Raw genomic sequence first — 119,281 nt, forward strand, 5'->3', positions numbered from 1 at the left:
CAAGGTGCACCTGTGTAATGATCATATGTCACACCTGTCAAGTGGATGGATTATCTTGGCAAAGCAGAAATGCTCACTAAGAGGGATGCAATCAAATTTGTGCGTATGGAAAATGTCTTGGATCTTTTATTTCAGCTCGTGAAACCAACACTTTACATGTTGCGTTTACATTTTTGGTCGGTGTAGATTGTGCATTTAAGACTTCAGTTGTGAAACTAGACTGGGTCCCATGATTCAGGGATTAGGTTATCAAACAGAACAGTTTCCAAACAATAGCTGTGACTGCTTTATGCCTCTCTCCCATGTCAATTATGCCTTGCCTATTGCTGTTTGGGTTAGTTCTTATTATACAATTTCACTGTAGAACCCCTAGTCCCTCTCAAACTGCCTCAAATAGTTCCTTTGTTCCACCCCCCATACACGCCGAGACCGGCTCAATCGGTGGCTCCAGTGACGCTATCTCTTTCATTGTTACCCAACGCTTAGGGTTACCTGAACTGTACTCATATCCTTCCATATCCTTTTCTGTACATAATGCCCTGAATCTTTTCTACAACGCCCGGAGAACTGCCCCCTTTATTCTATGTACCCAACGCACTAGAAGACCAGTTCTTAAAGCCTTTAGTCGTATCCTTATTCTAGTCCTCCTCTGTTCCTCTGGTGATGTAGAGGCTAACCCAGGCCCTGCAGCCCCCAGTATCACTCCTACTCCCAAGGAGCTATCATTTGTTGACTTCTGTAACCGTAAAAGTCTTGGTTTTCTGCACGTAAATATCAGAAGCCTCCTTCCTAAGTTTGAGTTATTCACTGCGTTAGCACACTCCGCCAACCCTGATGTTCTAGCAGTGTCTGAATCCTGGCTTAGGAAGGCCACCAAAAATTCTGAAATTTCCATCCCCAACTATAACATTTTCCGTCTAGAGAGAACTGCCAAAGGGGGTGGAGTTGCAATCTACTGTAGAGATAGCCTGCAGAGCTATATCATACTATCCAGGTCTGTGCCCAAACAGTTTGAGCTTCTACTTCTAAAAATCCACCTTTCCAGAAATAAATCTCTCACTGTTGCCGCTTGCTACAGACCCCCCTCAGCCCCCAGCTGTGCCCTGGACACCATATGTGAATTGATTGCCCCCATCTATCCTCAGAGTTCGTACTGCTTGGTGACCTAAATTGGGATATGCTTAACACCCCGGCCATCCTACAATCTAAACTAGATGCCCTCAATCTCACACAAATTATCAACGAACCTACCAGGTACAACCCTAAATCCGTAAACATGGGTACCCTCATAGATATCATCCTGACTAACTTACCCTCTAAATACACCTCCGCTGTCTTCAACCAGGATCTCAGCGATCACTGCCTTATTGCCTGCGTCCGTAACGGGTCCGCGGTCAAACGACCACCCCTCATCACTGTCAAACGCTCCCAAAAACACTTCAGCGAGCAGGCCTTCCTAATTGACCTGGCCCAGGTATCCTGGATGGATATAGATCTCATTCCGTCAGTAGAGGATGCCTGGTTGTTCTTTAAAAGTAATTTCCTCTCAATCTTAAATAAACATGCCCCATTCAAAAAATACAGAACTAAGAACAGATATAGCCCCTGGTTCTCCTCAGACTTGACTGCCCTTGACCAGCACAAAAACATCCTGATTTTTGGTATTAAGAGGGAAGGTTTTAGCGTGACGTCACATATGACAGACAGGAAGTGTCTTGGAGACTGGGGATTGGTCAGAAGAGGTCAGTTTCATTGTTTATAAATAAGGGGGTGAGGCGAGGAAGACGGCAGAACGGCCATAGCAATCTGGGGAGCCGTTCTCCGGACATCGCGAGTCTGTACCTATGCTGTAAACTCGTGATCTTAATAAAAACCTCTCACACGATGCAGCATAACGGACTCTGTGTTGACGGCAATAATTGCCACCATTCATCATATACGACATAATGGCGCCCAACGTGGGGCTGGGTTTGCGTCTCTTCTGTGTTTCAGTCAACCGCCGGGCTAACTCTCTCTGAGGCATGGCCGGAAAAAGGGTGAGTGTTCTTACCGCTTCGGAGTTTGTTGGATTGGATATGACTTGTGTACACTGAAGAGATGTTCCATTTCGACCTGGCCTCGGTGGCGTTGTTGCTGGTCGACTGGAGTCTGCTAAAATGTTATTTCATTGGTAACTATAGACAATGATAATTTAGAGTGATAAGTTTATATTTCATTGGTAACGGATGGCAATGAGGATTTAGAGCATAAATTTATATTTCATTGGTAACTATGGGCAATGACAAATTTAGGAAAACGGTAGGAGACATTTATATTTCATTGGTAACTATGGGCAATGATAAGGTTATATTTCATTGGTAACGGGTGACAATGGTTGGGAAATTCAGATATGTATACAATTTTAGAGCATTGCAGGTTTAGATAAGCCCTCGTGACGAGGCGACCGCATGGTGGGCCAAAATCCTGGAAGGGCGTTAGGACTTTCCAGGTCGGTCTGGGACTGGGGTTTGGTTGAACATTTCTTGGGGATGGCTTACTCAGTTTCTGTTCGACGGGATAGTTGCATTGGGGGGGGATCGCTCGTAGAAGTAGCCTATACCCACGGCAGAATAAATTTAGGGCAAACAAAACAGTAATCAATTAAAGACGCAATGCGGGTTTTGTTACATGTCGTAGGTCGCAGTTAGCAAATGCTAAAGGCTAAATGCTAAATGTGTTGCGTGCTACATGATAACTTCAACCTTGGAGGTCCACTGCGATGGGATTCAAGCCTCTTAAACTCGTTTGTATGTAGGTGGAACTGAAAGTTCTACGCAAATGTTAGTTATGTTATGTGTTATTGTCTGGCTATATGTGTAAAATAGAGAAACTGAGGTAGAACGCGGGCATTTTATTATGTGGTAAGCATGGGCTTGAATGGATGTGCGCATGCGTTTAATTTTGCGACACTACACTACAGAAAGGGGAGTTTATGGCACGAGATTAGGGAACGTTTTGTTTTACGGCACTAAACGACACCACGAGGGGATGCTAAAACTCAAGCATGAGGTTAAAATGATATTTGCGCATGCGTGGGATTCTGCAAAACAACACATTGGTTAAACTGCAGGGGGAGACGGAGGAACACAGACGACGGAACAAATACGCATAAAGAGATTTTAACACGAATCTTATAAGTTTAAACGGCGGTGGGTTAAGATGAAACTTGTTTTGGGACCTATTGAATTTATAAATTAAATATATGATAACGGATTATAATAGATTGAATTAAATAATTAAATGACGGATTAAAATCAAAATGTTTGTGAGTGATCTATAATTAGTCCTGAGTTAAAGTCTTAGAACGAATGTAGAACGGACGAATATTGAATGTGGATAACTTGGTTAATTGCATTAACTACTAAAATGTGATTCTGTGTTTCTATGTTTTTGAAATATGAGAGACACAGGGAGCGAGGTGAGACGACAGGAGGAGAGAGAGAGGAGGGGCTGACGTGTGCGTGGCGTGACGTGACGTCACATGACGTGACAAGGTGTGACGCAGGCAGAGGATCAGATATCAGGCTAGGTTACAACATTTTCCAATTTAAAGAAATGTGATAAAATGACAATTTTGCATAGGCTTGGCAAAAACTATTTTAATAAAGTTTACATTTTGGAGGCTATGTACATCACTGGGCTGGATTACAGTTCGATTGGAAATCAGGTACTGACATTATTTTGCAATGATGATACTTGGGGATTATATCATAGGAAGAAACAAGGGGTTATGGGGATTGTAGTGTTGTAGGGGTACAGGCTTTGTATTAGGATTATAGTCTGAAGTTTAATACTTGCATTTGATGGGTTATGGTGAGAGAGCCATTAATAGCTAAATTGATAAGATAGGGAAATAAAAATTGATTTTAATTATTCATTTTTTTTAAATTAGATTTTTAATTGATTTTTAATTTTTATTGGAAGTGGGTTTTGAATAAAACATTGAATTGAATTTTTGATAGTCATATTTTCGTCCGTTTATTTATTTAAAAAATTTAAAAAAAAAAAAAAAAGTTGTTGTTAGTTGTTTAGGTTATATTAAGAATTACAGGGGGGAAGCCTACATAAGTTATATAGTCTAAAATAGGATAGTTCACAATAAAGGAATAGAAAGGCTTGTTACAATGGGGAAAAAGATATCAGGACTATGAAAGTCATTACACGGGTTGAAATAGTGGTAATCCTTTAATTAAAGTGTTGCTAGGGTATCTGGCAAGTGAAACAAAAGTTGCCCTTCATTCTCAAACAGAAATTGATAAAATATGTCAGCAATAAGATAGGTTTAAAAAGTAGAGCTTAGGGAGGTTTATTCTCAGCTTACAGTCATCATCCAGGAGAGTGATTATGGCATCAGAGATGAAGACGAATACAAGCAGAAACGACGGTAAAGATGAATTCAAAACTCCAGAAGGAAGAAAAACCGAGATGTCTGGAAACGAAGAGAAGAATGAGGTTCAGAAAGATGAAGATAAAGATGAAGAGAAGAAAAACTGATAAAGAAAAGGATCCCAACAATAGGAGAATGTCTGGGAAAAAGAGGGAGGTTAAGGAGGATGGAACGTGAAGGAGATGAGGAGGATGAAGATGAGAGTGATTGATGAGAGGCCATGGGTGGAGGTGACTCTGTGATCAGAAGGAAGTGGCAAGAGAGGAAAGAAGGATACTGGAGACTTGATCTCTGATGAAGGTTGAAGAAAGAAGGGTACAAGAGCAAAGAAGAAATGGAGATATAGGCAGATTGCTTATCATGCCTGGATAAATCGAATAAGAAGTAACACGACTGGATGAAGAATTCAAGAATGGAAGGAGAAGAACACATTGAGGTCAAGAAGAGCCCACTAGTAAGAAGATGATGGAAGATGATATGTCGAGGACGAGAACTTAGAAGAGAACTTTTGAAGAATACTGATATGTCAACGACGAGAAGAACAGGACGAAGAAAACTCAATCAAATACAACTTATAACTGGTGGTGGAGAAGAAGAAAATAAGTGTTGGTTATGAAGAATCAGAGTGAACCAAATCAACAATCACTGTTACAGCTTCAACTGAACAATATCAAATGCAATTGTACCAGCCAAAGGGGGGGTACCAGATGCTCCATATCCACAGCAACAAGTCAGGAGAAAACAACAGAGGAAGATGAAGGAGCAAGTGAAGATCACCTGTTCTTCAGGTGAACCCTAAATATTCTAGAGGGCCTAGAATATCCGGAAGGGGGGTGTTAGCTGATAGCACCGATTAGAGAAGAACAAAAATATCCAACAATTGAAGTAAAAACAGAGGACTGTGATAGTGAAGAGGGGAACATTTATGTGTTCAGCCTAAAGAGGTTAAACATATCACTCTGTAAAATAAACTAATTAGGTTAGGATAGGGATTTGAAGTAGTAAAACAGTTGAAATACTCTTAGGGAATCAATTGAGCTAGGAATTAAAATAGACATACCAATATTAGGACAATATACCAATGGCATTGTGGGAAGAGATGCATGGTGTAAATTGAAGTGTTCAATCAGAGGCACATTAGACGACTGACTGTTTGGTAGAATATTTTAAGAAGTAGGGTTTTTGGGAATCATTTGCTTAAAAGATAATATCATAGGAAGGATGATAATCTATTAGATTGCCTGTTAGACAATCTGTCTGAAAAATAAACTTAATAAGGGTGACTGTTATTCTGGGTTACATTCGTACACAAAGAGATTTGAGGTTAGGCTAAAGGTGTTTAGTCGGTTTTGCCAAGTCTGTGTGTAATGAGTCAGAAGCAGGTGGGGAACTTTCCCAATCACATATTCTAAAAATTTGGTGGTAAGGGATTTTGGGAAAATCAGGGGGAAAAGGTGTAAATGTTATGAGAGAAAAGATTAGATTAAAATAAGTTAGGAGAACTAGGGTTGAAGGAACTCTGAGACAGTAAGCTAAGTTTCAAAGTTAGTAGTAAGACAGAGAGAGAAGTGATGAATGACATTTTAGAGTTTAGTGGGAAGATATGGTAGGAGGTTAGATCTGTTAGGGGCAGATGCATTGAGAAAGTATGTGTTGCTGAATGATAAGAAAAGATTGAGGGTGATTGAGTATCTATAGTTACAGTTCCCAGCAGGGAGATCAAGGTAATTATAGGGGTATTTTGTAGTTTGAAAGTCAGGGATTTAGAGAAAGGACTGAGATTTGGGGAAAAAGTGACACTAGTGGTGATAGAGGGAAGTACAAGTAAAGAGTTCAAAGTCTTAGGGGAAAACTGGGGAAAATTAGGAGTAACTAAGGACATCAACACGTGAGTCTATTATAACAACAGGGAGAAGCAATTTAATTCTTTCAACATTGATAGTTATTAAAGCCATAAATATATCGCATTTGGTTAAAAGGGAACCAATACAGCACCAATGTTAGGGAAAGAATACTTATTAGGGATTAGGATGGGGACGTTCCTCCCATATGGAGAGATAATTATGGAGAATAAGTATGGTTATCAGGACCAGGACTAGAAGTTGTTGCACCTAGTCAAAGGAGGGATAGTTTGTACAACGATATGAAGTGGAAGATGTTAGGAGTGACTGTTCACTTATGTTGCGTAATGTTACAGAGAAGGGTCAGGGAGAATATATGTATACTTATCTAGTGCAAGCATTAGAAGTTGTTACGGTTAAGAATGATTGGTTAAAGGGCTATGTAATTCGTAAAGTGACGCTTATAATGGAAGATTTGAAATCTGTAGAAGGTTCCACAGTCACAGAGGGAGTTAAGGATAAGTTTATTACAGTAGTCACTCAAACAGTAAATAATACACAGAGTATATTGGTAGCTTTTCCACTAGAAGGAATTAAGGGTTTTAATTCATCAACTAAATCAACAACGGTAATGGTAACTTTGGGAAGGGATTAATGATACGAGGGTAATAGCAAATGTAGGAAGGATGATACCGACAACAACTTTTCTGAAATTAGAGGTAGCAAGAGGGACTCAGGAGGTTATGGTACGAATGGGGTTAAAATAGGAGAGCAGATAGAAACAATATAGATTAATCTGAAATGGAGAATATAGATTCATCATGGAAGCTGCAGGATGGGGTCTTTTGATTTTGATGACAGAGGGGGGTATCTGATCAGTACTGCTCGTTCCTCTGTTGTGAAAATTAGAGATAGATTAACTCATTCTGTAAGAATCAGTGAGGAATCTTGAGGGTTGATGTCTGTTGGGGATGCCAGCCCAAGACATGTTAGACGGTCGCGCGCCCTCTGTCAGGTATGGGTCAGTGTTATGCTTTGTCATAACTGTGGTATCGGCAACAGTCATTGACAGATAAAATAATGTCGTTGTCAGAACAGTGGTTTAAGCCTAGGGGTAGGTGGAATTGGGTTAAGTGAATTAATTTGGGTGCATTTGTTAGATGGAAAGGAAATCAGGTAACAACGGAACCCTGAAGTATTCAGGTGAAACATTGAGGGCTAAAAGTTGTTTTATAGAACATAGAATATAAGGGGTATGTTTATGGGAATATCAGATTGTGAGGTTATATGATAACTTTGGATAAGCATGACTTTAAGGGTAGTAATGACAAAGAATATGTTACTTAGGACTTTGATGGTTAAATGATTAGCTTTTGACTGACAATGTGACTATGGGGAATTTTAGAGATATTTGGTGGGTTTGTGATAAAGCATCTATATTCTTACATTAGGGATGGACAGGATTTGGTTACAGGTCAACGTTGAAGCTTCCATATGAGGCTTTTACTATTAAAAGAGGAGTAGCACCGAACACAGATCAATTTGAAACTAGAGTTCAAAATAGGATGAAGGGTGACATGTCATAGGCTTTAAGCCTATCATTGAAGGATAAGTCTAAGGGAGAAGGGGGGACTTCTTCCATGATATGGTGTAACATTTGGGAAGATCATATTGATAAATATTAGTTATACTTTGAGTTCAGATAGTTCAGATAATATCACTGGGGTTATATATATGCATTGGAAAATATCAGGGATGCATTTGGTTGCAAGATCAGTTAGGCCAGTAGGGGGCAGTGATGGGTTACATTTTAATCACAGCTTTGATAGCACTGTGTAATATGTTACTGACTTTTGAGAAAGTTATGAGATTGAGATAGGTTGGAGAAGTGGTGCCTGGAGGCAACACTCAGATGCCATTGTTGACTGTTCCGGATCTGGACGAAGAGGGACAAGTGGCCTACTGATGGATAAATATCATTTTTGATTATTTGATCATTTTATTTTTATTGTTTCAAGGAAAACATTTTTTTTTAGGGTGATTTTAGTATGATTTTAGAATGATTTTATGAATCAAGGGGGGGAATGGATAATGTGATTCATGCATCATTTATATATCATTTTTTTTTAAATTCTTAGGTGAAATTGAGGTTTAATTTGAAAGTGGTTGTTTTGCAAAAGATACTGTTTGGTCGTTTCTTTTCTTTTCATTCCAGAAGCATTTGGGGGAACATGTGACTCAAACAAAGACAATATGAAGGGACAATATGACTGGAGGAGATGAAACAAGGAGGGTGTGGCTGATTCCATCATCAACAAGTCCATTGGAAGAGGGGACTACAGGGAGATGAAGTGTAGTGGACTACATTCCAGTGTCTGCAATGAAATATAGACATGTGTAATACATAATTGTGTAATAGTCTCAGGGATTAATTTTGTAGAATGATGTTTGATGTTATTGAATACATGTGATGATCTTAGATGTTTTTGTTTATTTCGTGAATGGTTAGGGACAGAGAGGCTAGGAAGGGAGAGTTCCACTTTTGGGTCCAATGGGTTGACCAGCCTTAAGAGTGGATATTTATTGGATAGGATTTTGTTTGCAGGGGCTGACATGTGTATTTAATGGCATCATAGTTTCAAATGCATTTACATGGTTAATGAGGTTATCTGGAGTACCGACGGTGGTTGCCTGGGGCAGAGGGACCGTGAGAGAATTTTACTGTCTTGATTGATGGATGGATATCTGAAAAAGATGGCTGCCGGACAGTTTTTCGCTCTTACACTCCATAGAGATTTCTTCATATGTCATAGTAATGTATTCACACTTCATATGTCATAGTAATGTATTCCCACTTCATAAATAGTTATTTCATAGAAAGGTATTTACACTCTAGAGAAGAATGTTTTTGGTTTAATGTTAAAGATACTCAATAAGATAAATTGTTACTTGTTATAATCCTATTCTGTTTGGTTTCGAGACGTTTAGGTTGTCTCGAAAGGGGGGAATGTAGTGTATTGACAATATGATGGTGTTAAATGTTTTTAAATGGAACTGAAAGAATGTTGATTTTTGGTATTAAGAGGGAAGGTTTTAGCGTGACGTCACATATGACAGACAGGAAGTGTCTTGGAGACTGGGGATTGGTCAGAAGAGGTCAGTTTCATTGTTTATAAATAAGGGGGTGAGGCGAGGAAGACGGCAGAACGGCCATAGCAATCTGGGGAGCCGTTCTCCGGACATCGCGAGTCTGTACCTATGCTGTAAACTCGTGATCTTAATAAAAACCTCTCACACGATGCAGCATAACGGACTCTGTGTTGACGGCAATAATTGCCACCATTCATCATATACGACACTGGTTAAATAAAGGTGAAAAAAAAAAAATTTGCAAAGAAAACAAGAGCAAGTACAGAACTGTTTAAATGAGTCTTCTGAAAGTTATACTCAATTGTAATGTCAAATATAACAAAATCACCTTATGCAATGCAGCTTGTAAAGCTGTGCGTTTCTCTCTCAGCTGAAAATGCCACCGCAAGCAGCGTTGCCAGGTCCCTCTCAACATTGCCAGGACTGGTTGTTCCTTTTGCAGGTAGGAATGTGAGGCAATATAATATTTTCAAAACACTGGTAGTGCCTGAGGCATGCAAACAGGATGAAAAATACATGCACGCCATGTATGGATATCTGCCGAGCTGGTGCACGCCTTTACATGGTTCTGGGCATGATTCAGAAGATAGAAATCTGAACACACTACTAGTATCTTGAAAAGTAGATTTAATTATACTTTCCTGTGGATATATTGTTTCACATTCATACTTGCAAAAGGACCAACCACACGGACAACCGGTAAAGTAAGTGAAAATAAAATGTTATTCAACATTCTGGCTTGTAGAGATCGTGCGAGTAAGCTTTTGCATGGTCCAAACGCTCACTTATGTCAGATGAAATTCAACGTCGGGTCTCCAGGCTACCAGTTTCTCAGCTAAATGAAAGCAGGGCAGAGCTGCATTGCACCAATGTAGCAGTCAGACAAGCTAATTGCTAGTTACATAGCTAGAAAATACTGATAACGTTAACTAACGAGGATAAAGATTAGGTTAGTTATGTGACATGAAATCACATAGGAAGCTAGGTGAACATGCTAGCTAATGTCTGCACCGTTGTTTAACTTACCTGCTGTCTCAGAGAAAGCGCTCCGTCTATACCATAATCAACGACACTCAGAAGCAATCCTCTGGCTGCACCTGCAGCGGTAGATTAAAACTGAACTTCAGTCGCCAAACAACCTCACGAATATATAATGAGAAATGTTAATATTGAAACGTAAAAAAGCTGCCAATCAGCTGTAACATTTCCGCTGCCGGTGACATTAACCGAAGTGCAGTGATTGTTCCGTTCGTTACTTCTTCGTCGATGAGGTTTAACGTTGGTTGGCATCCAATCAATATCGCATTACCGCCACCTACTAGACTGGAGTGCACTTATACAATCACTGCACTTATACTTTCCTTGAAAAAATAAAATTATAATAAATAAAACAAATACCCTACCGTCTAACACCCACAAATAAATACCATACTCCACTATTTAAAATCTATTTAGTCCTAATTCAGGCCAACAGCCTGAAAGGATGGGACACCATCACTTAACACACCCTGTAACTCTTCTGACGTCAAATCTCGCACACCCAAATACCTCTCTGCAGCTGCCACCACAACCTCTATTTTCTGCGACTTACATTCCATCCCTGCAGTACAGTTGATAACCATTGCTATAAATGCCAAAAACCCAATCTTACTGGAACATATCACTTGTTGGTTTATCTTCTACTCACACCACTCCTCTCAGAATCCCTCCCCCTTGACCCATATTTCTCTACTTTCTTCACTGCCTCAGCATAAGACAACTTCAGCACTACTCTAACCCTGGAAACATCAACCTGCCTCTCTCGCACAGGACACTTCTGATCCCCAGTCCCATGGGCACCCCTACAATTAACACATACCACTACTTTCCCCAATGCTGCACATTCCTTTCTCTCATGCCCTTCTGCACACTTCTCACACCTAGGAACCTCCCTCCTACACACTGCTGCCACATGCCCATAAGCTTGACACCTGTAACAACGTAATGTATTCGGCACAAAAGCTCATACAGGATAACTTATATATCCTAACATCACTTTGTCAGGCAAAGACTCAACATCAACACTCAAACAGAACAGACAATAACTTCTGTTTCCCCACTCACACCACCCTGTCTGCGTCGCACCAAACAACGAGCATCACAAACACCAGGAATCTTCCCCTTCAGTTGGTCAGCTTTCACATTTACCGCTACCCCAGTAATCACTCCTTTCAATGGCGCCCTTTTCTTGAGAGCAAAGCAATTCACATCTCTTGCCCCCATTTGTTTAACGCGGAGCGTCTGCTCCCTCTGACCAGCAGAAACACAAACAATTATCACAAGACCATTTCTGGTTACCCTCACCGATTCCACAGCACCCAACTCTGTTTTCACCCACCCTGAAACCACAAATGGATCAGCCAAAAGGCAAGGGTCCACTTTTTCCAAAAACGTAACTCCTACTGTTACAGACTCATCTTTACCCTGACCCTCGGTGCAAGCCTCGGGCTCTGAGAACTTCACCACACCTACCACCTCTGATACTTCGCCCTCATTCACTTCCATTTCTCGTCCTGTCTTCAACTTTCTACCATTCTGGTTTAACAAACCATCTCCCTTTCTTACACAATTTTTAACCGACTCAAACTCACCCTCTTCCTCCCACTCTCTCTTAGAACTCCTCTGCCTCTCTTTTTCTCTCCATTCCTCCTCGGTATTCCAAGTATAAGTCTCCTTGTGATAATACTGCACTTCTCATGACATACAGTACCAGTCAAGAGTTTGGACACACTTACTCATTTAAGGGTTTTTCTTTATTTTGACTATTTTCTACATTGTAGAATAATAGTGAAGACATCAAACCTATGATGTTACGGATACAGATATCCTGTATGTGTTTTTCCTCTCCTTCTGCCCTAATCACAGGTGTCCTTTGTGTTCCTGATTGGAGGTCATTGGTGTGTCCTACCTGTCAGTCATCAGTTCCTCTGCTGATTGCTGAGGCGGACCAATCAGTGGCCACTTCTCCTGACTGCACCACCTGTTTCTGGTTTTCATTACCCAATCACATCGCACATCCCCTTGTTTTAAAAGCCAGTCAGTTGTGTTTTCTGACAGAGATGCTTTTTGTTTGTGAGTATGGATACTGTGGTGTCTTGTTTTTTTTTGTGTATGTACTCATTTGCTGTTTACTCCATATGTTAACTATGTTGTTTGTTCCTGGGAAAAGGGGATTTTTAGCAAGTCACCCTTGGGCATACCCTACTTGTAGGAAAACTTTGTCTAAAAACACTAGTTAGACCTGAGCGGACCGCCCACTGTATTTTTGTGTAGTAAGCCTAGCGGTTCTTGAGGCAGGCAAGATCAGTTTAGTTTTTTTTAACATTATTGTTTCATTCCTTGGGTCCTGCTCAGCCCCTTTTCTCCAAACCGTTTACCGTGTGTTTATAATAAACATATTGTGTTTGACGGTAGCATTTGGTTGTCGGCGTATTTTGTTCTCACGGTTCCTTGTCAATATTCTAATTTGCATGAGTTATGTTACGGGTCTCTTTTCCATCCACCCTAGACTATTAAAGCCACGGTTCATAACATATGAAATAACACATGGAATCATGTAACCAAAAAAAGTGTTAAATATATTATCTACATTTGAGATTCTTCAAATAGCCACCCTTTGCCTTGATGACAGCTTTGCACACTCTTGGCATTCTCTCAAGCAGCTTCACCTGGAATGCTTTTCCAACCATCTTGAAGGAGTTCCCACATATGCTGAGCACTTGTTGGCTGCTTTTCCTTCACTCTGCGGTCCAACTCATCCCAAACCATCTCAACTGGGTTGGGTGATTGTGGAGGCCAGGTCATCTGATGCAGCACTCCATCACTCTCCTTCTTGGTCAAATAGCCCTTACACAGCCTGGAGGTGTGTTGGGTCATTGTCCTGTTGAAAAACAAATGATAGTCCCACTAAGCCCAAACCAGATGGGATGGCGTATCGCTGCAGAATGCTGTGGTAGCCATGCTGGTTAAGTGTGCTTTGAATTCTAAATAAATCACAGACCGTGTCACCAGCAAAGCACCCCCACACCATAACACCTCCTCCTCCATGCTTTACGGTGGGAACTACACATGCAGAGATCATCCGTTCACCCACACCACGTCTCACAAAGACACAGCGGTTGGAACCAAAAATCTCAAATTTGGACTCCAGACCAAAGGACACATTTCCACCGGTCTAATGTCTGTTGCTCTTGTTTCTTGGCCCAAGCAGGTTTCTTCTTAATATTGGTGTTCTTTAGTAGTGGTTTCTTGAAGGCCTGATTCACACAGTCCCCTCTGAACAGTTGATGTTGAGATGTATCTGTTACTTGAACTATGTGAATCATTTATTTGGACTGCAATTTCTGAGGCTGGTAACTCTAATGAACTTATCCTCTGCAGTGGAGGTAACTCTGGATCTTCCATTCCTGTGGCAGTCCTCATGAGAGTCAGTTTCATCACAGCGCTTGATGGTTTTTGCGACTGCACTTGAAACTTTCAAAGTTCTTGAAATGTTCTGTATTGACTGACCTTCGTGTCTTAAAGTAATGTTGGACTGTCATTTCTCTTTGCTCATTTGAGCTCTTCTTGCCATAATATGGACTTGGTCTTTTACCAAATAGGGCTATCTTCTGTTTACTCCCCACCCCCCACCTTGTCACAACACAACTGATTGGCTCAAATGCATTAAGGAGGAAAGAAATTCCACAAATTAACTTCTAAGGCACACCTGTTAATTGAAATGCATTCCAGGTGACTACCTCATGAAGCTGGTTGAGAGAATGCCAAGAGTGTGCAAAGCTGTCATCAAGGCAAAGAGTGGCAATTTGAAGAATCTCAAATGTAGATAATATATTTTTTATATACACTTTTTGGTTACTACATGATTCCATATGTGTTAATCATAGTTTTTATGTTTTCACTATTATTCTACAATGTAAAAATAAAGAAAAACCATTGAATGAGTAGGTGTGTCCAAAGTTTTGACTGGTAGTGTACATCTTGTTCTTTCCTTGTCAAGGGACGCCATTTAACAGGCTGTCACAATCAGCACGAACCCCTTGGGATATAGCGCACAACAGTGCATCCCACTTGTAAAGCAGTTGCTTCGTCTTGAAGTTCTTTTTTAAATTTTTTCCATTTCCATGTATTATTTTATTATGTCATCATTACATTTACATTTACATCTTATCTAGAGCGACTTACAAATTGGTGCATTAATCTTATGATAGCCAGTGGGACAACCACTTTACAATTATTATTTTTTATTATTTGATGTATTATTTGTTGTATTTGTCTTTTTTTGTCTTTTTTTTGTGGGGGTGGGGTGGGGGGGGTAGAACAGTTTTGACTGGGCTGAGCGGGAACTGTGCTTCCGCAGAGGTAGGGGGACCAGCAGACCAGAGGTGGAAGAACGCAATGCCCTCGTTTGGGTGTAGGGACTGATCAGAGCCTGAAGGTAAGGATGTGCCGTTCCCCTCACAGCTCCGTAGGCAAGCACCATGGTCTTGTAGCAGATGCCTAGCTTCAACTGGAAGCCAGTGGAGTGTGCGGAGATGCGGGGTGACGTGAGAGAACTTGGGAAGGTTGAACACCAGACGGGCTGCAGCGTTCTGGATGAGTTGTAGGGGTTTAATGGCACAGGCAGGGAGTCCAGCCAACAGCGAGTTGCAGTAATCCAGACGGGAGATGACAAGTGCCTGGATTAGGACCTGTGCCGCTTCCTGTGTAAGGTAGGGTCATACTCTGCGAATGTTGTAGAGCATGAACCTACAGGATCGGGTCACCGCTTTGATGTTAGCTGAGAACGACAGGGTGTTGTCCAGGGTCACGCCAAGGTTCTTTGCACTCTGAGAGGAGGACACAACGGAGTTGTCAACCGTGACGGCGACATCATGGAGCGGGCAGTCCTTCCCCGGGAGGAAGAGCAGCTCCGTCTTGCCGAGGTTCAGCTTGAGGTGGTGATCCGACATCCACACTGATATATATCTGCCAGACATGCAGAGGTACGATTCGCCACCTGGTTATCGGAAGGGGGAAAGGAGAAGATTCATTGTGTGTCGTCTGCGTAGCAATGATAGGAGAGACCATGTGAGGATATGACAGAGCCAAGTGACTTGGTGTATAGAGAGAATAGGAGAGGGCCTAGAACTGAGCCCTGGGGGACACCAGTGGTGAGAGCACGTGGTGCGGAAACAGATTCTCGCCACGCCACCTGGTAGGAGCGACCTGTCAGGTAGGACGCAATCCAAGAGTGAGCCACGCCGGAGATGCCCAACTCGGAGAGGGTGGAAAGGAGGATCTGATGGTTCACAGTATCAAAGGCAGCAGATAGGTCTAGAAGGATGAGAGCAGAGGAGAGAGAGTTAGCTTTAGCAGTGCGGAGAGCCTCCGTGACACAGAAAAGAGCAGTGTCAGTTGAATGACCAGTCTTGAAACCTGACTGGTTTGGATCAAGAAAGTCATTCTGAGAGCGATAGCAGGAGAGTTGGCTATAGACGGCACGCTCAAGAGTTTTGGAGAGAAAAGAAAGAAGGGATACTGGTCTGTAGTTGTTGACATCGGAGGGATCGAGTGTAGGTTTTTTGAGGAGGGGTGCAACTCTCGCTTTCTTGAAGATGGAAGGGACATAGCCAGCGGACAAGGATGAGTTGATGAGCGAGGTGAGGTAAGGGAGAAGGTCTCCGGAAATGGTCTGGAGAAGAGAGGAGGGGATAGGGTCAAGCGGGCAGGTTGTTGGGCGGCCGGCCGTCACAAGTCGCAAGATTTCATCTGGAGAGAGAGGGGAGAAAGAAGTCAAAGCATAGGGTAGAAGGAGGGATCATCAGATCCCTCTTATTTTTTATATATATGTGTATATATATATATATATTAACAGTAACATGTAAAACAGAACAGCCAGAGGGATTGCACCAAAAAATAAGGAATAGAAAAAAAAAGAAAAAATCCACATTATATCAAATCAAATACAGATGTGGGTAGGTTTCTGCGGTCCTATTGCCAGGACTGGCAGGGGGAGTGGTCGGGTTTTATCCCCTGGGCACTCCGCCACTCCTCTACTAACCTTACTCCTTTCCAGTGTGTGTTAGGTTATCAGCCGGTCCTGGCACCTTGGCATCAGAGCCAGATCGAGGCTCCTGCGGTGGATGAGTGGTTTCGGCACTCGGAAGAGACCTGGAACGCTGCTCATGTACACCTGCAGCGGGCCACCGGGTCTGGCTCTCGACCAGAAACCTGCCCCTTCGCCTGCCTCTCGACTTGCTCTCGACCGGAAACCTGCCCCTTCGCCTGCCCTGCCGGAAACTGGGTCGGCGGTTTGTGGGGCCATTTAAAGTCCTGAGGAGATTAAACAAGTTTTGTTATAGGTTACAGCTTCCTCTTAATTACCGTATTAACCCCTCGTTCCATGTGTCTCTCCTCAGGCCGGTAGTAGCTGGTCCACTCCAGGAGTCTGAGGTATGGGAAGTTCCTCCGCCCCCACTGGACATCGAGGGGGCACCGGCGTACTCGGTCCGTTCCATCCTGGATTCGAGGCGTCGGGTGGGGGGCCTGCAGTTTGTCATGGAGTGGAAGGGGTACGGTCCAGAGGAACGGTGCTGGGTCTCTAGGAGGGACATCCTCGATCCCTCCATGTTGAGGGATTTCCACCGTAGTCATCCGACTCGCCCTGCTACGCGTCTTCCTGGCCGTCCCCGAGGCCGGGGTCGGCGCACGGCTGGGGCCGCGCGTCAAGGGGGGGGGGTACTGTCATGGATTCAGCCGAGGCTGCCCCTCCTCCTTGCTCGGGCAGGCTTCGGCGTTCGTCGTCACCGGAGTACTAGCTACTACCGATCCATGTATCTATGTTTGACTTGTTTTGTCTTCATTGGTCACACCTGTTTCCCATCATGTAGTTATGTCTTCCCTATTTAACCCTCTGTCTCACACTGTGTGTTGTGCATGTTTGTTCATGTTTTGGTTGTCGTTAGTGTGCGGGTTTATTCCTTCCCTGCGCGGAGGTTTTGTTCTTACTTTTACCTACGAGTAATGTACGTTTTTTGATTAGCTCTGTGTCCTGCTCCTGACTTCGCCGACCGCATTACACTGACGCCTTGACAAAAATAACGCAAACTGGATGGAATATGGGGTAAAATGCACCAAATTATTTTTTAATCTTCAACATAGGAATGCTACCAAAAATAATTTAATGAAACTGGTTACAATTGACGGAGTAACCCATGATTCACCAAATTATATTTTGAAGGAGGAAACAAGGTACTTTAAGCATATGTTTTTGTTTCAGTCGCCTCCATCTCCTCTAACTGAAGCTAATTGTAGAGATTTTTTTTCTATTGATAATGTAAAATTAACAGCCAAACAGAAAGACTCATGTGAAGGTGAAATTACAGAGGAGGAACTTCTGAATGCAATTAAAGACTTTAAGTCCGGGAAAACTCCAGGGTTGGATGGCATACCAGTCGAAGTATACCAAACCTTTTTTGATATACTAAGAGGACCGTTATTAGCATGTTTGAACCACTCCTATGTAAATGGTAGATTATCAGACACTCAAGAAGAAGGCCTGATCTCATTATTACTGAAACAGGATACAAGTGGAAAATATAAAGATCAAGTCCATTTAAAACATTGGAGGCCCCTTACACTTCAGTGTAAATTCTAGCAAAAAAATAGCGCATAGAATTAAAAAGGTATTGTCGGATATTATTAATTCTAATCAGACAGGTTTTTTACATGGAAGATACATTGGAGATAATATAAGGCAAGTATTGGAAACAATAGAACATTATGGAAAATCTGAGAAACCAGGCCTGCTATTCATAGCAGACTTCGAAAAGGCATTTGATAAAGTGCGACTTGGGTTTATATATAAATGCCTGGAGCATTTCAATTTTGGTGAATCTCTTATAAAATGGGTCAAAATCATGTATAGTAACCCTAGGTGTAAAATAGTAAATAATGGCTATTTCTCAGAAAGTTTTAAACTGTCAAGAGGAGTGAAACAAGGTTGTCCACTATCGGCATATCTATTTATTGTGGCCATCGAGATGTTAGCTATTAAAATCAGATCCAACAATAATATCAGGGGATTAGAAATCCAGGGCTTAAAAACAAAGGTGTCATTGTACGCTGATGATTCATGTTTTCTTTTAAATCCACAACTAGAATCACTCCACAGCCTCATAGAGGATCTAGACACATTTTCTAACCTCTCTGGATTATAACCAAATTATGACAAATATACTATATTATGTATTGGATCAATAGAAAATAATTTTTTTACATTGCCATGTAGTTTACCAATAAAATGGTCAGATGGTGATGTGGATATACTCGGAATACATATCCCAAAGGAAATAAATGATCTCACTTCAATAAATTATAATAGAAAGTTAGCAAAAATAGATAAAATCTTGCTACCATGGAAAGGTGGGTGCCTGTCAATTTGTGGAAAAATCACCCTGATTAACTCTTTAGTATTATCCCAGTTTACCTATTTGCTTATGGTCTTGCCTACACCTAGCAAACAAAAATATTCCATTTTATTTGGAACGGCAAGCCAGACAAAATTAAACGGGCCTATTTATATAATGAATATGAATTCGGAGGACAGAAATTATTAAATATTAAAGCATTAGACCTATCACTAAAAGCTTCAGTCATACAAAAGTTATACTTAAATCTGAACTGGTTCTCTAACAAATTAGTAAGATTGTCTCACCCAATGTTCAAGAAGGGCCTTTTTCCCTTTATTCAGATTACAACCACTCACTTTCAGTTATTTGAAAAGGAAATAATCTCCCAGATATCACTATTTTTAAAACAAGCCATAGAAAGTTTGCAATTTCAATTTAATCCTCCAGAAATGACAGAACAAATAATGCAACAAATATTGTGGTTAAACTCAAATATACTAATTGACAAAAAAACTTTTTTTTTGACAATATGTTTAAAAAAGGTATAATCTTTATAAATGATATCATCGGTAGGACTGGTGGAGTTATGTCGCACATGCAGCTAATAAAAACATATGGAAATGTCTGCTCTACCCAAAATTACAACCAAATAATTGCAGCCTTACCACAAAAATGGAAGAGGAAAGTGGAAGGAGGAGAAAGTAATGAACTTGTCTGTCTGCCTTGCATTAAAGAACATAATTGGTTAAGGAAAACTGTGATAAATAAAAAAGTATATCAGTTTCATTTAAGGACCAAAGGATTGACAGCCGTCCCATATAAATTGCAAAATAGTTGGGAAGAGATTTTTGACGTACCGATCCCATGGCATAGTGTTTATGAACAGATACGCAAAACGACACCGGATTCAAAACTTAGAATCTTTCAATTTAAATTATTATATAAAATTCTTGCTACCAATAGAATGTTATTTATATGGGGGATACAATCTTCCCAGCTCTGCAGATTTTGCTGCGAAGAGACAAAATCATTAGATCATTTGTTTTGGTACTGTCCATTTGTAGCTTGTTTTTGGACACAGGTCCAGGAATGGCTAAAGGATTGCAATATTTACCTGGAGCTAACCCTGCAGATAGCACTACTGGGTGATCTGAAAAGTCATAGTCAATCGATCAATAACATAATAATACTATTAGCAAAAATGTTTATTTTCAATTCACAATCTGTAGAAACAATGAGAATAGAAAGGTTCAGAACTTTTGTAAGACATCACAGTACAGTTGAAATATATATGGCAAATAGAAATCCTATATGGATGGTGTTAAAAGATAGATGGGAGGTGTTGAATGGAATTGAAGGATGGGACTAATAACAACTAACAACAAACAATAACAAGATAACTAATAATGTAGGCACGCTGTGTCCATAATAAGTGTATGGGTTGTAGGTTGGGAGCTTTTGTGAAGGAGCACAGTTAGAAAGATATGGCATATAGAAGCAAACCGGATGGACATCATGAAAATGATCGGAGAGGTTGAGAGTAGATGAAGTTCAGGAGAAAGAACAAACAAAATGTAATTATTGTAAAATTGACTGTGTCCATAAAATGTAGATAGTGGGTATGGGCTGGAAGTAGAGGCCTAGGTGTTGTTGTTCTCTAGTTTACTCCAAGTGGGGAAAGGGTGGCGGGGTTGGAAAGTAATAAAGGGGAATATATATATATTTTTAAAGTATATGTATGTATGTATGTGGGTGTGTATATGTGTGTGTATGTGTGTATATGTATATGTCTATGTATGTGTGTATGTGTAAATATATATATATATATATAAACATGGGGGATTGGAAGTGATGCTATTGTTTCAGAGAGGCAGGTAGTTATCCCTTCTTTATAGCCTCTTGAAAGGTTTCAAGTAAGAATTGTGCTATTTCTTCAGAGAAGGTTTTGTAAAATTCAGAGGTTAATCCATCACAAGCTGGAGATGTATTATTTTTTAATTGAGCAACCCCATATTGGATGTCCATAATGGATAAATCTTCACAACAAGACCGATTGAATTCTTCACTAACAAAGTTAACATTCTCTATAGAATCAAGGAGATCCTTTATCTAAGGAGTAAAGATTCTCATAAAACTGTGGTAAAATCTGATACCAACTCTCTATCCTCAGAGGTTACCCCATTAATCTTACATTTCCGAAGTTTGTTGAGTTCCCCTCTCCTCTTTTCCAAATTAAAAAAGTATCTACTGTTCTTTTCGCCTTTTTCAAGCCATTGTTTTCTGGATCTTATGAAGGCTCCTCTAGCCTTTTCCTCATAAAATGTATCTAGTTGATTCTGTAAATCATTCAATTTAGCTTTTTCATTAAGATCAAGATGCTCAATCTCTGTGATATCAACAATTTTCTTAGAGAGCTCAGCTACCTCACATCTCCTTCTTAAAGCAAGCCGTTTCCCGTAAGTAATACAGGCAGAGCGGATTTTAAATTTCAGCAGTTCCCAATATTTCCCATATTCTGAATTAGAGGTAGCTAAATTCCAGTAAACAGAAATTAGATTCTTAATCACATTTTTTAAATCATCATGCAATAACAATGAGTTATTCAATTTCCAATAACCACCAGAGTATTTCTTATCATCAATACTGCACATTCTCACAGTCAGCCATATGACTTTATGATCCGTCAGGACTGCAGGCAGTATTTTTACCTCTACAGTGTCATGGTTTCGGCCGAGGTGGCTCCTTCTCCTTGTTCGGGCAGGCTTCGGCGGTCGTCGTCTCCGGAGTACTAGCTGCCACCGTTCGATGTTTCATGTTTGATTGGTTTTGTCTGTTTGTTACACCTGTTCATTGTTAAGTGTTCATTAGGCACCCTATTTAGTTATCTTGTGTTTGGTCAGGTGTTGTGTGTAATTGTTCGATGGCACGTGTAGATGTTGGTCCGCTGTTCTGTGCTCTCTGTATTTTCGTTTTGTAAGAGAGAGTCCTGCACGTTGTGCGCATTTACTTTGGACAGTCCAGTGTGCGCTTGTTTCGCCTGTGGCCTGTTGGCTTGTACTGTCGGACTTCACTAAAGACATCTGTTTTTTGAATCTCTGTGTCCTGCGTGTGATTCCACGTTCCCTCTACACTCAACCCTGACATACAGTGTTGGGCTCAAGACTAGATGTTATCACCCACAAGTCAATTCTTGATTGTAGTGAATGATCTCTATTACTCCATGTGTACTGTTTCTCTCCAGGGTTTTTAACTCTCCATGTGTCAATTAAGTCCAGGCTTTGGCAGAAATTCACCAATTTGTTCACAGCAATGTTAAGCCTATGGGGCAATCTATCAGTCTCATTATAATAAACCATGTTAAAATCCCCACCAACTATAATCTGACTGGATGGATATTTTCTCAGAAGACTTTTAAGAATTTCCTCAATTTCCTCTAGAAGGAAGTTATTTGGAGGACTAGAACAGTATCCATATACATTACACAACACAAATAATCTGTCCATGTGGTTGATGACCGCTACTAGCCAATGTCCATTGGTGTCCATTTGAGTAAAAAAAAATGTCCCTTTGAAATTGTGTGCTAAAATTGCAACCGCAACTGAATAATTAGTTCCGTGGGCCAAGAAAATTTCACTACCCCACTGATTTGAATGTGTTTCTTGAACGAATACAAGATCTGCGTTGCAGTCCTTACAAAACAAAACAAAAGTTTTCCTCTTCAACAGGTTTCGTATCCCCCTGGCATTGATTGACATAAACTTCAAATCCATATATACAAAATAGAAAGGAAAATCCTACACAATCTCAACTCTACCATCTCTATAAAAGGTGCTTCATATATGTATTAACTTGTAAACCATAACACCAGAATTCAAAACTAGAACGCTCAGTTTGTTGTGTGGAATGGGCCACATGTAAGCCTACCGGCGTAGCAAATCAACCCAGTCAAATGTATTTTCCGTCTGCGAAAAAGGCTCTGATTCCCCTGTAGTATGCACCCCTTCCTTGATTTTCGGGCCTGTTGGACGAGAGGCCACAACTTTGCCTTTGCTGCCTTGTTTTCTGCAGTCATGTCCTTACCGAATCAAATTTTTCTCTCTTTTAGAAAGGCACTTTCCTTTGCTTTCTTCCAAACTGCATCTCTCGCTGTGCGGAAAGCGAACTGGATGATGATCGAGCGGCTGCCGATGGGATCTTGCTTCTTCCCAATACGATGAGCGACATCCACAGCCATATCCATATATTTTTCGGGGAAGTACGGAGCCACACAGTTACAGATGTCACTTACTATGCGCTTCACATTCTCACCCTGGTCCTCGGGGACACCGTAAAGCCGTAGCCCCCACCTTCTCCGGTATCGCTTTGCTTCCAACAAGCACTCTTGCATGTCGCCGATGGTCTTCTCCTGTGCAGTGCATTTATCAGAGGTTGCAGTGTTTGCACGTTTAAGCTCTTCTATACTCTCGTATACATGATTCAGAGAGGTCTCGAGGTCAACGATTTTTTATGTGTTTTCGCGTTCTTTTTCTCCAGACCATCGGCTCTTTTGTTTATCTTTGCAGTGACAGCTTCGATTATGTTGACCTGGAGTTCGCGCAAAGACAATTATTTCGGTGTCTTTTGGGTGCAGGACTATTGGCTGGAGTTTCTGAATCAACCGAATGTCCAGATTCCTCAATTTCTTCTCCTGAGGAGTCAGGTGGCGGTTTCTCTCCGGTGTATGAGTGGTCAGCTAGCAACTGCCTTCTCCTCCCTTTGCTCTTTCACACATTTTTTTCTTCCATTTTGCCAAGTTTCAGATCAAATTAGCGGTCTACTGAGCGTTGTTCTCTGTTGTGTTTACTATAAACCGGGTTTTGTTTCATTTAAGTACATTTGAGAGGGATAATAGTTAAGATTATTCGGAGCAAGATAAAATCCCATCTGCACTCGCCGCCATCTTCTCGTGTCTTCATCAGATCCCTCTTTCTCCTCCTTTTTCTCTTCCGCAGCAGCAGGAGAAACGCCAGCTGCAGCAGACCCAGTAGCAGAAGGAGCTGCCACAGCACCACCTGCTGGCACTGAGGCCAATTTAGAGGGACCAGAGATTGACTTCATTGACGTCTTTTCCATTCAATACTTTGACAACCTTGTCTAGGCGCTCATCTTCGGCCTCGATTCCTACACTCCCCAAAATGGTCTTGATATTCTTGGAGGAGGGGCTGGTATTGCCACTGAGCACAGCCAGGAGGTAAGCGGACACGTAACGCATTTTTAAGTCTAAACAGACACGAAACGTGGTCACGCTGAATTTTCCGGAAAAGCCTTGATGTTTTTCTTTATCAGTCGCTACCGCCACACTTTTCAATTTCAAACAAGCGCGCTCTCTTTCTCCCCGTTCAACCATCCGTTCTGTTCATTATTGTTGTCCGGCCAAATATCAAATGAAAACATTTGTTCCTCTATACAAAGCAAAGAAAATAGGCAACACAGTTGGGAAAAATATGTAACACATCATTATGTTATGTTACGTGAAATCGCCCTAAGAATTATTTTGGAAATGATGGTTTCTAGTTACATACCATGTTAAGTTCCTATTAGACTAAATCAAAAGCCAAACCAAAGAGACAACATTTTACTTTTTGTTATTAGAAAATGTAAATGCTTTTGTGGGAAAAAACCTGGCTTCTCTTCAGCCATTCACAAAAGCTTGCAGCCTCAGCTAACTTTCACACACTGGAAATTACCCAATCCTCACAATGCTACATAAGCCTACTATATTCACACACACTAACACCAGTGTTTGGATTTCTGTACCAATTTAACTATGTCAATTAGGATTCCCAAGCACCAGTGCCCTCTTGCTTTGACTGCCAAGGCCTGCATTAGGTGTCTTGTGAATGGTGCTCCACTGTCTATGTTAGAGCCAAGTGATAACTTTTTTGTTTTACCCAAGTGTGACAGGCAGCAGAGCTAAATAAAGACTCAAAGATTATGGCCATGAGAGAATAGGAGCAATCCACGATCCAAATAAACCTAAAACAAAATGTTCCGCACCCCAGCACTGCTTTTCTATGCTGTTTTTGCCACTTGTTGGAGTCAGATGAAGATGTTGGAGAGGAGTGCTGTTATAATTGGAAATATGTTATCGGGAGGCTGGCCAGCCAGTTCCTCTTTGCATTTCATACAGAGTGCATCTGCAGCAGAGAATCCCTCAATGCTGAACCGGTCAATCTAACAATCCCACCCTTTCCAAAGGGATTATTTCTTCAGCAAGGCTGCCACCCTTAGTTTACGTTTTGGGAATGCTGATAAGAGGGACTGCTCTCTCTCTCAAAAAACATGTGTTCACGACAAGTCAGCGTCTGATTGATGGCCATCCACTTCCACGATATGCAGTACCAGTCAAAAGGTTGGACACACCTACTCATTCCAGGGTTTTTCTTTATTTGTTCTATTTTCTACATTGTAGAATAATAGTGAAGACAACAAAACTATGAAATAACACATATGGAATTATGTAGTAACCAAAAAATCAAATAATATTTTATATTTGAGATTCTTCAAAGTAGCCACCCTTTCGTTGATGACAGCTTTGCACACTATTGGCATTCCCTCAACCAGCTTCATGAGGTAGTCACTTGGAATGCATTTCAATTGACAGGTGTGCCTTGTTAAAAGTTAATTTGTGGAATTTCTTTCCTTCTTACTGCATTTGAGACAATCAGTTGTGTTGTGACAAGGTAGGGGTGGTATACAGAAGATAGCCATATTTGGTTAAGAGACCAAGTCCATATAATGGCAAGAACAGCTCAAATAAGCAAAGAGAAACGACAGTCCGTCATTACTTTAAGACATGACATTTCAAGAACTTTGAAAGTTTCTTCAAGTGCATTCGCAAAAACCATCAAGCGTTATGATGGAACTGGCTCTCATGAGGACCGCCACAGGAAAGGAAGACCCAGAGTTACCTCTGCTGCAGAGGATAAGTTCATTAGAGTTAACTGCACCTCAGATTGCAGCCCAAATAAATGTAACAGACACATCTCAACATCAGACTGCGTGAATCAGGCCTTCATGGTCGAATTGCTGCAAAGAAAGTACTACTAAAGGACACCAAAAAGAAGAAGAGACTTGCTTGGGCCAAGAAACACGAGCAATGGACATTAGACCAGTATAAATCTGCCCTTTTGTCTGATGAGTCCAAATTTGAGATTTTGGGTTCCAAACGTTGTGTCATTGTCAAATCAAATCAAATCAAATCAAATCAAATCAAATTTTATTGGTCACATGCGCCGAATACAACAGGTGCAGACATTACAGTGAAATGCTTACTTACAGCCCTTAACCAACAGTGCATTTATTTTAAACAAAAAAGTAAGAATAAAACAACAACAAAAAAGTGTTGAGAAAAAAGAGCAGAAGTAAAAATAAAGTGACAGTAGGGAGGCTATATATACAATAGAATAAAGTGACAGTAGGGAGGCTATATATACAGGGGGGTACCGTTGCATAGTCAATGTGCGGGGGGCACCGGCTAGTTGAGGTAATATGTACATGTGGGTAGAGTTAAAGTGACTATGCATAAATACTTAACAGAGTAGCAGCAGCGTAAAAGGGATGGGGTGGGGGGCAGTGCAAATAGTCCGGGTAGCCATGATTAGCTGTTCAGGAGTCTTATGGCTTGGGGGTAGAAGCTGTTGAGAAGTCTTTTGGACCTAGACTTGGCACTCCGGTACCGCTTGCCGTGCGGTAGCAGAGAGAACAGTCTATGACTAGGGTGACTGGAGTCTTTGACAATTTTGAGGGCCTTCCTCTGACACCGCCTGGTATAGAGGTCCTGGATGGCAGGGAGCTTTGCCCCAGTGATGTACTGGGCCGTACGCACTACCCTCTGTAGTGCCTTGCGGTCAGAGACGCAGAGTAGGTGAACGGATGATCTCTGCATGTGTAGTTCCCAAGTGAAGCATGGAGGAGGTGTTATTGTGTGGGGGTGCTTTGCTGGTGAAACTGTCAGTAATTTATTTAGAATTCAAGGCACACTTAACCATCATGGCTACCACAGCATTCTGCAGCGATACGCCGTCCCATCTGGTTTGCGCTTAGTGCGACTATCATTTGTTTTTCAACAGGACAATGACCCATCACACCTCCAGGCTGTGTAAGGGATATTTGACCAAGAAGGAGAGTGATGGAGTGCTGCATCAGATGACCTAGCCTCCACAATCACCCGACTTCAATCCAGTTGAGATGGTTTGGGATGAGTTGGACCGCAGAGTGAAGGAAAAGCATCCAACAAGTGCTCAGCATATGTGAGAACTCCTTCAAGACTGTTGGAAAAGCATTCCAGGTGAAGCTGGTTGAGAGAATGCCAAGAGTGTGCAAAGCTGTCATCAAGGCAAAGGGTGGCTGCTTTGAAGAATCTCAAATATAAAATATATTTTCATTTGTTTAACACTTTATTTCGTTACTACATGATTCCATATGTGTTATGTCATAGTTTTGATGTCTTCACTATTATTCTACAATGTAGAAAATAGTAAAAATAAAGAAAAACCCTGGAATGAGTAGGTGTGTCCAAACTTTTGACTGTACAATCCACAGAGCAGGCCAGGTGTCAGATTTATGTTTGCTTTTATGTGTCAGCATTATTCTGTAGACTCTGAGGCCCCAAAGACAGTAAATATCCCAGATCTGAGGGTGTATCTTTACATTCTTTACTCCTGCGGTCTGGTAATGGTCTGGACCCACTCCGACCGCCTGGTGTGACTGTGGCTCCAGACGTGATGTGGGACTGAGGGATAGGAGTTTATCACTCTTTTGCCCCCAGCTTGGCCCCCTTATTCAGAGGAAGTATGGATGTGAAACCACCTGCCGTTCCCTGCCCTATATCTCACAAACACACAAGCACACACACACACAAACACACACACAGACACACACACTTTCCATGCTTTGAGGGGATGGACATCCGGCACAGCAATCTGCTTATTTTGGTCCAGGAGTGGAACCCACTTTCTACTGAATGTTCTGGTTGGCTTTATTTTACAAAACATTGTGATGGACTCAAGGGGTATGGAGAACACATATTTTCCTAAGGCAGGGTTATTTACCATCTCTTCTGTGATTGTTTTTACAGATGGAGGTAATTACTGTATGTCCCAGCTATGCCCATGCAGTTAGGACAAGCTCCGGTGACATCCGCTCTCTCTACATCTTGTCACACACACAGACACACAGACACACACACACACACACACACACACACACAGACACACACAGACACAGACAAAGACACATACACACAAAATGAAAACCCATGCTGGAAAGTAATCTATAGAAGCTTGTATCCATGAAGAAAAACCTTTAGAGACTGAAAGTGCTATGCTAGGTACTTTTCCCTGTATATACTATTCCCAATGCTTTGAGTCCCAATGTAAGGAATCAATGTCCTCCTGTTTCGGTGAAAAACTACAGTGCTATGAAAAAGTATTTGCCCCCTTTCTAATTTTCTCTACTTTTGCATATTTGTGATACTGAATGTTATCAGATCTTCAACCAAAACCTAATATTAGATAAAGGAAACATAAGTGAACAAATAACACAACAATTACATATTTATTTCATTTATTTCATCAACAAAGATATGCAACACCCAATTCCCCTGTGTGAAAAAGTAATTGCCCCCTTACACTCAATAACTGGTTGTGCCACCTTTAGCGGCAATGACTCCAACCAAATTGTTGATCAGTCTCTCACGTCGCTGTGGAGGAATTTTGGCCCACTCTTCCATGCAGAACTGCTTTAACTCAATGACGTGTGGGTTTTCAAGCATGAACTGCTCGTTTCAAGTCCTGCCACAACATTGTGGTCCTCTGTAGCTCAATTGGTAGAGCTTGGCGCTTTTAACGCCAGGATAGTGGGTTCGATCCCCGGGACCACCCATACGTAAAAATGTATGCACACACGACTGTAAGTCGCTTTGGATAAAAGCGTCTGCTAAACGGCATATTATTATATTATCTCAATTGGGATTAGGTCTGGACTTTGACTAGGCCATTCCAAAACTTCCAATTTGTTGCTTTTTAGCTATTTTCATGTAGACTTGATTGTGTGTTTTGGATCATTGTCTTGCTGCATGACCCAGCTGCGCTTCAGCTTCAGCTCACAGACGGATGGTCTGACATTCTCCTGTAGAATTCTCTGATACAGAGCAGAATTCATGGTTCCTTCTATTAAGGCAAGTCGTCCAGGTCCTGAGGTAGCAAAGCATCCCCAAACCGTCACACCACCACCACCATGCTTGACCTTTGGAATGATGTTCTTACTGTGGAATGCAGAGTTTGGTTTTCGCCTGGCATTACTGGAACCAATTACTTTTTCACACTGGGGAATTGGGTGTTGCATAACTTTGTTTATGAAATAAATGAAATAAATATGTAATTGTTGTGTTATTTGTTCACTTATGTTCCCTTTATCTAATATTAGGTTTTGGTTGAAGATCTGATAACATTCAGTATCACAAATATGCAAAAGTAGAGAAAATTAGAAAGGGGGCAAATACTTTTTCATAGCACTGTAGGTTCTTTGGTCTCTCAAGATTACTGCTCCGAGGGATCCTATACTCTCAGTCTCAGTCATCTGTAGCAAGTCCTCTGGCCTGCAGGCTAGCAGGTAGAAATACCTGACTCCGACCACAACCTCAGTCTCTGGGGAGGTCACCTTCATCTCAGCCAACAGTCTGGAGAGGACAGAGAGAGATGTTAGATGTAATGTTAAATGATACCTTTACATTTTTACTAAATATACATTTTTTAACACGTTAACATTAACAGCACAACCAGCATCAAAAAGGCCTAGGGAGGTTATGGTGTGAGGGACCAACCTGTGGGTGATGTCTGTGGACAGTCTCCTGGGCTCCTCTGGGTCTTTCTTTAGCAGAGCCTGGTAGCTGGAGAAGGACTCTATCATGCCCATGTAGCTGGAAAGAGGCATTGGCCTCTTCACCCCAACCTGGTCTCAGAGTATTTCGTATTATTCTGTACGTAAAACCCAACAGCTTCATTTAGTATGATATGTTACGTTTGTATGGTATGTATTAATTTGTGGACGTCCTTCACCCATTTTGTATGGTATGTTACGAATTACAATTCTTATTATATCTTACGAATTTACAAAACGTACAATATATTACAAATTTGCAAGATGTATGATATGTTATGAATTCTAGCTAGGTGGCTAGGTTGCTAATGTTAGCTAGCTAGCTACCGTTAGCTAGGCTAGGGGTTATGGTTAAGTTTAGGAGTTAGGTTAAAGTGTTAGGTTTAGGGAAGGGTTAGCTAAAAGGGTTAAGGTTAGGGGAAGGGTTAGCTTACTATGTTATGTCTAGTCTATGAGACCTGGCTGTTCATCCACACACACTCCTGCCTAGACACAACCATTCAACACAGAATCAGCAATGAGTTAGTCTCGCAATGCAATCCTTCCAATTGTTGTTTATCACTCTACTGGAGGAAGCCTGGAAATCGAGGATAGCATTGAATTGTGAATCAATTCAACACTTAGTGTACATGGGAATACAGTAACAACAGGGGCAGATGTAACAGTGGATGCAATGGTCCTCAGGCCTCACCACTCTTTCTCTGTTTAGCGGATGGAGTCATAGGACTGTTTGTAGAGAGCCACAAAGTTGGGGCCCAGGCAGAGGTTACTATAGGGCAGGAGGGCAGCATAAAAATGATGAGATAAAAAAAGACAAATGCTGTTGAAAAAACACACAACAAATCTACTGTATGCATCAAAGATGTGCATTGTATTTAGTTTTTTGTTTGCATGTTTCCTACAGTGATTAGAATGGTACCTTTCCACTGTTTATGGATAATATACTTTTATTATATTCTCTAGAGTTGTCCAGACCTCCTTGCAGAATGTGTTGAGTTTGTGGTAGCAGTCTCCATATATAATTGAGCGGATAGAGACAGCCTTTAGGCTGCAGGATCCTATGGGCTTCCAGGAGGAACTGCAGCTGGTCAAACCAGTGGAAGGCAGTCATGGCTGTCTATAGACAGAGTCAAGAGAGACACAATGATCAGCAGCCGGATGCTGTCTATACAGAGACGAGAGAGACAAAAATCAGGGCTGCATAATACAGGCTATACTGAAGTTATTTGCTAGCCTAGTCTCAGATCTGTAAAGATATTTGCTAGCTTGGTACCAGATCTGTTTCTGCTCTATTGCCAACTCCTATAGTCATTGCCACAATAGAACTTGGCAAAACAGCACAAACTGATCGGGAACCAGGCTAGAATTCAACTTTGTGATTTGGTTTGGTTCCTGAGACAGTTCAGATGGCACTGTTCCAGAATAGTATTAGTAGTTGTAGCTTTTATGTTTGCTCACTAGAGGGAAATGTGCATGAGTTTGAGCAGACAAGGGTCCCATTGTTTGACTTGGCCCTTGTCCTAATTTCACTGTGTCCCCATCAACAAAGGACTTTAACCATACAGTCCCCTCTCCCATCACACTGTGGTTCTGTTATTTCAGGCAAGACTGTTCTGAGTGAGACGATCTTGGTAAATCCATGTCTATTCACCCTGAATAAAACTATTTTGTACCTACAAATCTAGTAAATCTACTTATTTACATTTACGTCATTTAGCAGACGCTCTTTTCCAGAGCGACTTACAGGAGCAATTAGGGTTAAGTGCCTTGCTCAAGGGCACATCGACAGATTTTTCACCTAGTCGGCTCGGGGATTAGAACCAGCGACCTTTCGGTTACTGGCACAACGGTCTTACCCACTAAGCTACCTGCTTATAAAACACTAATTCTATGACTGTAATGTAAAGAGAGTTTGAGTCCACATTAGTGTCACTCAAAACAAAACATGACTCTCCAGTCCAGTCCACCCTCCTCCTCCTTTCCTCTGGGGTTGGCTCTGAGGTGTTAGGGGCGGTGGCATGCTCCAGGGCCACCTCCAGCTGGGCAGGGCTCACGTCGGTCCCCACCATCGAGGAGAAGTGAGGGGCCAGGAGCATGGTGCCTTGACCCGACCCACAGCCTACATCTACTGCCAGGTCAAAGGGCTGCACGCCCCTCTGTCAAACAGGACACATCACCATCACACACATGTATGAGACATCGTTAGTACATGTGCACATTTTTTAAGGCAGGAGAATGTCAATAGACCATCTTTATCTGCTGCAAAAACATGAAAAAGCCGGAACGAAGCATGCATTGTTATAATTCTGTAATGTATTGCAATAATATTTGTCATTGTAACTATTTTACGTCCACAGAAGACTGTAACCATATAATCTGAGCATGCATAATCCATTATATTTAATTTAGGAAAAACAACAGTCTGTATAATGTGTAACAGGTGTATGCCACGCCTACCTTTTTCTTCAGGAAGTACATGACCTCTTCAATGAGCTGAGACGAGGGAGAGACTCTGTATTTCCAGTAGGAGGTAGCATGCTCCTTACCTTCAAACGGACGATTGGCCATGCCACTGGGTTATACTACAGGAAAAAACAACAGGAATACAAAGGTATTCTCCAACTCAGAAAGAGACCTGCTTTTCATAAGGTTTTTACAAAAACTCATGCAAGCTCTCTTTCTCACTGGGGTGTGGAGGCTACGTTAAGGAATGTGATCAAACACACCACACTCATCGCAGGGCCAGTTCCAGGGAAACCACAAGGCGCTTGGCCAGGCTAGTATGAGACAGGCCCCAGATAGAGAGAGGAAGGGGCAGTGCAGCGGCTTCGTGGGAATGTGGGTTGTTTGCTAATGAGGCTGTTTAAGAAGGGGGCCAGGGTTACATGGGGTCACAGAGAGCTGTGTGGTGTGTCATAACCAATAAAAAGTCCCATGGAGATACAATGGGGGAGGGATCAGAACCTTGTTTTCCTATGAGGTGCTTTCCTGTTGTGATTGATGTGGGAAAAGACAAAAGCCTGATGAGTTCAGTCTTCTTACTCAGATAAAAACCCTATTCCAACGGATCACTGAGCCATAGATCAACAACAACAATAGGTTTTGTACTGAGCTGCACTACCACTAGCTCACTTAAAGAGTTAATCATAAACAGTCAATATATGAAGGACTGGTCCAAGAACCGACCAAAGGTTTTTTCTCAGTTGGCATAATGTGATGAATTGCATACATGCATACAGCATATTAACAAGAAAGCAACAGAAAATCTGGGGCAGTATGGCTGCGTTTAGACAGGCAGCCCAATTCTTTTTCCCCCCCACTAATTGGTCGTTTTACCAATCACATCAGATCTTTTCATATCAGATATTTTTCAGACCTGATCTGATTGATCAAAAGGCCAATTAGTGAAAAGAATATCAGAATTGGGCTGCCTGTCTAAACGCAGCCAAAGTATCAAGTGTCTCAGACTAGGAGTGCTGATCTTGGATCAGATACCCCCTGTCCATGTTATCTTTTTCATTGTGATCTAAAAGGCAAACTGATCCTAAATCTGCACTCCTAATACTACTCTGAGACGCTAGATACGGCCCTGATGTTGTAAGGTTCTGTATATATTTTCTTAGTCAACCTTGTGTTCTTGAACGTAGCCCTGTTTCTTTCTGTTCTTGAACGTAGCCCTGTCTTTCATTTTTGTTCATTGATTTCACCTGTGTTAGTTACTCACCTGGTCTTATCAGCTCCTTATTTAGTTCAGGTCATTCTGTTTGTGCCTTGTGAGGTATTGTTTGTTTTGACTCTACAAAGCCTTTTCCTAGCTCGTTTGTGAGAACCAGTTAAAGCCTTCAGTCCTAGTTTTTGAGTCTCCTGCCTGTTTGCCTACCTATGTGTGACCACGATTACTGCCTTCTGCGACGGCGAAGTAAACACCTGCCGTGCTCTGCGCGTGAATCTATACCTTTTTCTCCCTGAGTATTCATTACAGAATATCTCACCTAAAAAACGGAATGGATTCAGTGGAGCTACAGCGGCGCCTAACCCAGAAAGAGGAATGTATGGAGGAAATCTGCCATCTTCTCCGCCAGCCTATCCCTACTCCTCCGATGCCAGGTATCGTAACCCATTCATTCATATCTATGCCTGGAAAATATGACTGTTCACCTGGAAAATGTAAGGGATTTCTGATGCAAATACATTGAACACAACCCCACTAACTTCGCCACCGACAAGAGCAGGGTGGATTTTGTGTCTCTACTCACAGGCAAAGCCCTGGATTGGGCCACCGCCATATGGACTGCCAACAGCACAGAACTCGGATCCGAGACCCATTTCCACACCCTCTTCAAAGAGGTATTCGATCACTCTCCTTCCGGTCGTCCTATAGGAGACCTCCTCATAACTTCAACAAGGACGCAATTCAGCTGCCAAGTATGCCCTCGAGTTCCACAGCATGGCTGCAGGGAGTGGATGGAGTGAGGCTGCTTTACTTACCGTCTACCGAAGAGGGCTCAACAGGGAACTTCAGGCGGCGCTGGCCTGTAGAGGTGACCTTTAGGATTTTAATCAATACATTCGTATGTCCATCTCCATCGACATCGACAACCTCATCGCCAACCGTCAAAGAACTCTGCCACCTTCTCTTTCCATGATCCTGTCCGAGTCTTCCAGAGCCCATGCAGTTGGGCCATGCTCCTCTACCATGTATCGAACGTCAAAGGCGGATCCAAGAAGGGCTCTGCCTATACTGTGGAGGGAAAGATGATCTACTCAGCCATTGCCCTGTTCGCCCCCCACGGAGAGATAAGGGTCCCTCCGCTGCCATGCAGGTAGGCGTGTCCTTATTTCTTAATATCTCCCAGAAGCAATTCTCCATCCCAGTATTGATAACCGTAAAGGGGGTTACTAAGTACGTAGAGGGCTTGATAGATTCGAGAGCAGCAGGTAATTTTAGCAATCACCAGCTAGTACAAGAGCTTGACATTGATCTAACACCTGTCAGCCCTCCCTTAAAGATTAACGCCCTGGACGGGCAGCCATTGGACACGGGCTTCATTACGCACCTGACAGAGCGTCACCCTCCAGATTGGAGTCTTCCACACCGAAACCATTCAACTCATGGAACTCTCATCCCCCAAACAGCCACTAATCCACGGACACCCCTGGCTTTGTCGTCACGACCCTGCCATCTCGTGGCAACAAGGTGAACTACTGTCCTGGTCTTCTACCTGCTTCACCAGTTCTCTCAGCCTACCCTGCAGAGCCACCACCATTGAGGACTCTTCCTCTGCAGTGCCACCCATCATACCATCTGAATACGCCTAGTACAGCAATGTCTTCAGCAAAATCAAGGCCTCCACTCTGCCACCACATCGCCCAGGGGACTGTGCTATTGACTCACTCCCTTGAGTGTCCCCACCGAAGGGCTGTGTTTACCCCCTATCTATCCCGGAAAATGAGGCAATGGAGAACTACATTGATTAAGCACACAAACGGTTTCATTCATCCTTCTTCTTCGTTGGGAAAAAAGGACAGTGGTCTCCGTCCATGTATTGTTTACCATTCCCTGAATGACGTCACAGTCAAGAACCGTTTCCCTCTTCCTCTCCTTCCCAGAGACCCTTGAACAAGTGGGCCGCGCCAGCATCTATACAAAACTCGACCTACGAAGTGCATATACCCTTTTCCGTATACGTGAGGGTGACGAATGGAAGACTTCCTTTATCACTGCACGAGGGCACTACGAATACCTGGTCATGCCCTACGGCGTTACTAACACCCTCGCCGGCTTCCAATCCTTTATGAATGAAGTTTTCCAGGATATGATCAACCGCTTTCTCATCGTCTACATTGATGACATCCTGATTTACTCCCAGTCCCTGAAGGAACACCTACAGCATGTACAAAAGGTTCTTCAATGGCTTCTTGACCATAACCTTTATGTGAAGACTGAAAAGAGCACCTTCCGTGTAACCTCAGTAAACTTCCTCGGTTTCGTACTGACACCTGGAAGGGTCAGCATGGATGAGAACAAAGTCACTGGCCCAAACCCACCACTGTTAAGGAACGTTTCATTGGGTTCTCCAACTTCTATCGCCGGTTCATTCGGAACTTCAGTTCTACTGCCGTCTCCTCACTGCCCTTACCAGCCAAAAGACCCGGACCCTTCAATGGACTGATACCGCCCTGACTGCTTTCAACAACTTGAAACGCCTCTTCACCTCAGCTCCTGTTCTTCGCCAACCTGATCCGACTCTTCCTTTCACCCTGGAGGTGGATGCCTCCGAAGTAGGAGTAGGAGCCATACTCTCTCAGTGGGTGGGAACACCTCCAAAATCACATCCCTGTGCCTTCTTCTCCAGGAAGTTATCCGACGCTGAAAGGAATTACAATGTGGGGAACAGAGAACTCCTCACCATCAAGCTGGCCCTCGAGGAGTGGCGACACTGGTTGGAGGGCACACAACATCCCTTTCTCGTCCTAACAGATCATTGTAATCTGGAATATATCAGAGGGGCCAAGAGGTTGAACTCCAGACAAGCCCGCTGGGCTCTCTTCACAATCTTCCATTTTCATGTTACTTACATCCCTGGAAAGAGAAACGTAAAAGCTGATGCTCTCTTCCACCAGTTTGACCTTACGACCAGTAACTCAGACCCTACACCCATTCTTCCTTCCTCTTGCATTATGGGACCGGTACAGTGGGAGGTTCACTCTGTCATACAAGAAGCCCTAACCTCAGACCTGGCTCCTCCTGAGACACCAGCTGGGAAGAGTTACGTACCAGCAGCTGTTAGACCCCAACTGATACAATGGTGTCACAAGTCCTTGGTCAGGACATCCGGGCATTACATGAACCACCGAACTGCTAGCCCGTAAGTTCTGGTGGTCCTCACTGGCATCCGACGTAAAGGATTACGTACTCTCCTGTCCAGTCTGCGCCCAAACCAAATGCCCTTGTTATCTCCCTTCCGGTAAGCTTCAACCTTTGCCAATCCCTCACAGACCCTGGTCCCACATTGATGAAGTCAACAGCTCAGACCTTCCTGAATCCTCTAACACCACCATCCTTGTCATTGTAGACCGTTTTCCAAAAATGTGTCGTCTGGTTCCTCTTCCTCATTTACCTAAGCCATGGAATTGGCTGAGTGAATGTTCCAGCAGGTGTTCTGTCTGAATGGGATTCCGGAGGACATCGTCTCTGACCCGAGGGTCCTAGTTTGTCTCCCGGATGTGGCGAGCTTTCTGTGACCGACTGGGGGTTGCCCTCAGCCTCTCCTCCGGGTATCATCCCCAGACCAACGGGCAGACGGAACACCTGAACCAAGAAATAGGGAAGTACCTCCGCCAATAATGTTCTGCCTCTCCACACGACTGGAGTCTGTATATGGCCTGGGCCGAAAACGCTCAGAACTCACTCATGTATTCATCCCTCCGCCTTACTCCGTTTCCGTGTGTCCTTGGTTACCAACCCCCCATGTTTCCCTGGGAGGCGGAGACTGGTACTGTCCCAGCTGTCGACGACTGGTTTTGGCACAGTGAGCGGGTATGGGAGAACGCTCACCGTCATCTGCAGGAAGCCTCTAATACCCAGAAACGCTTTGTCGACAGACACCGCCGACCTACGCCACTCTTTCACCCTGGACAGCGTGTGTGGCTCTCTACCAGACACATCTGGCTCCACCTCTCCTGCAAAAAGTTCTGTCGTCGCTTCATTGGTCCCTTCAAGATAACCCATCGCATAAACCCTGTCATGTACCGCCTCCAGTTACCCCGTCAGTATAAAATCTCCTCGTCCTTCCATGTGTCTCTGTTAAAACTGGTCACCTACAGTCCTCTCCAACCTGCAGTGCGCCCCCACCGTTGGACGTTGGAGGGGAACCTGCCCACGACATTCAGGCTATCCTTGATTCCAAACGACTGAGAGGTCGCATCCACTATCTAGTGGACTGGAAAGGTTCTGTATTTATTTTCTTAGTCAACCTTGTGTTCTTGAACGTAGCCCTGTCTTTCATTTTTGTTCATTGATTTCACCTGTGTTAGTTACTCACCTGGTCTCATCAGCTCCTTATTTAGTTCAGGTCATTCTGTTTGTGCCTTGTGAGGTATTGTTCATTTTGACTCTACTAAGCCTGAGTGTTCATTACAGATGTTTAATAATATTCAAAAGTTACAATTGTGACTGCGTACATATTTTATTGTAAATCTCAGGCAAGGACGAAACTAAATGTGGCAACCATTTTGGTAATGATGTGACAAAGGCGAATAGTTTGCTCTACATTATAATGTATAAAAGAACAGACAAAACCAAGGGGACATCAATGACATCTTATGTGAACAGAATAATATTTATATTAACAACAGCTTGAACATGATTCACACAAGCTTAAGACATCTGTCTCCACATAAACACATTCACAGTGTAGTAGTCCCCTGTAGCTCAGTTAGTAGAGCATGGCGCTTGCAACGCCAGGGTTGTGGGTTCGTTTCCCACGGGGGGCCAGTATGAAAATATATGCACTCACTAACTGTGAGTCACTCTGGATAAGAGCGTCTGCTAAAATGACCAAAAAATGTAATATAGTGTTCACTCCGGTTTAGATGCCAGGACACAGAAATACTCCAGTGTCACTTCCATGAGTGTGTCTGGTGATGTGACTCCCATCTCCTTCAGAAACCTGCAACAATATGACATCAATATATTTAATAAAATAATCCCATTTGGGATGGACCATAAAAGTGGCATACATCAAAATAAATAATTATTTTGTTTGTTCATTTCTTTATAAATTTGTTTGTTCATTAAATCTAGAGTAAAACAGGAGGGGGGGTTGTTAATCTGATTTATGAAATTGTTTTAAGGTGGTCATACTATGAATCATTTAGCTATTTTATTTAGAATTTTAGGACACCTTTAGATATAATATATATATATATATATATATATATATATATATATATATATATATATATATAAAAAGTATTTGATACAATTTTTATTTTGGACTTGACTACTAAAACCGATAGAAACGCATTGAATAACAAATTCATAAATGGCAAAAAGGACAGTCAAAAAATAAATCATAAGAAACAAGGTTTTGAAGTGTCTATCCTAAATCTAAGAGATATTTAAAAAACTCAGAAATGGGGCCTCCCGAGTGGCACAGTGGTCTAAGGCACTGCATTGCAGTGTTAGAGGCATCACTACAGACCCGGGTTCAATCCCATGCTGTATCACAAACGGCCGTGTTCGGGAGTCCCATAGTGCTTCCTCACACATTGGTGTGGCTAGCTTCCGGAGTGAAATACAAGAAAAACATGTTTTTTTACCGATACCTATTACCTTCAGACGAGTCCCGTGACACTTGTGGGGGTCGTAGAGCAAAATTTAGAAAACCATTGTGTTCGTGAGATTCTCCCTTATCAATAGTTCTTTAGGTCAAACCTTTCGGACGCTACAGATGTTTACGTGAGAAGACCGATTTTCACCATGGTCTGACAAACACCGCTCTAGCTCTGCCACCTTTCACTGCAGATACGGAAGTGCGACACTGGCGGATGTGGTGAATTGAGACGCGTCCAACGCAAAAAAACAAACACAGGATCTCTATCTTAAATGTAAGGATTTTGATGGGGATTATTTTGTTATGTAATTTAAGATTGACACACCGTTGTCAATCGACTCCACAGGGTTAATTTGTTAATTAGCTAATTTGTTCATTCATGCATTGTCATTCGTCCATTCATCCATTGACCAGGGTTGTTACCTGTCGTGTGTTCTCTGCAGCAGTGCGGTGGCAGCATCAGGCTCGGCCCTCTGGAAGGCCTGGTACATGGAGAAGGACTCTATGAAGCCCACTATGTTCCTCACTGAGATCTGCTGCTTCAGTGGGATACACTCAATCCTGAAAGAAGTAGATACCCACACACTGTTGAATTGAGAGGAGAGTCATAGTGGATGCCCTATGCTCCCAAGAGGGCCAAGAGGTTTAAGTCAAGTCATAATATTGAATACTCCCACAGTTTGAGTACAACATTAGATTTTGTCCACCCGAGTCACTAGGTGTGAGTACATTACTTCTGTTTATATTTAATTCTCACAGAGTCACAGGGTCAAAGTCACACCATGAGAAATGTTGTGTCCTGCGATGTTGTGCTTTAATGTGTAACTGGCTGTTCTACTGGGTTTGCACAGAGGCTATATGAGTTACCTCTCTTTGTCAGGGAAGGGGATGGCGGCGTAAAGATCCTGTAGTTTGGTGTTGGCCACTGCTACCTGTGTGCTGGTGTATGGTAACAGCACCTTCTTGAACTGGGGATAGCAAAGTCAAATCTCAATCAGTCAGGAAACGTGGTGCTTATATCAAACACAGAATTGTGAGGGTTTGTTGATTCATACAGGTGATCCCATGGAAATTAATCTATTTTTCACAAGAGATGTCTCAATATGGCAGCAAACAAACATTTTATAAGCATACTGTATATGAAAACAACAACTGTACTTAGTACCCACTGAAAATAAACATATGACACACTGAGCTTATTTAATACTGTTTTTCACCTCATCATAGATGTCAGTGAGTCTGTCCCCACATGAGCCGTAATGGAGTCTGATGTTATCAGCAAAGCCCAGCAGAGCCAAGCAGCCGCAAGGCTTCAGGACCCGGCCTGCCTCCAAGAGGAACCTTTGCTGGTCAAACCAGTGGGCCGCTGAGGCTGCAGTCAGCAGGTCCACAGAACCATCCGGAAACGGCAGCTCCTCTGCAGTCCCTTTCCTGTAAGTATTAAGACACAGCCACAAACACTGAGGATTTGCACATAAACTAACATATTAACTAGGGGCCTATTGCAAGTGGGAAGGTACTGCTGACCTTATTGCTGAGTGTAATTGACCGTCTCTGCAGATTGCCATCACTGTTTCTTTTTAAACATACACACGTTGGTTTTACTATCCAAGTGGGGAGCAAAACATTTATTCCCATTCAAAATCTTATTTTCCCTAAACCTAACCTTTAACCCTAACCCCTAACTAAACCTAACCCTAACTCCTAACCCCTAACCAAACCCTAAAATAGCAGTTTTCCTGATAGGGACCGACGAAATGTCCCCACTTGTCAAATATTTATTATTTTACTATCCTTGTGAGGACTTTTGGACCTCAAAAGGATAGTAAAGTTAGACCACATACACACATACACACGTTCAAACACCTGTAGGTGATGTTGTTGAAACCTGCCACTGCCCTGGCCTCCTCCAGTTGGCACTCGCTGATGTCGATGCCCACCACCTCCTGGAAGTGTGGGGCCAGCAGGCGTGAGTTCTGCCCCGTCCCACAGCCCAGGTCCACAGCTAGGACATGGGGCTGGCCTTTCTGAAGAGAGGGGACCAGTGAGACACTATATGTGATAGATAGTGTAAATGTGATGTTCAATACAGATAATAAATATATATATATATATATATATATATATATATATATATATTTCAACTCTGGTCTTTGCTCTATACAGTATAGGTATGACACATTGCATGCTGAATTTCAAGCTTACGGTATTAACGTAAGATAATGGATGATAGTTTAGTGACCTATTGTCACAAGTCTCAAAAACATTTAGAAACAGGAAATTGTTGCGATATACTGTATAAATATCTGATTTAAGATGTCGTAATCCTGAAATATTATGCAATAGAGGACATATTTTACTTCCATTTCTATCTCGGACACTGTGTGGAAGCATTACACCAAAGACTTATCATCTTAGACAATGTACGATTTTATCTTAGCTGCTACGTGTACAAGTCTAACCTCATGTAAAAGACACAGTCTATAACAGTAATACTACCTTTGCTTGGCTCACCTTCCTTTCCAGGTAATGCAGGATGATGTCTCTGATCTCCTCTGGAGGTACAAAGCGGTACCTCTGGTAGATGGAAGCATGGTGTTTCTCCTCAAACAGACGGTAGGTCATGGTGCTCTGCTCTGCTGTCGTCTGCTCTGCTAGTCTAGAGCTCCCTCCAGCTTGTAGTGACTCAGCAGACACACAGACACGGATACAGAGACTGATCTGCTCCGTCACTAGGACCTGTTAATCATTACAATTGTAATGTCAAATATAACAAAATCACCTTAAACAATGCAATGGACTGTGTGTTTCTCTCTCAGCTGAAAATTCCACGCAAGCAACTTTGCCAGGTCCCTCTCACAGGATTCCGAAAGTGTGCCCAGAATGTCCAAACAGACATATGCATGCTGGGGTCTCAATTTTAACCCTTGACTGTCCAGAATATTGATCTTATTTTAACCCTTGCTGATCCAGAGCATGTATAACATTGGAGATGTTTACATTTAAATTGACAGTAATTATGTGATGATAAGCTTGTTCTAGTCCAATGTTTATAAACAAAGTAAATTTAAACATTTTACATTTTTACATTTACGTCATTTAGCAGACGCTCTTATCCAGAGCGACTTACAAATAGGTGCATTCACCTTATAGCCAGTGGGACAACCACTTTACAATAGTTTTTTTTTTGGTTGGAGTAAAGGGGGGGTAGAAGGATTACTTTATCCTATCCCAGGTATTCCTTAAAGAGGTGGGGTTTCAAATGTCTCCGGAAGGTGGTGAGTGACTCCGCTGTCCTGGCGTCGTGAGGGAGCTTGTTCCACCATTGGGGTGCCAGAGCAGCGAACAGTTTTGACTGGGCTGAGCGGGAACTATGCTTCCGCAGAAGTAGGGGAGCCAGCAGGCCAGAGGTGGATGAACGCAGTGCCCTCGTTTGGGTGTAGGGACTGATCAGAGCCTGAAGGTACGGAGGTGCCGTTCCCCTCACAGCTCTGTAGGCAAGCACCATGGTCTTGTAGCAGATGCGAGCTTCAACTGGAAGCCAGTGGAGTGTGCGGAGGAGCGGGGTGACGTGAGAGAACTTGGGAAGGTTGAACACCAGACGGGCTGCGGCATTCTGGATGAGTTGTAGGGGTTTAATGGCACAGGCAGGGAGCCCAGCCAACAACGAGTTGCAGTAATCCAGACGGGAGATGACAAGTGCCTGGAAAAGGATCTGTGCCGCTTCCTGTGTAAGGCAGGGTCGTACTCTCCGAATGTTGTAGAGCATGAACCTACAGGATCGGGTCACCGCCTTGATGTTAGCGGAGAACGACAGGGTGTTGTCCAGGGTCACGCCAAGGCTCTTCGCACTCTGGGAGGAGGACACAACGGAGTTGTCAACCGTGATGGCGAGATCATGGAACGTGCAGTCCTTCCCCGGGAGGAAGAGCAGCTCCGTCTTGCCGAGGTTCAGCTTGAGGTGGTGATCCGTCATCCATACTGATATGTCTGCCAGACATGCAGAGATGCGATTCGCCACCTGGTTATCAGAAGGGGGAAAGGAGAAGATTAGTTGTGTGTCGTCAGCATAGCAATGATAGGAGAGGCCATGTGAGGATATGACAGAGCCAAGTGACTTGGTGTATAGCGAGAATAGGAGAGGGCCTAGAACTGAGCCCTGGGGGACACCAGTGGTGAGAGCACGTGGTGCGGAGACAGCTTCTCGCCACGCCACTTGGTAGGAGCGACCTGTCAGGTAGGACGCAATCCAAGAGTGAGCCGCGCCGGAGATGCCCAGCTCGGAGAGCGGTGGAGAGGAGGATCTGATGGTTCACAGTATCAAAGGCAGCAGATAGGTCTGGAAGGACAAGAGCAGAGGAGAGAGAGTTAGCTTTAGCAGTGCGGAGAGCCTCTGTGACACAGAGAAGAGCAGTCTCAGTTGAATGACCAGTCTTGAAACCTGACTGGTTTGGATCAAGAAGGTAATTCTGAGAGAGATAGCAAGAGAGTTGGCTAAAGACGGCACGCTCAATAGTTTTGGAGAGAAAAGAAAGAAGGGATACTGGTCTGTAGTTGTTGACATCGGAGTGATCAAGTGTTGGTTTTTTGAGAAGGGGTGCAACTCTCGCTCTCTTGAAGACGGAAGGGACATAGCCAGCGGTCAAGGATGAGTTGATCAGCGAGGTGAGTTAAGGGAGAAGGTCACCGGAGATGGTCTGGAGAAGAGAGGAGGGGATAGGGCCAAGCGGGCAGGTTGTTGGGTGGCCTGCCGTCACAAGTCGCAAGATTTTATCTGGAGAGAGAGGGGAGAAAGAAGTCAAAGCATAGGGTAGGGCAGTGTGAGCAGGACCAGCAGTGTCATTTGACTTAACAAACGAGGATCGGATGTCGTCAACCTTCTTTTCAAAATGGTTGACGAAGTCATCCACAGAGAGGGAGGAGGGGGGATTCAGCAGGGAGGAGAATGTGGCAAAGAGCTTCCTAGGGTTAGAGGCGGATGCTTGGAATTTAGAGTGGTAGAAAGTGGCCTTAGCAGCAGAAACAGATGAAGAAAATGTAGAGAGGAGGGAGTGAAAAGATGCCAGGTCTGCAGGGAGTCTAGTTTTCTTCCATTTCCGCTCAGCTGCCCGGCGCTCTGTTCTGTGAGCTCGCAATGAGTCATCAAGCCACGGAGCTGGAGGGGAGGACCGAGCCGGCCGGGAGGATAGGGGACATAGAGAGTCAAAGGATGCAGAAAGGGAGGAGAGGAGGGTTGAGGAGGCAGAATCAGGAGATTGGAGGGAGAAGGATTGAGCAGAGGGAAGAGATGATAGGATGGAAGAGGAGAGAGTAGCGGGAGAGAGAGAGCGAAGGTTGCGACGGCGCATTACCATCTGTGTAGGGGCAGAGTGAGTAGTGTTGGAGGAGAGGGAGAGAGAAAAGGATACAAAGTAGTGGTCGGAGACTTGGAGGGGAGTTGCAGTGAGATTAGTAGAAGAACAGCATCTAGTAAAGATGAGGTCAAGCGTATTGCCTGCCTTGTGAGTAGGGGGACGGTGAGAGGGTGAGGTCAAAAGAGGAGAGGAGTGGAAAGAAGGAGGCAGAGAGAAATGAGTCAAATGTAGACGTAGGGAGGTTGAAATCCCCCAGAACTGTGAGGGGTGAGCCATCCTCAGGAAAGGAACTTATCAAGGCGTCAAGCTCATTGATGAACTCTCCAAGGGAACCTGGAGGGCGATAGATGACAAGGATATTAAGCTTAAATGGGCTAGTGACTGTGACAGCATGGAATTCAAATGAGGAGATAGACAGATGGGTCAGGGGGAAAATTGAGAATGTCCACTTGGGAGAGATGAGGATTCCTGTGCCACCACCCCGCTGACCAGATGCTCTCGGGGTATACGAGAACACATGGTCAGACGAGGAGAGAGCAGCAGGAGTAGCAGTGTTTTCAGTGGTAATCCATGTTTCCGTCAGCGCCAAGAGAGGCAGCAGCCACGCGGTGTGAGGTGTTTGTGTAGCCTGTGCGGAGAGGAGAGAACAGGGATAGGCAGAGGCATAGTTGACAGGCTGCAGCAGATGGCTACAATAATGCAGAGGAGATCGGAATAAAATGAACTAAACATCTGGGAAAGGAGAGAGCGGGGCCTCCCTCACCACAACTCCCAAATATAACTCTCCCAACTTCTACCTCAGAAACTATAATTGTTGTAAACTACAGCGGTTCAACTACAGCGGTTAAACAAACACTATATAATTGTTGTAAACTAAAGCCGTTCAACTACAGCGGTTAAACAAACACTATTGTCACACCCTGGTTCTGGGACTCTATATGTTGAGCCAGGGTGTGTTCATTCTATGTGTTCTGTTTCTATGTTGGGAGTTCTAGTTTGTTTATTTCTATGTTGGCCTGAGTGACTCCCAATCAGAGGCAACGAGTGTCAGCTGTGGCTGGTTGTCTCTGATTGGGAGCCATATTTAAACTGTCTGTTTTTCCCTTTGTGTTTGTGGGTTCTTGTTCCGTGTTGGTCTATGTTACCTAGGACGTTACGAGTCGTTTGTTGTTTTGTTCATTGTCAGTATTTATCCCTATAGATAAATAAACATGTTCGTTCATCACGCTGCGCCTTGGTCTATTCCGTACGACGATCGTGACAGAAGAACCCACCATACAAGGACCAAGCAGCGTGTCCAGGAGCAGGCAGACTGGACATGGGAGGAAGCGCCGGGAAAGGAGATGGAGAGGTTGGCGATGGCCCAGGTGGGCAAAGTGTGGTCCTGGGAGGACATGCTCGGGGAAAAGGGCCATGGGCTAGGATTAAGGCCCTGGCGAGAGAGGAGCAGCGGCGTCAGCAGTGTCATCGTCGGACGGACGAGAGGCAACCCCAAAAATTTTTTTAGGGGGGCACACGGCATGGGCGGCTGGGCAGCAGGAGGCTGCCACAGGGCGATTTGAGAGGAGGCCACCGGGTTTGGGGGCCAGAAGGCAGGTTGGCGGAGCCTGGATGGAGAGCGGAACCAACTTCCCGTACTCAGGCATGGCAGCATGGGACGGGGCAGGTTCCGCGGTATGCGGAGCGGCGTACTGTGCCACGAGTGGTCCGGCATAGTCCTGTACGTCCTGTGCGAGCACCCCGCACGTGTCGTGCGAAGGTGGGTATGCAGCCAGGACGGAGTGTGCCGGCTCAATGTTCGTGGTCTCCAATGCCTCTCCGCGGTCCCGGATATCCTGCTCCAGTGTCACGTGCTGTTATGCCAGTACGGGTACACAGCCCTGTACGTCCTGTGCGGATGCCTCACACAGAGTGTGTGAAGGTAGGCATTCAGCCAGGACGGGTTGTGGCCGCTCTTCACTCCAGGTCTCCTATCCGTCTCCACAGCCCGGCCCGGCCTATTCCTGCCCCTCGCACCAAGCCTACGGTGCGCGTCGCCAGCCCGGCCCGGCCTGTTCCTGCCCCTCGCACCAAGCCTACGGTGCGCGTCGCCAGCCCGGCCCGGCCTGTTCCTGCCACTCGCACCAAGCCTACGGTGCGCGTCGCCAGCCCGACCCGGCCTGTTCCTGCCCCTCGCACCAAGCCTACGGTGCGCGTCGCCAGCCCGGCCCGGCCTGTTCCTGCCACTCGCACCAAGCCTACGGTGCGCGTCGCCAGCCCGGCCCGGCCTGTTCCTGCCCCTCGCACCAAGCCTACGGTGCGCTTCGCCAGCCCGGTCCGGCCTGTTCCTGCCACTCGCACCAAGCCTACGGTGTGTGTCGCCAGCCCGGCCCGGCCTGTTCATGCCACTCGCACCAAGCCTAAGGTGTGCGTCGCCAGCCCGGCCCGGCCTGTTCATGCCACTCGCACCAAGCCTACGGTGTGCGTCGCCAGCCCGGCCCGGCCTGTTCCTGCCACTCGCACCAAGCCAGGTGTGCGAGTCGTCAGCCTGGTCCAGCCTGTTCCTGCCACTCGCACCAAGCCAGGGGTGCGAGTCGTCAGCCTGGTCCAGCCTGTTCCTGCCACTCGCACTAATCCAGGGGTGCGCATCGTCAGCCCGGTCCGGTCCGTCCCTGTCTCACGCACCAAGCCAGGGGTGCGCGTCGTCAGTCCGGCACAACCCGTGCATGGGTCACCGGTGCCTAATCAGGTACCGGTCAACTGCTCCACAACGGAGCTGAAGCTAACCGCTCCTGCTACGTCCAGTTCAGCTCCAGCCAGCGGGGCCAGACCGGACCAGGGGCGCTATGGGGGGATTATTGGAGGGTGGTGGGCAAGCCCGGAGCCAGAACCGCCGCCGAGGAGGAATGCCCCCCCAGCCCTCCCCTGTTTTGCTCTGGTTGAGGCGCGGTCGCAGTCCGCGCCTTTAGGGAAGTACTGTCACACCCTGGTTCTGGGACTCTATATGTTGAGCCAGGGTGTGTTCATTCTATGTGTTCTGTTTCTATGTTGGGAGTTCTAGTTTGTTTATTTCTATGTTGGCCTGAGTGACTCCCAATCAGAGGCAACGAGTGTCAGCTGTGGCTGGTTGTCTCTGATTGGGAGCCATATTTAAACTGTCTGTTTTTCCCTTTGTGTTTGTGGGTTCTTGTTCCGTGTTGGTCTATGTTACCTAGGACGTTACGAGTCGTTTGTTGTTTTGTTCATTGTCAGTATTTATCCCTATAGATAAATAAACATGTTCGTTCATCACGCTGCGCCTTGGTCTATTCCGTACGACGATCGTGACAACTATATAGCCTCAAAACATGGTTAAAACTATCATTTTGATATTTGAGAGTGGTTACAGTTCTCCAGCCCCATCCCCCAGCTTTTAACCTAATTGTTTCTACTGCTGATTGCCACTTTAAGTGGAAAATAAAGTAGCAGGGTTGAGGAACCTTGTTTCTTATGTTTCACAAAAAGCCTGTCTATCTATGGGTAACAGGGTTGACGTGTTATGCTCGACCTGCTCAGTTTTCCACCACAAAACACCAGAAAATGGTAAAAAAAATAGTAGAACCAGCTCACCTGCATGATTTGACTATTACATGTTCAATGAAAAAAATATTTTAAAAGGAATAGTTTCACCATATTAAAACGAGAGTTCAGTTCACGTAAAAGGGTTGACTTTAAAATGAAGGACAGATGTAAATGAATCACTAATCACATGAAATAAATAATAATCTTCAGAAATAACTTTGTCAAAGCAACAAATAACTAGAGCTTTACAATTATGGTGAAAAAAATTAGACATGTTAGGGTTAAGTATGTTAAATTCTTCCTAGAAGTCATAGTCAAAATGCTGAATTTTGGCACTTTTGCAAGTCTAATTTCATATAAAAAATCTGATTGATAGTATTTTCTATGTGGTCTATTAATGGGCACTTCATTTAATATAACAGGCTTTTAAAATTCGATATTGATGCACAATTTCTACTTAAAATATCAAAGGGACGCAAAAGGCTCTGTTTATGGAACAGCCTATAAGAAGAGTCCCGATGTACCAAAAAGGGGAAGTTTGGGTGTCCAAGTACTTAATGTTTTAGGACTAGACTATAGGCTTATGAACTCTGCCCTCATCCTCTTTCTCATGGCTATTTTCTGGTTGCATTTTTACATTAGAACTTATTTAACCACCCTTTCACTGTTTTTCCGTACAGACAGAGAGTTGACATTGCCATTTGACTGGCCGGTTAAGTGATAGCATATGTCACTGAGGATTACTGTATATGAAGTACCTTAAAGGGGAAGTTAAAGTGTGTAACAAGTGTCAGTGTAATGCGGTGGATCGAAGTCAGGCGCAGGACACAGAACTCGAAGAAACGTACTTTACTGAAAATGAGCAAAGAAAACAACACAGAAATACCTCCACACAGGAAGGAACTAACCACCTCACCAACGACACACAAAACGAAAAACAGCCACGCACAAAACACATTGGGAGCCACTGGGTTAAATAGGGAAGGCGTGATTACAATAATGGGCAACAGGTGTGTGACATTAGACAACAGGTGCAACATAGAACATAGATCGGCAGTAGCTAGTATTCCGGTGACGAAGAACGCCGCAGCCTGCCCGAGCAAGGAGGAGGGGCAGCCTCGGCAGAATCTGTGACAGTACCCCCCCCCGACGCGCGGCTCCAGCCGTGCATCAACACCGGCCTCGGAGACGGCCAGGAGGACGCGGTGCGGGGCGAGTCGGATGACTACGGTGGAAATCCCTCAACATGGAGGGATCGAGGATGTCCCTCCTAGGGACCCAGCACCGCTCCTCCGGACCGTACCCCTCCCACTCCACGAGATACTGCAGGCCTCCCACCCGACGCCTCGAATCTAAGATGGAACGGACCGAGTACGCCGGTGTCCCCTCGATGTCCAGTGGGGGCGGAGGAACCTTCCGTATCTCAGACTCCTGGAGTGGACCAGCTACCACCGGCCTGAGGAGAGACACATGGAATGAGGGGTTAATACGATATTCAGGAGGAAGCTGTAACCTATAATATACCTCGTTCAATCTCCTCAGGACTTTGAATGGCCCCACAAACCGCAGACCCAGCTTCCGGCAGGGCTGGCGAAGGGGCAGGTTTCGGGTCGAGAGCCAGACCCGGTCCCCCGGTGCATACACTGGAGCCTCACTGTGGTGGCGGTCTGCGCTCGCCTTCTGCTGCCCGATGGCCCGCTGCAGGCGCACATGGGCAGCGTTCCAGGTCTCCTGCAAGGGCCAAAACCATTAATCCACTGCAGGTGCCTCGATCTGGCTCTGATGCCAAGGTGCCAGAACTGGCTGATAACCTAATACACACTGGAATGGAGTAAGGTTAGTGGAGGAGTGGCGGAGTGAGTTTTGGGCCATCTCTGCCCAGGGGAGGAAAACCGACCACTCCCCCCGCCAGTCCTGGCAATATGACCTCAGAAACCTACCCACCTCCTGGTTGACTCTATCCACCTGCCCGTTACTTTCGGGGTGAAACCCTGAGGTCAGGCTGACCGAGACTCCCAGACGTTCCATGAACGCCCTCCAAACCCTCGAGGTGAACTGGGAACCCCGATCAAACACTATATCCTCAGGTATCCCATAGTCCTGGAAGATGTGTGTAAATAGGGCCTCAGTAGTCTGTAGGGCCGTAGGGAGACCGGGCAGAGGAATGAGGCAGCAGGACTTAGAAATCGATCCACAACGACCAGGATCATGGTATTCCCTTGTGAGGGAGGAAGATCCGTCACGAAATCCACCGATAGGTGGGACCACGGTCGTTGTGGAACGGGTAGGGGTTGCAATTTCCCTCTGAGCAGGTGTCTAGGAGCCTTACACTGGGCGCACACCGAGTAGGAGGAAACATAAACCCTCACGTCCTTAGCTAAGGTGGGCCACCAGTACTTCCCACTAAGACAATGCACTGTCCGACCGATACCAGGATGACCAGAGGAGGGTGACGTGTGAGCCCAATAGATCAACTGATCGCGGACCTCCAGCGGAACGTACACACGACCCTCTGGACACTGGGGAGGAGTGGGTTCGTTACGCAACGCCCGCTCGATGTCCGCGTCCACCTCCCACACCACCGGTGCCACCAGACACGACGCCGGAAGTAAGGGAGTGGGCTCCACGGAACTCTCCTCCGTGTCATACAGTTGGGACAGAGCATCTGCCTTAGCATTCTGGGAACCTGGCCTGTACGAAAGGGTGAAACAAAAACGGGTGAGAAACATTGACCACCTTGCCTGGCGAGGGTTTAATCTCTTCGCCGCCCGGATGTACTCCAGATTGCGGTGGTCAGTCAAAATAAGAAAAGGGTGGTTAGCCCCCTCAAGCCAATGTCTCCACGCTTTCAGGGCTTGGACCACGGCCAACAGCTCTCAGTCCCCCACATCATAGTTGCGCTCCGCCGGACTGAGCTTCTTAGAAAAGAATGCACAGGGACATAGTGTGTTGTCCTAAGACAGGGATGGGCAACTTTGATGGGGTGGGGGCCACAAAAAATCTGCACTCATCATGAGGGGCCACAGTTGCTCGCGGCCGGGTCTGCGCACCCACATCCAGCGGAGAGAAGATTTAGCAATTTTACAGCTAATTTCTTGCAATTCTACATATTTTGCGATAGGATGGAGAGAAATGTTTGCAGTTTTTAATATAATATATGAGTGAGACTGACAAACAAAATCAATAGGGTCTCCCCAGCCGGTAATTCAACCATAATAACAAGTTTAGATAGCTGGGCGCTAAGCTAACTTAGCAATCTAAAAAAATGTAGCTGTCATGTGCTAATTGACTGACTATCAGTGACTGACATAACAAGAGAAAAACTGATGATGCACAGCCAAATTTCTAAATTACACCTTGTGTATTCTGCTATTCTAACTTGCAACAGTAAGTTGAGACGCCGACTGAGTTCCCCGACTGAGACCCCGACTGAGTTTATTTGTGGAAATTGATCCGAGGGCCTTCAAAAGGGGGGCATGTGGCCCGCAGGCCGCCAGTTGCACATCCCTGCCCTAAGAGTTGTGCAAAGTTGGTAGAATATTATTCAAAATGATTCACAGCTGTAATGGCTGCCTAAGGTGCTTCCATCAAGTATTAACTCTGGGGTGTGAAGAAAAAAATAAAATAATGTTTTATTAATTATGAACATTTTCTATAACTTTCCTTCACTTTGGAAATGTGGAGTAGGTTGTGTAGATCTGTAGAGAGACAACTGTTATTTTTCTTAAAAAAATAAAAACACTTTTTGAATATGGAGACAAAAGACTGTGAGATGGGTAAAATTCTAGATACATGGAAAGTGGGATGTATACGGAGGGTGCGGGGCAACAGAAGGCGAACAGCAGAGGGGCTAAGGACCTTACAGATGGGGAAAGGGCTGATAAAACAGGGGGAAAGTTTGCGGGACTCCACCCGGAGGGGCAGATCCCGAGTGGAAAGCCATATCCTCTGCCCAAGATGGTAGTGAGGAGCAGGGGTCCGGTGGCGGTCCACCTGTCGTCGATATCCTGGAGGTGGTCTTGAGAAGAGCGGCCCGGGCTCTCTTCCAGGTACGGCGACAGCTACGGACGAACATCTGGGAAGAAGGTATGCTGACCTCTTGCTCCGGGAAGAGCGGGGGCTGATTCCCAGGGAACACTTAAAAGGCGAGAGACCAGTAGCAGAAGAGGGAAGGGTGTTGCGGGCATATTCCACCCTCACGAGTTGCTGGCTCCTGATGGTGGGATTGGTGGAGACGAGGCAACAAAGAGTTGTCTCCAGGTCCTGACTGGCTCGCTCCGACTGGCCGTTAGACTGGGGATGAAAACCAGAGGACAGGCTGGCCGACGACCCAATGAGGGTGCAGAACGCCTTCCAGAACCGGGATGAGAACTGTGGACCGTCATCGGAGACCATGTTGACCGGAAGTCCATGGATCCGGAAGACGTGCTGCACCATGAGCTGGGCCGTCTCCTTAGCTGAGGGAAACTTAGGAAGGGGGATAAAATGGGTGGCTTCGGAAAACCTATTCACCACCGTAAGGATGGTGGTGTTGCCCTCTGACGGAGGGAGACCCGTGACGAAGTCCAAGGATATATGGGACCAGGGGCTGTGAGGAACAGGGAGTGGTTGAAGGAGGCCAGCCGGAGCTTGCCGTGGAATGTTGTTCTGCGCACACACAGTGTAGGTGGCAATGAACGCGGAGACATCAAGAACCATGGTGGGCCACCAAAAATGTTGTCGGACGAAAGCCAAGGTCCGATGGGAGCCAGGATGACAGGTGAGTCTTGAGGACTGGAGCACGGGCAGAGTCCGGGACAAACATCAGGGGATCACTGCGCCTGGCGGACCAGACGCTCTATTCTGCAGATGATAGCAGCCGCTAGACAGGAAGTAGGGAGGATGGTCTCAGGGTCCGATGGTGTAGTAGCGGGGCTGTACAGATGTGAGAGTTCGTCAGGCTTCACATTCTTGGACCCCGGGCGGTAGGAGATAGTGAAATGGAAACGAGTGAATAACAGGGCCCATCTCGCCTGCCTGGAGTTGAGGCGCTTGGCGGTGTGGAGATATTCCAGGTTCTTGTGGTCGGTCCACACCAAGAATGGGTGTTCCGCCCCTTCTAACCAGTGCCTCCACTCCTCCAACGGCATCTTGACTGCGAGTAATTCTCGATATCCTACGTCATAGTTCCTCTCAGCAGGGTTAAGACGATGGGAAAGGAAGGCGCAGGGATGCAGCTTCTGGTCCTGGGCAGAACGCTGGGAAAGGACAGCTCCCACTCTGACGTCCGAGGCGTCATCCTCCACCCCAAACTGACGGGATGGGTCAAGATGGATTAGGATGGGAGCTGAAGTGAATCGCTGCTTGAGGTCTGAGAAAGCCTGGTCAGCTGCTGGAGACCATATGAACGGAACCTTGGGAGAGGTGAGTGCAGAGAGGGGGGAAGCAAGGGTGCTGTAACCCCAGATGAAACAACGGTAGAAATTAGCAAACCCCAGGAAACGTTACATCTGCACTCTGGATGTGGTTTGAGGCCAATCCACCACCGCTCTCACTTTGTCAGGGTCCATCTGAATATTCCCTGCAGCGATGACTTATCCTAGGAAGGAGATGGTGGAGCGATGGAACTCACATTTCTCTGCCTTCATGAAAAGCTGGTTCTCCAGGAGACGCTGGAGAACCTGTTCGACATGGAGAACGTGCTCTTGAGCTGACTGGGAATAAATGAGGATGTCGTCGAGGTAGACAAACACAAATCGGTTCAACATGTCACGGAGCACATAATTGACCAGGGCCTGGAACACTGCTGGAGCGTTGGTCAGTCCGAACGGCATCACCAGGTTCTCGTAGTGCTGGTCATGTTGAATGCTGTCTTCCACTTGTCACCTTCCCGTATCCGAACAAGATGGTAGGCGTTCTGAAGGTCCAATTTGGTGAAGATGACCGCACCCTGGAGAGACTCGAAAGCTGAGGAGTTGAGTGGTAGCGGGCAATGGTTTTTAACCATAGTGTCATTAAGACCCCGGTAGTCGATACACAGACGCTGGGTCTTGTTCTTCTTCTCCACAAAGAAGAACCCTGCACCGGCAGGGGAAGCAGATGGACGCATAATCCCTGCAACAAGAGAGTCCTCAACGTACCCTTCATTGCTTTGGTCTCCGGACCCGACATGGAATAAAATTGCCCCCGAGGCATTGCAGTTCCCGGGAGAAGGTTGATTGCGCAGTCGTAGGGCCGATTCGGAAGAAGAGATGTGGTGCGGGCCTTGCTGAAAGCCTCCCACAGGGCCTGGTACTCAGCGGGAATGGCGGAGAGGTCTGATGCTTCTTCCGAGCCCACAGGAACACGTCCCGGGGCAGGCTGCATCGACTTCAGGCAATGGGCATGGAAAAACGACTCCAACCTATGATGGAACCCATAGCCCAGTCGATTAGGGGGTTGTGCCTCTGGATCCATGAAAACCCCAAAACCATGGGTACATGAGGAGACTCCAGGAGCAGAAACTGCATAGCCTCACTGTGGTTGCCTGACACTCGTAGGTTGATAGGAACCGTATTGTGAGTCTCCTGGCAGGTTCCAGATTCTCCAGCGTAGCACTCTGGAGGAGGTAAGCGATGTACTCGGGACACTGGGGTAGGCTGGGAAGAAGCGCCACTGGTGGCAGGGTTGCTGAGAGTCTGGGGGGTTACTGTTGTGGCTTGCTGCCTAGTTGGGAATCTGCGGAATTGCTCCAGCAATGTATTGAAGACATGGTCATGGCGTTCTGCCAGGGTATGGTCCCTCCATAAGAGGGTCTTATACACTCTTGACACGCTTGTGCTTTGTACCATACCGATAAGGATCCAAGGAGGGGAGCTTTTGAGCTACAGCTCTCTGTAGCTAATGCCTGTGGACAACTTCAGTGGTAGGAGAGAAAGTACATAGTATAGGTCTATCAAAAGCTTTCAGCATTGGATTGTCTATCAAAAACATTTAAGCTATGCATGTATTATTATGTTTATCATGCTAAACCTGCCTCATATAACCATTTTTCATTCTAAAGTTTCAGGAATGAAACCGTATCAAAACCCATACAATTTTATGGGCCTCCTGAGTGGCGCAGCGGAATAAGGCACTGCATCGCAGTGCTTAAGGCATCACTACAGACCCGGGTTCGATCCCAGGCTGTGTCACAACCGGCCTTAACCGGGAGTCCCATAGGGCGGCACACAATTGGCCTAGCGTAGTCCGGTTAGGGGAGGGTTTGGCCAGGGGGGCTTTACTGTGATCAGTGTTAATTCCTGATAGTTGCTGGTTGAAAATACATTCTACACAGGACCTTTTAATCAGAGGGTTTGAATGGGCGGAAGTTTCGGTTTTCCATCGAGACGTCACCATGCCGTAAATTGGTTAATAGACCAAATAACAAAGAGTTCCAAAACTATCTGCCAATAACAGCTATTTATCAGTTTTCCCCTTCCCACTCAGACCACTCCCAGACAGTCCTAGCTAAATTCTTGCTTGAGAACTAGTTTTTTGCAAAAAAGTTATTTTGGCCCATTTTAATGGAAATCTATTAAAGAAAGGTACTTAATTGTTACCCAGAAATGATTTGATATTGATTTTTAAAAAGCTGCATTGTGCCTTTAAAGCTAAAGACTTTCACAAAATTCAATAATGAACCTTAATGAACCTTAAGTGCTATGCACTTAACTTTACCATACTGTCCCATATGTTTTTAATGAATCACTCTATAGGTCTGGTGATGTAACAAACAAACTGCTTCCTGTAACACCAGTATAGATCATGTTACGTAACATTGTTCCTAGTTTGAGTTTATTCTATTTCAATTCTAGTTCAAATCTTCCCTTTTCACCATGTTGTGTTTTTCTTAGATTTAACTGAACAAGAGAGAGGAAATTGTGCAAGCTGCTGTTTCAATGTCAGAATATGCTGTGCTCCTTCACTTTGTCTGGAGTTGTTTCTCAGATATTGGTGGAACCAGAGTTGAATGTCAGTATATGGACCACGTTATGGTTATTCAGTGGTGGATCCTGTTATGCATATCAGGGCATTCTGCTGAGGGTGAGTTCAGTTTTTACTGTATGTATTTCATCATCATTATTTTGTTGCTCTGAATATTTTGTTTAAAACTCTACATGCAGAATATTTCATTCAAAACCCAAATATCTGGGACAAGCAATTTAAATGTATACAGTATTAAAGGATTACATGATGTACAATATAGACAGTTTCTACGACTATCAGAGGGAAACTGGTATACGGATGAGACTTTGAAAACCTATTCTCTAATTTGAATTGGTTGTCCTTGATTTTGAAAACAAATAAGGGGCTTTAAACCAGATTCACAATAAATAATCTGTACATTTTGTAACTGTTATGGGGTGAATTGAAACTGTTATTTGACCAGATCTGTGTCTCATTGTCCACACACAGTGATGAAGAGGAGCGTCTTCTTTTTCTCTGGTCAGACAGAGAGTGTGCATCTATCTGTGTCAGACCTGGTTCAACAGTCTGTGTCAGACCTGGTTCAACCTCACTGGTCAGAGTTCAGCTGGGAGTGGACCTCACATGATGGGAGATATTCAGATATTCGAATAACCAGAGCAATATCCTCTATGCTAGTGGTCAGTCCACCTTTCACAGAGTACTTTTCCCGCAGCAATGACTATGATGTAACAGTGAAGCCGAAGTTTGAATGTGCAGGGGTGTTTTTGTTTGTAAGAACAAATGTCCCATTGGCTCAGATTGAGATCTTCGCCACAAAAGGTACGTAAATACTGTGTCTGTTTAGTCAGACAAGCCATTGTGAATCTTCCATAATGACAAAATAGCTTCTAGTGATGAAATAGTTTCGAAAGTCAGCTTCCGGCATTACCCTAATTTCTTCACCGATAGTACGTTTATATTGTAATCATTTTTAAATTGCATGTTTTTTCAGTCACACCTTCCTTTTGGCCTTCATTTCGTCTGGGTTCTGATGTGAGTATTAGTTGCGAGGTGTCCAGCCTACCAGAAGGGGCCACACTGCAGTGGGAAAGAGAGGGAGATCCCACTTCTAACACCACGCTGTTCTACAACAACACTGCCCACATGGTCATCCACAGTGTTGATCAGGACAGTCAGGGGACATACTACTGCACTTTTAAACAGAATGGAACACTGTTATATAGTGTTTCTAATGCTGTCAGAACTGAGGAAGGTACAACATGTGTTCTTATCTAACTGAAATATCAAAACCTTTATGTGAAACATGAATGTTGTCCTCTTGATCAGTAGTCATTGACAATCAATAATGTTGGTCTCATATTAAATGGTTAAACGGTGATCACATTTGTTACATTTACAATAAGACTTAGGATTTAAATGAAATTAAACCTTCCCCTCTGACTGAACACTGCTATGGTTTTCTCCACAGTTTCGTCCGATGCCACTCTCACAATGTACAGAGAGAGCGCCAACAGCTCTCTGGTGACACTGCTTTGTAAGACATCAGATGAGTACACCCATGCATCATGGTCCTGGACACCACTATCTACAGCTAAAGAGGTTCACGTTGTGACAACTGCAATGTACGGATCCAATGACACGTTTAATGAGAGATTTTCATCCGGGGACTTCAATAGATACTACTTCCGTCTCTACATCTCACCGGTGAAGTTCGAAGATGGTGGGAAGTTCAACTGCTATTTTGAAAACCTCCTAGTTGCCTCTATTAATGTGGTAACCATAAAGGGTGAGCATTATCATTTTAAATATCCAAGATGCATTTTTCAGAATAAACTACTTTTACTTATATTTGAGAGAAGAGATTAAAGATCCCCAATGATTTTCAGTCTCTGCAGTGCCCCCTAGTGGATCCCCCAGGAATCATCAGGTGGTCCTGAGGTGTGAGGTGTCGGAGGTGAGCGGTGACCCTGTGACCCTGGCTTGGCTGAGGATGGAGGGGAGCAGGGGGCTGCTGGTCAAACAGGACGTCCTGACAGAGACTCGTCTCAACCGCACGCTCAGTGTGACCCTGCCCAGCCTCCGTAGGGACCAGCTGCACTGGCAGTGTGTTGTGTTCACAGAGGGCATCCTCAGAGCAACAGCCTCCCTGACTCTCACACTACCTACACTGACAACAATGTCTTCAATGACAGGTAACAACCTGTTATGATAGGCTCTCTTCAATTTGACCCAGTCTGTTCCAACCTATCTCAATCCAAACTAATTATGCCGCACTGGACCTCTGCTTTCCAATGGCATAAGCCTACTGTAACAAAATAAATAGGTTACCATGCTTGAGAGGTTGCCATGTGTAATATAATCTAACAGAAGTCTCTGTTTCTTAGGGATGGGCACCGAGACAGTGGTCAGAGGGGTGATTACAATGGCTGCCACCCTAGGAGTTTTCGGATTTCTCGGCTTCTACTGTCGTAGACCAAACGGTAAGGAGACACTTCCTCTTGGATAGACTCTCCATAAAAAAGGAATCCAACCCAATCCCAAAGGAATGGGACATTGAGGCACCATCTAAAATGACTGTGTTAGACAGTACTTATCTTTCTCTTTCATTTGGGACCGAGGCAGAGCTAGCCTTCATATGGGACATGGATCCATCTCCACATTAAAGTGCTTTTAAAGTCTCCAAACATATGAACAACTTTGATTTTGTAGTGAACTACAACTTAAATTAACATTATGAAGTAACATACATGATAGTCTTTCATAAGTACTGAGTGGAAAACTAGTGAATTAGTGTGTGTAAAGGACATCATTGCATACTCTTCTGGTTGATGTGTTGGTGTGTCTTCCATCCAGGTACCCAGACACAGAGACAAAGGAAGGAACCTGCTCAACTGGAGGAGACTAGTGTATAGCCTTGTTGCTAGCCTATGGCCTGTGGCAGTGTTAAAATATAGCTTTGCCACCCATGTCTGTAGTAACCAGTGATGTCTTTCACACTGAATTACCACATGACACACTGTGTTCGGTCAAAAGGTCAGGCAATGGAAACTTCAACAGTGTTAAAATAATGTGTTAACCACCAACATCCTTCCCCTCAAAGACTAATATTGAAAACATGACCATGTTATGATACTGTAAGCATCTTTCCTAAACACCTAAATAATTTACACTGAGTGTACAAAACATTAGGATCACCTGCTCTTTCAATGACAGACTGACCAGGTGAATCCAGTTGAAAGATATGGTCCCTTATTGATGTCACTTGTTAAATCCACTTCAATCAGTGTAGATGAAGGGGAGGAGACAGGTTAAATAAGGATTTTTAAACCTTGAGACATGTATTGTGTGTGTGTGCCATTCAGAGGGTGAATGGGCAAGACAAAATATTTAAGTGCCATTGAACGGGGTATGGTAGTAGGTACCAGGCGCACCGGTTTGTGTCAAGAACTGCAACTCTGCTGGGGTTTTCACGCTCAACAGTTTCCCATGTGTATCAAGACTGGTCCACCACCCAAAGGACATCCAGCCAACTTGACACAACTGTGGGAAGCTTTGGAATCAACATGGGCCAGCATCCCTGTGGAACGCTTTCGACACCTTGTAGAGTCCATTGCCCGATGAATTGAGGCTGTTCTTAATGTTTTTACACTCAGTGTATATTATTTAGTTAATCTTAGAAATGTAAGTTTCCATTCATCCTCAGTCTGTAATGTTTGTTCACAATAAATAGTGATGTAAATACTAGCTTGGCAACAGTGTCTCAGCTTATTTTACCATCTAATTTTCCTGTATTAGGAAAGCTGTTAGTAATAGAGAACTTTAAAGGGTCTGTTGCAAGAGACTGGCCATAGTGTAGAAAGTTCCTGTTTTTTGTTTTGAAAGCCTTTGGTTGCATTTAGACACCATGGTCTTTGGAATTCCCCATAATTCACCAACTGTTATTTGCTTCAAAAGGAACATTTTACATTTAGATTTAAGTCATTTAGCAGACGCTCTTATCCAGAGCGACTTACAAATTGGTGCATGTCATGCTTCCATATTAATTATAATATCTGTAACATGCTTTTAATAATACTACTTCTATTATTTTAATTGCACAGCATTTACATTATATTCTGCTACATTTTGCTAAACTGTGACATGTTTGACCATTGTTTTGATCCCATTGATGCCTATAATGATGGTTGAGTGTCAGGCGACTTTTGATCATTTAACCCTTAATCCTACTCCTTAATCCCTGCCTGCTACATACAGTATAGGGTGGATACAAGTAAAGTGAGATTTTATGAAGTACTATATCCTCAGATGCGCAGTCATTTTAAATTGCATCACATCTGTAGTGTTTGAACTTCTTCTTTTCTTCAGTTCCTGAACATATTTATCAGGATGTCAGTAATGATATGAGTTGGCTACTGAGTAGAGAGAAGGGGAACAGAACAGCAAGATACAGCAACATGGGGGAGTGCAGAGGCTCTATGGGTGTAACGTTGTTGTGGATCCTGCTGTGGATATCTAGATACTGTCAAGGACTCTCAGCTGAACGTGAGTAATGTGTTTCTGGTTGAATTATTTGTCATAAAATACTCACCTTTTAAAGAGGCAATCTGCAGTTGTTACATCCATTTTGAGACCTTTAAATTATGATATACACCAGCATAGCCACGGGAAGTAGTTTGAGGGTGGGGTGCTGTACATTTTGTTGCCAATGGGGGAGTGGGGGAGGGGCTGAGCATGTTTTGTCAAGGGGGTTGCAGACGGATATATACTCTAATACAGGACTATTAAAGGGGGGCATTGATTTTGTTAGTCAGTCTCACTCAGATATCACATTAAAAACTGCAAACATTTATCTTCACCTTATGGCAAAATGTGTAGAATTGCAGGAAATTCGTTTTAAAAAATCAGCATTTTCTCTGTGACCCATGGCAAAATGTGTAGAATTGTACGAAATTAACCCAACTAAAAAAAACATCTCTCTGCTGTCAAGAGGGGGGCTGCTAAAATGTTTTGTTCACTATGTGGTGGGGGGTGGAGGGGTATGCACATGTAGCTATGCAGACTCGTGAGCAACTGCGGCCCCTCATGATGAGTTCAGAGTTTTTGTGGCCACCACCCCATCAAAGTTGCCCATCCTTGATATACACCCATTGATTCTTGAAGAATATAACTGCCTTATGAGCTTAGTTCAACTGTTGTACTCCATCAGAATCCCATTATATAAGCTGTAAACAATGTAAATGTAAACAAAAAATGTATAAATATCTCCAGGCCCGTCCCTCAGCTGTTTACCAAATCAGTAGCAGGTTAACTGCTTTGTTGTTGTTCTAACAGCAGATTGCCCCTTTAAAGCATTACATACAAGTAGGATGAAGCTATTGAGGAGTCATCTGAGAAAGAGAGCGAGATAAAATTTGAGATTTGAACAGTGAATAATATTAATATAAAGATATTTTGCAGCTTTTTATCCTATCGTTTTGAATATCTTCCCTCCACAGAATTGTCAAAGAAGATATTTTTCGTTGAGAAGACCAGTAACAGAGTCACTCTCCCAGTTTCCCCTGCAGTTCCAAAAGGGACAGCGCACCAATGGATATGGACCTCACATGATGGCAGACACTCAAACACTTCAGTAGCCCAAATCACTTCACCCATGAATAGACAGGATCCTATCTCACAAGGAACCGGATATGATCTTTCCATCCAAACAATATTTGAAAATGCTGGAGAGTTTGTGTTCATGCAAACCAAACCAGATGTAGCAGTTCTGGCAAGATTTGAGGTGTTTAGTTTTGTGTTTAAAGGTATGTTGGACATGTTCAATTTCTCAATGGGTATCATTTCAATCATTTTAAAATATCAATGTATATCGCCTTGTCAATATCAGAATAAGAGCCAAAATGTTGCTGTTGTAATCATTTCATTATTGATTATCAAGCATTTTAGATTTGGAAAAATGTAAACCGCTGATTTCCACTTTTTCCCTCGTTTTATCTTCTTTTATCAAATTGAAGTAAAGTAATGGATATCTCCTTTTTGCAGTGACACCAATTGATCGTGTTAATCAAGTGTATCTTGGTTCTGATGTTAGTGTGCGTTGCGAGGTGTCCAGCCTACCAGAAGGGGCCACACTTCAGTGGGAAAGAGAGGGAGATCCCACTTCTAACACCACGTTGTTCTACAACAACACTGCCCACATGGTCATCCACACTGTTGATCAGAATTACAGGGGAAGATACAACTGCAATTTCAGACTGAATGGAGAATTGTTGTTTACTGTTTATACTAAACTGAATGTGCAAACACGTAAGATTTATTAACATTAATGTAATATATTAATACATGAATTGACCAAATAATTTGTTCAGGATTAAATATTCAGGAATATTGTCCTCAATAATACAAAGAAAAGAGTGCACTATACAGGCAAACAATTATCATCAGCATTTTCCCTTTAATGTTTTTTATTTATTTTTTCCAGACACATATAGTAGACCATTAATACATTTGTTTCGAGAGAGCAGCAACAGCAGTGAGGTGAACTTGATCTGCAGGTATATCTCCACATACCACAGAGCCGAATGGACCGTGACCAAATCAGTTACTTTGACTTCATATAATACAGAGTCATTGGACAAGGTCAGAAGAGACCGATTCTCATCTCCTCCGTTCAACGGATATGATTTCCCACTGCATGTCTCACCAGTGACATTTGAGGATGGTGGAATGTTCACATGTTTCTTTGAAGGCTATATATTCGGCTCGGTTAAACTCACAACCATTCGAGGTAACTTTGCTTTTGTCTTTTAACAATGAGAGAGCAGACACTCTGTTCACGTACACTGTTGGTTACTATGACAACCATACACTTTTCATTTAATCATTGAATTAGTTAGCTGTTCAGTACATTGTTACAGTATACTGCTCTTTCAGAGGTCAAAGTATAGTACAGGACTGTTTTCTGTTCTTTATCTTAGTATCTGAATCTGGAGGGCCCCCTGGTGGCCAGCCGGTTGTGCTGAGGTGTGAGGTGTCGGAGGTGAGCGGTGACCCTGTGACCCTGGCCTGGATGAGGATGGAGGGGAGCAGGGGGCTGCTGGTCAAACAGGACATCCTGACAGAGAGTCACCCCAACAGGACGCTCAGTGTGACCCTGCCCAGCCTCTGCAGAGACCAGCTGCACTGGCAGTGTGTTGTGTTCACAGAGGGCATGCTCAGAGCGACAGCCTCCCTGACCCTCACACTCCCCACAAACACACCAATGTCTTCAATGACAGGTAACAACTTGTTTTGCTGCACTGGCAGTCTGTGGTGTTCACAGGGGGCATGCTCAGAGCAAGCATTCCCCTCAGATTCAGTGATTCTGCTGGAAGATCATGGTTACCAGCGTTCATTACATCAACATCGTCTATGATAGGTAACACACGTCTGTAGATTACATTAAATCCCTCCATCTGAATGATTTGGAATCTATTAAAGATTCAGTTAGAGGACATCATCATAAACAACATACAGTACATCATACAAGTAACCAAATCAATGTCTTTGGATTGCCCTTGGGCCCCTGTTAATTTAAACTGTGATGAATTTAGAGTCTTAGCAAATGTAGTCTGCTGTATAGTAAGTACTCAGGTATCTCATATCCCAGCATGTTCTCTCTCATACTCTTTGTTCATGTCTTTTTGGTTACCACAGATGACAACCATCTGCAGACTGTGATCATTGTGGCCTGTACTGCTATGGTTGTTGCTGGGGTCCTGGTTGGTGCTCTGGTGTTCTACCTGAAGAGGAAGAAGACAGGTAAAATACACTGATAATGACCACTATTGCTGATCAAACTTGTCGGATTGCTACATCTTAAATTTAGGCCTATGTCAACAATTGTGTGGAAACGTTTTTGCTACGATCTCTTTTTTCAAAGCTGTGACGACCCTAACACTGACCCAGAAGAATGACCCAGTCTACGGTAACATCACAGATCCACAAAGAGACCAAGGTATACCCTTCTTCACTTTGGGTGTAATATGATGTACAATACAGATATAGATATAGATATGGCAGTGGAGGCTCCTCAGAGGAGGAAGGGGAGGACCATCCTACTCAGTGAATTTCATTTTTCTTAAAATAGTGAAACATTAGAAAAGTTATCCTTTTTAGATAAAACGATACTAAATATATTCTCATCACCAAATAACTGATTAAAACACACTGTTTTGCAATGAAGGTCTACAGTAGCCTCAACAGCACTCTTTAAGGTAGCACCATGGTGTAGCCAGAGGACAGCTATTTTACATTGACTTGAATTCAAAACCTAGGAGGCTCATGGTTCTCAACCCCTTCCATAGACTTACACAGTAATTATGACGACTTCCGGAGAACGTCCTCCAACCTATCAGAGCTCTTGCAGCATGAACTGATATGTTGTCCATCCAATCAAAGGATCAGATAATTAATCTAGTACTGAAAGCATAAGCTACCGCCAGCTAGCACTGCAGTGCATACAGTGTGAAGAGTTTTTAGAGAAGCAGCGGTGTGTGAGAGAGAGATAGCTATATTTCATTGTATTTTTTTCTTCTAAGTTTACCTTTTACTTACTTAGCTAGCTGATGCAGCTAATTTAGCCTACTCAACAACCTGACTCAAATAAAGAGGAATGCTATGCTATTTATATTAGCTAGCTGGCTAAGGCTATCCAACACTGCAACTCTTCCAACTCAAGGTAAGCTTTCGGTTTAATTAATTTATTGCCACCGGGCCCGCCGGTGTAACTGCTAAACTGCTTGCTGTACACTGTAGGCCTGCTGCATAATTGTAACCAGCCACTCTGATTTTTTACCAGCCAAAAAAATGTTGGGCTAAAATTACACCAACAAAACAGAAAAAAAAGATGAGCATGTTTTGTAATGTATCTAAAACAATAAATGTATTACTAGTAAGAAGTAATGTGGTATATTTTTGTGACCTCAGTCTTTTAACCAAAATATCACAGATGAGACAAAAATGATCACCTGGCCCTTTAAGGGTGGGAGGTTACCATGGAAACGCGACTCCCAGTCACGTTTGTGCCTGTGAGATTGAGAGTCTGACTAGTATCTGCATTGCTTCTCTTCTCTATAAATTGAAACTCAAACATTGAAAAACAAACTAACTTGTGATCAAAACAATGTAAATAGCCAAGAAACACAAGGACAAAGTCTCACTTCAGTAGACTTTGGCTTCAAGTAAATTAGAACAACTTTTATGCCTGTGCGCAGCGCTCCTAAAAATGAATCTTTCACTCAGCTCTTCACGTGAGCGCTGCAGGCTATAGAATTCGTAGTTCAATTAATTTACCAGCTATGAAACAAAATGACAGAAATATTTCGAAAACAGTTACTGCAGCATTTATTTTGCTATAAATGTGATCATACTTGACATTTCATTCACAAATACTAATCTACTTTGGCGGGTGTTAATTTTAGGCCCTGATGATTATGACATTAGCTAATATGGTGACAACAATGTTGGTTGTGGAGCAGTCAGTGGTTATGGTATGAAGATTTGGCTTGGAGAGGTTTATTTCGCCTCGTCACAGACAGCTGTTGTGTTGTGCACTGAAGTCCACAAGTGAACGGAAAAAGTGAAGCCAGAAGGAATTATAAACCAGGTAGTTTGGCACCTAGATATGGATTGGCTGAAAGCCGTGATATATTTAAGCAATAAGGCCCAAGGGGGTGTGGTATATGGCCAATATACCCCAGCTAAGAGCTGTTCTTATGCATGACGCAACGCAGAGTGCTAGGACACAGCCCTTAGCAGTGGTATTGCCGTGGAAATTCTACACATGGACACGCAAAGTCAAACTTAAATGAATCATTGTTTATTAACAGTTAACTGGAGAGGTTCCAACAAACTTGATGCACAATAGTGAACTTCTGTCAGGAGCTCTCTCGGGGCAGTCCCAATATTTATATATTTCTTAATTCCATTCTTTTACTTTTAGATTTGTGTTTATTGTTGTGAATTGTTAGATATTACTGCACTGTTGGTGCTAGAAACACAAGCATTTCGCTACACCCGCAATAACATCTGCTAAATACAGTATGATTTGATAGGTTGGAGGACATCCTCCAGAAGGTGTCATAATTACTGTGTAAGTCTATGGAAGGGGGTGAGAATCATGAGCCTCCAAGGTTTTGTATTGAAGTCAATGCACCCAGAGGAGGACGGAAGCTAGCTGTCCTGGTGCTACCCTACAGAGTGCTGTTGAGGCTACTGTAGACCTTCATTGCAAAATAGTGTGTTTTATCAATTATTTGGTGACGTTATTATATTTAGTACAGTTTTATCTAAAAAGGATAACTTCTTTAATGTAATTTTTTAAAATGGAATTTACTGAGGAGGATGGTCCTCCCCTTCCTCCTCTGAGGAGCCTCCACTAGTACAGTAAGTAGGAGGTTGAGATGACTTTCAAGATGACATTCCGAATGTTCCACAGTGCCAACAGATGTGTAGGAAGTTACACTAAAGTCACAACTGTCTGATTAACATTTTGGCTTTTTTTTATACTATCAGAGAGCCAGGGGGGTCAAACAGGGGAAGATGAAAATGAGGAAGTTCATTACTCTGAGTTTGCTTTATGTGAACCCAGGCTTGGTGGTGAGTAATGTGCGTGTGGAAATACAGAATGGTTTGTTGAATGTAACTTGTGTTGATGAAGCGTAACTATTTGCATTTCTTTTCTTTTTTTTCAGATCCCAACATAGTCACAGCAGGGTCAAATCAGGTAAGAATAGCACTTTAGTCAAATTATCATTTTGTTATATATATATTTGTTTTTAACTGGTGTTCATGTCCATACATACAGGAACGTGCTGTGATCTATTCCCCTCTCAACATATAAGGAAACATGACTTTCAGATGGATAAAATTACCATGTTAAGATTCAGGGATTCTATTCCACATTTTGTCACTTACTTAAGGTGTTTATTAGTCTATTGTGAATTTTCACAGAGAAAATATGATCCCACAATACTGATTATGACTTTTGATATGATGCTGTATGCCAATTATCTTTTGTTTAAAACGTATGAGATTTGTTCAATTAGCTTATTATGCTGCTTTTGATTTATGTATATAATGATACGGTAATATATGCTTACTAAAACTGCCATGTAAAGACAGCAGGTAGTGCAATTGGAGGGTAAATTGTAGGAAGGCAATTTTGATCTGAAATATTTTGATGGCTGTAACCTATGCAAATAATAGTTTTATACATGTGTAGTCCTTTATGCATGTGCATTTTATATGTAAAGTATTTTCATTCGATTTATGTGTTTAAATAAAAATGGTCTTCGTAATTTGATGTCTACTTATTGTATAGGTGAGTGCAGTTGGATATGTTACCAGAAGATGGCACTGTTGGAAAGAAAATAATGCTTTGCAAGAATACAGTACATGAGGCTTGAGAGAGGAATAAAGCATTTATTTCAGCCCTCTCTTCCCTTTTCCTTTGCTATCGCTAGTTCCTTTAGGGATTACAGTGAAAAGGTAGCAATTCAATGCTTTTCTCTCCAACACAAAGGTATGTAGGCCCACTAAATGCAATGAATAGACTGCACATCCAGAAGGAATGTCTTTATGCAGAGACAGGTGCAGAGTAGCACCAAAATCCCTCCTGGTGTGTGTGTGTGTGTGCGTGGGTTGGTGTTTGGGTGGGTGGGTTTTTGTGTGCGTGCGTGTATGCACACACACACTCACACACACATGCTCGCTTCTGTGCTTGTGTAAGTGTGTGTGCACATGTTGGAGCTATTGAAAAGATCCAAGGTCTCTTGAAATTAAGGCTTTTATACTTGATTTAGAGAGAAAGAATGGGAAACAAAACATGATTTCAATTCACACTGATACATAACAATGGCTTGTGGAGAAAGTGAAGGTTGCAGGTGTTGAGAGGAGAATGAACCAAGGTGAACACATGTTCTGCCTCTCACCATGCATGGGCTCCTTCACTGCAAACCTCTCCTTTGCAATAGACTATACTGTAGAGCCCATGGTCTATCAGGCTGGAGCATTTTCTTTACTGTCTGTGTTAGGACAATACAAGGTAACAATCATAAAAATAAATCTATTGTGGAAAGAATTATTTGTAGAAAACATGGTTTGCGTGTTGAGAAATTAATTGTATTCATGTTCATTATTTTCACTTCATTTGGTATGAATGCTATCCTCCAATAGGGGGCAAGCCAGTACAGTTTTACAGTTTTTTTGTGCACAGTGTGTCTTTGCAACTCTTTGATCGCCTCACTCACACACTCACATATATCTACACAAAAACACATGCTAACACACACACATACAGATCTATACATCTGAACATGCACATACAAAAATATACACGCACACACACACACCACAGTATTCTGTATAGGGAAGCATACAGAGGTAGGAGAGTGGATGGAAGAATGCATGTCAGTCTGTCTGTCTCCTGTCACCAGTGCAATGTGTTCTCTATTTAAGGCAATGTTTACCCAGCTCTCACCATGCACAGCTGCCTTACAGATTAGCTGCCAGAGACACTCATACCTTATGCGCCTGTGTCTGCATCTCTGTGTCTCACTCCCACTGATACAAGCCAGGGTGTCCAAGGGACCTAAACCCTCACACACAAACTAAGAAGGGCTGCAGAGGATTGTAGAAATAATACTGTGAACATGCACAAGTATACTATAGAAAAGACCATGGTCCTTACCAGTACACTAAAGCACACTATAAACTTACTGAGATGATGTTGGAAAATGATCAGTAGTGCTGATGAGGAGGGGGTATCTGTGACTGGGAAGGGACTCTTTGTGTAACAGTGAACCCACTGCAGATAACCTGGTTTCACACCCGGTTGGTCAAAGAGTGACAAACGCAACAGCAGTCACCACTGAATGACCGTCCTACCGCTGAGTCTTTCAGCCTGTACAGAACCCTAGCTTCCAGGAACAATGCAGTGAGAGTGTCCCTTCGACCGACATCCCGGAAATTAGGTGTGAGAGTGTGAGTGAAGGAGTTGTTCCGGGTACCGAGCAGGAGAGATCCTTCCCTGCCAACTACCAAGTCATTTAGCTCTGCTGTCTGGAGTGGAGGTGTGGTGACCAAACTCAGCGCCTTGCTGATTTGTGTCTGAGTGCCTAAGGAGAAAGGAACATCATGTTTTACTAGAATTACTCTGGCTGTCGCCCTAAACGACATTCCCTGTGTAGTGCACAGGGCTCTGATCAAAGGTATTGCACTACATAGGGAATAGGGTGCTCTGGTCAAAGGTATTGCACTACATAGGGAATAGAGTGCTCTGGTCAAAAGTAGTGCACTACATAGGGAATAGGGTTCTCTGGTCAAAAGTAGTGCACTACATAGGGAATAGGGTCCTCTGGACATAAGTAGTGCACTACATAGGGAATAGGGTGCCATTTGGGTGGGCACTCTGAGTCATCGTCAAAGTGATACTGTTGTAAAGGAACTGGGCTATATCTCTTATCTCTGTCTTGCTAACTGCCCCACTGGATGAAGCTGCTGTGTTCTATTGTATTGTATTGTATGATATCTGTGGGCCGGACAGAATGAGTGTAAACATGGATTACTCATTGGGGGTAGTGGGACACAAAGAGCCTCATACAGTAAAATTAGTGTTATTCTCAAGAAGTTAGTCAAATGTGCCATGGGACATAGAGCATTGTGTTATTATTGTGTTGTTATCGTGTTAGCGTGTGTTATTCTGTATAATTAAGTAAAACCCTGCAATGTGGGCTACTGTTGACAGGACGTCCATCATACTGGGACACATAGGCTTCGTCCCAAAGGGCACCCTATTCCCTCTATAGTGCACTATTTTTGACCAGCTGCCATAGGGGCCACAGGACAGTATAATGATAATCACTCCCACATCCTGTTTCATGACCATCAATAGACAGTATGATGTGTGATGTCTGGTCTGGGTATTTCGTGCATCTGTAACCTCACCCTTTAACACAATGGTATGATCCAATATAGCAGGGGGGGATTTGTTAACAGTGAGTTGCTAACCCAGTCAGCTCCATTCTCCATTAGCAGGTGAACTAGGAAGTGTCCGGTTGATGGCCATGTAGGGGCGAGGAGGGGGACCCTACGGACTCCAACACTGCTGTGAGTGTGAAAATATGGTCCCAGCTGTCAGTCTATCTAGTGTTCTCTCCTAGAAATGTCTTTGTTATTCTCTTTCTTGCTTTTTCTTCTTTCTTTTTCTTCCTCTCTTTCTTCCTCTCTCTCATTTTTGTCTCTCTTTCTCTCTCTTTTCTCTCTCTATTTTCCTTACGCTTGTCTCTTTCACAGATACACACACACAATGATACACATTTCTTTTACAAGAAGTGCAACTCCACTTTCGACATTCAAATTCAGCAAATAGGACACTGATTTTATTTGACGTTATGAGTGTCAAGCAGCCAGTGTAACCAAGACTATGACCATTGAGTGGCTGCATGCTGGTGAGTCATCATCGACACTGTCATTGCCTGTCTTCGCCCTTTTCACCGTGGTAACTATCAGTCTTAAAAACTATCAAACTCAGAAAACTTCAGAAACTCCCTCATTCTCCCTGTGATGAGTCTGGGTCTGAGCACTTGGGCACTACAAAGGTTACCATTCAAGCACTAGCAGATAGGAGGGTTTCACTTGATCTGGGTCACTGCAGTGTTGCCATTGAATCGGACAAAGGATCTCGCCAGTCCAATTTGTGAGTCACCCAGTCTATCCGTTTCCACTTGTCTTGTTCCAAAGCACTATGTAACCTAGCTACAGTACACTGACGCTGCTCTGAGGAAGCCTCTAGATCTACTGCTGCTCATCTAGCTTCATGGCTTCCATACTACTCCTGATCCTGAGTCAGTATATGTATGGTCTCTGTATTACTGCTTCTTTGTCTCTGTGGCTTCCCATCTTTCTCATCTTTGCCCCATTTCCTTTCGCTGCTCAGCTTCCACATGATATCTGATCACTTATGACAATATGTCAGTTTATTCCTAGGGATTAGGTGAGTCCATAGCCATGGCTACATTTCACTGTGAATAATAACATCTAACATATGACTTATTTAGAATTTCTCTTCCTCGAAATATGGATTTTCCACATTTCTCAATTATGGTTCTAATTTCCCAATTGTGCATGCTTCTGTATATGGGGAATATGAGCTGGGCCAGTGTTACATAAATACACACTGCTTATTGCTGTGTTATCCTGCAATGAGCCTTGTGCTCCAGGAACGATACGATCCCCTGTCCACGTGTGTGATGCAGCTATCACCGACTGACATCTTGAGAAAAATGCATTTTTAATGTTGCAAGCCGTGCTGCGCTGCATGTGGCAGAAGAAGCGATGTGGCTGTTTGTTGTTAAGTGTTACGGCCTATTATGTGTCATTATGCTTATGTCTCTCTCTTTCCCCATCAATTGGTCTGTGCCTTCCTCTCCTCTCCCTCTCCCTCTCCTCTCTCTCCTCTCCTCTCCTCTCCCTCTCTCCTCTCCTCTCCTCTTCTCCTCTCTCCTTTCCTCTCCTCTCTTTCCCTCTCCCTCTCCTCTCTCCTCTCCTCCCTTCTTTTCTTCCTGAGTCCCTAGGGGCCTACAGAGGCCCAACCTCTCATCAATCCACCCCCTCTTTCCCCCTCCTCCAGGTCCCCCCCATCAGCCCGACAGGATAGGGATTGATCATTCCTTTTGTCTCATCCTCCTCTCTCTCTCTCCATCCTCTCATCCATCCTCTCATCTCCCTGTCTCTCTTCCTGACAAATGCCCCCACTCTCATTATTTCCCTCTGCCCCTCTCTCTCTCTGCCTGTAACTCTCTCCTTCCATGTCTCAGTATTTCATCCCACCCTTTTGCATCCCTCTTTCCTCCATCATTCTCTCTCTCCCCTCTTTCTCCCTGTTTCTCCACCCCTCTCTTTCTTTCTCTCTCTCCATCTCTATCTCCTCTCTCTGCTCTCTCTGTCTCTTTATCTCCCCATCTCTTTCTCTCTGTATCTCCATATCCTGTTCTCCATAATGGGTTTTCTGTGGCAGTCCAGCCCCCTGTTGCTGCTGAAGGGAATAAAGCAGCAGTAGATGTGGTATGGGGGAAATGACTGAGAATTGATTTTCTCTGTGACCCGAGCACAGCCAGCTATTAGCACAACAGGATCTCTCATTAACATGAAACTGAGGAAGTTAATGTTGTGATTGCCCAGGGTGAGGGGAGGCATATGCTAGGGATCCGCTTTTCTGATTGGAGAACAGAGATGGGGTGTGGGAGTGGGGGCTGTGGAATGAGTGTAGCCGGGTGTTTTTGTGGGTACAGATGTGTATAAAATAATATAATTTGATTTGGAAATAAAAAAGCAGATAGAGAGAGAAAGAGGGAGAGAGGCTTTTATAATTGGCTCTGAAAACCTAATCTGATAACATTAAGGCCTGATACAACAACACCAACAAACATAATGGCTTTTTGTGAGCTGATTTCCCTACTCGCCATCTGAATGACAGGCAATCTCTCCTTTCACTCTGTAGTCTGTCACAACTCAAACGTGGCTTCTCTGTTTAATTAAAACTGACTCATCATTACCATGGATACCATGGTGGAGCTGATGATGAGTCCATGCGAATCCACTGTCACCAATCCCAGGTGAGACCTGCAAACACACACAATGGTCTCCTCCTGTTGTCATGTCAACAGAAGTAATGACAACAGTGGACTCGTTGCTCTGGACATAAATGTTGTCAATGTTTGATGATGGTAGGAAATCAGACCCACCCGCAATGGTGGTGATGGTGATGCTTCGGGCTGGGGGACTAATGTCACCAGAGACAAGCTCCTGTCCTGTGTGTTTATGGCAGCAGCTCCCACAGGGACCCTGAATAACGCTGTGTGTGTGTGTGTGTGTGTGTGTGAGTGCGTGCGTGCGTGCTCAGGACCCTGGTTTGGGACCTGAACAACCAATGACACACATCACATCTCTGGTTAAATACAGCCCTGACCTGGTCTAGCTACTTTATATTCACAGTGGTGATATACAACAGATCACATACTTGAATCCAACCCTTTCTCATTAGAGCCCCAGACGAGACAGCACCACTACCACCAGAAATGCCCTGTGATAAATGTTCAGCAGGCAAGCCTTTGGACAACCCCCCTCTCTCTTGGACGGACTCCGGGAAGGGTGGGAGGAATTGAGGAATGGAGGGAGGAGGGATGGGATGGGGGAGGGAGAGATGGAAGAGAGGGGGATGGATAGGAGGGAGGGATGGGGGAGGGAGGATGGGATGGAATGGAGGGCGTGCTGATTGGAAGGAGGGGGCTTTTACTTTGTCATCAGTCACTGGGCTGTGCTGTGGATCAATAGGGCCCAATAGAAGCCTCTGTTCTCTGTGCAATCCCACAGGAAGGCCTTCGCTCTGCTCTGTTCTGCTCCGCAGCGCTTACAGTGTTTAGCCAAAGGCCCACAACCACACACGCACATGCCCCTGCACACACACAAACACACACATAAAACCCCAAATTACGCCCGCGCTCCCACACCCATCCCCACCCTCTCATCCACAGCCACCCACCCCCCCACCCTCCCCCTCAGCTCCCACCAAATCAATCGTGCTGATCAGCTCCCTGTCACCCCACAGCAGGGGGTGGGGGCCCGACCCACCGACGCGAGGTGCCCTTCCGCGCGTGTGATAAATATGTAATGGATTGGCTAAAGAGGAGCGATGTATCACAGGCCCTAAAGTAATGTGCAATTGATGCGATTATCGCGGATCATCTCTAGGCAGGGCGGGGTGGCTAGAGATGCTGGCTCCAGCCGCCCACGGAGGATGAGGGGTCTTCACCATTCCTCAAATCTAAATTAGTAAATATTTTCAAAGACAGTACAGTGGTTTAGAAACTCTGTGATATTATTGCCCTGGACATGAACTGGGGACCGGACAACGCCATTCATTTAGTGGACATGATACGTTTACGGGCATCTTGGGAGATTCACATTTTACATTGATATTTTAGATTATTTAGCAGAAGCTCTTATCCAGAGCTACTTACAGTTAGTGCATTCATCTTAACCTCTTAAGAATCTGATCCTTTTTTTCAATTTTTGCCTAAAATGACATACCCAAATCGAATGTAAGACAAGGGGTGGCTGGTCTGTGTATATTTGTAAACCACAGCTGGTGCACAAAATCAAATACTAAGGAAGTTCGAGGTTTTGCTCGCCTGAGGTAGAGTATCTTACGATAACTGTAGACCACACAATTTACTAAGAGAGTTTTCATCTATATTTTTCATAGCTGTCTATTTACCACCACAAACCAATGCTGGCATTAAGATTGCACTGAATGAGCTGTATAAGGCCATAAATCAACAGGAAAACGCTCATCCAGATGCAGCGCTCCTAGTGGCCGGGGACTTTAATGCAGGGAAACTATAATCCGTTCTACCTCATTTCTACCAGCATGTTAAATGTGCAACCAGAGGAAAAAAACTCTAGACCACCTTTTACTCCACACACAGAGACGCATACAAAGCTCTCCCTCGCCCTCCATTTGGCAAATCTGACCATAACTCTATCCTCCTGATTCCTGCTTATAAGCAAAAACTAAAGCAGGAAGCACCAGTGACTCGGTTAATAAAAGTGGTCAGATGACACAGATGCTAAGCTACAGGACTGTTTTGCTAGCACAGACTGGAACATGTTCCGGGATTCTTCAGATAGCATTGAGGAGTACACCACATCAGTCACTGGCTTCATCAGCAAGTGCATTGATGATGTCGTCCCCCACAGTGACCGTACGCAACCCCAACCAGAAGCCATGGATTACAGGAAACATCCGCACTGAGCTAAAGGGGTAGAGCTGCCGCTTCAAGGAGCGGGACTCTAACCCGGACGCTTATAAGAAATCTGGCATGCCCTCCGACGAACCATCAAACAGGCAAAGAGTCAATACAGGACTAAGATTGAATCGTACTCACGGCTCTGACGCTCGTCGGATGTGGCAGGGCTTGAAAACTATTACAGACTACAAAGGGAAGCACAGCCGCGAGCTGCCCAGTGACACAAGACTTCCAGACGAGCTAAACCACTTCATGCTCGCCGAGGCAAGCAACACTGAAGCATGCATGAGAGCACCAGCTGTTCCAGATGACTATGTGATCACGCGCTCTCCGTAGCCGATGTGAGTAAGACTTTTAAGCAGGTCAACATTCACAAGGCCAGATAGGGCCAGACGGATTACCAGGACGTTAACTCCGAGCATGTGCTGACCAACTGGCAAGTGTCTTCACTGACATTTTCAACATGTCCCTGACTGAGTCTGTAATACCAACATGTTTCAAGCAGACCACCATAGTCCCCGTGCCCAAGGACTCTAAGATAACCTGCCTAAATGACTACCGACCCGTAGCACTGACGTCTGTAGCCATGAAGTGCTTTGAAAGGCTGGTCATGGCTCACATCAACAGCATTATCCCAGAAACCCTAGACCCACTCCAATTTGCAAACCGCCCCAACAGATCCACAGATGATGCAATCTCTATTGCACTCCACACTGCCCTTTCCCACATGGAAAAGAGGAACACCTACAGTGGGGAATACAATTATTTAGTCAGCCACCAATTGTGCAAGTTCTCCCACTTAAAAAGATGAGAGAGGCCTGCAATTTTCATCATAGGTTCACGTCAACTATGACAGACAAAATGAGAAAAACAAATCCAGAAAATCACATTGTAGGATTTTTAATGAATTTATTTGCAAATTATGGTGGAAAATAGTATTTGGTCAATAACAAAAGTTTCTCAATACTTTGTTATATACCCTTTGTTGGCAATGACACAGGTCAAACGTTTTCTGTAAGTATTCACAAGGTTTTCGACACACTGTTGCTGGTATTTTGGCCCATTCCTCTATGCAGATCTCCTCAGAGCAGTGATGTTTTGGGGCTGTCGCTGGGCAACACGGACTTTCAACTCCCTCCAAAGATTTTCAATGTGGTTGAGATCTGGAAACTGGCTAGGCCATTCCAGGACCTTGAAATGCTTCTTACGAAGCCACTCCTTCATTGCCCAGGCGGTGTGTTTGGGATCATTGTCATGCTGAAAGACCCAGCCACGTTTCATCTTCAATGCCCTTGCTGATGGAAGGAGGTTTTCACTCAAAATCTCATGATACATGGCCCCATTCATTCTTTCCTTTACACGGATCAGTCGTCCTGGTCCCTTTGCAGAAAAACAGCCCCAAAGCATGATGTTTCCACCCCAATGCTTCACAGTAGGTATGGTGTTCTTTGGATGCAACTCAGCATTCTTTGTCCTCCAAACATTACGAGTTGAGTTTTTACCAAAAAGTTCTATTTTGGTTTCATCTGACCATATGACAGTCTCCCAATCATCTTCTGGATAATCCAAATGCACTCTAGCAAACTTCAGACGGGCCTGGACATGTACTGGCTTAAGCAGGGGGACACGTCTGGCACTGCAGGATTTGATTCCCTGGCGACGTAGTGTGTTACTGATGGTAGGCTTTGTTACTTTGGTCCCAGCTCTCTGCAGGTCATTCACTAGGTCCCCCCGTGTGGTTCTGGGATTTTTGCTCACCGTTCTTGTGATCATTTTGACCCCACGGGGTGAGATCTTGCGTGGAGCCCCAGATCGAGAGAGATTATCAGTGGTCTTGTATGTCTTCCATTTCCTAATAATTGCTCCACAGTTGATTTCTTCAAACCAAGCTGCTTACCTATTGCAGATTCAGTCTTCCCAGCCTGGTGCAGGTCTACAATTTTGTTTCTGGTGTCCTTTGACAGCTCTTTGGTCTTGGCCATAGTGGAGTTTGGAGTGTGACTGTTTGAGGTTGTGGACAGGTGTCTTTTATACTGATAACAAGTTCAAACAGGTGCCATTAATACAGGTAACGAGTGGAGGACAGAGGAGCCTCTTAAAGAAGAAGTTACAGGTCTGTGAGAGCAAGAAATCTTGCTTGTTTGTAGGTGACCAAATACTTATTTTCCACCATAATTTGCAAATAAATTCATTAAAAATCCTACAATGTGATTTTCTAGAAAAAAAAATCTCAATTTGTCTGTCATAGTTGACGTGTACATATGATGAAAATTACAGGCCTCTCTCATCTTTTTAAGTGGGAGAACTTGCACAATTGATGGCTGACTAAATACTTTTTTTCCCCACTGTACGTGAGAATGCTATTCATTGACTACAGCTCAGCATTCAACACCATAGTGCCCTCTAAGCTCATCACTAAGCTAAGGATCCTGGGACTAAACACCTCCCTCTGCAACTGGATCCTGGACTTCCTGACGGGCCGCCCCAAGTGGTAAGGGTAGGTAACAACACATCTGCCACTGATCCTCAACACAGGGGCCCCTCAGGGTGCGTGCTCAGTCCCCTCCTGTACTCCCTGTTCACCCATGACTGCATGGCCAGGCACGACTCCAACACCATCATTAAGTTTGCCGACGACACAACAGTGGTAGGCCTGATCACCGACAACGATGAGACAGCCTATAGGGAGGAGGTCAGAGACCTGGCCGTGTGGTGCCAGGACAACAACCTCTCCCTCAACGTGACCAAGACAAAGGAGATGATTGTGACTACAGGAAAAAAAGAGGACTGAGCACGCCCCCATTCTCATCGACGGGGCTAGTGGAACAGGTTGAGAGCTTCAAGTTCCTTGGTGTCCACATCACCAACGAACTATCATGGTCCAAACACACCAAGACAGTCGTGAAGAGGGCACGACAAAGCCTATTCCCCCTCAGGAGACTGAAAAAGATTTGGCATGGGTCCTCAGATCTCAAAAAGATTCTACAGCTGCACCATCGAGAGCATCCTGACTGGTTGCATCACCGCCTGGTATGGCAACTGCTTGGCCTCCGACCGCAAGGCACTACAGAGGGTAGTGCGTACGGCCCAGTACATCACTGGGGCCAAGCTTCCTGCCATCCAGGACCTCTATACCAGGCGGTGTCAGAGGGAAAGCCCTCAAAATTGTCAAAGACTCCAGCCACCCTAGTCATAGACTGTTCTCTGCTACCGCACGGCAAGCGGTGCACCGGAGTGCCAAGTCTAGGTCCAAAAGGCTTCTCAACAGCTTCTACCCCCAAGCCATAAGACTCCTGAACAGCTAATCATGGCTACCCGGACTATTTGCACTGCCCCCCACCCCATCCTTTTACGCTGCTGCTACTCTGTTAATTATTTATGCATAGTCACTTTAACTCTGCCCACATGTACATATTACTTCAACTACCTCACTAGCCGGTGCCCCACGACATTGACTCTGCACGTACCCCTGTATATATAAGCCTCCCTACTGTTATTTTATTTTACTTTTTTCTCAACACTTTTTTTGTTGTTGTTTTATTTTTACTTTTTTGTAAAAAATAAATGCACTGTTGGTTAAGGGCTGTAAGTAAGCATTTCACTGTAATGTCTGCACCTGTTGTATTCGGCGCATGTGGCCAATAAAATTTGATTTGATTTGATTTGATTAGTATCAAACCAGTTGCCGTGATACGTTTTGTTGTTGTTGTGCACTCTCCTCAAACAATAGCACGGTATTTTTCACCGTAATAGCTACTGTAAATTGGACAGTGCCGTTAGATTAACAATAATTTAAGCTTTCTGCCCATATAAGACATGTCTATGTCCTGGAATGTTTGCTGTTACTTACAACAGTCATGCTAATCACATTAGCGCACGTTAGCTCAACCGTCCCGTATACGGGACACCGATCCCGTAGAGGTTTTAAGATAGCTAGGTGGGACAACCACATATCACAGGCTTAGAAAGTACATAGGGAGGAGCAGTTCCTCTTGCTGTTATGTAGGTAAGCACCATGGTCTTGTAGTGGATGCGAGCTTCGACTGGAAGCCAGTGGAGTGTGCAAAGGAGAAATTGGGAAGGTTGAAAACCAGGCAGGCTGCAGTGTTCTGGATAAGTTGTAGTGGTTTGCAGATCCCAGCCAACAGCGAGTTGCAGTAGTCCAGACGGGAGAGGACAAGTTCCTGGATTAGGAACTGCGCCGCTTCCTGTGTGAGGTAGGGTCGTACTCTACAGATGTTGTAGAGCATGAACCTGCAGGAGTGGGTCACTGTTTTGATGTTTGCAGAGAACGACAGGGTGTTGTCCAGGGTCACGACAAGGTTCTTTGCACTCTGGGAGGGCGACACTGTTTAGTTGTCAACCGTGATGGAGAGGTCTTTGAGTGGGCAGGCCTTCCCCGGGAGGAAGAGCAGTTCCGTCTTGTTGAGGTTGAGCTTGAGGTGGTGGGCTGACATCCAAGCTGAGATATCTGCCAGGCACGCAGAGAGACATGTCGCCACCTGGGTGTCAGAAGGGGGGAAGTAGAAAAGTAGTTGATATGACAGAGCCGAGTGACTTGGTGTACAGAGAAAGAGGAGAGGGCCTGGAACCGAGTCCTGGGGGACACCAGTCATAAGAGTACGTGGAGCAGACACAGATCCTCTCCACTGTCACCTGATAGGAGCAGCCTGCCAGGTAGGATGCAATCCAAGACTGTGCAGAGCCTGAGACGCCCAGCCCTGAGAGGGTGGAGAGGAGGATCTGATGGTTCACGGTGTCGAAGGCAGCGGATGGATCTAGGAGGATGAGAACAGAGGAGAGAGAGTCAGCTTTGGATGCAAAGTCAGAGATTAATGCAAAGTAGCTTGGCCATTGTCTTGTTCTGAGGAGGAGTGGTATCCCCTTTGTCACTCAGGGAGGACGTTGGGAAAGGTTCAACCTTCTGACTCAAGCTGAAAACTACTGAGAAACAATAGAAAAAGAAAAGATAGGAAAGGAGCATTGGAGAAATGGACATGTGTAGCAGTCCATAGCAAACTAAATAGCTAACAGAATGGCTAAACTGATTATCTGAGTTGACCCTTGTATTTTATTCAAATTGTACACTCATAGGGCCCTACACACTTACGCACACTGACACTCCACACACATACAAACGCTCACTCCATCATTTGCTCACACACATAATATGGACATACATTTATACTGACTCTACACACACCCACTCATATACAATCCTTATATGCTGCTGCTACTCTGTTTATCATATATCCTGATGCCTAGTCACCTCACCCCATACATATCTACCTCTATCACTCCAGTGTCCCTGCCCATTGTAAATATGGTACTGGAACTGACCCTGTATATAGTATACTTACTTACTTTATCGTGTTCTTCTTATTTTTTATTTTTATATCTCGTGTGTTTTTGTTCTACCTTGTTATTTTTATTATTACATTGTTATTGATTACTGCATTGTTGGGGTTAGAGCTTGCAAGAAAGGCATTTCACTGTACTTGTGCATGTGACATTAAAGTTGATCCTGACGTGCATACCTTCAGCAGAACCTCACATGGTCAATAAGTACATTTATGAGCTGACTTTAATGGCACCATTGAAATTGATATATCTAAGTCTAGTAGCGATGAAATATACATAATTAAACAGACCGTGCTCCATATGAAGTCCTCTCTGTAACCCACAACCACCTCCCGTACCCTCCCATACCCTCCCTAACCCTCCCATACCCTCCCTAACCCTCCTGTACCCTCCCTAACCCTCCCGTATCCTCCAGTGGCCCGTCCCAGCCTGATTGATGTCCTGTGCTGTGGGAGCCCATGTCGACAGGATGTAAAAACGACTGGCTACATCGCGGGGAGACAAATTCGAAAAAGGTTAATTTAATCAGTGGGCCTAATTTATTCTAATTATCAGTCTGATTAGAACTGCGGCCCGTATTTTCATGACCACGCCAGAGAGAGAGAAGGATGTATGGAGAGAGAGAGGATGGGGCTGTGGGGGGATGCAGGGTGAGAGGGCGAATGGTGAAATTATGGGAGAAGAGGAGGAGAGGGTGTGCTATATAATGCAGCATGCCAGCATTCCTGATGGACAGACACACTGTAGTAACAGGAAGCTGCAGATATGGAGAAACTTGGCAATGGAGGAAGGGATAGAGGGGTAAAGGGAGGGGTTGGGAGGGATGGAGAGAGATAAAGGGAGGCAGGGGCCTCGGTGAATTTTGGGTATTATAGAAAGGCCTTTGTACGTCTGAATGTAATTACTTTTCTCCAAAGACGGCAGGCGAACGGGAGTTTTCTTTCATGACGCACACATCAAAAGGAAAGGAGAGGAGAGTACAGGCAACGTCGTACAGGCAGCCCTGATATATTAACCCTGGCTTGGATGTGGGATGTGATACTTCCCCCTCTTCTCCCCTCCCCTCCGTCTGCATGGTCGGTAGACAGGTAAATTATCATAAGTCTAGGTAGTGTCGTGGTGGTGTTACCACTCTGTCTGACCCCCCCAAACCTTTTATCCCTGTTGTATTCTAAACAAGCCATGTCCCTGCCACTGAATCCCCAACACATTCCCCCATTCAATCCGACTGCCTCGCCTCCATCGCCCTGGAACTAAAGAGATATACAGCACAGGCGTGTGTGTGTGTCTGTGTGTGTGTGTGTTTTGCCTGCTAGCCATATGATGGATGCCATCCGCTACGATGCTAATCTCACTGAGCCGAGACCAACTGCCAGTTGCAGGCCTGACCATCCATCTAACCTGGCCATCACTCGCGACTGCGATGTGAGGCACAAAATGGTGGCCTAGTGGCCCACGTCTGTGGCTCAGAGCTCAAGGGTAATAAAATCTGCAATGGTGGTACTTGGGTGACCTTCCATTCCACATTGTTAACACATCAGAGGATGATGGGCTCTGGGTTGTGTCCCAAATGGCACCGTATTCCCGATGTAGTGCACTAAAAGTAGTGCACTATGTAGGGAATAGGGTGCCATTTGGGACAGCCCTGACCTTGTTAGGGGAGTCGGTATAATTAACTTTCAGCACTGTGAAATGACTATCACAGAACAGACAGAAGAATAAGAGTGGCCTGCCTTTCCTGTGTGAGGCCAAGGGATCAATGTTATTTAGAGGTTGGGGGGGTTGAAACAAAATTAGACCACAGCGACTGAGACTCAGTCAAGGACTCAGCAAAAAAAATGAATTAAGACAACCAATCTAGAGAGAGAATAGGCTTGGCTTTTCTCACTGTGCACAACCTGACACTGGCCAGACAGAGAATAGACTTGTCCGCTCAGTATAGCCATCAATCTTCGTAATAGGTTATCTGTTTTTATTCCTGTGCCTGCACGGTCGCCGCAGCTCGGAAGTCTTTTTAATACATTTCTATTAGGTACTATTTCAACATACAGTGCCTACATCACACACACACACACACACACACACACACACACACACACACACACACACACACACACACACACACACAGAGGGGGTTGCCCCAGCTGTGCGGAATGAGAAAATGTATTATATATAGATTTTCTCTGCCTGACTTGCACTTTATTCTGGTGGAGGACCAATGTAAGAGCGCCTCTTAGTGTGTGTGTATGTGCATGTGTGTGTATGTGCTTTCATGAATGCATGTGTATACCTTTGTGAGCGCATGTGTGTGCCCCTGTGTGTGTGCCTGTGTCTCTGTGTGTGTATGAGTGCCGGGGTTATCCCTGGGGAGAGTGCGGGTGGCGGTGGAATCAGGCCGGGCTGTATTCACGTTCACGCAGCCGATAATGGGGTTAAACGTATTTTTACAGAGCTGCTGACCTGCATCTCTTCTCCTTGTTATGGCCAATTGAAACCCAGGATGAACGCCCTGCTCTTTGAAGGAAGGAAAAAAGAACAGGAGCCTAACCAAACATGACGACTGTTCCTCCTATCTCTCTCATTACGCACAAATGAGAAATAGTGAAAAGCCTGCCTGAGTAGTGCTGTATGTATGGTGAGGCCCAGTTAATTCTGGCATCACTATTAATGAATGGTTATCATTAGACTACCAAATGGACTAGCCCACTGCTATTTACTCCGAAGGAAGCGGTCCTGATATTTTTTGCTGATGAAGTGGCAGCGAAACACAGATTAGCGGCACAGTGGTTTCTTTATCGTTTAATGAGAAAAAACAGTGACTTCTCCCTCTCTCTCATTTTTCTTTCCACTCAGTCTCTCGCTCCCTCCTCCTCCAACCCACCGGGGTTGCCATGACAATAGTCAGTCGCCGTGGCAACGGCTGGAGCTGACAGCTTGGAGTAGGGAGAGATAGAGCTATCTGAACATCCCTGGCTCTTTACACTCTCTTTAGAGAGAGAGAGAGAGAGAGAGAGAGAGAGAGAGAGAGAGAGAGAGAGAGAGAGAGAGAGAGAGAGAGAGAGAGAGAGAGAGAGAGAGAGAGAGAGAGAGAGAGAGAGAGAGAGAGAGAGAGAGAGAGAGAGAGAGAGAGAGAGAGAGAGAGAGAGAGAGAGAGAGAGAGAGAGAGAGAGAGAGAGAGAGAGAGAGAGAGAGAGAGAGAGAGCTACAGGAAGGAAAGGCAGGAGGAGAGGATATGAAAGGGATAGAGAGGGTAAGGGGGGAGAGATAAGAAAAGAGACAGACTTGTGTTGTCTGGGCTGAAGGAAGCGAGTGTCTCTGGCTAGCCTTGGAAAGTGGGACAGAGCCTGAGACAGAGAGTGATATAGACAGAGGTCTATGGAGCACAGAGTCACATATCTACTGACCGGATAGAGTAGCAGGCAGGCCACAGCTCCTTTCCCTTTACAGCCTTATCTTAACACTCATCCACTCTTCATCTCTTTTTCCACTCCTCGTCCCTCCATCCCTCCATCCGTACACAGCTACAAAGAACAAGAGTATCTTATCTCCCCAAAGAGACAGGGGTTCAGTCAGTCTATTTCCTTCCTTAGGAGATGGTGATAAGGAAGGATATGTTTCTATTACGTGGTGAAGAAGTGTTGCTTTGATTCTTATTGGAGGAGACAGTAATATGTTGGCTGTGTGTCTGTGTGTGGAGAAGGCTTCCTGAGGGTTATTCAATGCCTCCTCTGTGGTATTAGAAAATGGTAACCCTGAAGGATGTGCAGGCACACACACACACATACAGATGCACGCACCACACACACGCGCGTGCATGTACACATAAACACGCACATGCACACACACACTCACACACCTCCCCCCCTGCATGTGTCCCTGTAATGGTTCCATACACTTGCTGTGTGACTCTGCTGTTGTGTAATCTAATCAGTGCTCAGTAGCTCAGCCTCTTCCTGTACTGCAGAGATAGCACAGCACCGTCTTTAGCTACCACAGATGTTCAGGAGGAGGAGAGGGTGAGGGGGGAAGAGGAGGGGAGGAGGTGGAGGAAAGAGTGTCTACTGTACCGTCTCCTGTTCTCTGTTCAGGAGAGGGAGTGGGGTGTGTGTATTTGGTGTGTGTATGTGTGTGTGTTCGTGCACGGGGTGTTTATGTGTGTCATTGGGTGGGTGCGGTGGGGGATTCCAGTGTAAGTGACCCCTCAACTTGATCCCGTTCTCGACAGTCACACCTCTGGATGGGCGCTGATGTGCCCTGTGTGGGATGGTTCCTTAAGGATGTTGCCTAATGGCCATCCTTCCGTCTGGCTGGCTGGTCCTAGAACATTGACAGCCAGATCGCTCAAGATTGACTTCAAAGTGTCCGTCTGTCCATGTCCTGAGGATGTCGGGAAATGCCTATAAACCGTCCACTAGGGTCAACAGTGAGCGCTATTACCATGAAGTAAGCTTAGGTTTTGCTAGGGTGTTGTGGACGAGGGTGGTGGATGGGCATAATCCCATGACTCCGGATCCGGAGGTCTCGTGTTCAATCCCAGTGCTAGGCACGAAATATAACGATGTCTTCAAATTATGTAGACAACACCACACACATTTACATAGACAAATCGTAAACATCCCTTGTCTGTCACAAATGTTGAATATACTGTATTTAAACTTAATCTGCCGATTGTCCGTGGTGTTGGTCCCTCAGCTGTTCGAAATTTGAGACAAAATATCCACAGGGTATTATTAAACCCAACTTCAAAACGCGGGTCTATGTCTTTGGCAATCAAGATGTTTTGCTCATGACCGAAGGCATGTGCACAAGACGGAAGTACGTGAACGTGAACGATGCATACTAACCGAAGTCTTACAGCTGTTTACATGGTTTTGCGCATGTGCCAGGTGATAGAAATTTCAACTTCAGTACTGGTGATCTAAAAAGTTGGGTAAACAATACTTTCCTGTGGATATTTTATCTCAAATTTCGAGCAGCTGAAGGTCCAACACCATGGACAATTGGCAGAGTAAGTTCAAATATAATTGTATTCAATATTCCGGCTTGTAGAGCACCTGAGAGGACTATTTCCAGAATCAAACACTGTCATGTTGCAGATGGTGAATTTCACACTGTCTGGTCCTCAGGCAATCCCAGTGGTAGACACTCATTTTAACCCTATCCCAAACCTTAACCTATAGCTGAACCATTCTGAATGAATGCCTAAACTTAATGTTTTAACCTTATCTAAAACCTTAACCCCTTAACTTCAAAATTTGACGTTTGGAGAAAAGTGCAAAAATCTCATTCTGCTGTGAGACTGTGAGAGCTTGTTGAACATTGAATATGCTGCCTGGCCATCACATCACTCACTCAGAGAACAGGGTGTATTGCATGACCATACCATTACCTGATTAGCTTGTACAGCAGGTTGCACACTTATAGTGGTTATAGGCATGATTGGCTTATAGGTTGTAAGGTTTGTAGTGATCGTCAGTAATGGTTGTGGTGATACAGTAGCTATAGTAGTTGAGGCACTGTAGTAGGCCATATATGAATGTAATTGAGTACTGTTGAGTTATGGCAGGTTTGAATTACAAAATCATCACTGCATACATGCAGAGTTGAATAATACAGCAAATTTGATCATCTAAGTAAAATAACAACATAATAACACATTATTACTCCCTCATGTTGTCACGACTTCGGCCAGGCTGCCTCCCCTCCTTGTTCGGGCAGGCTTTCGACGTTCGCTAGTCACCGGAGTACTAACCACTGCCGCCCCAATTATCATCACACTTGTCTTGTCAATCACACACACCTGGTTCCTATCCCCTAATTAGTCTGTGTATAAGTGTTCCCTCTGCCCCCTTGTCCTTGTCGGTGATTGTTAATTGTGAGAGTATGTAGCTCGGTGGAGCTACTCATAACATTGTGTTTCCAGGGTAGATTTTCCCCCTGTGCCTATGTATTATTGGATTCCGTTACAGTGTATTGCCAGGGATGTTTGTTTCCCCTGTGCCTGTTTCGCTGATCGCTATTGGAGTGCATGTGTCTGTCAACGAAGGAATAAACTCTGTATTCGTTGATTACCCTCCTGCGCCTGACTCCTTTCACCACACTCACCACAGAATCACCCACCCGCTATGGAGTCAGCGGGAGAAGGTGTCCATCCTCGCTTCCTGCCTCTTTGGGAAAGCTCTGGAGTGGGCCAACGCGGTGTGGAACGAGGGAGGAGCTGCGTTGGAGGACTACAGGGAGTTCGCTCGCCTCTTTCGGGCGGTCTTCGATCACCCGCCCGAGGGTCGAGAGGCGGGTGAGCGGCTGGTCCACCTGAGGCAGGGGTCGAGGACCGCTCAGGACTTCGCGTTAGAGTTTCGGACGCTGGCAGCGGGGTCCGGGTGGAACAAGCGGGCCCTGATCTACCATTTCCAGTGCCATCTGCGGGAGGACGTCCGACGGGAGCTAGCCTGCCGGGACACCATGTTGTCCTTCGATAAACTGGTGGACATGACCATTCGTTTGGACAAACTGCTGGCAGCCAGAGGCCGTCCTGGTAGGGGGCTGCCCGTTTCCACCCCCGGACAACTCGGATCCCGAGCCGATGGAGCTGGGTGGAGCCGCCGGCCGAGAGAGTGGAGGAGGACAGCGACAGTGCCACTCTGGTGGCACATAGGGACAGTACACCACACGTCGTAGTCAACGTTATTTTGGCCGGGTGGCGGCAGGCAGGGCACTCACGTATCACCCCAGGTATCGAACACCCACACTTGTTCAGAGCCCTCTGTTACACACTGTACCCTACCTATCCACTTTCCCAATATCATGATAGTTCCCCAGTGTAAGGCGCTAGTCGATTCAGGCGCAGCTGGGAACTTTATGGACAGGGCATTCGCACGCCATCAAGGCATTGATGAGGTTCCCCTCTACATTCCACTCCCCATCAGAGCACTCGATAGTTGACCATTAGGGTCCGGGTTTGTTACGGAATTCACTATACCGGTCACCATGATCACCCAGGAGACTCATTGTGAGCAGGTAATTTTTTCGAATATTGAATCTCCTGCTTTTATTAGGTATCCCTTGGCTAGCACTCCACAAACCCACCTTCTCATGGCCGCAGAGGGCTCTCACAGGGTGGTCGCGTGAATGTCAGGGTAGGTGTCTAGTGCAACCACGGTGGAAAGTCCAGACGGTACCTCCACCGTGCGCATTCCCCCCCGAATACCTCGATTTGGCACACGCGTTTTCTAAGACGCGTGCTACTAAATTACTACCTCATCGGGCGGGGGATTGTGCGATAGACCTTCGGGTAGATGCTGTACCTCCCAGGAGTCATGTGTACCCCCTGTCGCAGGCTGAAACGGAGGCTATGGAAACATAGGTCTCCGAGTCCCTGGGCCAGGGGTACATACGTCCCTCCACTTCACCCGCCTCCTCGAGTTTCATCTTTGTGAAGAAGAAAGACGGCGCTCTGCGCCCGTGCATTGATTATAGATCACTGAACAAGGAGACGATTAGATTTACATATCCTCTCCCCCTCATTCCTTCAGTGATCGAGTCAGTGCATGGGGCGCGCTTCTTCACAAAGCTAGATCTCAGGAGTGCGTACAACCTGGTGCGTGTTCGGGAGGGGGATGAGTGGAAGATGGCATTCAGCACAACCACGTGGCATTATGAATACCTGGTGATGCCCTACGGTTTGATGAATGCTCCATCCGTCTTCCAGTCCTTTGTGAACGAGGTATTTCGGGACATGCTTGGTCGCGGTGTAGTGGTCTACATCGATGACATCCTGGTGTATTCCGCTACTCGCGCCGAGCATGTGTCCCTGGTTCGCAAAGTGCTGGCCAGACTGTTGGAAAATGACCTTCATGCCAAGGCAGAGAAGTGTATGTTTTTCCAGCAGTCCGTCTCCTTCCTCGGATACCGCATTACCACCTCAGGTGTGGAGAAGGAGGGAGATCGCATTTCAGTCGTGCGTAATTGGCCGACTCCAACCACGGTTAAGGAGGTGCAGTGATTCCTTGGCTTTGCCATCTACTACCGAAGGTTTATCCGGGGCTTTGGCAAGGTCTCAGCTCCCATCACATCCCTGTTGAAAGGTGGGCTGTCCCGGCCCCGCTGGTCTGCTGAGACGGATCTGACCTTCAGGAGACTGCAGGGTCTGTTCACCTCAGCTCCGGTACTGGCCCACCCCTATCCATCACTACCGTTCGTAGTGGAGGTGGATGCGTCCGAGGTAGGGATAGGTGCTGTCCTGTCCCAACGCTCGGGCACGCCACCCAAGCTCCGCCCCTGTGCCTTCTTCTCGAAGAATCTCAGCCCGGCGGAGCAGAACTACGACGTTGGTGTTCGGGAGCTGTTGGCTGTTGTCCGAGCTTTGACCATGTGGCGGCATTGGCTTGAAGGGGCAAAACACCCTTTCCTCGTCTGGACGGACCTGGAGTACATCCGGGCAGCGAGGAGGCTGAATCCTCGCCAGGCCAGGTGGGCACTATTCTTCACCCGGTTTGATTTTACACCATCATACATTCTGGGTACGAAGAACGTGAAGGCAGACGCACTGTTCCGGCTGTATGAGACAGAGGAGAGGCCCAGAGACAACACCCCCATACTCCCGGCCTCCTGCATTGTGGCGCCGGTAGTATGGGCGATGGACGCGGATATAGAGCGGGCATTACGCACAGATACATCTCCACCACAGTTTCCAGCTAGGCTGCGGTACGTTCCTACTCTTATCCGTGATCGTTTGATCTTCTGGGCACACACGTCACCCTCCTCTGGTCACCCAGGTATCGGTCGTACAGTGCGCTGCTTGAGCGGAAAGTACTGGTGGCCTACCTTGGCTAAGGACGTGAGATTGTACGTCTCCTCCTGCTCAGTGTGCGCCCAGAGTAAGGCACCTAGGCACCTACCAGCGGGTAACCTACAACCGTTACCAGTTCCACAACGACCATGGTCTCACCTTAGCATTGATTTTCTGACTGATCTTCTCCTCTCCCAAGGTAACACCAACATCCTGGTCGTTGTGGACCGCTTCTCCAAGTCCTGCTGCCTCCTTCCTCTGCCCGGCCTCCCCACGGCCCTGCAGACTGCGGAGGCCCTGTTCACTCACGTCTTCTTGCACTACGGGGTGCCAGAGGATATAGTGTCCGACCAAGGTCCCCAGTTCACGTCCAAGGTTTGGAAGGCGTTCATGGAACGTCTGGGGGTCTCGGTCAGCCTGACCTCTGGGTTCCACACCGAGTCAAATGGGCAGGTGGAACGAGTAAATCAGGATGTGGGTAGGTTCCTGCGGTCCTAATGCCAGGACCGGCCGGGGGAGTGGTCGGTGTTCTTGCCATGGGCAGAATATGCCCAGAACTCTCTCTGCCACTCCTCTACTAACCTAATACCATTTCAATGTGTTTTAGGTTACCAACCGGTTCTGGCACCGTCCAAGGTGCCAGACCGTCCAAGGAGCCAGACCGAGGTGCCTGCGGTGGATGACTGGTTTCGTCGTTCGGAGGAGACGTGGGATGCTGCCTACGTTCACCTCCAGCGTGCCGTGCTTCGTCAGAAGGCCAACACTGACCATCACCGCAGTGAGGCCCCGGTCTTCGTACCGGGGGATCGGGTCTGGCTCTCGACCGGGAATCTGCCCCTCCGCCTGCCCTGCCGGAAGCTGAGCCCGTGGTTTGTGGGGCCCTTCAAAGTCCTGGGGAGAATCAACGAAGATACGTATAGGTTGTTACTCCCCCTTGATTACCGTATTAACCCCTCGTTTCATGTGTCTCTCCTCAGGCCGGTGGTGGTTGGTCCGCTCCAGGAGTCGGAGGTGCGGGAGGTTCCTCCACCTCCTCTGGACATCGAGGGGGCCCCGGCGTACGCTGTCCGTGCCATCCTGGATTCGAGGCGTCAGGTGGAGGGCCTTCAGTACCTCGTGGAGTGGGAGGGGTACGGTCCGGAGGAACGGTGCTGGGTCCCGGTGAGGGATATCCTCGATCCCTCCCTGTTGCGGGATTTCCACTGTCGCCATCCGGCCCGCCCTGCTCCGCGTCCTCCTGGCCGTCCCCGAGGCCGGGGTCGGTGCGCTGCTGGAGCTGCGCGTCAGGGGGTGGGTGGGTACTGTCACGACTTCGGCCGAGGCTGCCTCCCCTCCTTGTTCGGGCAGGCTTCGGCGTTCGTCTTCACCGGAGTACTAACCACTGCTGCCCGAATCATCATCACACTTGTCTTGTCAATCACACACACCAGGTTCCTATCCCCTAATTAGTCTGTGTATAAGTGTTCCCTCTGCCCCCTTGTCCTTGTCGGTGATTGTTAATTGTGAGAGTATGTAGCTTGGTGGAGCTACTCATAACAGTGTGTTGCCAGGGTGGATTTTGCCCCTGTGCCTATGTATTATTGGATTCCGTTACAGTGTATTGCCAGGGATGTTTGTTTCCCCTGTGCCTATTCCCCCCTTCCCACTTCCCCTTTCTCTATTTCTACTCCACTCTTGTTTTGTTGTTTATTTGTTTATTTGTTATGATGCACTGTGTCACCAAACAGAGAGAGACAGAGAGAGAGAGACAGAGAGAGAGAGAGAGACAGAGAGAGAGAGAGAGACAGAGAGAGAGAGAGAGAGAGAGAGAGAGAGAGAGAGAGAGAGAGAGAGAGAGAGAGAGAGAGAGAGAGAGAGAGAGAGAGAGAGAGAGAGAGAGAGAGAGAGAGAGAGAGAGAGAGAGAGAGAGAGAGAGAGAGAGAGAGAGAGAGAGAGAGAGAGAGAGAGAGAGAGAGAGAGAGACAGAGAGAGAGAGACAGAGAGAGAGAGATAGACAGTGAGAGAGAGAGAGATAGAGAGAGAGAGACAGAGAGAGACAGAGAGAGACAGAGAGAGACAGAGACAGAGAGAGAGAGAGACAGAGAGAGAGACAGAGACAGAGAGAGAGAGAGAGACAGAGAGAGAGAGAGACAGAGAGAGAGAGAGAGAGAGAGAGAGAGAGAGAGAGAGAGAGAGAGAGAGAGAGAGAGAGAGAGAGAGAGAGAGAGAGAGAGCAGAGAGAGAGAGAGACAGAGAGAGAGAGAGATAGACAGTGAGAGAGAGAGAGATAGAGAGAGAGAGACAGAGAGAGAGACAGAGACAGAGAGAGACAGAGACAGAGAGAGACAGAGACAGAGAGAGAGAGACAGAGACAGAGAGAGAGAGAGAGACAGAGAGAGAGAGAGAGAGAGAGAGAGAGAGAGAGAGAGAGAGAGAGAGAGAGAGAGAGAGAGAGAGAGAGAGAGAGAGAGAGAGAGAGACTGTCTATGAGGGAGAGCAGTTTGCAGCACGTTCACTTCACTTCGTAACAGAAACCATTTCCGCATCGCCCTCTGGGGGTCACACGAAACCATGTTACTACACAACACCATTTCCTCTCACCCAGCTCCCCTAACACACAGTAGTAGACCCAACCATTCTTCATACCACCCATCATTATCTCTGAGTTGTGCAATTTAATTGAGTCCCCCTGCTATCTTGTTCAACAATTCTCTACTTGTCTTGTCTACTCCCAGATGGTGAATCTTCACTCAGTCATAACGTTCTAAGATCTGTGAGTGAGCCAAATTATCTCTTTAGAATTGCAACCAGCTATAGGCTCTCTGAGAGACATCATACAATACTATATGTCTCTGAGTTGTTTCTTACTGTGTCTCTTTCTCTCCCAGTACAGGCTTGTTGAGTACTCATTTTTACCAAAACAACGACAACAAAAAATGTAGCGTATCTCAGCAACCCTGGGGGCATACAGAGAGAGAACTCAGGAGCACTCCTCACTTCCCGAAAGCAATTTAAGGAAGGCGCGATTAAGGATATCCAATCACGCTGGGCACGCTTGCCTGAGGATGGCGAAAGGGAACCAGAGTCATTGGGGAGAAAAGCCAATTCCACACAGAGGGAGATGTAGAGTGGTAAAAGACACACACACACACACACACACACACACACACACACACACACACACACGAACAGAGGGAGATGTGAGAGGTAAAAAGCCTGAAGCAGTGAAACTATAGCACTACCTTCTTCACACAGACCACTCTGCTATCTGCTGTGGCCACAGACACCAACGCTGCAGCCCACAATACATTATGGATACGTCCGAAATGGCACCCCAGCTAACAACAAGCGTTCCCACAACTTTAGAGAATGTTCCCTTACTAGTCTCATTAGGTTTTTAAACCACCTAAGGTTGATGTCCGCGCCCCTTGCATTAATCTAATTATCATAATACAAAAATCCCCATAATAATCAGTTTAAGCATTGGATGCGTCTCAATCCACTGCATCCGTCTATGTCGCACTTCCGCATCTACGGTGAAAGGTGACAGAGCTAGAGCGGTGTTTGTCAGACCATGAGACATCCCAGAAATCGGTCTTCCCACAAAATTGTCTCTAGAGTCCGAATGGTTTGGCAACAAACTATTATGACCCCTCTATGGAAAGATGAGACTCTCACGATGGTGTTCTCCGTTTTGCTCTACGACTGCCACAACTGTCTGAAGTCGGTACAGCCGATCTGCCAACTTCTGTCTGTAGCGTCCGAACAGTTTGGGCTACACACTAATGTGACCCCTCGGTGTAAAGGTGAGACTCTCACGAACACGTACATGTTGGTTGTCTAGGACGCCCACAGGCCTCACAAGACTCGTCTGAAGGTCCCCCTGTACCACTTGAAAAAACAAATTTAAGTACTGTATATATGGAGACTGTTTAGTGCCAAAAATAAGGGGTTAAATACATGTCCAAAAACATGACAAATGTTTCCTTATCTTTCTTATATCTCTCATATATAGGACAGACACTTCAGAACAAACTTCCTTCTGATTGTTTGGGGGGACTATCTGTTGTTCAATGTAGTGAATCTGTTATTCAATGCGTTTGTACAGTGGGGAAAAAAAGTATTTAGTCAGCCACCAATTGTGCAAGTTCTCCCACTTAAAAAGATGAGAGAGGCCTGTAATTTTCATCATAGGTACACGTCAACTATGAGAGACAAATTGAGGAAAAAAAATCCAGAAAATCACATTGTAGGATTTTTTATGAATTTATTTGCAAATGATGGTGGAAAATAAGTATTTGGTCACCTACAAACAAGCAAGATTTCTGGCTCTCACAGACCTGTAACTTCTTCTTTAAGAGGCTCCTCTGTCCTCCACTCGTTACCTGTATTAATGGCACCTGTTTGAACTTGTTATCAGTATAAAAGACACCTGTCCACAACCTTAAACAGTCACACTCCAAACTCCACTATGGCCGAGACCAAAGAGCTGTCAAAGGACACCAGAAACAAAATTGTAGACCTGCACCAGGCTGGGAAGACTGAATCTGCAATAGGTAAGCAGCTTGGTTTGAAGAAATCAACTGTGGGAGCAATTATTAGGAAATGGAAGACATACAAGACCACTGATAATCTCCCCGATCTGGGGCTCCACGCAAGATCTCACCCCGTGGGGTCAAAATGATCACAAGAACGGTGAGCAAAAATCCCAGAACCACACAGGGGACCTAGTGAATGACCTGCAGAGAGCTGGGACCAAAGTAACAAAGCCTACCATCAGTAACACACTACGCCGCCAGGGACTCAAATCCTGCAGTGCCAGACGTGTCCCCCTGCTTAAGCCAGTACATGTCCAGGCCCGTCTGAAGTTTGCTAGAGTGCATTTGGATGATCCAGAAGAGGATTGGGAGAATGTCATATGGTCAGATGAAACCAAAATAGAACTTTTAGGTAAAAACTCAACTCGTCGTGTTTGGAGGACAAAGAATGCTGAGTTGCATCCAAAGAACACCATACCTACTGTGAAGCATGGGGGTAGAAACATCATGCTTTGGGGCTGTTTTCTGCAAAGGGACCAGGACGACTGATCCGTGTAAAGGAAAGAATGAATGGAGCCATTTTTCGTGAGATTTTGAGTGAAAACCTCCTTCCATCAGCAAGGGCATTGAAGATGAAACATGGCTGGGTCTTTCAGCATGACAATGATCCCAAACACACCGCCCGGGCAATGAAGGAGTGGCTTCATAAGAAGCATTTCAAGGTCCTGGAGTGGCCTAGCCAGTCTCCAGATCTCAACCCCATAGAAAATCTTTGGAGGGAGTTGAAAGTCCGTGTTGCCCAGCGACAGCCCCAAAACATCACTGCTCTAGAGGAGATCTGCATGGAGGAATGGGCCAAAATACCAGCAACAGTGTGTGAAAACCTTGTGAAGACTTACAGAAAACGTTTGACCTGTGTCATTGCCAACAAATGGTATATAACAAAGTATTGAGAAACTTTTGTTATTGACCAAATACTTATTTTCCACCATCATTTGCAAATAAATTCATTAAAATCCTACAATGTGATTTTCTGGATTTTGTTTTCTCATTTTGTCTGCTCTAGTTGACGTGTACCTATGATGAAAATGACAGGCCTTTCTAATTTTTTTAAGTGGGAGAACTTGCACAATTGGTGGCTGACTAAATACTTTTTTCCCCCACTGTATGAGCTAATAGCAGTAAGCCCCAAAATACATTTTCATCAAATACTTGTTGTATTTCTTGTCTTAAAATTCAAAATCAAATAGCTAAATGATCCTTGGTATGACCTTCTAAAAACAATTACATATATCTATTATTATTTTTTTTGGGGGGGGGCGTAGATCAGCTTTAATATTGCAGATTGTAACTTCCAGCAATGTAATTGTCTGCATCACTTCCAATCCCCCATATGGGTTTTTTTCTCTCGCATATATATATATATATATATATATATATATATATATATATACAGTGGGGAAAAAAAGTATTTAGTCAGCCACCAATTGTGCAAGTTCTCCCACTTAAAAAGATGAGAGAGGCCTGTAATTTTCATCATAGGTACACGTCAACTATGACAGACAAAATGAGAAAAAAAATTCCTGAAAATCACATTGTAGGATTTTTAATGAATTTATTTGCAAATGATGGTGGAAAATAAGTATTTGGTCACCTACAAACAAGCAAGATTTCTGGCTCTCACAGACCTGTAACTTCTTCTTTAAGAGGCTCCACCGTCCTAAACTCGTTACCTGTATTAATGACACCTGTTTGAACTTGTTATCAGTATAAAAGACACCAGTCCACAACCTCAAACAGTCACACTCCAAACTCCACTATGGCCAAGACCAAAGAGCTGTCAAAGGACACCAGAAACAAAATTGTAGACCTGCACGAGGCTGGGAAGACTGAATCTGCAATAGGTAAGCAGCTTGGTTTGAAGAAATCAACTGTGGGAGCAATTATTAGGAAATGGAAGACATACAAGACCACTGATAATCTCCCTCGATCTGGGGCTCCACGCAAGATCTCACCCCGTGGGGTCAAAATGATCACAAGAACGGTGAGCAAAATCCCAGAACCACACGGGGGACCTAGTGAATGACCTGCAGAGAGCTGGGACCAAAGTAACAAAGCCTACCATCAGTAACACACTACGCCGCCAGGCCTCAAATCCTGCAGTGCCAGACGTGGTCCCCCTGCTTAAGCCAGTACATGTCCAGGCCCGTCTGAAGTTTGCTAGAGTGCATTTGGATGATCCAGAAGAGGATTGCCGAGAATGTCATATGGTCAGATGAAACCAAAATATTACTTTTTGGTAAAAACTCAACTCGTCGTGTTTAAAGGAAAAAGAATGCTGAGTTGCATCCAAAGAACACCATACCTACTGTGAAGCATGGGGTGGAAACATCATGCTTTGGGGCTGTTTTTTCTGCAAAGGGACCAGGACGACTGATCCGTGTAAAGGAAAGAATGAATGGGGCCATGTATCGTGAGATTTTAGTGAATACCTCCTTCCATCAGCAAGGGCATTGAAGATGAAACGTGGCTGGGTCTTTCAGCATGACAATGATCCCAAACACAACGCCCGGGCAACGAAGGAGTGGCTTCGTAAGAAGTATTTCAAGGTCCTGGAGTGGCCTAGCCAGTCTCCAGATCTCAACCCCATAGAAAATCTTTGGAGGGAGTTGAAAGTCTGTGTTGCCCAGCGACACCCCCCAAAACATCACTGCTCTAGAGGAGATCAGCATGGGAGGAATGGGCCAAAATACCAGCAACAGTGTGTGAAAACCTGTGAAGACTTACAGAAAACGCTTGACCCGTGTCATTGCTAATAAAGGGTATATAATCAAAGTATTGAGAAACTTTTTGTTATTGACCAAATACTTATTTTCCACCATAATTTGCAAATAAATTCATTAAAAATCCTACAATGTGATTTTCTGGATTTTTTTTTCCTCATTTTGTCTGTCATAAGTTGACGTGTACCTATGATGAAAATTATCAGGCCTCTCTATCTTTTTTAAGTGGGAGAACTTGCACAATTGGTGGCTGACTAAATACTTTTTTTTCCCCACTGCCTATATATATATATATGTAGTCTGAAGTTTACATACACCTTACCAATTACATTTAAACTCAGTCTTTCACAATTCCTGACATTTAATCTAGTAAAAATTCCTGTCTTAGGGTCAAGTTAGGATCACCACTTTATTTTAAGAATGTGAAATGTCAGAATAATAGTAGAGAAAAATGATTTATTTTGGCTTTTATTTCTTTCATCACATTCCCGGTGGGTGAGAAGTTTACATACACTAATTTGTATTTGGTAGTCATTGCCTTTAACTTGGGTCACAAATTGTTTAACTTGGGTCACACGCTTCGGGTAGCCTTCCACAAGCTTCCCACAATAAGTTGGGTGAATTTTGGCCCATTCCTCCTGGACAGAGCTGGTGTAACTGAGTCAGGTTTGTAGGCTTCCTTGCTCGCACACGCTTTTTTCAGTTCTGCCCACACATTTTCTATAGGGATTGAAGTCAGGGATGGACACTCAATACCGTGATTTGTTGTCCTTAAGTCATTTTGCCACAACTTTGGAAGTATGCTTGGGGTCATTGTTCATTTGGAAGACCCATTTGCGACCAAGCTTTAACTTCCTGACTGATGTCTTGAGATGTTGCTTTAATATATCCACATAATTTTCCTTCCTCATGATGCCATCTATTTTGTGAAGTGCACCAGTCCCTCCTGCAGCAAAGCACCCCACAGCATGATGCTGCCACCCCCGTGCTTCACGGTTGGGATGGTGTTCTTCGGCTTGCAAGCATTCCCCTTTTTTCTCCAAACATAATGATGGTCATTATGGCCAAACAGTTATATTTTTGTTTCCTCAGACCAGAGGACATTTCTCCAAAAAGTACGATCTTTGTCCCCATGTGCAGTTGCAAACCATAGTCTGGCTTTTTTATGGCGGTTTTGGAGCAGTGGCTTCTTTCCTTGCTTAGCGGCCTTTCAGGTTATGTCGATATAGGACTCATTTTACTGTGGATATAGATACTTTGTACCTGTTTCTCCAGCATCTTCACAAGGTCCTTTGCTGTTGATTTGCACTTTACGTTCATCTCTAGGAGACAGAACGCGTCTCCTTCCTGAGCGGTATGACGGCTGCGGGTCCCATGGTGTTTATACCTGCATACTATTGTTTGTACAGATGAACGTGGTACCTTCAGGCGTTTGTAAATTGCTCCAAGGATGAACCAGACTTGTGGAGGTCTACAATTTCTTTCTGAGGTCTTGCCTGATTTCTTTTGATTTTCCCATGATGTCAAGCAAAGAGGCACTGAGTTTGAAGGTAGGCCTTGAAATACATCCACAGGTACACTTCAATTGACTCAAATGATGTCAATTAGCCTATCAGAAGCTTCTAAAGCCATGACATAATTTTCTGGAATTTTCCAAGCTGTTTAAAGGCACAGTCAACTTAGTGTATGGAAACTTCTGACCCACTGGAATTGTGATACAGTGAATTATAAGTGAAATAATCTGTCTGTAAACAATTGTTGGAAAAATTACTTGTGTCATGCACAAAGTAGATGTCCTAATCGACATGCCAAAACTGTAGTTTGTTAAAAATAAATTTGTGGAGTGGTTGGAAAACGAGTTTTAATGACGCCAACCAAGTGTATGTAAACTTCTGACTTCAACTGTACATACTATATAAATTTTATGGACACAGTCAATTTTACAATAATTCTATTTAGTTTGTTTTTAAGCCTGAACTTCCTCTACCTTCAACCTCTCCGATCATTTTCATGATGTCCATCCGGTTTGCTTCTATATGCCATATCTTTCTAACTGTGCTCTTTCACAAAAGCTCTCAACCTATAACCTTATTATGGACACAGTATGCTTTACATTAGTTATCTTGTTATTAGTCCCATCTTTCTCCCATCTATCTCTTAACACCATCCATATTGGATTCCATATATCTTACCCCCCGCCATTTTCTCAGAACATAAAGATATTAATATTCTAGACACGTTTCATCAGAGCGTTGCAGGAACATTTCTGTGTATCAGTTGTTAGGATGTCCCCTGATGGTCCCACAGAAACGTTCACCCCCCAAAGATTGTTTTATTGCACATCACGCCTTATTACTGTTGCCGAGCTAATAAATGACCTGATTGGTGAACCACTGACCCATTCATAGCTCTTTGTCTGTTGGCAAGGTTTGGAATACTCTCACACACAGCACATTCAACTTATGTATTTGACATGATTATATTGCGCATTTTTATCTATACAGTAATTGTTATTCAACATATCCTTGTTTGGGATTTGAACTCACAACCTCTTGGTTCACAGTACACCAATCTTCCTGCTACACCACCATGTCCGTGTAACTGTAAGGTATTGGTTAATCTGACTATTCTCATCATGATTTAGTTATTTCAGCAATTTAAGGGCTTTCTGTATCGTTGTCCAATGTTGGTGGGGCATGTTAACCTGTTTTAATTATATTCCTGAATCACTATGATCAATAAAATAGTTTATCTTCAGTGTACTTTTAACAGAGCTGAGATTTATTTCAAAGTGCATTTACCCCATTGCTGACACCTATAAAGTTGTTGCATCTACATTAGTGACTAGAAAGGAGGGGTTAGGGTTTCTTCTGGACAGGGCCTAACTATACGGGCCTAATAAGCACATACCCTAAAGAAATCCCTTATTGGGACAGTGGTTAGTGCTTTTATCATTGTTGCTTGTGGCCTGGGTTCAAGGCCTGCTAGGGGAATTACTCTACTCTCACATTCTTAGAAATAAATGTTGATGTCATTATTTGGCAACAGTTACAACACACCTTTCTGATCTAATTAAAATGAGTTTCTCAGTAGACAGGACCACACACCATGTGATCGCGTGACTTCAATTTTACTTTGAAATGAACTTTTTTTTTGCGGGGGGAGAACGTTTCTTTGGGACCATCAGGCGACGTCCTGACAACTGATACACAGAAATGGTCTTTCAACGTTCCCATGAAATGTGTGTAGAACATTAATATCTTATGTTCTGAGAACATGGCAACAATGTTCTGTGTATGTTTGGTGGGACATGGATGGAATATTCTCCCTAACCCACAGAAAACTGGACGCATTAATGTTCTTGCAATGTCCTATGAAACGTGTCTAGAATATTAATATTGATATTCTGAGAACATGGTAACCACGTTCTGGGTATGTTCTGTTTGACATTTAGGGAATGTTCTCCTAACGCTAACGCCAAACACGCTAAAAAGGTTTGCAGAAGGTTTTTGCTAACAAAGATAGATATTTCCCCTAACTAAAACTGGACATTCAAACATTAGGGGAACTTTACGGGTAACATTACACAAATGTTGTCTCTCCCTAGAATTGTTAGCTGGGCCCCTATTCCTCCGGACCCTGGTCAAAAGTACTGTACTATATAGGGGTGCCATTTGGGAAGCAAACTAAAGACCACTTCAAGATTGCCACTAAGGGACCAAGTCAGAAAATATCACTCACTGCTCACTGATTGAAAAGCACTCCTCACACTGGATTGCACATTGGTAACGAATTTGCATTTTGCATTTGGATGCGGGCCATGCTGTTTATGCCACTGTAGGCTATATCTGCTGTTGCTGGTCTACATCTAACAGGATGATAGAAGAAAAGGCTGATAGCAGAAATGCACAGATCACACTTATTTAGTCTAAATCAGTATTTGTGTGTTGTAGAAATTTGTCGTCCATTGAACCATGTCATTGGTAGTGTCATTGGACAGGCTGACAGCATTGTGACAGGGCAGTAGAGGGGTCAGTGATTCCACTCTGATTCATGGAGATGAGATAGGCTTGGCTTCCTTCCTTCCTCTTGGTCACTGATCTCCCTGTCTACTGGCAGTAGAAGCATCGGAAACAGATAATCAATGGAACCATCATGGCCGCCAGAGGAGCCTGTCAGCATGACTCAGCTCCCAGGCTTTAGTACCACCTCTGACTCTCTCTCTCGCCATCCCTCCATCCCTCCGCCAACTCTGTCCTCCTACTCCCCACCCTTCCTCCCCCTCTCCTTCTCTCTCTGGAGGAGAATTGATTATTCCTACACTTAGAAAAAAAGGTGCTATCTAGAACCTAAAAGGGTTCTTCAGCTTTCCCCATAGGAGAACCCTTTGAAGAACCCTTTTTGGTTCCAGGGAGTTCCCTTTAGGATTCCACGTAGAACCCTTTCGACAAAGGGTTCTACATGGAACTCAAAAAGAGTTCTACATGGAACCAAAAAGGGTTCTACCTGGAACCAAAAAGGGTTCTCCTATGGGGACAGTTGAAGAACCCTTTTGGAAACATTGTTTCTAAGAGTGTACCTCCCACACAGCCTTGGTCTATTTTAATCTCCTCTGAGCCCGGCCAGATACTGTACTGTTAAACATTAACACACAGATACACAGAATGACATACTATATCTCCCCAATGTACCTGCATGCCCCAGACACATTCATCATGTACTCAATCCATACAACAACCCACTGCCAATACATACGCCTCTGCAGTCTGGGTCAACAGGTGAATGGATTCAATACACACAGGATATGTCCCAAATGCACCCTATTCCCTATATAGTGCACTACTTTTGACCAGAGCCGTATGGGTCCTGGTCAAAAGTAGTGCACTATACAGTGTTTACTGAATCTGACGGTAAAAAAAGACTGGTCTCTGACTATACAGAGTTCCCCTGTATTCATCCTGGCCTGCCTGTTGTTTCAAAGCTGCCAGTGAGTCACGCTGGTACACTGGGTTAATGGGGTGACTAGTGCCCTGAGCTGTGCTGTACATCTCCTTGCCTCTAGGAGGCAGTGTGAGTTTGGTAAGCACAGGGAAGTAGCCAGCTGTGGTGACTGACTGGTGGACAGTGGGTTTGGATTGGTGGTGGTAGTGGAGGCGGGAGGTAGGGGGTTGGGATATGGGAGGCTGGCTAGTGGGCTATGGACCGGTGCTGGTGGAGGTGGTGGGGGGTTAGGAGAGAGGGTTAGGAGGGGGTCTGTTGCTGGGCATGGTGCATGGTGCTCTCTCAGTGGGCAGCATCTCTACCCTAGCCCTAGCAGCAGGCTGTTTCTGCTGACCCTGCCATATTCTGCCCAGCCGGGCCGCAGGACCGCAGCATTGGCAGCTCACTCGCTGGGAATCTCAATGAGGGCCGGCGCCCTCCAGGACTCCTCATTCCCTCCCTCACTCTTCACCCCTCCACCATCACCCCCCCCGCCAGGACTCCTTTCTCCTCCCTTACTCTCCCCTGATCACTCACCCACTCTCCTCTCACTGTGGGGGGAAGGGGGGGGCAAGGGGTTTGATCTTTAAAAACGAAGCAGGGGCGAGGGTTGGTGGGCACGGGGGCAGCAGGGGGGCAGAGGGGCAGCGAGGGGGCAGCAGGGGGGAAGGAGGGTAGTCAATGGGAACATGGTCAGCAGACTGACAAGCAGACTGAAAGGGGTCGAAGTGGAGGGGAGGGTGGTCAAAGTGTGTGTATGTGCGTGCCTGCCTGCCTGCCTGCGTGCCTGCCTGCGTGTGTGTCTAATCCGATATTGGATCTATAGAGTTTGCTGTGGTTATTGGAGCGGTTGAAGGGTCTCTATTATGTCTGGATGCTGCAACTCATAGTTCTGCATGTCATGTATGGGGCGGCGCACAATTGGCCCAGCGTCGTCCAGGGTAGGGGAGGGAATGGCCGGCAGGGAGGTAGCTCAGTTGGTAGAGCATGGTGTTTGCAAAGCCAGGGTTGTGGGTTCGATTCCCACGGGGGGCCAGTATGAAAAAATAAAAAATAATGTATGCACTCTGGATAAGAGCATCTGCTAAATGACGTTAAAAAAAAACCACTACGTCCCAAATGGCACCCTATTCCATATTTAGTGCCCAAATGTTGACAAGGGTCCATTAGTGCACCATACAGTATAGGGAAAAGGGAGATCGTTCAAAATTGACATTGAAATTGTCCTGAGGAAAATGCCTTCAAAACCGGCCACTAGGGGCAACAGTGAGCGCTATTACCATGATGTGTTGTGGACGAGGATGGCAGATGGTTGATAGGTGTAATCCCATGACTTTGGATCAGAAGGTTGCATGTTCGATCCCAGTTGTGGTTTTTTCTTTTTTGTTTGAACCTTATCCCAAATCTTAACCCTTACCTTAACCAACGTTAACCCTTACCTTAGCCTAAACTTAACCCATAACTTTGAAATGTTACGTTTGGAGAAATGGAACGATACAGAGCAGCAGGAACAATAAAAACCCTTCGGAATTTGACGTTTGGAGAATGTGGATGAACGTCTAATTCTGCAGTGAGACTGTGAGAGCTTGTTGAAAAGGGTGCCATTTGGGAAGCAAACTAAGCCCTCTGTTCTTCATACAGTATCTCATTGATGTAAATCATAATCATGAACAGTGACAACCATATGTATAGAATGAGATATCATGTGGATTCTACAACATAAGGTTGCACAGCGTGGTTTCTAAATGGTCCTGCTGGGCTCATCATTACAGATACACTCTTACAGTACACAGATACATTGTCAATATGTCCACACTTTTTCACACTGTTTAATCAAAGCTGCAAGTAAACACTGTTTATTTTTACCCCTTCAAATACATGCGGACGCACGCACACACGCACACAGGCACTCATCATTAAAACGACCTCCACTGTGAGTATATGCATTCTAATGCAGCACTGACCAACACTCCTCTCTCTCTCTCTCTCTCTCTCTCTCTCTCTCTCTCTCTCTCTCACACACACATCTCCCTAATCTCCCTAATCCTTTTACTGTCTGTGTCACACTGACACACATTCCTCTACACACACTGAGGCCTCTCTGCCTCCCTCCTTGCTACTACTACTGCTGCTAGATGCAGGCTCACATCTCCTACATGCTCCCCTCAATTAATCAATGATAATGTAATACTCACCCCCAACTCACAACATGCATCCTGTCTCTAAGTCTATGTCCCAAATGGCACCTATTACCTATATAGTGCACTGTAGGGAATAGGGTGCCATTTGTAATAGTGCACTATGTAGGGAATAGGTGCCATTTGTAAGTAGTGCACTGTTGGGAATAGGGTGCCATTTGGGATGCAACCTAAGTCTAAGCCCCCCACCATCACAACTGTAATTGTCAGGAGTCTCAAGTGTCCTACTCTACAGGCTGTAATGATATTGAAGCATGATAACAATTAACCAGATACACCAGAGGAGAGAGGGCTAGAGGAACAAATGGGGACCAGGCCATAGAGAGAGAGAGAGTAGAGAGCCAAACACTAATAGGCTTATCAATGTATCTGATGACACCGTAGAGAGGACGGGGATGGGGAATTCAGGTAGGCTGATCAATATCGTCACAATATCGTCATCGATGACACTTCAGGCAACACTATGTATAGGGGAAAAGGGTGCGCTAATCCTTTCAGAATCCGAATCACGTTATTCAACGTACATTTACACATCCCCAGAATTTGACTTAGTGAATAGGTGCTGCCAGCAATAGACAATGTACAAACACTACAGACACAAGTCCTACCTTGGTCAACATGCAGAATATACAATATAAACACAGTAAACATAAAACATAAAACTCCTGAGTATAAACTGATTTACAGTGAGGATATTCAATATACAGGGGGGATATACTGTATGTACACTGAGTGTACATTATGAACATGCTCTTTTCCATGACAAGGCTGACCAGGTGAATCCAGTTGAAGCTATGATCTCTTATTTTATTTTTTATTTTATTTCACCTTTATTTACCAGATAAGCCAGTTGAGAACAAGTTCTCATTTACAACTGCGACCTGGCCAAGATAAAGCAAAGCAGTGCGATAAAAACAACAACAACACAGAGTTACACATGGGATAAACAAAACGTACAGTCAATAACACAATAGAACATCTATATACAGTGTGTGCAAATGTAGTAAGTTATGGAGGTAAGGCAATAAATAGTCCATAGTGCAAAATAATTACAATTTACTATTAACACTGGAGTAATAGATGTGCAGAAGATGATGTGCAAATAGAGATACTGGGGTGCAAATGAGCAAAATAAATAACAATATGGGGATGAGGTAGTTGGGTGGGCTAATTACTGATGGGCTGTGTACAGGTGCAGTGATCGGTAAGCTGCTCTGACAACTGATGCTTAAAGTTAGTGAGGGAGATAAGAGTCTCCAGCTTCAGAGATTTTTGCAGTTCGTTCCAGTCATTGGCAGCAGAGAACTGGAAGGAATGGCGGCCAAAGGGAGGTGTTGGCTTTCGGGATGACCAGTGATGTGACGATCCCGGCTGTCTGAGTCGGGTCCTGTCTGGTGACTAGTGTTCCTACTCGTATTCTCCAGTTTCCCGAGGGTTCGGGAACGCTCCGGGGAGCGCTCTGGTTTTCCGCACCTGCATCCCATCAGCAATCTGCACACCTGGTCCTGATCATCACCCTTCTTAGGCTCTGGCCCAACATCCAGTTCCTGCCGGATCGCTAGCCATGAACAGTATGTTTGTCAGCGTATCAGCCTTTGAGTTCTAGCGTTAGTTTTGTTGTTTTGCACCTTGTTGATTTGCTGTGTACTCACCTCCGTTTTGTTCTGTCTGCAGTCTCTCACCCGGAACCTCACCCAACCTCTGCCTGATGGTCGGCGGCTGCCGAGCCAGTACCGACCAACCACTGCACCCTCCACAACCCATCCACGCCACCCGCTCTGTTCCCTGGATTATTCAGCTTCACTGGACTCTATAAATAAACACTCACCTTGTCTCACGTACCGTGTCCTGGTCTGCTTCTGGGTTCTGGCTTAGTTAACCGTGACAGAACGATCCGCCAGTAATGAACCCAGCGGACCTGGACTCTGTCTTCGCCATGCTATTACCCAGCAGGAAGATGTTGGGCTATCATAGCACGGTACTACAGGAGATCGCGTTGTCGTTCGAACCTTTCTACCGGTCTGACGGAGGTCCAGAACCAACGCAAGTGTCCGGTGGAGGATCCACTACCGGTTTCACCCATCTCGCCTGCCGCTTCTGGAAGCTGTGTCCATCCGTGACCCAAGGTTCCGACGCTGGATAAGTGAGGGAGAGCTGGGAAGATGCCGTTCCTTCCTTATGCAGTGTGGACTAGTGTTCGATCCACAGCCCTACTCTTATGCCACAGACAAGGCTAGGATAGCCTTTGTGATTGAGTTGCTGCGTGGTCGAGCGCTGGAGTGGGCTTCAGCCGTTTGGGAACGACAGGATCCCTGCATGGCTTCATACCAGGGGTTCACGGCCGAGATGAGGAAGCTCTTCGACCATTCCGTCCGAGGGAGGGACGCAGCTAGGCGCCTGTTTCGCTTCGCCAAGGAACTCGCAGCGTGGCCGACTTCGTGATCGAGTTCAAGACGTTGGCTGTGGAGAGTGGGTGGAACGAGGAGTCTCTGCAAGCGGCCTTTACCAGGGTCTGTCGGAGCAGCTCAAGGATGAGTTGATCTCCTATCCGAGCCTAGTGACCTGGACAGCTTGGTAGCTTTGTCTATTCGGGTGGATAATCGAGTCCGAGACGAAGGAGGGAGAAGCAATGGGTTCCGTCCAACCGATCAGCTTCTCAGGATCCAGTCGGGTCGTCAAACCGCGCGGCTCGCTAAAGTTGGGAGGACTTTGCGAGCAGTTTCGACCTCCAATACCTCTGTCAGACCCGCTTTCCCGGCTACCCTTATGAACAGGAATCAGAGCTTAGCGATTAACGCTTTATCGATTCAGGTGCCGACGGAAGCTTTCTAGATGCCGAGTTGGTGGAACAGCTGGGGCTTTCCAAGGAGCAATTGCGGAAGCCATTGAAGCTACCACTCTGAACGGCAGTAGTCTGGCACGTATCACGATGAGGACTGAACCGGTTAAGATGCGGTTGTCGGGGAATCATTCTGAGATGATTTCATTCTTCATTCTGCCGTCTTCCCATGTTCCTCTGGTCCTTGGATACCCCTGGCTGAAGGAACACAATCCCACGTTCGATTGGGTGACGGGCAAGGTAACGCAAGTTGGAGCCTTGATTGTCATGCTAACTGTCTCAAGACTGCCTGCCCCATTCGGTTCCCAGTCAGGTGATTGAGGCTAAACCCCCAGATTTGTCCCTGGTTCCCGAGACATATCACGATTTGGGGGAAGTTTTCAGCAAGCAGAAGGCTCTGTCACTCCCTCCCCACCGACCATACAGGTTGTGCCATCAACCTGGTTCCTGGAGCTGTCTACCCCAAGGGAAGGTTATACAGTATCTCCCGACCTGAACGTGAGGCGTTGGAGACCTACATCAAGGAGTCCCTAGCTGCTGGTCCCGCTCGTCCTCGCTCACCACCCCCTGGGGCAGGATTCTTCTTTGTGGGTAAGAAGGATGGCTCTCTTCGACCGTGTATTGATTATCGGGGGTTGAATGACATCACGGTCAAGAACAAGTATCCCCTGCCCTTGATGAGTTCTGCCTTCGACTCCTTACAGGGTGCTACGGTGTTCACTAAGCTAGACCTACGCTGCGTATCACCGGTCCGATCAGAGAGAGGGCGAGTGGTTGACGGTTTCACACCGATGGGTCACCGAGTATCAGGTGATGCCGTTTGACTGACCAATGCTCCAGCGGTATTCCAGAGTATGGTGAACGACGTCCTGAGAGATATGATCGGTCTCTTTGTGTTTGTTTACCTGGATGACATTCTGATCTTCTCGAAGGAACCTTCCGACCACGTCCAGCATGTCCGGCAGGTTCTGCAGCGATTGTTGAGAATCGCCTGTTTGTGAAGGCCGATGCGAGTTTCACGCCCACACGACATCCTTTCTGGTACATCATCTCCAGGGGAGAGATTAGGATGGACCAGGAGAAGGTTAGAGCGGTTCTGGAATGGGCCCAGCCCGGTACGAGATTGCAGCTCCAGAGATTTTTGGGGTTTGCGAATTTCTACCGCAGATTCATCCGGGGATTACAGCCGTGTGGGCCGCTCCGCTAACTGCCTTGACTTCCAGCATCAGGACCTTCAAGTCGGAATCCGGAGGCGGATCGAGCGTTTCTGGATTTGAAGAGGCGATTCACCAACGCACCGATTCTCTCTCAACCGGACACGCCCGTCAGTTCGCCGCTGAAGTGGACGCGTCTGATGTGGGAGTTGGCGCCATCCTGTCGCAGCGATGCTCCACGGACAGTAAACTCCATCCTGCGCCTACTACCTCGCCGCTCTCGCCTGCGGAGAGGAATTACGATGTGGGTAACCGGGAGCTTCTCGCGGTGAAACTTGCCTTGGAGGAGTGGCGCCACTGGTTGGAGGGGCGGAGCAACCGTTTATGGTCTGACGGACCACAAGAATCTTGCTTACGTGCAATCGGGCTAAACGTCTCAACTCCCGCCAGGCCAGGTGGGCGTTGTTTTTTCGGCGATTCAAGTTTACCCTGACGTTCCGACCTGGATCAAGAACGGCAAGGCGACGCCTTGTCCCCGGATGTTCTCCAAGACGGAGGAGAGTGGGTCCAAGACCGAGACAATCCTCCCCGGAACTGCGTCGTGGGAGCAGTTATGTGGAAGATTGAGAGGAGGTGCTGGCGGCCCTTCGACTCAGCCCGGTCCCGTAACGGTCCACCCGGCGGTTGTTTGTGCCTGAGTCGGTTCGTCCTGCTGTCCTCAAATGGTCCCACGCCAGCAAGATGGCTTGTCACCCTGGCGTGGCTCGACTATGGCGTTTCTTCGCAGACGTTTTGGTGGCCTGCCATGGCCGAGGATACTCGGGGTTTTGTTGCTGCCTGTCCAGTGTGTGCGCAGAATAAGAGTACCAATCGCCCAGCTCTGGACTACTTCACCCCTTCCTATTCCCCGCGACCATGGTCGCATCTGGCCCTGACTTCGTCACGGGGTTGCCCGGCTTCGAGGGGAACACGGTCGTTCTGACTATCGTGGACAGATTCAGCAAGTTCGCCCACTTTGTGCCAATTGCCAAGCTTCCTCTGCCTCGAGACGTCCGAGATCCTGGTTAGGGAGGTTTTCAGGGTCCACGGTTTGCCCAGTGATATCGTTTCCGACCGTGGGCCCTCAGTTTACCTCTGCTGTCTGGAAGTCCTTCTGTTTGGCCATTGAGCTACGGTCAGTCTCACATCTGGTTTTCACCCCCAATCCAATGGTCAGGCGGAGAGAGCCAACCAGAAGATGGAATCAACGCTACGCTGTCTGGTCTCTTCCAACCCCACCCCTCCTGGGTCTCTCAGTTGCCTTGGGTTGAGTATGCCCACAATACTCTTCCTACATCTGCCACTGGGATGTCTCCCCTTCCAGTGCCTGTATGGCTACCAACCTCCCCTGTTTCCTTCTCAGGAGAAGGAGCTCTCAGTGCCTTCTGTTCAGGCCCATATTCGGCGTTGCCACCGGACCTGGCATCGGGCCAGAAGGGCACTCCTTAGAGTTTCGGACCGGTATCAGCTCCAGGCGAATCGTCGCCGGATTCCCGCTCCCACCATACCACCGGAGATAGGGTTTGGTTGGCCACACGGGATCTTCCGCTACGGACTGAGTCTGGAGTTGTTGCCGGAGTTCATTGGTCCGCTTGTGGTGGAGAAGGTGATCAATCCAGTGGCAGTTCGACTCAAACTACCGAGGACGCTGAGAGTCCATCCCACTTTCATGTCTCCTGCCTCAAGCCTGTCTTCCTCAGTCCTCTGTTGCCTCCTCCGCCTCCTCCTCTTCCTCCGGATGATCGAGGGGTCCTGCCTACACGGTGCGTCGCATCATGGATTCCAGACGGCGGGGCCGGGGTTCCAGTATCTCGTGGACTGGGAGGGTAGCCCCTGAGGAGAGGAGTTGATTCCGCGGCGACAGGTCCTAGACGCAGACCTCATCAGTGACTTCTACCGCCTCCATCCTGGCGCTCCGGAAGTCGCCCGGTGGCGTTCGGGCCGGAGGGGGGTACTGGACGATCCCGGCTGTCTGAGTCGGGTCCTGTCTGGTGACTAGTGTTCCTGCTCGTATTCTCCAGTTTCCCGAGGGTTCGGGAACGCTCCGGGGAGCGCTCTGGTTTTCCGCACCTGCATCCCATCAGCAATCTGCACACCTGGTCCTGATCATCACCCTTCTTAGGCTCCTGGCCCAACATCCAGTTCCTGCCGGATCGCTAGCCATGAACAGTATGTTTGTCAGCGTATCAGCCTTTGAGTTCTAGCGTTAGTTTTGTTGTTTTGCACCTTGTTGATTTGCTGTGTACTCACCTCCGTTTTGTTCTGTCTGCAGTCTCTCACCCGAACCTTCACCCAACCTCTGCCTGATGGTCGGCGGCTGCGTGCCAGTACCGACCAACCACTGCACCCTCCACAACCCATCCACGCCACCCGCTCTGTTCCCTGGATTATTCAGCTTCACTCGGACTCTATAAATAAACACTCACCTTTGTCTCACGTACCGTGTCCTGGTCTGCTTCTGGGTTCTGGCTTAGTTAACCGTGACAAGTGAGATATACCTGCTGGAGCGCATACTACGGATGGGTGTTGCTATGGTGACCAATGAGCTAAGATACGGCAGGGATTTACCTAGCAGTGATTTATAGATGACCTGGAGCCAGTGGGTTTGGCCAACGAATATGTAGTGAGGGCCAGCCAACGAGAGCATACAGGTCACAATGGTGGGTAGTATATGGGCGCAGACAAAACGGATGGCATTGTGATAGACAGCATCCAATTTGCTGAGTAGAGTGTTGGAGGCTATTTTGTAAATGACATCGCTGAAGTCAAGGATCGGTAGGATAGTCCGTTTCACGAGGGCATGTTTGGCAGCATGAGTGAAGGAGGCTTTGCTGCAACAGGGAAGCCGATTCTAGATTTAACTTTGGATTGAGATGCTTTAGAGTCTGGAAGGAGAGTTTACGGTCTAACCAGACACCTAGGTATTTGTAGTTGTCCACATATTCTAAGTCAGACCCCACGAGAATAGTGATTCTAGTTGGGCCGGGTTGAATGCAAGCAGCATTCGATTGAAGAGCATGCATTTAGTTTTACTAGCGTTTAAGAGCAGTTGGAGGCTATGGAAGGAGTGTTGTATGGCATTGAAGCTCGTTTTGGAGGTTTCTTAACACAGTGTCCAATGAAGGGCCAGATGTATATAAAATGGTGTCGTCTGCGAGAGGTGGATCTGAGAGTCACCAGCAGCAAGAGCGACATCATTGATATACACAGAGAATAGAGTCGGCCCGAGAATTGAACCCCTGTGGCACTCCCATAGAGACTGCCAGAGGTCCAGACAACAGGCCCTCCGATTTGACACATTGAACTCTATCTGAGATGTAGTTGGTAGAACCAGGCGAGACAGTCATTTGAGAAACCAAGGCTATTTAGTCTGCCAATAAGAATGCGGTGATTGACAGAGTTGAACGCCTTGGCCAGGTTAATGAAGACGGCTGCACAGTACTGTCTTTTATCGATCACAGTTATAATATTGTTTAGGACCTTGAGCGTGGCTGAGGTACACACATGACCAGCTCGGAAACCAGATTGCATAGCGGAGAAGGTACGGTGGGATTCGAAATGGTCGGTGATCTGTTTGTTAACTTAGCTTTCAAATACTTTCGAAAGGTAGGGCAGGATGGATATAGGTCTGTAACAGTGTCACGAGTTACAAAGCCAGAACCCAGAAGCAGACCAGGACAAGGTAAGTTGAAACGAAGGTGAGTGTTTATTTACAAATTCAAGAGTGATGCTGAATAATCCAGGGAACAGAGCGGGCGGCGTTGATTAGTTGTTGGGGGTGCAGTGGTTGATCCAATCATGGCTCGGCAGCCGCCGACCACCAGGCAGAGGTTGGATGAAGGTTCCGGACGAGTGACTGCAGATGGAACAAAACGGAGGTAAGTAAACAACAAACCAACAAGGTGCAAAACAACAAAACTAACGCTAGAAGCTCTAAGACTGATACTCTGGTAAACCTACTGTTCATGGCTAACGATCCGGCAGGGAATGGATGTTAGGCCAGAGCCTAAGAAGGGTGATGATCAGGACCAGGTGTGCAGATTGCTGATGGGATGCAGGTGCGGAAATCAAGAGAGCTCCCGGAGCGTTCCAGAACCCTCGGGAAACTGGAGATCCCGAGCAGAAAAAACTAGTCCACAGACAGGACCCGACTCAGACTGCCGGGATCGTTACAGTACCCTCCGACGAACGCCACCGGGCGGACTCCCGGAGCGCCAGGATGGAGGCGGTAGAAGTCACGGATGAAGTCAGCATCTAGGATCTGTCGCCGCGGAATCCAACTCCTCTCTTCAGGACCATACCCCTCCCAGTCCACGAGATACTGGAAACCCCGGCCCCGCCGTCTGGAATCCATGATGCGCCCGCACCGTGTAGGCAGGACCACCTCCGATCATCCGAGGAGGAGGAGGAGGAGGCGGAGGAGGCAACAGAGGACTGAGGAAAACAGGCTTGAGGCAGGAGACATGAAAGGTGGGATGGACTCTGAGCGTCCTCGGGAGTTTGAGTCGAACTGCCACCGGGTTGATCACCTTCTCCACCACAAACGGACCAAGAACTTGGACAACTCCCTAGACTCAGTCCGTAAAGGAAGATCCCCGTGTAGGCCAACCAGACCCTATCTCCGATGGTGTAGGTGGGAGCGGGGATCCGGCGACGATTCGCCTGGAGCTGATACCGGTCCGAAACTCTAAGGAGTGCCTTTCTGGCCCGATGCCAGGTCCGGTGGCAACGACGAATATGGGCCTGAACAGAAGGCACTGAGAGCTCCCTTCTCCTGAGAAGGGAACAAGGGAGGTTGGTAGCCATACAGGCACTGGAAGGGAGACATCCCAGTGGCAGATGTAGGGAGAGTATTGTGGGCATACTCAACCCAAGGCAACTGAGAGACCCAGGAGGTGGGGTTGGAAGAGGCCAGGCAGCGTAGCGTGGATTCCATCTTCTGGTTGGCTCTCTCCGCCTGACCATTAGATTGGGGTGAAAACCAGATGTGAGACTGACTGTAGCTCCAATGGCCAAACAGAAGGACTTCCAGACAGCAGAGGTAAACTGAGGGCCACGGTCGGAAACGAGATCACTGGGCAAACCCGTGGACCCTGAAAACCTCCCTAACCAGGATCTCGGACGTCTCCGAGGCAGAGGGAAGCTTGGCACTTGGCACAAAGTGGGCGAACTTGCTGAATCTGTCCACGATAGTCAGAACGACCGTGTTCCCCTCAGAAGCGGGCAACCCAGTGACAAAGTCCAGGGCCAGATGCGACCATGGTCGCGGGGAATAGGAAGGGGGGTGAAGTAGTCCAGAGCTGGGCCGATTGGTACCCTTATTCTGCGCACACACTGGACAGGCAGCAACACACACCCCGAGTATCCTCGGCCATGGCAGGCCACCAAAAACGTCTGCGAAAACGCCATCGTCCGAGCCACGCCAGGGTGACAAGCCATCTTGCTGGCGTGGGACCATTTGAGGACCGCGAGGACGAACCGACTCAGGCACAAACAACCGACCGGGTGGACCGCACGGACCGGGCTCGTCCGAAGAGCCGCCATCACCTCCTCCTAATCTTCCACCTAACAGCTCCCACGACGCAGTTCCGGGGGAGAATTGTCTCTGTCTTGGACCCACTATCCTCCGTCTTGGAGAACATCCGAGACAAGGCCCGCCTTGCCGTTCTTAGATCCAGGTCGGAACGTCAGGAAAAAATTGAACGTCCGAAAAACAACGACCACCTGGCCTGGACGGGAGTTGAGACGTCTAGCCGATTGCACGTAAGCAAGATTCTTGTGGTCAGTCCAGACAATAAACGGTTGCTCCGCCCCCTCCAACCAGTGGCGCCACTCCTCCAAGGCAAGTTTCACCGCGAGAAGATCCCGGTTACCCACACCGTAATTCCTCTCCGCAGGCGAAAGGCGACGAGAGTAGTAGGCGCAGGGATGGAGTTTACTGTCCGTGGAGCATCGCTGCGACAGGATGGCGCCAACTCCCACATCAGACGCGCGTCCACTTCAACGGCTGAACTGGACGGGCCGTGTCCGGTTGAGAGAGAATCGGTGCGTTGGTGAATCGCCTCTTCAAATCCAGAAACGCCGATCCGCCTCCGGATTCCACTTGAAGTTCCTGATACTGGAAGTCAAGGCAGTTAACGGAGCGGCCACACGGCTGTAATCCCGGATGAATCTGCGGTAGAAATTCGCAAACCCCAAAAATCTCTGGAGCTGCAATCTCGTACCGGGCTGGGCCCATTCCAGAACCGCTCTAACCTTCTCCTGGTCCATCCTAATCTCTCCCCTGGAGATGATGTACCCGAGAAAGGATGTCGTGTGGGCGTGAAACTCGCACTCTCGGCCTTCACGAACAGGCGATTCTCCAACACTCGCTGCAGAACCTGCCGGACATGCTGGACGTGGTCGGAAGGTTCCTTCGAGAAGATCAGAATGTCATCCAGGTAAACAAACACAAAGAGACCCCGATCATATCTCTCAGGACGCTGTTCACCATACTCTGGAATACCGCTGGAGCATTGGTCAGTCCAAACGGCATCACCTGATACTCGAGTGACCCATCGGTGTATTGAAACCCGTCAACCACTCGTCTCCCTCTCTGATCCGGACCATGTGATACGCATTGCGTAGGTCTAGCTTGGTGAACACCGTAGCACCCTGTAAGGAGTCGAAGGCAGAACTCATCAAGGGCAGGGGATACTTGTTCTTGACCGTGATGTCATTCAACCCCCGATAATCAATACACGGTCGAAGAGAGCCATCCTTCTTACCCACAAAGAAGAATCCTGCCCCAGGGGTGATGACGAGGGACGAACGAGACCAGCAGCTAGGGACTCCTTGATGTTGGTCTCCAAAGCCTCACGTTCAGGGCGGGAGATACTGTATAACCTTCCCTTGGGGTAGACAGCTCCAGGGAACAGGTTGATGGCACAATCATATGGTCGGGTGGGGAGGGAGTGACAGAGCCTTCTGCTTACTGAACACTTCCCCCAAATCGTGATATGTCTCGGGAACCAGGGACAAATCTGGGGGTTTAGCCTCAATCACCTGACTGGGAACCGAATGGGGACAGGCAGTCTTGAGACAGTTAGCATGACAATCAAGACTCCAACTCGTTACCTTGCCCGTCACCCAATCGAACGTGGGATTGTGTTCCTTCAGCCAGGGGTATCCAAGGACCAGAGGAACATGGGAAGACGGCAGAATGAAGAATGAAATCATCTCCGAATGATTCCCCGACAACAGCATCTTAACCGGTTCAGTCCTCATCGTGATACGTGCCAGACTACTGCCGTTCAGAGTGGTCGCTTCAATGGCTTCCGCAATTGCTCCTTGGAAAGCCCCAGCTGTTCCACCAACTCGGCATCAAGAAAGCTTCCATCGGCACCTGAATCGATAAAAGCGTTAATCGCTAAGCTCTGATTCCTGTTCACAAGGGTAGCCGGAAACGGGGTCTGACAGAGTACTGAGAGGTTGAAACTGGCTCGCTAAAAGTCCTCCCAACTTTGCGAGCCGGGCAGTTTGACGCCGCGGGAACAAGTGGAGATGTAATGTCCCGAGCTACCACAGTAGAGGCAGCAGTTGGTCTTACGTCTATGTTGACGCTCCTCCTTGGTTAACCCGTGCCGCCCCCACTTGCATGGGTTCAGAATCGGGAGAGAGGACCTCTCCACTAATCCTTTGTGGTGGAGAATGATCGACGTGTTCTGGTCCACCACCCGACCCGACTGGGAACTGAGAAGCTGATCGACTGGACGGACCCCATTGCTTCTCCCTCCTTCGCTCTCGGACTCGATTATCCACCCGAATAGACAAGGCTACCAAGCTGTCCAGGTCACTAGGCTCCGGATAGGAGATCAGCTCATCCTTGAGCTGCTCCGACAGACCCTGGTAAAAGGCCGCTTGCAGAGACTCCTCATTCCACCCACTCTCCACAGCCAACGTCTTGAACTCGATCACGAAGTCGGCCACGCTACGAGTTCCTTGGTGGAGCGAAAACAGGCGCCTAGCTGCGTCCTCCCTCGGACGGAATGGTCGAAGAGCTTCTCATCTCGGCCGTGAACCCCTGGTATGAAGCCATGCAGGGGGTCTTGTCGTTCCCAAACGGCTGGAAGCCCACTCCAGCGCTCGACCACGCAGCAACTCAATCACAAAGGCTATCCTAGCCTTGTCTGTGCATAAGAGTAGGGCTGTAGATCGAACACTAACCCACACTGCATAAGGAAAGAACGGCATCTTCCCAGCTCCCCTCATATTTATCCGGCGTCGGAACCTTGGGCTCACGGAAGGACACCGCTCCAGCGCGGCAGGCGAGATGGGTGAAACCGGTGTGGATCCTCCACCGAAACTTGCGCTGGTTCTGGACCTCCGTCAGACCGGTAGAAAGGTTCCGAACTGCCAACGCGATCTCCTGTAGCTCCGTGCTATGATGGCCCAACATCTTCTCCTGATGGGTAATGGCATGGCGTAACAGAGTCCAGGTCCGCTGGGTTCATTACTGGCCGGATCGTTTCTGTCACGAAGTTACAAAGCCAGAACCCAGAAGCAGACCAGGACAAGGTAAGTTGAAACGAAGGTGAGTGTTTATTTACAAATTCAAGAGTGATGCTGAATAATCCAGGGAACAGAGCGGGCGGCGTTGATTAGTTGTTGGGGGGTGCAGTGGTTGATCCAATCATGGCTCGGCAGCCGCCGTACCACCAGGCAGAGGTTGGATGAAGGTTCCGGACGAGTGACTGCAGATGGAACAAAACGGAGGTAAGTAAACAACAAACCAACAAGGTGCAAAAACAACAAAACTAACGCTAGAAGCTCTAAGACTGATACTCTGGTAAACCTACTGTTCATGGCTAACGATCCGGCAGGGAATGGATGTTAGGCCAGAGCCTAAGAAGGGTGATGATCAGGACCAGGTGTGCAGATTGCTGATGGGATGCAGGTGCGGAAATCAAGAGAGCTCCCCAGAGCGTTCCAGAACCCTCGGGAAACTGGAGATCCCGAGCAGAAAAAACTAGTCCACAGACAGGACCCGACTCAGACTGCCGGGATCGTTACAAACAGTTTGAATCTAAAGTGTCACCCCCTTTGAAGAGGGGGATGACTGTGGCAGCTTTCCAATCTCTGGGGATCTCAGACAATACGAAAGAGAGGTTGAACAGGCTAGTAATAAGGGTTGCGACAATTTCAGCGGCTAATTTTAGAAAGAAAGGGTCCAGAAGTATTTTAAGCATATGTTTTCTTTTCAGTCGCCTCCATCTCCTCTAACTGAAGCTAATTGTAGAGATTTTTTTTCTATTGATAATGTCAAATTAACAGCCACACAGAAAGACTCATGTGAAGGTGAAATTACAGAGGAGGAACTTCTGGATGCAATTAAAGACTTTAAGTCCGGGAAAACTCCAGGGTTGGATGGCATACCAATCGAGGTATACCAAACCTTTTTGATATACTAAGAGGACCGTTATTAGCATGTTTTAACCACTCCTATGTAAATGGTAGATTATCTGACACTCAAGAAGAAGGTCTGATCTCATTATTACTGAAACAGGATACAAGTGGAAAATATAAAGATCCAGTCCATTTACAAAATTGGAGGCCACTTACACTTCAGTGTTGTGATGCAAAAAATCCTAGCAAAATGTATAGCGCATAGAATTAAAAAGGTATTGTCGGATATTATTCATTCTAATCAGACAGGTTTTTTACATGGAAGATACATTGGAGATAATATAAGGCAAGTATTGGAAACAATAGAACACTATGGAAAATATGGAAACCAGGCCTGCTATTCATAGCAGACTTCAAAAAGGCATTTGATAAAGTTCGACTGGAATTTATATATAAATGCCTGGAACATTTCAATTTTGGAGAATCTCTTATAAAATGGGTCAAAATCATGTATAGTAACCCTAGGTGTAAAATAGTAAATAATGGCTATTCTCTCAGAAAGTTTTAAACTGTCAAGAGGAGTGAAACAAGGTTGTCCACTATCGGCATATCTATTTATTGTGGCCATCGAGATGTTAGCTATTAAAATCAGATCCAATAATAATATCAGAGGATTAGAAATACAGGGCTTAAAAACAAAGGTGTCATTGTATACGCAGATGATTCATGTTTTCTTTTAGATCCACAACTAGAATCCCTCCACAGCCTCATAGAGGATCTAGATACATTTTCTAACCTCTCTGGATTAAAACCAAATTATGACAAATGTACTATATTACGTATTGGATCACTAAAAATACAATTTTTACATTACCATGTAGTTTACCAATAAAATGGTCTGATGGTGATGTAGATATACTCGAATACATATCCCAAAGGAAATAAATGATCTCACTTCAATAAATTTTAATAGAAAGTTAGCAAAATAGATAAGATCTTACTACCATGGAAAGGAAAATACCTGTCAATTTGTGGAAAAATCACCCTGATTAACTCTTTAGTATTATCCCAGTTTACCTATTTGCTTATGGTCTTGCCTACGCCTAGCAAACAGTTTTTTAAATTATATGAGAAAAAAATATTCAATTTTATTTGGAACGGCAAAGCCAGACAAAATTAAAAGAGCATATTTATATAATGAATATGAATTCGGAGGACAGAAATTATTAAATATTAAAGCATTAGACCTATCACTAAAATCTTCAGTCATCCAAAAGTTATACTTAAATCCGAACTGGTTCTCAAGCAAATTAGTAAGATTGTCTCACCCACTGTTCAAGAAAGGCCTTTTTCCCTTTTATTCAGATTACAACCTCTCACTTTCAGTTATTTGAAAAGGAAATAATCTCCCAAATGTCACTATTTCTAAAACAAGCCATAGAAAGTTGGTTGCAATTTCAATTTAATCCTCCAGAAACGACAGAACAAATAATGCAACAAATATTGTGTGTTAAATTCAAATATACTAATTGACAAAAAACCTTTAGGTATAATCTTCGTAAATGATATCATCGGTAGGACTGGTGGAGTTATGTCGCACATGCAGCTAACAAAAACATATGGAAATGTCTGCTCTACCCAAAATTACAACCAAATAATTGCAGCCTTACCGCAAAAGTGGAAGAGAGAAAGTTGAAGGGGGGAGAAAGTAAGGAACTTGTCTGTCGGCCTTGCATTAAAGAACATAATTGGTTAAGGAAAACTGTGATAAATAAAAAAAGTATATCAGTTTCACTTAAGGACCAAAGGATTGCACAGCCCGTCCCATATAGATTGCAAAATAGTTGGGAAGAGATCTTTGACGTACGATCCCATGGCATAGTGTTTATGAACTGACACGCAAAACGACACCGGATTCAAAAATTAGAATCTTTCAATTTAAATTATTATATAAAATTCTTGCTACCAATAGAATGTTATTTATATGGGGATACAATCTTCCCAGCTCTGCAGATTTTGCTGTAAGAGATAGAATCATTAGATCATTTGTTTAGGTTCTGTCCATTTGTAGCTTGTTTTTGGACACAGGTCCAGGAATGGCTAAAGTTGCAATATTTACCTGGAACTAACCTTGCAGATAGCATTACTGGGTGATCTGAAAAGTCATAGTCAATCAATCAATAATATAATAATACTTTTAGCAAAAATGTTTATTTTTAATTCACAATCTGTAGAAGCAATGAGAATAGAAAGGTTCAGAACTTTTGTAAAACATCACAGTACGGTTGAAATATATATGGCAAATAGAAATCCTATATGGATGGTGTTACAGAGATAGATGGGAGGTATTGAATAGAGTTGAAGGATGGGACTAATAACAAATAACAACAAATAATAACAAAGATAGCTAATAATGCAAGCATACTGTGTCCATAATAAGTATATAGGTTGTATGTTGGGAGCT

The 119,281-nt window shown here is 45.5% G+C and overlaps 4 protein-coding genes across 8 annotated transcripts in view; 2 read left to right on the forward strand and 2 right to left on the reverse strand.

Moving 5' to 3' along the window:
• LOC121536237 (putative methyltransferase DDB_G0268948) overlaps positions 1-10,686 on the reverse strand; it is a 19,834-nt gene extending 9,148 nt beyond the window's left edge. The window contains exon 1 of the mRNA XM_045206606.1: positions 10,444-10,686. The gene's annotated coding sequence lies outside the window, so the exon portion shown is untranslated. The remainder of the gene's footprint in view (positions 1-10,443) is intronic.
• A 27,567-nt stretch (positions 10,687-38,253) lies between these two features.
• LOC121536688 (putative methyltransferase DDB_G0268948) lies at positions 38,254-41,977 on the reverse strand. 4 transcript variants are annotated; one of them, XM_041844124.2, is made up of 6 exons: positions 41,606-41,977; positions 40,973-41,133; positions 40,324-40,537; positions 39,974-40,074; positions 39,530-39,691; positions 38,254-38,440 (listed from the first exon to the last, which is right to left on the reverse strand). In XM_041844124.2, the coding sequence occupies exons 1-6, from the start codon at positions 41,729-41,731 to the stop codon at positions 38,350-38,352; spliced, it is 855 nt and encodes a 284-aa protein (XP_041700058.2). In that variant the 5' UTR covers positions 41,732-41,977; the 3' UTR covers positions 38,254-38,349. The 4 variants fall into 4 exon arrangements, with proteins under 4 accessions (XP_041700058.2, XP_041700059.2, XP_041700060.2 ...); XM_041844125.2 differs by having other exon boundaries at positions 41,621-41,974; XM_041844126.2 differs by having other exon boundaries at positions 39,530-39,667; positions 41,606-41,973.
• A 13,774-nt stretch (positions 41,978-55,751) lies between these two features.
• On the forward strand, positions 55,752-59,166 carry LOC121536236. Its single transcript, XM_041843503.2, has 7 exons — positions 55,752-56,043; positions 56,416-56,748; positions 56,921-57,181; positions 57,398-57,715; positions 57,816-58,121; positions 58,314-58,409; positions 58,783-59,166. The coding sequence occupies exons 1-7, from the start codon at positions 55,899-55,901 to the stop codon at positions 58,839-58,841; spliced, it is 1,518 nt and encodes a 505-aa protein (XP_041699437.2). The 5' UTR covers positions 55,752-55,898; the 3' UTR covers positions 58,842-59,166.
• A 1,157-nt stretch (positions 59,167-60,323) lies between these two features.
• Positions 60,324-67,265, forward strand: LOC121536686. 2 transcript variants are annotated; one of them, XM_041844122.2, is made up of 10 exons: positions 60,324-60,471; positions 61,425-61,730; positions 61,969-62,232; positions 62,408-62,713; positions 62,904-63,203; positions 63,622-63,726; positions 63,848-63,922; positions 66,481-66,564; positions 66,660-66,691; positions 66,773-67,265. In XM_041844122.2, the coding sequence occupies exons 1-10, from the start codon at positions 60,330-60,332 to the stop codon at positions 66,806-66,808; spliced, it is 1,650 nt and encodes a 549-aa protein (XP_041700056.2). In that variant the 5' UTR covers positions 60,324-60,329; the 3' UTR covers positions 66,809-67,265. The 2 variants fall into 2 exon arrangements, with proteins under 2 accessions (XP_041700056.2, XP_041700057.2); XM_041844123.2 differs by lacking the exons at positions 60,324-60,471; positions 61,425-61,730; positions 61,969-62,232 and having other exon boundaries at positions 62,247-62,713.
• The last annotated feature ends 52,016 nt before the right edge of the window (positions 67,266-119,281 follow it).

This window comes from Coregonus clupeaformis, chromosome 23 (genome assembly GCF_020615455.1).
Source record: "Coregonus clupeaformis isolate EN_2021a chromosome 23, ASM2061545v1, whole genome shotgun sequence".
In the NCBI taxonomy this organism is placed as follows: Eukaryota; Metazoa; Chordata; class Actinopteri; order Salmoniformes; family Salmonidae; genus Coregonus; species Coregonus clupeaformis.

Excerpts from the sequence above, each read along its gene's own strand:
- LOC121536236 (XM_041843503.2), top strand. The coding sequence starts at position 55,899 with ATGTCAGAATATGCTGTGCTCCTTCACTTTGTCTGGAGTTGTTTCTCA. Across the intron at positions 57,716-57,815 it reads TAATGTGGTAACCATAAAGG|TCTCTGCAGTGCCCCCTAGT; the intron begins GTGAGCATTATC and ends AATGATTTTCAG. Across the intron at positions 58,122-58,313 it reads AACAATGTCTTCAATGACAG|GGATGGGCACCGAGACAGTG; the intron begins GTAACAACCTGT and ends TCTGTTTCTTAG.
- LOC121536688 (XM_041844124.2), bottom strand. The coding sequence starts at position 41,731 with ATGACCTACCGTCTGTTTGAGGAGAAACACCATGCTTCCATCTACCAG. Across the intron at positions 41,134-41,605 it reads GGAAGGTGAGCCAAGCAAAG|AAAGGCCAGCCCCATGTCCT; the intron begins GTAGTATTACTG and ends CCCTCTCTTCAG. Across the intron at positions 40,075-40,323 it reads TCACTGACATCTATGATGAG|TTCAAGAAGGTGCTGTTACC; the intron begins GTGAAAAACAGT and ends TGCTATCCCCAG.
- LOC121536686 (XM_041844122.2), top strand. The coding sequence starts at position 60,330 with ATGAGTTGGCTACTGAGTAGAGAGAAGGGGAACAGAACAGCAAGATAC. Across the intron at positions 63,204-63,621 it reads ACCAATGTCTTCAATGACAG|ATGACAACCATCTGCAGACT; the intron begins GTAACAACTTGT and ends TGGTTACCACAG. Across the intron at positions 66,565-66,659 it reads ATGTGAACCCAGGCTTGGTG|ATCCCAACATAGTCACAGCA; the intron begins GTGAGTAATGTG and ends CTTTTTTTTCAG.